At 39.8% G+C, this 143848-nt stretch overlaps 7 protein-coding genes across 13 annotated transcripts in view; 2 read left to right on the top strand and 5 right to left on the bottom strand.

Annotated features, from left to right (window-relative positions):
* Positions 1-591, bottom strand: part of LOC141954501 (carbonic anhydrase 3-like) — a 17011-nt gene extending 16420 nt beyond the window's left edge. The window contains exon 1 of the mRNA XM_074894106.1: positions 502-591. Within this exon, the coding sequence (XP_074750207.1) occupies positions 502-547 (46 nt within the window). The 5' untranslated portion in view covers positions 548-591. The remainder of the gene's footprint in view (positions 1-501) is intronic.
* Positions 592-18399: 17808 nt separating this feature from the next.
* Positions 18400-32241, bottom strand: LOC141949849 (carbonic anhydrase 3-like). 2 transcript variants are annotated; one of them, XM_074883923.1, is made up of 7 exons: positions 32122-32241; positions 31852-32049; positions 28514-28632; positions 26484-26576; positions 24561-24626; positions 21893-22048; positions 18400-20713 (listed from the first exon to the last, which is right to left on the bottom strand). In XM_074883923.1, the coding sequence occupies exons 1-7, from the start codon at positions 32156-32158 to the stop codon at positions 20594-20596; spliced, it is 789 nt and encodes a 262-aa protein (XP_074740024.1). In that variant the 5' UTR covers positions 32159-32241; the 3' UTR covers positions 18400-20593. The 2 variants fall into 2 exon arrangements, with proteins under 2 accessions (XP_074740024.1, XP_074740033.1); XM_074883932.1 differs by lacking the exon at positions 18400-20713 and adding an exon at positions 21027-21130.
* Positions 32242-54577: 22336 nt separating this feature from the next.
* LOC141949839 (carbonic anhydrase 1-like) lies at positions 54578-63126 on the top strand. 2 transcript variants are annotated; one of them, XM_074883911.1, is made up of 7 exons: positions 54578-55621; positions 55829-56026; positions 57188-57306; positions 59211-59306; positions 60183-60245; positions 61241-61396; positions 62526-63126. In XM_074883911.1, exons 1-7 carry the CDS (start codon positions 55585-55587, stop codon positions 62634-62636), a joined length of 780 nt encoding a protein of 259 aa, XP_074740012.1. In that variant the 5' UTR covers positions 54578-55584; the 3' UTR covers positions 62637-63126. The 2 variants fall into 2 exon arrangements, with proteins under 2 accessions (XP_074740012.1, XP_074740002.1); XM_074883901.1 differs by lacking the exon at positions 62526-63126 and having other exon boundaries at positions 61241-62512.
* Positions 63127-75799: 12673 nt separating this feature from the next.
* LOC141949813 (carbonic anhydrase 13-like) lies at positions 75800-97596 on the bottom strand. Of its 3 annotated transcripts, none has more exons than XM_074883874.1 (7): positions 97435-97596; positions 91196-91393; positions 87656-87774; positions 84244-84339; positions 82895-82957; positions 81822-81977; positions 75800-79509 (listed from the first exon to the last, which is right to left on the bottom strand). In XM_074883874.1, exons 1-7 carry the CDS (start codon positions 97463-97465, stop codon positions 79396-79398), a joined length of 777 nt encoding a protein of 258 aa, XP_074739975.1. In that variant the 5' UTR covers positions 97466-97596; the 3' UTR covers positions 75800-79395. The 3 variants fall into 3 exon arrangements, with proteins under 3 accessions (XP_074739975.1, XP_074739961.1, XP_074739968.1); XM_074883860.1 differs by lacking the exon at positions 97435-97596 and adding an exon at positions 97146-97379; XM_074883867.1 differs by lacking the exon at positions 97435-97596 and adding an exon at positions 97194-97377.
* Positions 97597-98394: 798 nt separating this feature from the next.
* RBIS (ribosomal biogenesis factor) lies at positions 98395-104397 on the top strand. Its single transcript, XM_074883888.1, has 3 exons — positions 98395-98569; positions 102747-102863; positions 104231-104397. Exons 1-3 carry the CDS (start codon positions 98450-98452, stop codon positions 104297-104299), a joined length of 306 nt encoding a protein of 101 aa, XP_074739989.1. The 5' UTR covers positions 98395-98449; the 3' UTR covers positions 104300-104397.
* E2F5 (E2F transcription factor 5) lies at positions 104355-120530 on the bottom strand. The gene is made up of 9 exons (XM_074883845.1): positions 119821-120530; positions 113662-113771; positions 112837-112998; positions 111196-111239; positions 109678-109742; positions 107758-108025; positions 106866-107066; positions 106413-106457; positions 104355-105085 (listed from the first exon to the last, which is right to left on the bottom strand). Exons 1-9 carry the CDS (start codon positions 119950-119952, stop codon positions 104976-104978), a joined length of 1137 nt encoding a protein of 378 aa, XP_074739946.1. The 5' UTR covers positions 119953-120530; the 3' UTR covers positions 104355-104975.
* A 2740-nt stretch (positions 120531-123270) lies between these two features.
* LRRCC1 (leucine rich repeat and coiled-coil centrosomal protein 1) lies at positions 123271-143466 on the bottom strand. Of its 3 annotated transcripts, XM_074883813.1 has the most exons (19): positions 143287-143466; positions 142921-143126; positions 142514-142579; positions 141581-141748; positions 139823-139992; positions 139513-139722; positions 138531-138733; positions 137590-137776; positions 137106-137254; positions 135842-136046; positions 132623-132762; positions 131154-131355; positions 129936-130121; positions 128560-128734; positions 127647-127810; positions 126559-126767; positions 126218-126355; positions 124163-124298; positions 123271-123549 (listed from the first exon to the last, which is right to left on the bottom strand). In XM_074883813.1, the coding sequence occupies exons 1-19, from the start codon at positions 143343-143345 to the stop codon at positions 123427-123429; spliced, it is 3096 nt and encodes a 1031-aa protein (XP_074739914.1). In that variant the 5' UTR covers positions 143346-143466; the 3' UTR covers positions 123271-123426. The 3 variants fall into 3 exon arrangements, with proteins under 3 accessions (XP_074739914.1, XP_074739934.1, XP_074739925.1); XM_074883833.1 differs by lacking the exons at positions 123271-123549; positions 124163-124298; positions 126218-126355 and having other exon boundaries at positions 126626-126947; XM_074883824.1 differs by lacking the exons at positions 123271-123549; positions 124163-124298; positions 126218-126355; positions 126559-126767 and adding an exon at positions 126903-126993.
* Positions 143467-143848: the final 382 nt, after the last annotated feature.

Genomic DNA, 143848 nt, shown 5'->3' with positions numbered 1-143848 from the left:
TTCAGTTTTATCAAGAACTTCATGTGGAAAAAGCCTGACCGAGGCCGTGCTGTTCTTCCTACAGCACAGGAGAGCGCAGGAGCAAGAGGCCACCCAGGTTTCCAGCCTCCAGGCAGGAGGGATTGTGGCAGGAGGGATCCTGGCTGCACGGCGACCCTGCAGCAAGGCTAGCCCGAGGATGGACTTCAAAGCTATGTCACATTTTAAATTATACGGACAGTGGGAAAACTGACTTTCTTCAACTTAGAGGCCTCTGCCACGGCCTCTCCCTCCACCAGCTTCAGCTCTTCCACACCTGCGAGTGGCGACCAGCCGGCCACGCCACCGGCCCGCGCTGCCGCCGCACAGACCCAGGCCGGCCTGGAGCCCACGGTGCCCCGCTCCGTGCGCGCACTGCTGGGGCTTCCCGTTTCGCCCGGGTTTCGCCCTCAGACCCGCTGCCCGCAGGGGCGGCGGCCGCCGAGGAGCCGGGCCGGGCCGCGGCCCCGCGCCCCCGCTCACCGTTGTCGCCGTCGTAGCCCCACGGGTAGTAGCTGGGGTTGATCATGGTGTCGCTGCCGCGCCCCGGCGCCGCGCCTCAGCCTCTCCCGGCGGCTCTGGCAGGACGGTGGCCTCGTCTCACGGCCGCTTTTTATAGACTCCCGCCACCTCCGTGCCCTTCCCCGCCGCCGGCGGGCCGGGAGCTACAGCGGGGCCCCGACCCCCGGGGGCGGGGAGAGCCGCGCTGCCTTGCACCGCCCGCCCGCCGCCGTCCCGCCGCGCCCACCGTGAGGCGCCCCCGGCCACCTCCGGGTCCCGGGCGGCTCTCCCCGGAGCAGGGGACGGGGGTTGAGGGGGTCCCGCGGCGCGGGGGGTGCAGAGGCTGATCCCGGCGTGGGGCAGCGCGGGGCACCCGGCATGGCCCCAGCTGGGCTGGCGTCTGGGGGCTGCGGGGAAGGACCCGCGGCGGCGCTGCGGAGGCCTGGTGAGGGGAACCTGGTGAGGGGATCCTGGTGAGGGGATCCTGGTGAGGGGAAGGGGGCTGCTGCCGCCTGCCCCGGCGCCGCGAACAGAGAAAGGCGTGAATGTCCAGAATGAGGTACAAGCGATGTAGGAACAGTTTTCAAATTCATGTAAAACACGTATACATAGACAGATAGACACAAAACCCAGGAAGCTTAGCCTGTCTCGTTTCTGAAATTAAATTAGGGTGGCTGGGCTTTTTATAGTTGGTTGTAGAAAGCCTGTTTGCCAGAAGACCGCATCGCATCACAGTGGGAGAGGCTGGGGCCCTCCCGAGGAGACCGCATCGGTGTTTCCCACTCGATGTGCAGCACAACCCTGATCTGGAGGTCAGCTGGGGATGAGGGGATGAGTCCAACAGCTTCTGTGCGCAAATGGCTATCACAGGTTCACACCCTTCCCTATGAAATTCCCACGTATATGTTTGGGTTCCAGCACTGCTCCCCGCTGCGCTGTTTCCCACTGCCTTCATAAACAGCTTCCCTGCAAAAATTCAGTAGCATTAATTGCCCCTGGCCTTTAAAAAGGTGCTGCTTCCAACTGCAATGACTCTTGGAAACTGGAAATCACTAAAATAGCTGGAGATCCACTTCCTGCCACATTCAGATAAAAACTTTATTATCAAATTAAGCATAGAATCTGTTTTGCTTCAGCTCTAATTCTCATTTATCAGGGTGCTATGCATTGAATTGCACTTAAAATTGTAAGCATACTTGTTAGTGCGCATGCATTCCTTATGTGACTTGCATGTGACACACAGAAATCAAATGACTTCTAAAAAATACTTCTTTTTCTGGCACATAGAGAATTACCAGGTGAGTTAGAGAAGACAGAGGTTAGCACCAGTGGCATAAAATGGATGAGGGACTGACTAGACAGTAGACAAGACATTGGACTGAAGGGTCAATTACTGCGATTTAGATTTTAGTAGACTTTCTGAGTAAGAAGTGGTGAGATTATTTTATTTTAGTAATGAAGTGGGGACAAAAGCACAAACTGGTTAAAGAAAAATGCAAATTGGCACAGGCTGGAAGCATGGGGTTGTCATACAGAAAAGTTCAATACCCCTGAACATTGTATAAACTACAGTGGGTGAAATTTAGTAGCAGAACTAACCAACACAGTGGTCTTGAATCATGGTCTTGGCTGATTTTTTGTTTTTTCTAATCTGAAGTGGAAGTGAAAGAGAAGGAGGAAGAGTGGGATTAGTTGGTGATAAAATGTCAATAAGCATTACCAGTCACGAACTGCTCTCAAAAACCAGGCACAAACCGGGGGCATGTCACTGGAGCTGGAAAGACCGTGGTATGATCTCCTCTGAAACAGGTCTGTCATCCTCATAAAGCTGAATTAGGATGAATTGGAACAGGTGCAGGGGAGACAAGGGAACTGAAGAGCCTCTTTACAAGAGGAGACTATAAAAGCTTCGTGTGCTTTGCATAGCGAACAAATGGTAAGAGGGGAAGTGACAGCTGTCTGTGTATACACACCATCAGAGAGGTAAACACCAAGAAATGAGAAGAGTTATTGAAGCTAAAGAGCGATGTTAGCCAAGGAACAATTACATATATGTGTGCCATGAACAATTTGAGGCAAGATAACACATGAAGGTTTGGAACCACACAAGGTATTCTAGAAACTTTGCAATATTAAAAGTGGAGACAGGAACAAGGTACACAGGAGCTATGTATTTATGCCCTGCAGAGCACATATTATTTCCCACTTCTTTCTCGATTTTCACTTCCATTTTCCACCATCTTCTCATTGCCATGACCCACAGACAAATATTCAGATCCAGAGCATCTCCCAGTGACTCAGTACACTTGCCAGACTTCCAGATGGAGCTATACTGCAAAAATGACTGTAGCCTACCTGTAGGAGCCCAGGACTAAGCTCCTCTATTTCCAGTCCAACATTAGTTCAGATGGAACCCAGCTCTCTTCTGAGAAACTTTTTCCAGTTTCTCAGTTTGTTTTTTTAAAAACAGCTTTAATTTGCTCCTGAGAACTACATTAGTGTTAAACCAGGGAAACTATAATGAGAAAATGTCTCTGGAAAGAGGAGAGGAAAAGAAAGAAGAGATGGAGTTCTGGTGCCTCCTGTATTCATGCACTGATATTGATCAGTTGGTCTCACCTGCCACATGTAAGGTTCCCCACTCCCCATTTTTCCAATATTTGCCTTGCACCCACCAAAAGAACTTCCTTGCCTAGCTAGAAGGATGGCAAGAAGACAAAACCCTGAGTAATCTCATCTCATCTCATCTCATCTCATCTCATCTCATCTCATCTCATCTCATCTCATCTCATCTCACCTCATCTCATCTCACCTAACCTAACCTAACCTAATCTAATCCAATCCTTTTAAATTTACTCTGATTTAAACAGGGGCTCCTTCCACAATGATTTTTTAAAAAGATTTTATGAATATATCACAGAATCATTAAAACTCCTCCAAATAAAATTTGAAGGTTTGTCACCCTTTCACATCCACATCAGGACAGGAATCATGCTGGTGACGTATCAACCACAAGGCAGGTAGTTTATAAACCTGGTAAAACATAAGCCAGTTTTGTGCATAAAGGCATCATTATGTGTGCCAAATCCTGGAAGACTTCCACATGGAGGAGACACATCAGTACCAACAAGATCTGCAATCAAAGGAGTATAGAAACTAGCAAACATCATGGATAAGCAAAACCAGGGATTAGAGTATTTTGAAAGAAAAGTAGCAAATTATATGAACTAAGATGGAGCTCAGCATGCTGCCTTGGCTACCAAGATTGTTTTCAGTATCAGTGCTAATTCATTCTCCTTTAGTACTCTTCCCACTATCTGTAATTGCACTTAGAGAAAAAATACTGTTCACTGATTGTTACTTACCCACATTTGAAAAGGAATATTTTAATGATAAGGATAACAGTAAAGAAAGAAAGAGGGAAAAAACCCAAACCCACCCACACTTTCATAGTTTTAGAGCCATTAGTAATTTCATAGGAACAATCTATAGCCTCATTCTGTTTTTTTTAATAAATAGTCACATGTAATATAAAGTACTCTATCTTTTACACCTACTTAAATGGACAAATTTGAGGTTGTACTTTACTGCCTGGTTAGAAAGACTCAATAGATACTGAAATTTCTGTCCTGAGCTCTAAGACACATATAGCATTTTTCCAGAGTCACTGTTTGTTCTGAAATCCTTGGTTAGCATTTAGGCAACCTAAAAGGGACTGTGGCAGCAAGGAAGAAGCAATCTTAAGAAAAAGTTTTATCCTTAGACACTTTAACTTAGACCTTTAAATTAAGTAAGTAAGTTACTTCTGAGGGAAAAAAAGATGTCCTGTGTGTATCTACCTGCTTTCACTGAGCTCTTGTTCTGTCAGACCAGAGGGTCATCAAGAGCACCAAATGAGACGGGAGACTTCCTCCTGTCTATTTCCTCTGTGATCCTCTTCCTTCTTCCAGACAGTATTCTTACCCCTTCCCTCTGGATTTCCCTCCTTTCCCCCAGCCTGAGCACACTGTGTCCCTCAACACCTCTCTCCAGGTAAAACATGCACTCGCTTCCTTCTCAGAAAAGCCCCGTGTAGAATCCCTTAAAAACACTGGCCTTACCAGCTGGAGATCCCCTCTTCCAGTGAAAGAAAGCCTTTAAAAGTCTTTGCTGGGCTTCTCATTATCGAACATGGCCTAAGTTCCCTGAATGTTACAGACAAGAGAAGTGTTTTAAGCAAATATACAGATGGCATAGAACACAGCAGTTAAAATTAAATTTGGTCTAAAGTGGAGACTGAAATAAAAAAGCTTTCACAAAGCAAAGTGATATTCACCATTGGACAACAACATATCCCAATCTACCACAAACCACATCATGATATATTCAGCTGTGTCTCCAATTTGGAGACTACTGGATTCAGTGAAATACATTGTCAGGCACTATGTCAATAAATGCTTTTAAAGTATGGATAAGTTATACAAGAAAAATAAGCACATATATTGCATATATTAATATGTTTTCTATGTGATCTCTAAGGCACTTGAACAAATGTTTCCCCCCCAAATACTGATGTTTCAATGAGCAAAATGCTCAGATATATGTCTTCCTTATGAAATTCTGATTAGTCATTCATGGTTTTTATTCCTATACCACAGGTTTTCTCTATAGGCATTGCTAAAACTAACATTACTTCGTAAGTTTTAAAGAGGACGCTTTTTAATTTGACAACAAAAGATAATTCCTTTGGATGCCAGGGAGGCTTCTCCTTTTTTTTTTTTTTTTGAAAATGTGTATTATCCACGCTTATTTTTAGGTTGTATTACAGTGTAGTTATTATTGTTGGTATTTGCTCTTTATATAACAGTAGGAGTCAGAGGACCTATCATGCTAGATATTGTACAAACATTTAATAAGGCCTTCTTCAGAGGACTGAGAGACAGATGGGGAGCAGGTAGGCAGTCAGGAGCACTGAGAGTAGCTCACAATTATGAAGCAGAATAATGAGACAGTTAGAAATAGGAATCCAAGATTCCTGATGATTCATCCCATGCACAAAATTACTAGAACTTTGACTTCAAAAAAGTTTTGTTGTTCTAATTTCTTGATGAGATACAGAAAGTTACTTCAGGGTAGGCCACAGGTCACAATTTGGTGGGTTGCATCTGTGTGTTGTAACTAATAAATCTGCTGCTTTAGATAATGAAAAAGTCAGATTTACAAAAAACAAATATAAGACAGAGTTGGTCTCTAATTTAAAATCAATTTTAAGAATAATAGTCAAGTTCAGAGATGAAAAGCAGTCAAGAAATGAGGTTAAAATTCACCAGAACACATCTGTCCATTAAAAAATAAACAGGCAAATTCAACACACTTGTTAGATGAGAGCCAGTACGATGTTACTGTAAGTATTACCCAGATGGTATATACACTGAAATGTAAGTCTCCGTTCAAGAGTGGAGCAATCTGCTCATGTGTGCTCTGGCGCTGAGGCTTAGAACAGTAAGAATTTGACTTCATCTCTTCATAAAAGCAAAATCTGAACATGTCTGTTGTGAAATTCCCACAATTTGGTGGCTCCTCTACACTAATGTATAGTTTATATTTATATTTAGTTTACATTGACCTTAAACTGTAAGTCTAAAGTAAAAAGGACTTAAACAGGTGACTAAGTTTACCAGGATAATTTTCTAAAGTTTACACAAACCATTTATTCTCAATCCTTGGTATTAACTGATGTGATAAAATTCTTATTCTTAGGATCTGAACACACATAAGGAAAATCTGGAAGAGAAACCCACACTCTTTATAAACTTAAAGAGCAGTCCCACTTCCCAGTCTAAAAAGCCCCAGTTCTCACTCTTTCTCTGACCCATGTTCACTGTAGCATGTCTTTATCAGAAGACATTTGTGGTTCAAATGACTTCAAATATTCCGTTAAATGGTTTAGATGTAAGACTAACCTGAACACTTTTAGAATTATGGTCCAGATCCTGCCCCTTACCTACCTTTTTTGGACTGAAATGTATCAGAACTTAAATAGTTCTGCAATAGAGCTAGTGAGAGGAAAAGTCCTAGGACAGAAAGCACAGCCTAAATCCACGTTCCTTACATGTCATGGAGAAGTGCTCAACAAAAGCATCTTCTGTGTCAGTAAACTAAAAACTCTGAGGAACATGGTGGGAGGGTAGGTCTGCAATTGTGAGGATCCATCAGCCAAACCCTTGATGCTATTGATGGTGGTGGGTACAAAGATACAAAAACGACTCCCAGAAATAGATAAGAGATTGTGTTTGCTCATGTTTCATAACTCACTTCCAAAGAGTGGAGGAGGTTGCTATTTCTATCAATCCTGACATAGTGATTCCTCCCAAATGACTTTATTTAGGCTTTGCTCAAGGGACCAGGAATTAGTGCAAGATCCTTGACTGATTAGCAAACTATCACCTCTATATATTGTTGCCATCCCTCATGATTATTCACTTCTCCTTACAGATGCATAAGACAAAAGATCGTTAACCCAAGAGTATGTAGTCTCATTTTGAACAAGTACAAGAATAATTCCCGTTCAAAGAGGCAAAGGCACATAGCTGGCCAAGAGATTTAGGTTGGGCAGTTATATTTACTTCTCATACATATGCTTGGGCTTTACACTTCAGCTAGATATTTTTCCACATTATACCAATCACCATTAAAACTAGGGCTTTGTCAGGAGAAGAAATTATTTGAAGCTTATTCTGAATTTAGGTACAGGGCACACACAAAAATATTTTAATAAAATGATATGTACATTCAAAGTATCAATCTAAGAATTACTATATTTCTCCGTAACGTAATTGTGACTTCATTCCTGGATTTAGACATATGCATTTCCAAAACTCATCAAATCAGAATGTATAAATTTTACTTTCATTATAAATATAAAGGTACATTTATTCTTCCAAGTTATTCACATATTTCACAGAAATCTCAGCAACTTTCAGATGCTTTCATCTCTAATTATAGAAATTTCCCATATTGGCATTTAGCTGAGAACATGAGAAAGAAGCTATGAAGCTATGCTAGCCAGTCACAAAGAAGGCCAAATTATAGAGTCAGTGAAAAGACTTTTAATGTATAACCATAGAAATTAATATAATTGCCTACCTCCTTTTTTTCATAATAAAAGAGTAAAGCTTGGGAAATTTCTGTGGTACTTTTGTAATTCCTGTGATGAGGTCTAAGAAGAATCAGCTCCTGCTGCATTAGGTTATTACAGGATTCTCATCCAAAGAATCTTGTTCCTTGCATACTTTCTTTTCAGAACTAAGTGAAGAAAAAACTATAAAACATGATTGAGAAAGTCCACTATTAAAACAGAAAAATTATTTCTTCCATTACAAGGCAGATCAACAGCAATTACAAGTAAGATCAAACTTATCTTTGATCACACGCTGCCACTTATATAGCATACCCCAACCCCATTTTTGGCTTATTCATATAAACACTGATACATACTGTGTCTTTAATTCAAGCATTTTTTCCCAGACAGTAATTCTTTCCTTTTCTCTATACCTCTTCCTCCTCATCCCTACATTGTTTGTATGAGGAAGAACAAGGCAATGGAAAAGCATTGCTCTCAAGAGCTGAGCCTTTGCCAAAAGGCTATTCTTACTAAGGCCGCGCTTACTTCTCTAGAGTTATAGCTATATTTGTAATTCTGAATTGCTTCTGCAAGAGACTGAGAATGCTAAGTCACCCATTTACATCTGTTTCACCCTAAAATAAACTTTTAATATATTATTTACAAAATTGAATACAGAGCAGAAGGAACAGATAAGAGATCTGTGGGAAAGTTATCCAACGTATCTGTGATTCCCAAATTGTAAGCAATGAGACTATGGCAGGTGTTTCACACCATCTTCAGATGTTGCATCCAGAGCCTTTAAATGTGAAGTTTGGTGGTAAGTATATATAACAGCCTAAACAGAAAGAATTTGAGAGCTGAAGGTCCTCTGGATATTTTGTGGATCACCAGAAGAGAGTAATGAAGTCATACTTCACAAGAAAGGTTATCAGCTGCTTCTAAAGAAAGCTGGCAAAGTTATCTATAATTTTGCTTGAAGAAAGGAAGATGCACAAATACTTTAGTTTTTCGTCCTTTATTGAATATAAACCCCCCCAAAACATGAAAATCAGCTGGTCACACCCAGAAAAGCTTAAGAAATATTAAGTAGACAACATTTTCCCATTTGTCATTTCATTATTGCAATTCAACATAGTGGTGCATTGTTGATAAAATGTCGAAAGAAATGATACCATAAGAATTTCATATTTTATCTTCAAAAGTAATTGAAAATATTCTGCGGGCAATGACATGATCTTTTAAGGGAGTGAATGAAGCACTGCTTTTCAAAAGGATGTAGTCAGAAATTATTGTCTTAGTGTCATATTTATATATGAAAATCATCTGAAGGGGATAAAATCCCAGTATTATTAGCTACTGGGAAAGCCATCTTACTGAACTGCTGGTCAGCTTCAGCACTACAGGTATTTGTACAGTAGGCATGTTATTCAGTAAATCTGAAAAATGCAGATATGCAATAGAATAAAAATATGAGGGAAATGTTGTGATGACAAAAGGGAGGCGTTTTAGTACATACTACTTTAGATGTATAAGCTTGCCTAAAACTAGCCTAGAAAGATCCAACCTCAGAACTGCAGCATATTTCAAAAATGTGTTGGGAGCAGTATCACATAAGCCAGTTGGTTAAGCATTATGACATCATCTTAATGACATTTCTCTGTCTGTCTGCTTGGAAGTAATGTGATAACTATGGAACGGGTAGCACCACAGCACTCTAGCAGCTTAAATATCTCTGTGGTTTTCTGCAGATCAAATAAACAGCCAGCTGGTCACACCAGTTAATACCGTACTGCCCAGCTATAAACTGAGTGTTTTCCCTATTCATCTTCCCAGTTAGGCATATTTACTGATAAATTACTGAGTGATTTATTGGCCAAGCAGGAAAAAAGAAGAGGGAAATAAAGGGAAGAAGAGGGATATGAAGCCTCTATTGTGTGACAGAGAGAATAGCTTGGGCAAGGGACATATGGAGCCCTTGCTGTAAGGAAAATGGGAGCTGAGTATGGGAAAAGGATAATAGAGACTTATATAAATTCCTGGGGCAAGCAGAAAAGAGAAAGGGGACTGAATAGGAAGGGGCGGCAGTGAAGAAAAAGATGGGAAAAGATTTGTGGCATAAGAATTATTTGCATGATAGAAGATAGGCTGGTTGCCAGGAGTCCATAAAACAGAAAGGAGAAAAGGAAGGCAGAATACAATGTCTGTGAGTGGAGAAGTGAAAAGAGCCAATGGCAAGGTCAATAAATACATCCAGTAAAAACAGCAATGCATTGGTACAATCCTCCAGTATACACAGAGTCCCTATCCTTGAAATTTTGTACAACTATGATCAAAAAGAAAGAATCAAGTGAAAGAGATGATGCCAATTTAAATGAAATTAAGATAGCTACTTATTTAGAGACCATGAACAAGATTCGGTCCAGTAGAGTATCCATTATTGTCCTGGAGTGAAATTTCACTTGTTTTATTTATTGGCAAAACTTTAATGACCTGAACAGTGGCACAGAATACACCTTCAGCAAGTTCAGAGATGAAATCACAGACTGCTATCCAGAGGAGCCTAGACAGGCTGGGGAAATGAGCTGGCAGGAGCCTCATGCAGTTCAGCAAAGGCAGTGCAAAGTCCTGCACCTGGGGAGGAACATCCCTGCGCCAGGATGTGCAGAGTGACCAGCAGGCAGCTTCGCACAAAAGGACGTGGAGATCCTGGTGGACAACAAATAGAACATTTGTTCATGTTCGTTTGTTCAAACACACCAACAGTCAGTGGTGTGTCCGTGCTGTGGTACACACTGGGCTGCATTAACAAGAGTATAGCCAGGAGGTTGATGGGAGTGGTAACTTCCCTGTCTTCAACACTCGTGCAACTGGTTCTGGAGTCCAATTTTGAGCTTGCTGGTACAAGAAAGGCACTGAGTAAGTGTTGTGAGTGCAGTGGAGGGCCTGCAAGACAGTTAGTGGTCTGGAGCATGATGACAGGTAAGGTGAAAGCACACTGGCTTTGTTCAGTCAATAGAGCAGGCTAAGATACACCTGCTTTAATTCTGTTTTATCTCAGTGCCTGACTGCAAAACGATTGCACCATATTGCAGAACAGTTTTGGAATGACTGGTTTGTGCCTAGTAGAAATATTAATATAACATACCTTCTATTTTAATTAGGAATTAGTGGAAAGCAATACAACAAAAAGCTGCAGAAAGCACCATATTGTTTTGCAGCTGATTGCACATAGCACGCCTGGCAGTGTGCAAAAGACATTCACACAGTGTTTTTCATTGAGCATGCCATAGTTGGTGTGACATGTCACAGCCAAGAAGCCGGTTTGTCATATGCCTTCTACTTCACTGAAATCCACGCCAGGCTATGGAAAACATGGTAGGCATGAATGGAAACCTATCAACAGCCAGATCTTTGTCTGCCAAAATCAAAACAACAACATACCGAGTTAAATTATGTTGCTATTATGTCACAATCCCCATTTTTTTCCACAGTTTCTATTGTCAAAGAGCAGAATCTGATGCTTACTGGCTAACTAAGAGTAGATAGCTCTATAAAATATCATTATTCCAGGATTTATTCAATTTTTATTGCTACTCATCTACAAAATCCCAGAGCTTCTATGGCATACTCTGCTACATCACTTAACATTATTTAAAAGTCCACATGAACAAAAATCTATACTGAAACAAGAAAAAATGCTAATTTTGTTAGTGTCAGTAATTTTGTCACATTCTTAGGTAAAGGTTTTTATATGTGGATGAACTAGGAAAAAAACCCCAAATAAACACATCTAGGTGAATGTTAAAAATGTGTTGGCACTCTTGGCTGGAACGCTGGGTAAAACACTTGCCGTATTTCAGCATATGTTCCCATCTACCCACTTTGCAATGCAATGCAGCTACAACACATAATTGTGAGCTCATTTGGATACTTTCTGAATGCCATCCAGCCGTTTCTGTCAACTGCATATTGTTTTGCCTGCTACCTTTCAATTCCTTTCAAAGCCCTGGAAAATATTTGCTCCTGCATGCACGCACACACACACGCACACACGTCACCGATGTTTAATTGTCAGAGCCAACAAGTTTGCTTCATTGAATATACAGCAGACTAGGCTGAACAACAAAAACATGCTCAAGAAGTATATTACTAGATGGGCAGAGGACCACATTAGGTTCAAGATAACAGCTTGTCTCACTATAGTAGTGGCGATGGTAATGCAAGATAAGCCAGAAACATGCATTTCTGTAGAAAGATCTCCTCTGTAAAAGTCTACCTGGTGCTCATGAGATGGGTCAGCCAGACTGCTGCCTAGTGCAGGGAGCTCATAGTACTCCAAGACGACTCTTTGTCAGCCTTCTTGTACAAAAAATCCAACAAGTCCACATTTGCTACACCAATACAGTTTGCAGCCTGCAGTGACCACCTCCTGCGCAGAGAATTATGCTCTTCTATACCAGACATAGATAGGCAAGAAAGCATCACCAGGAGAAAGATTGATAATTGAAGGCCCGCCCAAAATCCTGATGAAATTTAAAGAAAAAAAAATAATCATAAGAGCAAACTTGAACAAAGCCTGCAGCTAGAGACAACCCTGGCACAAGTGAAGCAGTGAGGTAGGTAGCCATTGAGACAGACTGGTAAAGTACTCTGTAGATCTTATCAAGTACACATAGTTAGCAAAGCATGAGGAGGAGCCATGTCCACATCAAGACCTGATGCTGGGTACATAACACTGAGCCATAGATTATTTTGGAAACATAAGCAAGGGGGGTTTCTGGGCTGTGGCCAGTGCAATTATGGAGTTGGATTTAGCTTCTGTTATGGTGAAGGCCGTGACATGTCCTTGCCCAGGTGCAACTTGGGGCATATTCCAAATGAAATGTAAATAATGAAGTTATTTGTGTGCTTTAACTAAGTGTCCATAGTGATGGAAAAAACAGAATCTGATCATAAATTCCAGAAAATACAGGATAGATGGATTATACAGAGATTCCCAGTGACAAGGAGTAGATGGGAAAGCTTTCTGCAGGTGCCCTATCCATCTGGGCTGTTTGGCAAAACTCCACATCCTAGTTTAAGATTATGTGAAAGTTCTCACATATTCCCTCCACTGGTTCCAACTAGGGAAGCTTGACATTTTTTGTGCATCAGACAGACCAGACAGTGAGTCAGAAGCTGAGGCAAGCAGACGTTCAACAGCTTGTCTTCTTCTGACTGGTTATAACCATGCATTGCTATGATGCTTATTTACTGGTCACGAATTTTTCTTTGTGTATGCATAAATGGAATTAATCTACTCCTTTTCCTGCCACATAAGGTATTTTTGAGTTCCTTGCTGACATGGAAATGCATGCATTTACATTCATGATGTCTATCCAGGCAACAAGTTTTAGAGGATGTCTTTTATTCAACAGCTCATTCACAGTAAATATTGCCAAATGAAGAGGCTACTCACTTGAACAAGTGCATTGAGAACTGGACCTCACCTATAACATGAAGATACAAAAGCAAATACTAAGAAATGGATCCACTGTTTAAGTTTTATGGTTCTATGTGTAGTGTTGCCTCGATGCTACTGTGAAGCTGTTCCAGGCAAATCTTTTCTGAATCATGGGACTTCATTTCCTGATTAAAGACATTTCAATACAAGAAGAAAAAGAAAAAAAAAAAAGATAGCTCTAATGTAGTGTGGCTTTTTGTTCAGCATTTAGAGAATTACAAAGCAAGCAAATACCAGAAATGTGTTTAAAAATGGCTAAGCCTTCTGTCATATCCTGTGACAAGTGAACACCATGCTTCCAGCACGGAAGACAGAGAGTAACTAGGACAGCTGAGCTCAGCAAAGTAGCGTGAGCAGCAGATTTTGCAGGTTTTTGAAAATTACTATTGACTGGCAATGCTCACTTCTGTTAAATTTAACTAATCAATTATTAATTATTTTATACTATTACATATTAAAAGTTCAAATTGATTGGAATATAAAACATCAGAAAGCAAAACTCGGTGTACTCAGATCATAACCCTGGGTAAAAGTCACAATCAATCAGGGTCCAGCAAGAAGTTGCTTTTATAAAGAACTGCCAGACAAGATTCTCTGCATTAGACCTTCACTCCCCATCACCTCTAAAAGGAGGAGGAGATACCTGTATACACAGCAAATATTATAATTTTGGGCTTTTAAGGCTATGGAAAGCACATTTTAGAACTCTGGTTGGGAATGTTCAAAATATTTCATGGGACTTCTTTCAGTGGCAATGAAATAGTCTGATGATGGACAGCAGTATAAGAACATAATTATTTTCACTGTTAATACTGTACCCTATTCTCTTTAATCTAAGTCCTGGCATGATTGCTACTTTAAAGGCAGAAGACATGTTCCATATCTTCAACTTTATTTAGATTACACTGACTCCATGCCTTTTTCAGAATTTTTCAGTGGTGGGAGTTATAGCAAAGTGCTCTAAGACATCAGGCATGGAAAGTATTGTTTCTAAACTTGCATCTCCTACCTTTCCCAACAGAGACAATGAAATCAGTGTTTCAATTATAGGTCTTACACACTGTTGGGCAACAAATCAACTTTCATCCGTTTATTCAAGGGTCAGTAGCATTTGTTTAGCTATAAATTTAGGTATGCTGCAGACATTGATCCCATCCGTTGCTCAGTGATGTCTGACAAGAAAAATTATTACTTGATTATATTCTTTCTCCAACAGAGATTTATTATACTGAGAATGCACAACACTGTGGGAGCTCTTAAATTACAGTTTAATGGCTGGAAGCCTGCAGTGTTAAGAAAAAAAAAAAAAATCACTGTTCTCTGAAAGAAGCGAACTTTAATGGAAATGTCTTCATTTTTTACTTCAGTGGAGAAATTATCATAACCATGAAGGATGATTGAGACACCATGTGCAGAGAGAAAAGAGCTATGTAGACTGCAAGAGCTAGTCAGACAGGCTATTACCAGTATGCAGGGCAACATTTCCTGCAGTCCTGGTCTTATAATTACTCAAATCAGCAACTAATTTGGTGCATATCAGTGGGAGATTTTAATCTATAGCTTCTCTCACCTTCTGATAGGATTCTTTGGGACTTTAGGAATGGGATTAGGTGGACTTTTCTCAGCCTATAAAAGCAAAAGCTTGTATGCACAGACTTTGTATGAATAAATATGCGGGCAAAATATAAAAGCTTTTTAGATAGAAGTGGATACCAATATCTTATTATCAACATTTATTTAAACACAGGATGTTATAGCTAAAGAATAACTTGGATAAACTGCATTTGCTTCAGTGTTTATTTAGTTACTTCAGCTGGACTAGAGGAATCTGCACTGTGTGGCACCTCAGGCCTCCTGTTAGCTGCAAGTGTGTCAGAAATGTGACTGTTGAGGAACTGGCTCCACCGTGTGGGCTATGGAAAATGAACATTACAAGTCCAGCAAGAAGAATCCTTCACTTCAGTTTTCAGTAAGGATGTTTGCATTGTCTGTAGGATAAAGGTAGGATGAATAGTGGGAATGTCAGTAAAAAGTAAAAAAAAAAAAAAAAAAATAAAGCGAGAATTATCGCTTTATTATCGCCACCATACAGGTCTGAGAGAACTGGTCCATGGTCTCGCTGGAGGAAGCTAGTCTAACTCCAGGAAGGAGTTTGGAGTTGTTCAAGATTTCTGTCAGATCTTCTGCAAGATATTAGTAACAGTAAAAGAGTGACAGTGTGCTACTCAAATTCACCAAAGGCATATTTTTTCCTAACACCTACTACATGTTCTGCTTACTGATGGCATGACAGAATTGCAAAAGCATGACTTAATATAAACCTCGGGCTTGGAGAATTAGTGGCACAGTGAGACTTACTTCAAGAATTCCTGTACAGATAACATTCTGTGTAAGCACTCCTGCTTGTGCTAAGTGCAGATATGGTTCAGTAGTGCAATCACTTCTTCTGCATACCTGATGGCATCATCACTTCCAACCTTCCTGTTGGATTTTCTCCTAGAAAGGCAGGATGCCATCTCCAGGGAGATCTTGTTAAGTAGAGTTAACAGCAGTGTTGCAATTTGTTATGCCAATCTTTTCAGTTTTCTTGAAGCAGAAACAACTCCTTCAGCTGGATGGAGTTTGCTTTACTGTCCTACTTAATTTACCATCTCGCTTAACGATAATTGTCATTCTTGTATATATGTTCCTATCAGTCCTTCTTCCTTTGCACCCATGTTCCTCACAGCCATCCTTATTGAAAGTGAGGTAGTCATTTAGACTGTGGACTTAATTTGACTCATCCTGATCGCACAGAAGCTACATTTCTTTCTTTATCTTCCTTTTTTGTGTCTGATTTTCCATCTGCTATGCATTTTTTTCAGAAGTAAAAATGGACACGACTTCTGACAAAGTTCACTTCTCTTATATGATCTCTGACATCAAAGATACAGTTTCCTTGGCTAATGATTTGCCTTTTCATTTCTTACTGTCACTTACTCCCAACAGCCTTTTGGGTCATTATGCATCAGTAAGTGCAGCGTTCCTTTCCTGCGGTTTGCCATGTCAATTCCAGAGATTTTAGAAGTTTTTGCTTAAAAAAACTGCAAGTTGTTTTCCTCATTTAAGTGCATGGACTTTTTCAGTTCAGTTAACTTGTGTTTACACAAATACTGAATACCTGCCTTTTTGAAATCAAAAGCTTTGAATATGCCATTTTATCTGCTCTTCTTTTAATTTGAATGGAAGCAACTTGCAGTGATCAATACAAAATTCATTTCAAGGACAAGCACACTTGTTCACTGAAATCCAAAGTATAACTGCATAGCACATAATACCCTGTTGGATTCATGATTAACTGATAAAGAAATCTGGCATTTGTTACATACAGAATTAAGTGGATTCTACATATTCTTGCAAGGATTTTCCTGTCCAGTCCACATCTAGAAAGTTAAAATTCTCTATAATAACAATACTCTGTTGGTGTTTATTTTCCTAGTAATATCACAAGATCTCCATCTGTATTCAAATCTGTTTCTGTGTTTTAATGAACACAAAACTTTACAGCCTGTCTCTCCCTCATAAATAACCCTGAGGTGTTTCATTTCATTTTATAGCACATTTTTGCAAATCAACACGTACAGCAGCCCTAAACTGAAGATACTTTAAAAAATATGTTCTTAAAGGAAAGGTGAGTCTGATTTGATCTGTAATTCATCATTAGCTGTACATTAGCTGTACTCTTTTTTTTGGGAAAATGTTATAATATGTTCTATTAAATGCTTCATTTTGGAAATAAAATAATTCCTGAATACATGCTTTGTGCTGAAGTATTGACAAAGATAAATGCCAGAAATCATTGAGATAAAAGGCAGATAGATGAGGTGGAACACATACTGTATAGCTGCTTCCTTTGCTGAGGCATGGAACAAAATACCTTGGGAAGAAATAGATATTGTTTTATTTTGCTAAACTCACCGAAAACATGAATGTTCTTTAACTCTGATTACTCAGCAGATAAATGCCAGCAAGCAGATCCAGGGGAGTCTTTCTCTGAGATGCAGTAAAAACAATACATGTTCTCTTCATTTTGTAGTAGAAATGCATGACCATAACTAGTTGTATACAGAGGGTCATACCAGGAATTCACAGTTCAGTTATGAATTTACACCCAACTGAAAGATGGTGGGGGACTTGCTTCAGTTAATAAAAAAGCTTTGAGCCTGTATGAATAAGCTTTTAATTTTCTAGTAATTGCTCTTGTGAGGTATGGGAAACCAGGAGGGTTTCAGTGTCTGTCAAAACCTAATAGATGGCTATTTGTTTCAATCATTTCCTGCCCTGCTGAAATTAATATATACAATTCTATAAGTTAAAGCAGTCAAGGATTTACTGCATTACACTGATTAGGGTAATATTTACTTTTTAATTTATCAGTGCTCAGAGGCTTTTTTCTCTATTTAAGATAGATGAGGCAGCAGTATTAGAGTCCACATAACATATTCTTAGTTTGTTACCAAGATGATCAATACTAAGCTACACTATTCATCAGAGAGAAAGGCAGTGGAGTAAAACTACATGTACTTTATTCTTCAAGAGAAAAACAGAAGTGTAGAGCATATCTGCAATGAAGTTGGTGCTTTTGTGCAGTAATAGTTTGAAGACAGAATGGAATCAGAACAAATGCATGAGGGAATAATATAAATTTCAGACTGTATTTTCCTTTGTGCTAACACACAAAGCATGCATTTGCTGTTGGAACTACTGTATCTGCCTATTCTGCCTTTCAAAAGCAGTAGGTGCACTCAGTATCTGATTTTGCGGGCAATTAAGGTATTATTTTACTCTTAACAAGTGTGTGTACCTAAAAAGTATATTAATCAGGACATTTCAGAATGATGTAACACTTCAACTAACTGATCATGTGCTTCTTACAAGAAACCAAAATTCATATCCAAGTGAGTGATATTCAACATCAGACATGAATGTATGAATTTTGGGAAGATGTAAGAGAATGCTTGTCTCCAGGCGAGAAATAAACACTTTTTTGTACCTGAAAACAGAAAACAAGTGATACTGTTCTGATGTCTCATATTTTTGAGGATCTGTTTGATTAGATACACAGAAACCAGCATGAGATATTAAACTAAACTCCAACAGCTAAAAAGGTGATTACTAGAGTGTCTGTCCACTCTTGTATTACAAGCATATGTATCAAAGAGTAGCAAGGTTTTCTACTAAGTTCTTGTTATTTTCAATCATTGCTCAGCATTAGAAATAAAACCAGAAATCATTTTTTTATGTAAGTCAATTTATTGGTTCTCTGAAGACACAAAAGCTGTTATTTCAAGTGCAGGCTCCAATAACAAGAGATTAAAACATCACAGTCAATGGCCTTTAAGTAGAAAAGACTCAAACTCTTGTCTCGGTTACTTGTGTTGACATTTTCTCAACACCAAGATCACTGCATATGAATATGAGAAATTTTACATGTAAGACATAGTACAGTAGAAAAAAATGTTGCTAATGAGTTTTCTGTAGAAACATTTTTATGTGTTGAGAAGATGTACAGATTCAGGAGTTTAAAGATCTAACAGACTCTTAAATCAGTACCATTGCAAGTGCTGCACTCGTAATACCTAAAGCTGATCTTCTGATAAGATTAAGCCAATGCCAAAACATTTGTAAACAGGATTCCATCAATATTTTAGTTTCTGCTGACATGAACCTGGTTTTTAAAATGAAACTGTTTTATACTAAGCAAAATACACTTCTAATAAACTGAAACGCTAATTCTCAACGGGAATTCAGCGATTCTTCGAACATTTCTAAATGAATACGAAGGATCAAACTCTGCCCTCAGTTTCATTCCTGAATTCTCACTGAATTGTGCTGGTAATAACAGCAGAATTTGTCCAATGTTGCCCATTCATTACTTCCCTGTTGGAGCACCATTTTTCTAGTAAAGGTGAAAAGTGAAATAGTGAAGGAGAACTGGGAAATGCCTGTTCTAGCCATTTGTAACCCTGCTTTTTTCAGACTTGGACATATCCCTCATAAATGTTGCCGTGAACATGTTTGTGGCAACATCAAGAACACCACCCTCTGCCACCTACTGATGAGTTAGAGGAATATGAAGAATCCAGAAGATTCATTTGCAGGAAGCTTTACACACCACCTTCGACCGTCCAGTCTCCTGTATGTACAATACTGAATAATCACCCTGATGGTGAATATAATGTAGCAGATCTTTACTCACATAGTCTGCATGTGGGTTCAACCTAGATGGTACTTGTGTTATGCTGTTTAGGAAGCATGCTGAAATGATAAAGTTTACATGATGAAGGACAGGGAAAGATGATTTAGAATTTCTGTCTGCCAGTTGAGTCCTTGCTCGGATCTTATGTGTGAGGCGATGTGTCTCCCCAGAAAGTAACAGAGCTAAACAGACTCCACTTAAAGTCTCTAACTATACAGAGTCACAATAAACAAACAGGTGACTTAACATGGATTTTTCAGTGGTGGGGCAGACAAATGACACATATGAGTCATCCACAAAGACCCTCTCCATATTCAACAAAATCTATAATGGGTGAAATCATTAATATGCAGACTCACATGTCAAAAACAAAAAACCAGGCACAGCATCAAAACTAAAAATCCATCATCCTGGGAGGTAACAGCAGAAGAAAGGCACTTCCCTCTCAGCATTACTAAAGCTGCTACACTAAATAGGCAACATGATACCAGCAGCACTCTACAGCTGGATGGGTGAAGTAACAGCAGCAGTAATAGAAGAAAAGATCAATGGGCAACAGCAGGACATGGCAAAGACAGCAAATGCTGAAATGACAGCAAGGTATCTTTTCTTCTTCACGCACAGAAGCTTAGTATGCCTGACTGTATCCTCAGAATACTAATCTAATCTTGGATAACAAACTATGAACAAGAGTTCATAGGAGAAGAACGTCCTTCTCAAGAGAGAGAAGGAAAAATCTGTTATGTTAAACTTACTCTTTGGATGTTTGCACTGGAGGTGGGATATCTGAGGAAGATCACTACTAGAGATGCTGTAGGAGCAGGCATTTTACCTCCCGTTCATGTACTGTTAACCCACTGTTATTTCTGCTTTCCTGAACTACTGGTTCATTTTTCTGCCTTTACTACATTTCCTTTGAAATTATTTTTAAATACTAAAACTGAGCCCATTTTTCTTCCAAGACCACATGGCAGAGAAGTGACACCATCACAAATGCTGAGGCATTTGTGGTCAAGAATCATGTACATCTTACATTCCTTATTAAGGTTAGTATTTGCATACAGTATTTTTTCTGCTTTCAAAATCAGATTCAGTTTTACCACTCAGAATTTCAAGCTGAGAAACAGAGATCTGGATCCAGAGGAAAAGCAGTAGACAGCAAAAACTAACTACACTTTGGGATGCAGGGATTTTCTCACTCAGGTTCAGCAGAGTGGGACTTGAGACTTCACTTGAATGATGATCTCACTACCCTGCCCTTCACAGGCTGAAGTGGGCGCCAGTTATCAACCAGTGGGTTCACAGGTTCATTCTCACCGTTCTTGGAAAGGCTACGAAGCTTTGCCATCTGAAAGGAAGAAAAATTACAGTGTACATGTGAATTCACCTGGAAGCAGTGTGGACCTTGATGCCTAGAGCAAACTCTGAGACAGAAAAGGAATTTTCATATATGACAAGCATACTGGTAGAGCTTATTGGTAGAGATCACTGCAGCCCAACAGCTAGCACTGTTTCTGTGGATCTTCACACTCTTCATCCATAGAACAATGCATCACCTGACCCTTGCCTGGGTTTCTTTTGGATTTTTCCCTGACCCACACTCACAATGTGGAAAAGGAGTAGGGTCCTCCTGTGACCCTGCTGGAGCTGGACTGCAGTCAAATCACTTGTGAAAATGTGGCTATCCATGAAGGAGGGTGCACATCTAAGTCTAGGCAAGGCGGTCTGATCGAAAAAGCGGGTCTGCAGAAGTTCGTATTTTGTTCTGTAAGGCAGAGAAATGTATGCCAACTGGATGACTAAGTTCAATCATGAATTCAGCACTCAGCTCTTGTTCTCCAAATTAATTTAAATTCAGTGTTGCTTTGTTAATTGTTACCCTTTCATCAGAATGCAGAACAAATATGTTCTGAAACCAGCCAAATCAGTAAAAAGGCTATAGCCTGACTTGTACTGCTGAAGCAGAGAACAGTATAAATAACCAAAAGTTTTAACACAAGAACTGAACAGAAGGTCATCTTATTCAGACAGGCTCTCTATTCTTTTTCCCGTGTAAATGCACATTTGAGCTATATGAATACAATTAGTAGATTAATTTGTATTAACATTCAGGTTTGAAGGTTCTAGCTAGTATGATCCTTCTGACAGCTTTTTGGAAGTCAAGATCTGGACCAGCCATTTCTTAAACTGGGAAAACAGCTAAATGTTAGTCTTCACTGGCCACTCAATGCTGAAGAGCAGACAGTGAACCAAAGCTGCTGTGACGGCTGAATTTTGTGACTTCAGGATCCCAAGAACACTCCTGCTGAAGCTATTCCAGGAGGTGTCTAGGAAGAGAGCCTGATTCTCAAGGTCAGTTTACAGGCCATTTCGACTATCCATTCTGCAGGCAATTTCTCACAGTCCTCAGCTAAAGTTTTCCTTATCAAAAAATGCAAGGTAACACAGGGCTTGCAAATCATCACACTGACCTACTGAGACACTGTTAAGAACTGGTAAAGGAGTAGCAGAACTAGCTGGAATTTACCTGGTCTGGGCTGACTTCAATCGGCTCCCTCAAGAGAATCCAGGTGATGCACTCCTCACAGGGGGGTGTAGTGAATGAACCATGGTAGGTCCAGTAGTCCCGAGATTTGGGGAAAAGAATTGAAGGATCAAAGTGTTGAAAAGGAGCCTCTTTCCCCTTAGAGAAACAAAAAATAATTCTCTGCAGTAACTCTAGGGATATGCATCTTAAAAAGACATCAGTATCTATGTTATTAAAGAGGAAGTAATTAAATATCAAGACTCATTCAAGAGATCAATCTCCTTTTCTTCCTGTCAAGCATTTGCCCTGCAATTAATAATAACTGACATTTTGGTTCCATTAATACATTAAAAGAAATTACAAACTCAGTTGTGTGGGACCAAAGCAAACTCACTGTTAAATTCTTCTATTCTGGAATTATCAAAATTTTACTTTATTTTAGGTCACTTGGGATAAAATTTAAAGGCTGTGGCACTGCAGGTACTGGTACCCTTTTTATCCAATAGAACAGTTGCCAGGCATTTATCCCAGATTTGTTAGAGTCTTCTCCTGTATCTGAAGCAATTTAAATCCGCATCTCTCTCCTCCCAATATTGTGCTCTAATTACACTGTCATGGTGACACTCTCAATCTTTTCGCTGGCACTACTACACTTAATGTAAAAAATTAAAATATTTCCTGGAAGAATACTGGATCTTGAATGTCTTACAACTAAAGGTGATTATCACCAGAGAAGGGAGAACAGCAGATACCAGACAACATTTCCTGAGAAGCTTTCCTCTTCCACTGAATAGGATACTCAGGAGAGTATCTCCACAGGACTGTGATGAGACTCCTATGTCCCCTCAGGGTGACAAGGACTCTACTGGTGACCATTTCTCTACTGGTATTTAGGATGCCATTCTGGAAAGCAACATCTATTACTCCTAATTCCTTCTCCTATCACAGAGCATCTTCTGCTGGGAAGCATCTGGGAACAAAGTATTACCCTGCAAAGAGCAATTGGAGGAGCTGAAGTCTTTTCCATATATCCTTGCACAAAATACAGGTAGAAAGAATAATATCAAGACTCCAAATATATCTTCCTGACAAAATTATTCTGCAAGTTCAATATGTGTTTGCAAGTAACTTCACCAATAAAACTCTGCTTTTTCAGTAAATACAGTACGGTGTCCAAGTCCGCTGCCTGTAATGCATCAGAGCAATTGGAACTGCATGTGTGATAAATACATCAGTGATACCATCCATTAATCTTTCCTGAAAAATAAGTAATCTTGGTAAAATGAATGTGATGATATGAGATAAAATACAAGATGAGGTTGTTTGCATATGCACCTATCTTTCTCTGCCTTTCTTCAACTGTTGCTTTTTTCAGAACCACTACAGAGAATACCTGTATGTAGGAAATGAGACTTCTATTTTTTTGCTGTTAGAAGTCATAAAATCTCCAGTTAGGCAGTCTCATATAGAATGTATTGGAGTGGATATCACTGCCATCTTGTCATCATTGTATGACAGTGTTTCTTAGGGTGATTGATCAACTTTTTATTAACTGTGGCAAAGCTCTTCTGCATGTGAATGGCCAAAAAATGATACAGGGATTATGAGAGAAAGCTGAATCTGTATCAGACAAATATCATTGATACAGAAGTGGGAGCAATGGGTAGGGCGAAAAAAATGACCTTCAGTTCCCTTAGCAGAAAGAACTGAATTGTATCTGAAGACTAAGAAAAGGTTGAAAAAATAAAATTAATATGACTCTGAGTGAGAACAGATCTCAGCCTCAAACCCACACACCAATGGCAGTACGTATGTACATAAATGAAATGCAAGAAGTTTGCTACATTTGGAAGAAAATGCCTACAAAATTTGTAAAATTCAGTCCTGGGGATCTGGTGGTATGTTCAATGTCAAATAAAAAAGGGACTTTTAGCATCATTAGAATCATAAAGCTTATCATGAAGTAGAATTGCTAAAGTATACCTAGAGGCTAGGTTTATGTTAAGTAACAACAGATGCAGCATCACAATTTTCTGCAAAGAAATCCCTTCTGCAGTTGTATCTATGTTAATAGGTGCAGACTTGGGTCATAGATCATTAGTTAAACTGGAAAACAGTTTAGAATAGGTTTGCAATGCTATTTGTACTAGTATCATAGGAAGACAGAACTTAGGATTGGTACAGAAACTACCGTGTAATTCCTTTTATAAATTAATTCAGTTCTGTCTTAAAACTAATAAAGTTTTTAATTTCCCTTACACTGACTGGGAGCTTGCTCCATCATTCCTGCTAGTTTCTTCTCATTTCAGGCTAACTAAATTTCTGACTGAATTATACACAGCTGGCCACTGCTGTCCTCAATTTCAAAAAGCTTTTAATTTCTTCTTGATATTTGCACACTATCATAATTTTACAGAGAAGTATCAATAAGACTATCAATTGTGCATGCAAGGATTGATACAAAATCCTCTACAAGAAGAATACTTACAGAAGTAAGGAATTATATGTTTACTTAATAAAAGAAAGTGTCCTACTCCACAGTCCAGTGTTATCCCCTCTGGTGCTACTGTTAGGTATCAGAATGATGCCAAAAAGAGTGAATCTGAACTTCTTATTTCTGCTTCTGCTGCTTTTCAACTACATTGTATCACAAAAATAGTTTTGATACCTTGGTCTTAATGTTGTCAATTCCTTGAAGAATTCTCTTAATCTCTGGCTTGGGAGTTTTTCCAACCTGTAATGCAAAGCACAAGTATGGTATTTTTTCATCATGTTCCACAGTATTTGAAAGAAATTCAGTACATCCCATCTGTCAAGTTAGGCAGCAGTACTCTCAGAGCATCTGGTACACACTGATACAAAATTATGCATGTTAAAAGAACATCTGGAATAGCAGACTCAAGTAACTGGCTTTGCAACTAAAATATGGATTGAAAGACTACAAGGCAACTCTCACTTTCTGAGGAACAAACTGTGCACTTGGACAACGTCATCTACACCCTCGAAGGCCCAGCCCTTGGCCCCTGGTTTGAAAGCAACCCACAACCACTGCGAGACGTATGAGCACTCGGCAAACCGCTGACAGCCTGAAGAGCTGGAGTTCCTGCAAACACTTCCAACATTTTGCAGCATATATGCAGTCAGATGAGACTTGATATAAGACATATGATGAGATTCATGTCATGACCTCCTCAAGCTATGGGGTCACTTTATTGCTTATGTTCATGATGTTCAGCACTTCCAAAAGCTTTGACATGGCTCTGCATCCCAGAAGAATAAAAGATGGTATGCATAAGATGTACTGTTATTGCCAAGTCTTGTTCCGAAGTAGATTAAATTCAGTTCTTCAGGAGATAATTCAATCTTTGTTTTACCAATATCCAAAAACCTAGTCATGGAACACGACAAACCCAGAGCAAAAGAATGGCTCCTATGTCAAAGAGCAAGAAGGAAATTGGGAAAGAGGGCCAGAGAAGATATAGTGATACTACTTACTTTTCTAGACCTTTTAGCTGACCTTAGCATGGTTAATAAGAAAATAATGCTATACTTTTTAAATTGTATTTTACAAGATAAAGCTTTAGCCTAAAAGAGACCAGAAGAAATGACAAAGGGGGAATAACTGAAGGACATAGTCAGAGGGGAGAATCTAGACAGGTGCTGACCTTCAGTTTAAACTAACCACAAGAAAAAGGTCAGGCTGGCTCACAGTGTAACAGGACTAAAATTACATTTGATCTAGCCTGTCCAGGGACACTGTGGCAAAATTAATTACATCCACTTGCTACTGCTTGTACAAACGCAGCTTACTCATGATAAAACTATAAAAGGAGAGCTATTCTTTGACACTGTGTTCAAACTGAAATACCCACCTGCAGGTAAAACGACAGTCACATAGCTGGAGTTTGCATAATTACATTGTCTGCCTGTTAGTGTTTCTTAGTGTCCTAGACCACATGCAGATTTGATACTATGATTGCTTTCTTTCTGTTTATAAAAAAATCAATTGGAAAATATTGGTGCAGTATTATTTTGTTATGAAGGCGCTGTATTTCAAGGTTAAAATGTTCAGTGAACTTCTTTTACCATCAATTCTTTTTGGAGTAGGTTCGTTGAACTCCTTTTGATTCCCAGCTTATGTGGGGATCAGCAAGAGACCAAGGAAGGGAATCAGTCAACATAACCTTGCTGACAGGCAGATACAATACCTGCTAGCAGACAAAGGGCAGGAGGAAACACTCTTCCTATGCAGACTGTCCTCCTCACTCAGTACACACCACAGCAAAGAGCTGGTCAGCCACCAGGGACAAAGTTAGCAAGTGTCCCAGGCTTGAAGTTGTGTGTCTCTTGTTCAATACCACCCATGATATGTGCCACTGGTGTCACGAATGGTGTCAGAAGTCGGCTCTGAACGGGTTAGTGCATGGAATCTGGAGGGCCCAAGGACATGTGTGACTTCAGTCTGTGCATCGCTTTGTATGTTTTCCTGTAAAATGATACAGTGCAGGGAAAAACGATGGGAACTTTTTTCCCTGGCACTACAGAAAGATGAAAAATACAGAAAATTAAAGACTGAGTATTTGCCACTTACTTTCAGAAAAATGCCCACAACAGCCACTCCATCAGGTTGTTTCAAAGCTCCAGCAAAATTACCATGTTTTGGATTCCAGTGTACCATATGTAACTAAAAACCAATGAAACCTCAGTTATAAATGCAAGAAATTGACAACAGCACAATCTTACAAACTTTTACATTAAGAAAAGTTTCCAGTACACAGTAAGTAAAAGAATGAACATGAAAAAGAAAACTGTACGTAAGTATTTCCTATTCCTGTTCCCATGTGTCCATATGCTCAGACTTTCTATAAAGCATCACTTTGTTGAAGCATAAAAGAAAGAAAATGGAGTTTACCACACAATGCATTTAAAAATTAATCAGAAAATTCAACTATAAACCATTTAACCCAAGCACGTGACATGCACACATGCAGTGCATAAAACGCCTACTAACATGCACTTCAACTCAAAGTAGATTTTTAGATCTTCATGTTATGCAGATAACTGCTCAAGGATTTACACTGGGTTGTATGTAGCACGTACGTTATTGTTTTCTATCTCACTACTCCCGGCACACTGTATTGGAAAGGAGTGGAGATAGTAACCTGACATTTCTTTCTCATTTCCACTTCCAACAATGCTGTATTTTCAGGATATATTTCAAGTTTTTACATCTCCTTCCAGAAAATCTCTGGCTCCTGCATATAGCTACAAATGCTGCAATCAGCAGTATAGAATCTCAAAATAAGTAGTGTCTGGAATATAGCACCACACAAAAAAACCCCAGGAGTCTGGTGCGTATTTTGAATGCAAATTTTTTACATTTTTTTAAGCATAGTAACAATTATTTAAAATAGCAACAAATTCATTTGCCCTGAATATAAATATAAATTAATGCATTGCTCTGTTTCTTTTCTCTTGAGGCTATCATTCCTAAGGTGGAGCAGCCATACATCTTTGGTTGCATTCTGCAAAATTTCACATATTCCAGGCTTTCTTTTCCTGTCAATAAATATCTGAGTACTGCAAACAAAAGTAAAGTAAAAAGTCTGTGCTTGATCTAACCAAGAAATAGCTTGAGGAAGCAGAATTTTAGTTAGCCACAGAAAGTAGAACAGTAACACAGTTTGGCTGTGGCTAAGGAATGGGAAAAAAAACCAAAACAAAACAACACACCATCACTCACAGACATCTCTGCAATATTTGTGCACGCTGTCTCTGCAAAATATCTGCCTGAATTTTCTCCTATAATAAGTGGGCAGATCCTCTTCTGCATCTTGAGAGTATAGGTGGAAGGCAGGAAAACACTACTGCAGGCTATTTGTGGGCATAGGCATATATCTTGAGCCTATTCTCAAATAAGATGGAGGAAGGAGGTAACATTTGCTAGTAATTCACTAGCATCAATAGTGAATTCATTTACATTTATTACCTGAAGAAATCTTCAGGGCCTAGAGCAGCCACGAATTTTAGCAAATTTGGACAACAATAGTGCAGTAGTTTACTTTAAAAAAAACCTCCAACATCTGTTTACCACAGTTCCTGAAAATAAACACACAGATTTTAAAGCACAGATGTTCAGAAACTAGAAGATACTCTTTACCACTCTAAATCAGTTTTAAGACAGATCTAATTTTGAATGTCAGTTTATCAAGTGTGCTTTTAGAGAGCTTTTCTATACATTAGTAATGCTTTCTGAAACTTAGTAATTCAAGCTATACCAGAAACAGCTAAAAGCCAAAAAACAGCAAAAAACAGAGCTCAGTTCTTATCTCAAAATAACAAATCACTTAATCTCAAATATTTTTAAAACATTTTAAAGTATCAGCAAAACCTCTTTCTTGAAGAAGCAAATTCCACGTTAGTATATACTTGCAAAGACACATTTGTTGGCAGATGCAACTCATCCCACTGCACGCTGACGAGTATTCACAAGTTTCATCGACAGATTTTAGGAGAAATAAACATAAATACTTGCAAAAGGGAGAATGGTTAATCTGTTCAGATGCACAATCAGTCAAATTCCAGTTAGTACTGAATACTACTATTAAAAATAGGTCCTACCTCTGCTGCATATTTCACCCCATCTATAACATGCTCAGAGCCATGGTCGTCAGAGGAACCCCAATGCAAGTGAAGCTGACGCAGCCTGTAGGCTCCCGTGAGCGGCCCACCTCTCAGCACTGCAATTGATAATCTACATCAACGCTAGCCTACAAAACGCTGACATACACGTTTACTGAACAGGGACCTGTTTTTTAAAAGTGTGGAGTACCTCTTGTAAATCCAGGTGATTGCAGTGGGGGTCACAACACTCACCAGTTTACAAGATTGGGGCTGAATTCTGTCATCACTCAAGGGAGAGTCCTGTTTGATGTGAAAACTGTGGAAGCTGTGAGTCAAGCCCAGATTCAAACCCCAGAACCCCAACAAGTCCCGTTTCTCTTGGCAAGTGGACATACTATAGTTCCTGATGTGAAGAGAGAAGGAAGGTATTCACAGCTGATTCTTGTCAAGAAAATGGTCTGTTGTGAAATGGCTGGGGATAGGACTGTGAAATTGACCCAAAGGTACTTTGAAGCGTACCCCTAGTCCATGACTGGCATACCTTTCACAGTTCAGACATCTGAACAGTGGTTACAGCATAGTTTGCTGCTTCTAAAAAAAAAATTATCTATTTCTTGAAAGTGAGGAAAGAGAAAAGAGTTTAGGTCAAATGAGTTAGAAAGCGTTCCTGAGCAAGCAAAAGCTATAGTCCACATTTAACATTGCCACCAGTGAAACAAATTAAGAAGCTATTATTTCTGATGTTAGCCAAATAATGCTGACCATGCATCAGTCTGACAGTTTACATCAATTCTGACTTTCAAAACATCACACTGCTCTTTCAGTTTGGCGATTCTTTTGAACAGGGACTGCTTAGAGGGTAAGCTCTCAAATACATTTTTCATTCATTACCTAAGGCAGGAATGAGACGTGTTTCCTTACACAGAAAGCTGATAATGCAGTTTACAACTGCAGTGCCAGAAGAACTTGTTTAAATAGCATTCAAGTTTGAACTTCTACCAATAGCTTTGAAGTTCAAAGTTAACACTGAAATAATATTTAAATCCTCTTGTGCCCAATGGTCTCAAATTAATTCTTGATATCATATGTGTTGGAAAACCTACACAGAGCAAGAGGTTTTACTTTGCAGTTTCTCTTTTTAGCAGGTAAGTGACACAGCCATTGCGGGGGTGGGGATGGGGGGCTGAAACAAAGCACTGTGTTGAGTTTTAGGCATGCAGGTCTTCTTGAGTTTGTTCATACAGAAATAAATCATCATAACTAAATCAATACAGTATTGAGTAAGTCTTCTGTAGAAGCCTTCAATGGAAAATATATCACATAATAATAGTAATAATAGTAATAATATCATCATTATTATTATTATTGTTATTGTTTCTCTTTTCAATGTAGGAAAAATAAGGCATAGACTCTAAGGCCCAAATCTTCACAAGTATTTGCTTGCCATTTCACAGTGAAATCAATGGGAGGCAGCAACTTTCAGGAATTGAATTTATGTGATCTACCTACATCTACAAGCTAAATCAGTATGAGAGTTGGAAACTCATTTAGCGGTTGTTTCTGTAAGTGGCCCTTTCCAGAGCTCAAATACTGTGAAGCTCTTGGGAGACAGCACTTCATAATGGTATGCAGATCTCTCTAGCATAAATCTTTTTAACATTCAAAATTTTCCACGTGATTCAATCAAAAAAAGGCTATCTTCAAGCTAGATTTCTTTTTCTAGTTTAAATCAGGCCTGTGACTACTACTTATCCTCAGCTGTTCCCACCACAGAAACCAACAAATTAAGGTTATGTTTATGAAATGCTTCCTCATGTGTTTTTTCAGAGCTGTCAAACATTGTTTTTGATTCCAATCAGACACATCTCTATGAAACGCTTGAACCCTGAACTACTGTCCAACAGCCTGCAGAAAGTTAGTAACAGCAGCAGGGAATATACACACTGAGTGTCCAGAGGAACAACAGAGATGATAGGGAGGGGAGAGTTGGGGAGGGAATGGCGGGAAGATGATTCAGAGGAAGGGCTGCGCAGACCAAGGGCTGCACTCTGCCAGGCCAAATCAGGGTCCTTCTCCAACAGTTCCCTGGGCAGACAGGTTCTTGAGCAGCCTCTGTCTAAACATTTCAGCCTTTAGGAAACTGGAAAGAGAGCAGAACCACCATGTGAAAAGGTTTATAATGAATTTACTTCCCATGCTTTGAGCCATGGCATTGATTTTATGCAGTGCTTTTGGAAGAGCATTCCATGTTTTAACAAAAGTGCTATTTATGGTTTGTCTGAGGCCACTGTGTAGAAACTGTGTTAATAAATACTAAAGCACCACACAAATACATAACAAAGAGATGCTCCCTGTCCTAAATAGCTTAGATTCCATCTGCAAGATCTGGAACAGTAACAGGTAGCTGTAATGATAAATAAAGGAGTCCAAGGAAACAATGAGCTCATCAAGATAAACAAGAGAGATGGTGATCTTTCAATATAGTGCAGATATATTCCATTAATTATATAGCTTACTAAGAACAAAATCTGAATACAAATGCCATCAAAGCAGATGTAGAAAAATACAATGGAAAGTAACCGTGTTTTCCATTAATTAGACTGGTTCCTTCTTGATAAAGGACGGATCATTATTGCATGGTCTTGAGATGTATTATACAGTCTGGAGATGTATTATACACATTCTAGGGTACTGTGAATTTATTATTTATTTTGGCTGTTGTTGCCTGTCTGCATTCAGAGCTACACACTCATATAGCTCTGGAATCAAGTTTTGATCAATTTAACTTGGCGATTAGAGACTGCTCTCTCAATTAAATAACAAAGCCATTTCATAGATTTCCAGAAGCTATGAAATGTTATTTTCATAAATGCTATTTTCACAGCTTTTTCGGGGTATGAGGCTCTTAAGACATCCTGTACTGACAGAAGAAATCAAGATCACAGTTGGTGGAAACACATGAGTTGTGTGTTTTTGAAGCGCCTCAGAGCGTGCACTAAACCCCCCCGGATGACAGTCTCTCACCTTACGCAACAGCTGAGGATGCGGTGTCCGCCTTGAAGGAGGTGACTTGGGGAGGCAAAGTCCACCTTCCGGATGAGTCTGTATTTCAGGGGTGCCCCTGCAGCTACTGCCTCTCTGTCCCACCTATAGTGGACCTAAACACGGCTGGATCCACCAGAATAAACTCTGGGACCACGTACCATTTTTTACGTACCCAAAAGATTTTTCTCTGCCCGCCTCCGTAGGCCAGGTACCGCAGGATGCGTTTTGATTCCCAGCACTTTGCAAACCTCAATTCCTAAGAACCCCCAAAAGCCAAACCAAAAACCAACCTGATCGATCAAAGGTGTCATCGAAGACAACTCGGCAGGTGCGCCCATTGTTCAGGATGGTTTTCGCTGCCCCGGGATCATAACTGGCGTGCCAAGGGCCGAGAGAACTGTCATGCTGCACGTCTTTGCTGTTGATCTCAATGGGCGACTGCTTGTCTCCCTTGGCCATGGGGTAGTTTTCATGCCAGTGGTCGGGTCCTGGGGGAAAGGCAAGGAAATGTCGCCCCGGCTCAGCCCCGGCCCGCCCGGCGGCCCCGCGCCCCCACTCACCATTGTCGCTGTCGTAGCCCCACACGGACTGGGCCATGGTGCCGCTGTCCGCGCCCCGTCCCGTCCCGTCGCTCACCCCCCGCGGCTGCCCAGCGGCGCTCTGCCCCCTCCCTCCTACCCTCCTACCCCGGGGGGCTTTTTATAGACCACCGCGGCTTCGCGTCCTCCCCTGAGGGGTGGGCAGGGGGAGGGCGGCGGCGGGAGGCTGCGGGGCGGGCCGGGGTGGGGGGCGGCGGGGAGCGGGGGGGCGGGGAGAGCCGTGTTCTCTGCCCGGAGGAGGCAGCGGGATGCCGGCGGGGCGCAGCGGATCCCTCCATCCCGCTCCCGCAGGGCACGCCTCAGCCCGCCCTGCCCCGGGCCTGGGGAGGAGGCGGCGGCGCCGCCCCGAGGGTCCCAGCAGAGCGGGCGGGCAGGGGCTGGTGCCGAACCCGCGGCAGAAACGGCGGGAGCGCCCCGCAGCCTCCGCGGAGGGGCCGCGGAGCCAGGCTGGGGCGGAGGAGCGGCTGCGCGGAGAGCTGCCCCGCTGCACAGGCGCCCTGCGGCGCGATCCCCAGCCCGGCGCGGCCGGCGCGGTTTCCCCCGCCTGCAGGCGACGTGGCGGGCGCGGAGCCACCCGGCTGATTTTGAGCGAGCTCCCAGGGCGGGTGAGCTTCAGCGCTGTGGCTTCACGGCTCCCACAAATACTCCCATTTAACCCCTCTGCAAGACGCCACATCTGCCTGGAAGGATATCTCATAGCCTGCAAACCCTTGCCATTATGCAAAGCTGGCCTCTGCCAGCCCCAGATGAGGCCATTCCTGGCTATTCGGTCAAATTTGTGTTTGACGTCCTGTCGAATCTCCTTCATTCAGGGAGCTTTACACCAAATGTGTTTCTCATATTAGGCAACTTAGCCATCAATATTTCGATCATGAAAACAGCTGTTTTTCGGATGATGGAGAGTTAGTGATCAGTATGGTTGTGTTAGTTGGCTTTGTCTCTACATCTATGTTGAATACTCAAAGCTTTTTTTTTCAAATGCCAGCTTTGCGGCAGTCTCCCATGGCTTTGTCAGTCCATGTTATTACTGCTGCAACTATATCTACCTCGAGCTAAATACTACCTCAAACTTCATACCTCAAGGTAAATAATATCCCAAATTAAATATTTGGGAGTCAGCCAAGAAGCATCACGAACCATGGAGATTTCCAGCATCGTTGCAATGAACTTGCTCAAATGCTCCTTGTACCCATCAGCACTGGAAAGTAGCATGGAAATAAATCTGTGGCTTTGAGAGGTTGTAAACCCTTTTTATTGATGAGGTACAGGGAAAAGGTCGAGAAGCTGCCACATACAGAGCCTAAGATTAATATGGTCGTATTTCATGTCCCAAAACCAGCTGGAAGATAAAGGTTCCTCTTCTAGTTTACCTATATAGCTAGACTGTAGCTAACTAAACATGGACTTAGGGAAACTACAATGATTTTCTTAAACTTGTTTAGTACATTCTTCTTGCTCTGAAGTTAATCATAAGTAGACCTCCCCCCCTTGAGAGAAAGGTAGGACAAGGTCTCTCTCTTAGGAATGTGCTCATTATCAAATTGTCCTTCAAATAATGTGGTTCCTCATATTTTCCTTAGGCAGAATTCAATTCAGGAACAACTAGGATGTGATTTAGGTACAATGGTATGGAAAATAACATCTTTCCACTTTCAAAAGAGAACTCTGAAACAAAAGAAAATACAATCTTTTACTCTGTCATCAATCAAATGGATAATGTCACATTTGTTGTGAGGACAGGCATGTAAAATTGACACCTGTTGCAATTTTAATTCAGAAAGCTTAGACATTAATCCTTCTGAAATGGTTTCTACCTCATCTTCCTAGAGAGAAACATTTGTGAGCTCATGAAATTCTAACTGGAGCAGCTCATTTTCTGTCTGTATAAACAGACAGCTTTAGTGGGCTTATTTATTGAAGGTTCAGAGAGACTTAATCAACTTCATATATACAAGGAATGCTTATTGAAGCCATTTATGGAGGTAAGGGACGTGATTTGTATTACACAGAAAAAGGCGCAAGTCAGTTCTTTCCCTTAGTATTTCAATTCATTCCTCTACATGAGAATTTATACAATCTTCTCTATTAAGGAGCCCCATTCCTACAGCAAAAGTCTTCATATTTTAGCTTTCCAATGAGCTGGCCCTTTTGCACCCAGAGGAGCAGCTCTTTGTCAGCTTCTGCAGGTCGCGGCTTCTAGGCACTGACTTACACATAAGTGACAAATGCTAGGATCAACAGCGTGGGTACTTGGAGTCGGCCCCAGGCACTGAGTCATTATCACAGCATCTCACTGACTTCGTGGTGGTGGTATTCTTTTCCTGTTGCTTCCATCATCAAAGGTAGAGCACAAAGAAAATGTAGCAGCTTTATCTGCATTAAGAGATAATCACAATAAAATTACTTTTGTAGCCCGTAGGACCTACCTTCACATTTATCCTTTTCTTCTGATATTGGCTCAGAAATTCATTATCATCTAACTTGCATAACATTGCTTTCTGTAGGAAGTAAACAATTCTGTCATGGAAAAGGCCACAGTTTTAGACATTTAAGAAGACCAGTGTTACCTAGTGCATTCACAGCTGTATTGCAGTGATTTCTTTCTATTTTCTAAACCTTTGACATGTTTAGAAAGCCAATAGCCATCTGAAATAGCAAAGGTGAGAGCATGACAAGATCAACCTATACCATTCATGAAAAACTTCAGGATTTCTGTGAGCTCAGCTGCAGTATCTTCACCCACAGTACTGCGGTATGTCACTAATAAAAGCATCTTCGCAATATCTTCTGAAAAGAAACTATATTATGCCCATTGTTCTGGTGGAGAATTGAAGTACAACATTTTTAAGGATGGCTTTCATAAAAGTCATCCTACATCTCTTATACACTTTAAAAAATCCTAGCTAAAATTGTTTACCTCTGAGTAGGCAGGATGACTGCAAAACAGCAGGGAATCCAATACAGTCCTCCTCACTCTATGCTTTAATCAGATCACACTCGCTCAGGAACATATCTGAATGCAGTAATACTCAGCAGCACTGGAAGACATAGCAAGTTGACAGCTGTTTCATCAGAAGGATAAAGGTTTGAGAAATCAGGGAAGGAAAGGTAAGAGGAAAACCGGAGAATTGAAACAAACTGACCAAAGCAAATGGCAGATTTCAGCAGCATCATTAATGTCTGGGGAAAAAATTATTAGTAAAGTCATTATCTGTGATTTTAGTTGCAGAAAGCAAGCTGTGCATCTGTTCATAGCGTTCTGATTTTGTCCTTAAAGGTAGAAGTGATCTGAGCGTCACCTGGAGATTGCTAGGTGAAGTGCAGGCTGAATAAATACTAAATCTGGCTTCTCTCAGACTGACCTTTTAGAATGATCCAACAATACAGCACATATAATGTAAGGACTTAAGTAAAAAGCAAGTGACGTAGCATGGAAAGTGATGACATTAAAGAACACAGCTGATGTTTCAGCTTTGAAAGATGCCTGCCAGACAGCTTCCTATCACTGCTGTATCTTTAAAAATGTAGTATCAAAAAGTAGTATAATCCCATCCCAATGGAAATAAACAAGCAGTCTTAATGCTGAACTGCTTCTCTGTTATGGTAATAAAACCACCCATGTAAAGTAGGCAAGTGCATGCATCACACATGCCTGTAACTGAAGAGAAATGCAGTGGGATGAAATGAGACTGAAAGTGAGAGGTTTTAGCCTACACAGTAACTGCAGACATGCTCTTGTCTGAAACTGGTACCCAGTCACAGAATCACAGCCGGGCAGCTGGTGACAACAGTTTACTTCAAAAACTTACCAGAATAAATAAAGTATAGTTGTCCTGTTGGGTACCTAACCAATAAGATACTCTTCCTCCAAAAGAGTGTTTTGTACAAATCGAAACAGAGGGAGCTGTACTAATGAACATGCTATAGCTATGAGACACTGTCTGTTGGACTTGCAGCTCAGATGCAGTATTTGCTTCTGCTAAACAAAAGGCATAATCATGCTCATTTCGCTAACAAAAATACCTTACCTGAAATCATAGATGCTTTCTTTGAGAATGGAAAGCAAGAATAAGAGGAGTCTGGAAAATGGCTCAGAGCCATGGCTTTACTCAAAGCACACAAAGCACGTACAGAAGAATGATGCATGGAAAAGTGACTTACAGCAGCTTTGGGCTCTGCCAGCCATGACCAGCTTGGCCAATACCTTGACATAACTAGAACAACCAGAGTGCTGCTCCACCTCAGCATGCCAATTTCCAGCAGTCTCCAGGGGCCAGCCTGACAGCTAGGAATGACTGACTGTAAGGGGACACATAGAAGTAAGTACGCCAGCAGGATGTAGTTCAAGAATTCCCCTGCTCAAAGCTAAGTTTTCCAGGTTCCACCGCGCTCAGGGCTATTTCCCATGGGTGATTTCATGCAAAGGGCTTTACCGGAGCACAGAATGTGCCCACAATAAGCACATTGTTAAATAAGCAAAAGCATTTACTCAATGCCTGTGGCCAATCCAAATATAAAATATCTTCCACTATATTTAATAACTCGTGGAAGAAAACAATACAACAAAAAGAATTTGATAATATACAATATGGAAGGGGCAGCAATGTTTTTTGACATATTGCACATGCCAGGCAGTGCAAGAAAGGCATGTCACTCAGTGCTTTTGATTGAGGGATGCCATGGTGGCATGCCATAGCCAAAAAGCCAAACTGTCATATGCCTTCCACTTCACTGGGATGCCATGCTACGGAAAACATTGTAGGCATGAATGGAAACCCCCATTGACAGCCAGATCCATGTTGGAAGATCTGCCAAAGGAAAATGAGAAGCATATTGGGTCGATTTTGTTGGTTTTTTTACATGATGAGTTCTTTAGTTACCTTTACTTCATTTGATGAACAGCAGAATGTAGCACATCTAGACAAACATTGGGCAGACTCTTAATGCATCTTTCCATTTCAGAAGGCATATAACTCAGCAGTCCACAGTTCAGACTCTAGTACCTTGCTTGCAAAATCCCATCATTCTCCTGTTGTGGCTCAGAACCTACATCACCATTTGCAGACTTAACATTTAGTCCATGAAATACAATAAACATGGAAACAATAAGCCAGACTTCAGCAAAATTAACTAAAAGGTGAACAAGTTTTCCTTGTGGCAATCTATTAAAATGAGCATAGACTTAAAAGACTATCAGTAGCCAAAAAAAAAAAAAAGTAAATTTGTTAAATATCCCATGCATATCTGGTACAACAAAAATATACTGCCTGTTTAAGACACGTCTTCCAGACCTGAAAAACTGAACTAATAAACTCTGCAGGAAGATGACTCTTTTTCCCATAGGGATTTGCTTGTATGGCACTCACACTGAAATCCAAATCTGAGCTGGGCTGTCTACTTTTATACACACTGGCACAGTCTGACTTGAAATAATCCAAGTATGAGACTCTGACCTATACTGTTCACTTTTATAAGGTCTGGACGTGTCTGTTTGGAAATTCCAGCAGATTGGCAACTCTTCTATATCAAGGTAGAGTTTTCTGCATGACCTTCATCTTGCATGATACTCTGGCAGTAACATCTACCTGGGAACAGCCCTAATCAGACCACAGAAATGCTAAAATGAGGCTGGAGGAGTTCATAAGTGTTTTACAAAAGACATCTCAATGATGTATGTCACACAGTTAACAATGCAGCAAACCAGAAATACTTCATACATATTTCCAGTGAGACACATCCTCCTAAAAGAGAATTTTATAAGAAAATCATTGGATGTGTTTCCAGCCCTTGAAATATGCCCTCTGCAGGCAGCAGAGTTTTCAGCTCTTAATCATCTTCCAGAAATCCCTTGAGATGCCTGTCTCCCAAAGCCCTGAGAAAGTCACTCCTTATGAATCCATACCATTTGTGCACTTTGAAAGGTCAGAGTATAGCATCCCGTTTCTATCAACACCTGTGCTTCTCTTCACTTTAATGGAGTCAAGATTTCACTCTGAGACTACAAAACAACTTTGAAAGCATCATCTGTAGGTCATAAATAGATAACGATGGTGGAAATATAAACATTTATATGTGTTTACCAAGTGTAAGAGTATATAATTAAAAAAGAGTCAATATAAGGAACCTCATACTTGTCAAATACACGAATTTCAGCAACACATATTAAAGAGCAGGTATTACCTGAAGAGAGGGAAAAAAACCATAATAAAAAGCCTTCAGTAGCTGAGAAACAATATTGACTGGAAATGTTAATGTTCTTCTCAGAAGAACATTTTAAGAAATTAACAATATACCAAAAACATTTTTTTAACAAACCCCACAGAAGCACATTAAAATAATGATATGCAGTGATCCTAAGATGTAATCTTTAAAAATTTGTCTGAGGATACCATAATAGAGCAGTACGTCATTTTGCAGTTGGTAGTATGTTACAGTCTTATGGACAAAATCCTCATTCCATCCTCTGCATTCTACGTCTCAATGAATTTATACTATGCATCTCCATGGACTCCTCTGAAATATTCAGCTTTCTCTAGCATGACCACGTACAATCTTGGGCTATGGATTCTACAACATGTCTGCTCTTTAAAGTTGCCAGTACAACTAACTGAAATGCTGTTGGTCTGACAGTTGATCATGACTCAGTACAGTGGTCTGTCCAGCACAAAAGATTTTGCTAGTTTCTCTCCCTCAATTCCTACCTTTCTGTATCTTTCTGTTCCTCAGTCTCTTTCTTCAAATTTCTTGAGCTTCCTCTGTGGTGTCACTCTCCATTTTTTACAAATGTGTTGGTTGCCCAATGCATCTTTATGTTATGTATTTTGAAAAAAACCCCAAACCTACTCTTTTTTTCTCCTGAATGGATGCCAAGACTTCATGATTGGTTTTGATGATCGATGCTAGACATATTTTATGAGATCCAAACAAACTCTGCCATTCAAATCTCATAGTCACTTTGGTGACCTTACCCACATACTCACAGTATTGCTGAGGTACAGAAACACATATTGGAGCCAAAGTACTCAGCAGACCCTCTCAGAACTAAGCTCTTGACTCTTGACCTTAAGGATGCTTCAGTGCTACCTCTAAAAGCAGTAAAAATTATTGGTGTAATACTTACCTTTTGGATATTTTAATTGAGTTTTTTTATTAGTGAACCCATCATGTCATCGTGGAACTTCTTCCTAGACAAGGACAGAATATTTTCTGGCACAAACACTCCACATCTTCCTAACTGGTCTGCAAATAAGACTAGTAAGGGCCTTGATGTGATAAACTAGAGGTAAGTAAGGAGGAAGTTGACGCTTCGTGCTTGCAATGAAGACAGTGACTACTGTTATATTGTGCTGCACTTCAAGATTTTTTGGAAGCAGTAACAGCACCATACCAAGGAGTGACACTGAGAGGTGTCCTCTGGTATTTGCTGCCTCTGCCACTACAATAATGGTCACAGCTTATAATCAACACATAAAGAGCTCAGTAATAGCGAACACTGAAACTCTTTTTGTTATCCTAGCTTAGGACACCTAACCCAGAGCATGCAGACACTGTCCGCTGGTAGACACATGTGCAGTCTGGAACTACAGACTTTGGTCCTCCCAACAGCGATGATTGTATATCCTCCCCAGATTGTCACAGACACAGATCGTAATCACTGTCATCATAGGAGAATGCAGTTTTGACTGCGGGGAGAGGTTGAGAACACAAATAATTCTCTTTCATTCTTCACATTTGCTTGGTGCTGGGTTGCTGTCTTTCCCTCAATTCTACTTTTTGTATAGTCAAGCAATCATTCCAGACTTTAGAAAAGCTTTTGGTTTGCTCAGAGTTGGGATCAGTGAAACTTTTGTGCTTAGGAGGCACATGGAGGTGCATTCTCTAAGGACATGAATGATGCACCATTTCACTACTGCACAACCCGGATGCAAAATCTAACTGACCTAATACCTTAGTAGATCTTATTGATTAGTTTTAAGAAATACAGTAGGCTGAAATGGAGAAAATAGGATTAAATATATGATAATGAAGAATCGCAGACTTAGAAATACCTATAAGAAGTCTCAGGCCAGTCAATACTAGCAGTTTATATAACCAAGCAGTATCTGCCAATTTCTCAAACATCCCACATGGACACAGCAAAGGTTTCCCAGCTATTCCGAAAGCAAATTCCTCTAGGATGGCACAGCCGTAGTGAAAGGGATATGACAAGAAATGAGAAGCCATTAAATCTAGTCCTGTCTCTAACACTGATGTCCTCTGAGGACCTGTGGGTGTCACTCCCTGGCCAGAGTTCACATTACTGTAATCATGCGGAGACTACAGCAGCCTACTCCCTATCTCACAAGACTGTGTTAAAGATGAATAATAAGATTACTGAAAACTCTTTTATCCATCAAAACAGCCACACAGATGTTAAATGTTAGCTACCTACTTGTTACAGGAACACCTTTACTGAAGGGAGGAGATCTGATCTGTTCTGCATGTCTGCACTGCACAGCATCACCAACCTATTTCATTATTTTCATGTAGATTTACAGTCTGCAGGTAGCACGCTAGGTGGAAAGAACAGCAGATTGAAGACCCACAGCAACCTGAAATTTATGTTAGTATTTCTCAGTTTGTGCCCCTAAATGTTAGTGTTTGTAAAGGTAGTTTCACTATTCAGTCATCTTCTGTGTGCTTCTGGCTGGGCCTTTTCCCAGCTTTAACTACATGCTTTTTGCAAAGGTTCTCTACAGAAATTATAGCAAAGTATTTTAAGGCATTAGACATGGAAAATATTTTTCTAACCTTGCATCACCATACCTTTTTTGACAGAGGCAATGAACCTAGTGTTTCAATTATAGGTCTTACACACACAACTAGGCAACAGGCCAACAATTTTCATCTGTGTATTCCAGGACCAGTAGCATTTGTTCAGCTATAAATTCAGAGATGCTGTAGGTTATGATCTTCTATCAAGACTGGGAGAATACGTGCCATGATTAAACCCTTTCCAAAACAGTTTAATCTAATTACTCACTTTCCAGTTAAACTCCAGAGGCTAAAACCTAATAAAATGTAATAAAATAAGGTATTTCTGATGGGAGATCAAGAAGGGAGCATATGCTACTGCACTCATTGTTTGTCTTTCAGATGTCTTACATCTTTCTACTGTGTAAAAAGAAAGTCAGAGATTATGTGAGAGGAACATTACAGTCATGCAAAGTATGTCTTTTCCCTCTCTCACCTGGAATGTCTAGCATTAGTTTGGACAAAGCAAGAGTAAAGTACAAGACACATCTTGAATTCCTCAGGAGGCTAGAACGGGATGACATTTCTGCCTCTAACTTTTATCTTTTTATCATTTTTTACCATTTTATCTATTCTATGATTTGAATATACTAAACTGTAAAGGGAGAGCCAGTCTACCTTTACATGTGGATATGTCTTCATTTTCTGGTTACAAATTTTCAGACACAGAAAACACACATACTTGTATAACCAAAATATGTTTGCCAATGTATACAAGTAACTTCTTAATACTAGATCCCAAGTAATGAAAAATATCAAATTTCAAATAAACATTAGTGGCACCAGAAGTAGTATCATAAGTCAAATTCTCTGAATTAACATCAGATGTTAGTTGCTAAACAGAAAGTTAAAAACAAAAACAAGTTAAGAAAAAAGGTATTTTGAGTTAAAACAATTTTGAAATCCAATCCAATCACTGACATATTTTTTATAATTTGGTTTATTTTGAATTTTTAAAAATAAATTTAATTCAAAAACACAGTGTTACTTAACAAAATGAGTGTGACAAAACAGAATGTTTTATTTTCTAGTATTTCTCCCATTTCTTTCAACAATCCCTTTCACCAGGTTCATCTTAACCCCCTGATGAGAAACTGCATAACCTACCTGCCTAAAACAATTTGATCAGCTCTGCTCTCGCTTGTGTTACTACAAAACCCAGGGAACTGTGTGAGATTCCAAATAGACTTATCATTCTAGGTGCAGCAAATAAATGAAGGTCTGTAAACTCAAACACCTGCTGTCAAAGGCAAAATTTCCATAACTGGGTGCTTAATTTTTACCCAAATCATCCTATCACCCACAGATAACTCTCTTTCTCAGCTGCAAAGTCCAGTGACTTGTTTTAATATGCCTTCACCTATGATGATCTGGGAAGGAAAGGCAAATAAAAGTTTTCATCTATCAGACAAACAGTGCTTACTTCAGCAACTTGTTAATGCTTTTTAAGAGGGAAAAAGCCCTCTTGAAAATCAGTCAAAAAGAAGAATTTCTGATCAGCTGTTTAGATCAGCTGAAAGGCAACAGTACAGCTGGTACAACTGCAAGCTGGTGCAACTAAACAATTAATCCTTTCACATGCTTTCATGGAGGGCTACTAACAGTTTCTTAAAAACATGTCTCACAAGGGTGAAGAAAATCCTCATCCTGTAGTGCCACTCTTCCCTTCGGAAGGTTTATGTTCTGAACAAGTTTCTCAGTTCGCTAAGAATCAGAGAACCCGAGGCAGAAAAGAGTAACAGCAGAGTGTTTTATACTATTGATAGAAAATTTGATGCCCATATAATCCTGCAGAATATTTACAGTTTTTCAATAAAAGAGCTCGTTATGATATGTTGTAATGCTAATATTTCATTCTGAATTCCAGCAACCTAAGCTCCTCAATGTGAAAGGACAATGAACCAGACCTGGTAAAAGTTACCTTGTCACAAAAACTGTAAGATCACCTTTGTGTTGCATTGAAAAAGCTCCAGTCTTGCATCTTTTGTTCAATAGTTGGTTACCCTGGACCTTGGGCTGGTAACTGGAGTGTTGGGGGATACTGTAAACACAGCTACCAAAAGATTGCCTACTGTTGGAAGGAGTGGGGATGGCAGTATTTCAGTTTTACAAAGAAGTTCTGTTTTACTCAGCTATTTTGCTGCAGTATTCCACATTGTCCTGTGTTCAACACAGAAAAAAATTTAAATAATGCCATCATCTGAGTATCTGATGCATTGTTCTTAAATTTTTATTTTACCTCTCTGAGCTTAATAAAGGTCTGTGTTTAACTATGTCTTTGACTATAAAAAAGTAATAAATTATAATCTTGTAAAAAAATGTATTTAGTATGGAAAAATAACAGATAATCTACCCAAACCACAGAAGTAAATACAAAGAATTCCATTTAAATAAGCAGATGCATAGTCCATGAAGTCAAGTAACCCTTACTGAACACAGTCTCTGAAACTGAGAGCTTAAGCCATCTCATATGGACTAGCAGTGTTCCAGTCCCCAAAGTTTTTTTTTTTAAAAAGGTGTCTTTAAGTCTCCTTGTTTCATTATGCACAGGACAACACCTTCATTAAGCCCTGATGAATTTATCAACTTTGACAGCAGACTTTTGCATTTGGTAATAATATGTGGCTTTCCTTTTTTGAGTGGTAGTCTACTGACTAATTTAATAACACTGGCTACTAAGAATCCTGAAATACCAGAAAGTGGACATTCTGGATGAGCAGAGTAATTTGATACCCTCACAATGTACTGTCATTCTGCACAAGTTTGATCTGTCTACTGTACTTGACGTACAGCAGGTTGACTGTGCCTGTGTGGATCAGTAGTGCAGTATGCATGCAGCAGGTTTGACATGTTCTGCATTTACTGCCTATGCACTGCACAGAGACAACGGGAGCATACCACACAGCTGTACTAGACTAACTCCTGACCCACCAAAGATTTGTTTTGCCTTGGGGGGATTGGTTGTTTTTAGGAATGACTTCTTAAAATCCTTCATACATGGAATGGGTACAAATGCCTAAGGAAGCATTCATCGTCTCCTTACCCTACTGCCAAGGGGTTTTCTAATTGCACAGTCAACTTAGCAGGCTATTGGTGTTGACGGTCCTCCTCATATGAACATACCTCAAGCTGTGGTTCAGGAAGCCCAAGGTCACTTACAAAAGTGTTTCTCCACCAAAGGTTTCTATTTTAAAAGTCAGTCGTGCTTATATACTGAACACAATTGCAGGAGTGATGCTAAACGTGAGTTATTTGGTATTACGAGAGTTTTGCTAGTTTTCAGAGAGAAGATGCATTAGAAACTGATGTCTCTCCTTCAGCAGTCACCAATGTAGTTCCAGTGCCTCAGTGAAGGCAAGTCACGATCCCTGCAGAGAAAACCTCCTTATGGATCACATAAGGATCTATATGGATCTATCTTTTATCTATTCTTTCTCTATCTATTATCATCTATCATCCAAATAGATCATAAGTCTTAGCAGTGACTCAGTAAGACTAAGATTTGCTGTTACTAGACAGTCACTTAGATGTTGAGTCATTTGCTTCTATGGCCTAACAGCTAAAGCTTTCATTTATTTAATACAATGAGGAAGAAAATGGGAGTTCAATGGACCACTGATACACTGTCACAGTGACAGATTTGTGCTATGGAGGACAAATTGCTTGCCAGGTAGTCTCAGGCCTTCCTCTGCCCCCAAAATTAGAGAAAAGGACTGCTGCTGGCCAGCTAAACCACCAAACACACAAGCCCAACCTAGCAGAGACTTTAAACGCATGCAGAATTTTAAGTTTATGACCAGTTCTTTCGATTTCAGTTGGAGTGCTCACACTTTAAAGATGCTTGTACACTTTATAGACACAGTTCAGGTGGGTAACATTTTTTGTCACAGATACTGGAGTTTCATTTTAAATAACGGTGGTCTGTTTTTAAAGTCACATCAAATTTCAGTTTTGAAGAAACTAGGAATTTGTTTCAAAAATTAATGTAACTTGATCTTGTTATGAAATTAGCTTATCAGATGTTCTTTGGGTGCGCTGGTGTAGACTTGAAGGAGTCAATCCTGTGCTTCCCTGTTTAGTCAATGTATGTCTCAGTAAAGCACTTTGTATTCTCCCGCATCTCTAGCAGATGGTACAAACTGCCTGTCCTTTGTAAGACAGCATTAACCACATTGCTAGTAGTCCTGCTTCTTCTCTGGTGCTTCCCTCTGTTACCCACGTGTCAACAGCAAAGGCCAAGCCACACTTGCTAGTCCTCTATGCAAAGAAGGATCTCCCACGCCCCTTTGCTTATTCTCCATCAGGGTTTGAACTGTTGCATATTTGTGTACTTTGAAAATTCTCTGAGGGCAGAGAATAAGACTCATGCAGAACAGACACAGTCATCCTTCATCAGGTTATTATGTTAATGCCTTTAATACATGTAAATAAGTAAATAAAACAGCAGTGAAACCAATTCTGAGAAAAGTAAGCTTGCTTTTAAGACACAAGGGATTCTGTTGTCTTCAGCAATCCATCTGCTTTCTTCAGAATTTACAGCACAGATTAGAGATTAAAGAAGTGTCACCTGTGGACATGTAAATAAAATTAACATAAATTGGTGACAATTGTGATGTGCTTATTATATTCCAATATAATAATTAAACAGTCCTTCAGTAATCACAGCATCATTAAAGGAAAAGTATCTGTTTCAGAGAGTTTACAAGATTATCCTGAAATAATGGCAGATGATACTCTGTTTATAACATTTGTTTCTCTGTCTGCACTTACTACATGATACTTGATCTCACTATGGTATTGCACTTTGGAATGGAAAAAACCCAACAGTTTAGTTAGGCTTTTAGGAAGCATTAGCTAATTATAGCTTTTATAATCCCCTTCATTTAGAGTTAGTCTCTTGTTTGTAATAGCTGAAATCACCTCCATCTTGCAACATCCCACACGGTCATTTGCTGGATACCCTGTTTTTCCTACAAATACACATCCCTGAACTCTCAAGTCTATTAGTTTATCTTAACAAAGTGATAGTTTCTGGACTGTTTGCTGTTTTACTTTATTCACATGATTGATTTCATCACAGATAAAAATTCAGAGAACAGCCATTATCTATGTATGTCTTAATCCAAATGTAATGAATTATAAAAGCATCCCACATCTCTGACTCATTCTTCTTATCTTTAACTCTGGACATATTCTTTATACAACACATTCTTTGATTCCTATATCTGATCACAGAAAATAAACAGAAAATAAACCAGCTTTGCTAAAACTTGATATAATTCTTATCTAGTGTTCCAGTATTTTCATAGAGACAGAGAAATGTTTTATAACATTGCAGACAAAACTTCAGTCACAGAACCATAAAAACACTCAGGTTGGAAGGTACCTCAGTCAGTCATCTAGTCCAACCTCCTGCACAAAGAGCAATCCCAAAATATCCCAAATATGTTTCAGAACTTATATGAAAATGACATATATTAGTTTCACTTAGCATATGACCTGCTTGCAAAATTTATTCTTAAAATGGTTGCTAAAGTTTCATTTCACTTACTGATACAAATTTGGGAAACAAATAGAAGAACTAGTGATCTCAGTAGTGTCTGGATGAAAGAAATATACTTCCAGAATGGTTGGCCATGTAAAAAGAAACGTGTAGGGTTAAGGTACAAGAACCATCCAGGTACACCATATGCTCATATTCAATAAGATAATAGTGAAACAATAAGGGAAAGTAATATATCTGAAGTCCAAAGTCTCAAATCAGATGAGGTTAACCTTCCTACAAGGACAGCAGGATTTAGTGCAAAGGCAACAACAGCATCACATGGACAATTAAGAAAACATGTAGAGCACTAATTCCCTGAGAAAAATAGTGAACAGAAGTTCTGTGGTTGCTGTATTTGGCAGAGAGCTATACAAAGATGAGAAAAAAAGGACCAACCTTCACTTAACATTAGTGTCTCCATCAAAATACAGAATCATTATTATAAAAGACAAATATTTTATTGCTAACCTCAAGCAGTGCTAAGATAGCCTTGTTCTGTGTATCTGTATTGGAGTTATTCAAGGTGTGTGAGGGAGCCACAGGCTAGAATTCTTATCCCACCAGGTTCTCCTACCCATATATTTCCTTTCCATCTTCCCACGTCTTCAGATCCAGTCTGGCCGCATGTTATTCTGCTCCTCTCAGATGTTTTTTCTACATCCCTAATACTTCTGCAGTTCCCCCATTTCCTGTTGGCATCTTACAGTCTCCCCCCAGACTCTTCACAATTTCGTGTTCAGTTTCTAAAACACAGAACCCAAAATATCTTTATTTAGAACTGTTTTCTTGTCACTTCAGAAAGCTGTCAAAGACTGCTGTTATTGAGATCATTTGAGTGGTTTTAATCTTCCACTAAAGAAACACGAGGGTATAGTCATTTCGAATAAGAGCAGGCATTTTTTAAGACACTGCCACTGGGAAGTGCAAAATTGGGGAAAACTGCAAAGAAACAGAATGTGAATTCTTCACAAAAGTAGTAATTCTGATTTTTTTCTGTCTATTATGACAGGTAAAGATGTTTTTCAGAGTTGAAGTGAAATAGCTGGGAGACTCTTTCATGGTCTCCCACATCACGGCTCTGTCAGCATGCAATGGCATGGGCAATGGCCAGGGACATGATAAGGGATAGGGAGATTTTTTCAGCATTTCTTAACTTCTCTGAAGAGGTAAGAGCATGAATGCACGGGTGTGTCATCATGCACTTGTCTCCTGTCAGTAACACTCTTGCTTTCTGTCTGTTGTCAAGCTGAGATCAGCTCACTGGCTCCTTTCCTCCATCTCACTCTGTTTACATTCTTTCAGGTTTTCAAGGCCATCTCTGCACAGAAAAGGCCTGGAAAACTTTTCTTTTTTTAAACTGAAAGGAGACCTGCAGTCTGCTCCGTTGACCTGGGACGCACACAATGCTCTCTGATCCTTTGCCAGTACACCAGAGTTTATTTTTTTGTTGCCTCTGTGAGAGGAGTAGGATAACTAGGTACAGGGTGTGATTTCATGGTGTCAGGGAGCACAGAACATGTGGCTAATCTAAACTGCAACAGAAACTAGGGGAAACAGGGCAGGCAGGTCCTATTTTTGACATTGTCAGGCACATCAGGCTCTTATCAGATATTTGGGAAAGCTGCTGTTCATTTAAGAATAGAAAAGATATCATGATTTATCTAGTAAAAACAACTAATTCCTCTTAGTCCTGTTTATCATCATGGGGCTCAGTTACATCCCAGTGTGGCATCCAGCAGTGAAGATGGTTATGGAATAAATATATGCAGATTCTTGCAAGAACCTGGCTCAATATTTGTACAGTTTGCATTAAATCTTGATAATTCATCACACTCCTGCAATTGTGTTTTACACGCTGGGATGTCCCACTTGGGACGCCTGCTAGTTTCACTTCTGTAAGAACTCTACACAGGGCTAAGGTGGGTTTTTTTAGTACAAATACCGAAATGGTGTGTCTGTAGGTGACAGAGTTGGTCTAATGGCTCTGGGGTACTCATGAATTCTGTGGCATTCCTGAAACTATTTCTGTTGCTTAACAAATATGATTCTTAGATTGCAATTGTTTGTTGCAACAGGTTTCAAACATGCCTCGGTGAATAAGGAAAGGTACCGACAAGTCGCACTGCACACCAGCAGGCTGCTCCCATGCCAACAAGCAGCTGGAAATGTTTGGATACTTCTACAACTTGCCCTATGCTTGTGAAGTTTAATGTGGAGCATAAAAAGAGAGAATCCTGCTAGCATACTAATATCTTTAGAATGGAAATCAGCGAAACTGTGGGACATAAATATGCTTATTTGCATAGGTACATATCTGCATTTTACATTTGTAACAAAACTTGCATGCGTTACTTCTGCAGGTGTTTTTCCAGCAGTTCAGTAGCTCAAAAAGAGAAATACCTTTGCAAAACAGCTGACACTGAAATTATTATGTCTTTCCTGTCCCTTTGTTATTAAGGAGTCTTGTTGAGAAACTGTGACAGAAGCAGTGCATCCCTAACTAGCTCACAGAAATTATTTTTCATGACTATCACTGATGTGGACAGTAAAATTAAAAGGTATGTTAAATTAAAGTCAGAATAGCCAGCCAGAAATATAGCCAAATAAACCTTGAATCAAGTCTTAAGCAGTATTTGATGAAAAAAGGTTCAACAATAATTAAAAGAGCAATAACCTTTTCAGCAGCCATATATTTTGTTTTGATAGAAGAGTTAGTGCTTTTTTACCCACTCTTTCTGAAAAAAGCATGAATTTTAATGCTTTGTCACTGACAAAGAAAAAAAACTTCTCAAAAGTTCTGCTGCTGCTGTTTTTCACTGGTTAGTCTTTCAGGAGACTAGAAACAAAAAAAATATTGTCAGCCACCCAATGATCTTACAATCAAACACGAATTAAATTTTCGGTAGCATTTTGACAAAAATGCTAATATCAGAAATTGCTTTTGGACAACAACCTTACCCTATAAAAATAGTTGTGTTAAAAGATTCCTTTGAATTGTCCAATTTCACCCATGTTTCAGGTCAAAGGTATACAGGCTGTTTCTTACTGCTGTTTCTTCACTGTTCTCAAGTAAGCAGCAGAGGGCACAGCTCCCTGCTGAAAGCCTTCCAAGCAGGCGGTTGTGTGACTATGCCTCATTCTGCTTAAAATGTTTTCTGTCTATCAGGAGCAATGTTTTAATTAAAACACTGCGGTCTCCACAGTCAGTAATACCTCTGAAAGAAGGCATTTCTCTCTTTCTATTTATGCAACAGTCAATTCTGTACAAAATCACGAGATTTAGTTATGCCTAATGCAACTTCCAGAATACAGGTGTTATCACAGACCACTGAAGTAACTATTTACATACTGTTTTGTACACAACTCCAAAAATTGAATACAATTGGTTACCTTGGACAAGCATCTGCTCCATACATACAGCTCAATTTTGTTAACAAGCAATAGCAGTAATACTTGGCAAAGCTATATTCAAACTGATCAGCAGCTCCAGCTGAAGTGTCTAAATCCTGAAAATGTATCATGCAGATAACAATTTTCAGCAGTCTCATGGCAGACAAATGTGATTTTCAACTTCTTGCCCCAAATTTTGGGGTTTGTGGATTCTTTTCAAGGTGAAAGACAACAAGAAGAGCAAGCCTGCTTTCAGTAGGCTTTGATTTTGTGTATCTTTGCTGATAAATATTTAAACATCCAGATATCAAAAAGCTGAAAACCCCTAATGTAGGACAAGTAAAATGTACCATCATAGCAGTCTGTCTTTCATATGTTATATCTGTAAACCAGATGTCTGTTGCAGCTATGTAAGCTTCTTTCATATTAAGGTACAGAATTAAAAGGAAAAAAACCCCGTAGAAATACCCCATCACTTCTGATACAGATTGTTTAATGTTATATCAGTATAAGTGCAAATAATAAAATTTGTATTTATTACCATGTCATGCCCACCTGCGAATCTGTTTTAGTATCTAAAGGTATTAGTTGCAGTTCAATATATTCCCTGAATATGAAATGCATAATGACATTTATAAGTTTTGTTGGTATTTGCTAGAAAATATGGACTACATAAGCTCACAGAATACCTGGTAACAAGAAAAGATTATGGATACTTCATTATTTGGACACAACTTTTTTTTCCTTGCTTCAGACTTTGGCTGTTCTCATAACTGGGACAGTGAATTATAGGACAGACGGTTTTATATTTTATAGGTCTGTCTGCAAATAAAAATAGGGAGATGTATTATCTTTCACCACTTAAAACAAATGCTCAGTTAGTATTAAAAGCCTAAAACTGTAGCCAATAGCAGATAAAACTGCCCAGTTAAGCTCACACTTCTCCCCTCACAAAGAGGGGCCAGGTTTGATCCTATCCACAATAACCAGTTGTGCATAGACAAACTGAGCTGTACCTCTCCCATTAGCAAAGCCCAGTGCAGGAAGTAGACACAACGTAATATGAGACAATACCTCTTTCACAACCACTGGGGTCCTATTATCTCCTGCCTTTATGCCACAGGCCAATATTTACTATGTCTTATTTTATTTTTAAGCAACCCTTATCTCTTGAACCCTATGCAAAGTATTGCATAAGGATGGCCAGAACTTCCTCACATCGAGAGATGCCTGATGGCTTGGAAGCACCCTCCTTCTAGTTCACTCCAAAACTCATAACTTTGCTACTTTCCTCCTACTAGTTTACTTACTACAGCTGTAAGGGAAGATTATCTAATACAGCTTATTCAGTTTTAACCAGAGCATTACAAATAACAATATTTTGAATCTCTGTAAACTAAAAAGGATCACTATGAGAGCTAGTGAAATATTTTTTAAGCTTTTTGTAGGACTTTTTCACAAACCAATTCACTACCAAGATATGTAGTATTTGGCACTTAAAAACTGAAAATTTTCCTTTGAATGTTCTTATAATTTAATATTTTTCAGAAGGGTTTTCTGTTTTTTCTGGCCAGTGTCCTTAAAATAAGATTATTTTACATTCGTTCCTATACTATGTTCATTTTTAATTTCATACTCACAGATAAAGTCAATGGGTGTCCTGCTATGCATAAAGTTAGACACACCTATAGTGGTTTGCAAGTTCAGGGCTTTAGACGTAAAACTTCATCCACACTCATCTGGAAAGCTAGAGATCCACTTCTATTTATACTGTGAAGGTTTTGCCAAGGATATCACATTTCCTTAGTTCCAGTTTCCTGGAAAGGTGCTAACGCTTTCCCTGCAGAGTGTGGATAGCCTAAAATGTGGAGGCGACAATCAGTGGTTGATGGAATACAGGCTTGTGTTTTAAAAAGCTTACTGCCATCCATGATCCTCAGCTTTCTTATGCCCTGTGCTGCTGGGACATTTTTTGTGGTTGCTATCACAGCAATTTAGTCCCACACTTCTAATGCATTGTGACAACATCTGGACTATATGTACTCTGAAGGAATTCACAAGAGCCACAAAAATAGTTATAAAATTATTCAAATCATATTATTTTAACCTATATTTATAGATCATTTACTTTGATCCCTATTGCAATTTGTGAAAAGCTTTTATTTTGGAAAAAGAGTTCAGTGCTCTTTGAGTTCAGAAGTCTTTCCTCCTAGCATGAAGTTGTAGTAAAAAGCCTTGAAATGTATTTTGTCAGGTAGAAGAGGGATCTGAAAGAAGTCACCTAAACGGCAAGTGCTGTGCAACAAGCACCTTTCCTAAATTGCATCACCTTAGTTCCTGGGACTTTGTTCAAAGTCAAACATAATTTCTTTGTCATGTGGCTGATTGTACAGCCGCATTATAACTTCAGGAATTAAAAAAGTGGTAAATCTATTCAAAGAAATACTGGATTCTTTTCCTTTGAGTCCTGGTTCATGAGCTCTTCACGAGCTCAAGAGCTCCTTCATAACATTAACCTTATTCTCTACATTCATGCAGAAAATACTAGTAATTAAATACCTTAGCAACAGTGATAGGGTCCTAGTTAAAAGCTGAAGTGCACTTAGGGAAGTATAAAAGGGTGTAATGGGTGTAACAGGAGGAATCATAAGCCAGTTGTGTTGGGTTTCAAGAAGCAAACCAGTTGTTGTGTCAGTCACACACAGTCTGCTGCATTTAAATTGGAGATCTAGAATTACTTCAGAGCCTGGTTGATGAGACAGTAAAAAGGTCACAATTCTGAAATCTTGGCTCCTCTTGCAAGAGATCATTTTACTGAATCTCTGCCATGCTCACCTCGCGCAGAAAGAATATTTTTCATAGTCAGAAAATTGACATTGATTATCTGATGAAGCAAAAGACACTATGGCAATTTTTCCACATTATATTCCCATTGCATTTGTCTAACAAGACAAGATTTATATCTCCTTTGGCTATTATTCCTAAAACTTCATTCATTTCTTTGTTAGAAAATTCAAAATTATCTTGCCCCACTCTTCTGTATCCTTTGTCACTGAATTTCTTTATATTATATTGTTGCCATATCATGCTGGAACGCACCATCTGTTTCACTCAAACCATAAACACAATTTCAGATCTCTCTGGATTAGTCCTATCTAACTAGTCATTTGTTTTTTTCAGTGGTCCATCTGACAGCTCTCCACAACCAACAGAAGGTCTTTGATATTACCTATATAACTAACTCACAGTCACCAATCTACAGAAGACTGATAGCAGACAAGGAATTGAGGGGTCTCTAGCTCTTTCACCCTGCTGTGAGTGTGAAAAGCTGCAGTCCATTTGGTGCTGTGGCTCTCATAGGAGTGAAGGAGCTTATCCTACATTGTTCCGAAGGAAAAATGGTAATTGACATCAGATTTGGTCAAAAGTTAGAATTTCGGTTCTGGAAGAAACACATTCTGTTTCAAAACAGTTCTTTGAAGAATTTATAAATTTTACTGATGGTTGCTAAATCCCCCCACAAATACATTCAAGAGTTCTGATTCTCAAAGTGAAAACCTCTTGAGCCATCAACACCTTTGCCCCAGTGTACCAGGCTTATCCGTCCCTCCAGGACTCCTAACTGTCCTAGGGGACAGGCAGGAAGCTGGAAAGCTTACATGTCACTAATAACCTTGTAACTTGGACTCAACCCACAAATTTTCTCCTGCAGCATGAGAGAGGCTGCAAGTCCTGAGTGCCTGGGATGAAGGTGGCCTTTTTGCGGCTCCTGGGCTGCCTTCTGTACAGCTCGGTTCTCCGGAAGAGTGTATTGAATCTTTTTAGTGTCTGGCGCCAGGTTTGGTTTCCAAAGCCTCAAAACATGCTCACTGACACCAGCCTGAGTCTGTTTCAGCAGTAAACATGGCAGTAATTTATCACAGCCATTCCAGACCATAGCAACCAGGACAGTAGCAGGCCTCCTGCATCCCCTCCCCTCAACAGGGTGCTGAAGGCTTGATGGAAGCCTGGTTACTGAGGTTCTTCAGACTCCCTGCTGGAGAACTACAAGTTAATAACTGGCCAGGTCCAGCATACCTAATATTTCCATCTGATCTATTAGTTTTGCTATCTTCGTTTCTCACGTAGTTTACATAGCAAGGTTGCCCAAGGACCATAAATTGTGCACCCTTCACTCAAGCAGAAATTTCATGATGTTGTGAAACACTGATATCATCTTAGTAATCTGACTAGAAAATTGGTCAGGGACTAAGCAGCTGAAGCTGTATCTCTTTCAGCAGAAGTTTGCGGTGGTAATTTTCCTTTGAATGTTTTCCATTCTGATAAAATATAACCTCTGAACAACAACAAAAAACTAACACAAAATTTCAATCTACCTATAACTGAGACACACCTAAAAGCTGTCATATTCCTAGGCATCAATGCCACAAGTTTTACAGGTTATAACATTACTCGCACAATGGTATCTGAAATTCCTGACGTCAGCTGCGGACATCTGCAAAGGCAGATATCAGTAACTGTTTCCTATTACTGAGAATAGTCTGTAAGAAAAACAGGAAAATGTCAACAGGTTCCATTTTTGCAACGCAGGATGACAAGGCAGTGCTTACATAGTCTATGATAAACCTTATTTATATAGAAATAATTGCTCCATACACTCAGTTCAAATGGTTACAAATATAGCTAATACCACAACTATTTAACTATGCTGCAGTATTTGTCAAGCATATGGTCCTAAAAATACAATCCTGCTTTTAAGCGTGTGTGAGACAGAGTTTAAGCCAGGCAAAATCCCATATGTGTTAGTAGAACTTAGCTTTAAAACAGAGAGTCAGGGCATGGTATCTTATTACTAAAGAAACAGGCGATTGTGTGTAAATATTCTTGAACTGCAAGATAGGACCTACTTCAGGAGAAAACTTTGAAAGTTGGATTTCAATCATGCATTTAATCAGGCATCAGTCCACAAGAAGATTGCCTTGAAGATTCACAGCAGTACAAAAATGGCTTGAGGTCATTCCCAAAACTCCTGAAGCTAGTAGGACTTAGGCTTTGGACCTCCTCTTTCACTAATGAGAGCATTGCTAGTCATATTAAAGTAGTATTTAATAATATATCGACCATTTTTTTTGCACACTGACATTTTTATTTGTTTTCCACCACTAAAAGCTACTGAGATTGACTATTTTTTTGTGATTATCAAATTAATGTTCCAAAAGCCACACATAGATGTCTTAAATCATTGATATGAATTTTCAAAAAGGCTGAGCATCCATTGCTTTCTGTGTAGTCTGCACTTTTGTACCATTATTATCCTTTGGATTGAGAAGATTTAGTGTAAAGGCCTTTGGACAACATTTGAACAGTTAGAATGATGTATATTTTAATTTGGCATCTAACTCATATCTATCTTAATATATGTACTGAATCAAAAAGTAAACAGATTGCAACCACACTATTTCCTTATTACAATCCTTACTCTTATCACAGTTTCTTATGGCATTCTGAAATCGTATGAAATCAATAAAGGTTGGTTAGAAAATATTGCTGTCTTTACTGTTTAAGCAGGCATATAAAAGCCTAGGCATAAGTTAGAAATTCAGAAGAAAATCAGAGCAGAGATCTCATCTTAACAACTCTCATCAACACCAGTAGTTTCTTTTTAAAGAAGACAGTGCCTTGCAAGGAGAAAAAAAATGTCAAGTTTGAACTGGAGTTATCAAGGCAACAATGGTAAAAGCTATCTTTAATAGAAAATCAGATTTATTAATTGAATATTTCTTTATTTTCCTTATAGAAATTCTTCAGAATTACATGGATTAGTAACATATCAAGTATCTGTATTATGTATACAATTGGTTCCAAGGGAAAGTGTCATGAATTCAGTATTGACACAGAATTAGAAGTAGAAAACTTCAATTATTTATTTATTTTACCCAGGACCTGACCACTGGCACAAGTTATACCCTATTGCCAATGGAGAACGTCAATCTCCTATTGATATTAAACTCAAGGAAGTAAAAAAAGATGCATCTCTGGGACTTCTTCAGATCACTTGGAAACCTTCCACATGCAAAGAGATTGTCAATGTTGGACATTCATTCCACGTGAATTTTGAGGATAAGGACAATCAATCAGGTGTGTAAAAAATCTGGATCTGGAGAGGGGGATGTTTTCTTTTTTCATTCTCTTTTTCTCTAATTTATATAGAAAACAAGATGAGTTGCCTTCGAGGAGTTTTTTATATAGATTAGGGTATGTGTGCTAATTTTGTTGCAACAGTTGGCAACACACTTTAAATGTTATAGAAGGTCCAGATTATGTTCTTTAAAATCAGGGCTTGTTGGCAAGTGTTCCTGTGTTAACGGCAAAAGGACTGGTAATTTCCCAGTAGGAAACCTCCAGGATAATCACTGATTTGTGAAGGGGAAGGTAGGAGGAGAGTTTCTAAACACAGTTACTCAGTTGTACTTTTATTTTAAATCAACATGCGGTGGGAGATATATACATATGTAAAAGTTACTCACAGTATAACTCCGTATGGAATCACTCTGGACTAGGGTTTTTTTCTCAGAGAGTCTTACTACCTTGATAGCAAAGGAGATTTCTTTGTGCTGATGTATAACATTGTAAGTGCTTCAGGAACTCCAGGCATATATTTCTAAGCATCATGCACAATTACAGGTGCCTATCACCACAGTAGGAATCAATACATATTTATGTGCTTGTAAGCAAGGAATTAATGATAATGACCAATAAACAGAGTCAATAATGTCGAAGTACACCTGTGGCATTTCATAGTCTAAATTCAGACATCAACTACCTATAACTGTTACTTTTGTGAAGAAAGACACCTTTAAAATACTGTCATAAATAATGCAAATTTTAGTGGGAAGTGAATTTCATGAGGTAGGATGGTTTGTTCTGCAGTTATTAAAATCCAATTGCTCTTTCTGGCAAACTGCTGGTTTTCTGCATTATTTTTCCTTTTATTTTCTCTCTGAGGTAGAAGGTCTATTCACATATATTTCACCTGAATTTTGGAACTGCACTGAGGAGACATGCAGATTTACTGTAACCAATGCACTCATACACATACCTAGAATTAAAACCTTCAATAACTTTGGCTTAACTGCACAAAATGTTTTTTTTTCTCCAGATGTTTAAAAATAATCTAATATCAAAACATGTTAACATGGAGAAAACTGCTTGCATGTTATAAAATCTTTGAAATCTATAACTTGCCTGACAGGAAGACTTTATTGATTGATGTTTTTACCATACTTCATTCGTTTGCAGTGCTGACAGGTGGACCTCTCACCGGAACATATAGATTGCGGCAGTTTCATTTCCATTGGGGCCAAACTGATGAGCAAGGCTCAGAGCACACAGTGGATGGAAGGAAATATGCCTCAGAGGTAGAGTCAATGAAAGAAAAGTTGAAGTCAAGTTTTCAAAGTCTGGTCATGTATATCATCCTTAAGAAAAAAAACCAAACAAGCATATCTAGATAGCTTTGGTAGTTATTTTATTTTGCAAAAGCAATACCAACTCTGCAAATGCAAAGTTGACTTTGCAAGAGCAAATTGGATTTTTGTGGTCAGTACTTATTAATCTAAATTTACATAACCTAAATCCATATTTAAATAATGAAATAGAGCTGAATGGTGCAGGTATGAAAGTAACATTTGCTAAATGTTAAAAAGGTCAGCTGTACACACACATTCAGCTTAATACTAAATCATCTGCTTTTTAGAGTCTGATCACCCAATGCCCCACTATAATTGTAGCTGCAACTCCTCAGAGCTACGAGCATGCTGATCACTGTAAGGTTTTTTTCCTGGCTTTTCAAAAGCAGCAAATAAGAAGGAAACCCAGAAGAAATTAATGAAAGTAAAGAGATAAAAAAAGTTATCTAGTAATGGCCTCAGCAGCTGTCAAGTACATTAAATATTTTCAGATAATGAAGCAAGGTCTGTTTTACAAAAATTGAAAACTACCTCTAAAGTAAGAGATTGTATTTGTTTTCCAGGGCCTTAGTGTCCTGCTAACAGTCATGAACATGCCAGCAAACAATTCATGTTCAATCCATGTAATGTTATCTTTGGCATCTTTTTAGATTTTAGGAACATTACAACATGACACACTAATGAGATGGATTATACATTTTTAATGTAGGCATTAGGAACACACAGCCAGAAGTGTGTTCCTAATAGGAAATTTTCTGCTGTTGAGAGTGCTAAAGCTATCTCATTTGATACAGCCAAGATAAGAAAGGGGTGTCCCTTTAGAATTGCTTTCTGCTGTAAAGAGATAGTGCACTTAAGCTGTGTTTAAGCAGCCCATGATTAAGTGTTTTTTAGTTTGCTTTGAATCAATAGTTTAAAATATGTTGAAACAGTAAAGATGTTAAGTTGAAAATATAGCAATTCAGCTTTAATAAATACCAGAATTTTTTTTAAATTGTTTTAAATCAGAATGTTAAGATTATGTGCATTATATGATAATTTCCATGTTCTGTTTCTATATTTTAGAATCTCTTCGTTGTATTTTAAGAAGTTTTGATATTTTTTGTGACCATGTTGCTGAAACATTGTACAAATAATTCAGGACTAGATTATCGCCATAGAGTTACATAGTTGCTAAGGAATTGCTAAGCATATTAATAGATGAGAAGGCATATAAAGAAACTCCTATGATTTCCACATTCTGTAAGTTTTTGAAATTGATATTTCACAAAAACTAGCTCAAGATATAATAAGCAACATACTAGGCTGTAACTCTATTAAAGCAAATACTGTCAAATAATTGTTGAAAGCTTTAGGTTGAATATAAACCATCCACAGCCATGATGTTCATGGCCATACCATCAATCTTTTGCAGTAAATGGGACTATTATGAATAAATGTTGCCCCATGTGTAATGAAGTGGTTACATTCCTTAAAATGATATTTTATGTATTACATTTTTAAAGACAAGGAAATAAAGGCATGCACAGGAGACTGCTAGCAATAGAGTTAGAGATATATATGTCCCTTGTAAGTTGTGATTATGTCTCTGTACATGTCTCTGTACTTACCCCTAAACTGCTTTCAGGAATATGTGCAGTTCTGCCTACCCCAAGGTAAAGCCGGGGTATGAGTCCTGGCAATGCCAGGGTAATTCAGCAGACCACCATAAATCTGCAGGTGTTCACAAGCACGTTCTCAGTTTCACGGTCAGACCCTAAGAGTGCAGAGTGGCATTTCTAACTATGTTACTCTAGTTGTGGCATTTCTCTGTAATAGAACCAGCAAAAATGATCCTGTCAATTGCTTTTTAGCTTCATCTCATTCACTGGAATGCAGACAAGTATTCGAATGTAGCTGAGGCTTTCGACAAGCCGGATGGCTTGGCAATTGTCACTGTCTTCCTGAAGGTCAGTTACTGACATACTAAAACCACATGTGTCTCTCTTCCCTTTCCTTACCAAAACTGCAGTACATGATGAGGACCAGGAAAAACACACCTTTCTGTTAAATCAGTGGAGATGTCTGTCTCTTATCCTGATTTATCTCCTATTGCCAACTTTGTTCGTGCTTCTACATGGTTGTTTACCCAAATCCCCATTTCATCCACAGACCCTTCAAGAAGAGCTGCACTTTAAAGCATGGGTACTAGTGAGCTTGTGGTGTTTCATCCACCTTTGTAACAGGCAATGCTCACACCTTTTCTGCTTGCTTTCCACTCCATTTACAGCGATGTGAACTTTCACAGAAGATGGTTCGAGTCATGTGTGCTATTACTGTCTAGCAATCAGAAAAAAAAATTCTAAATCAGCACTCCAAGAAATCTTGAATCCATGCACATGACATATTTAGCCTTTCAAAACCAAGGCAGGAAAAAGAATTCCTTATTTTTAAGGACTTTATTATGTTAACAAAATACCATTAAATAATATTATATATTATTATATAATGCTAAAGTATAATTACTAATAGTTCACATTGCAAAAAAGATACCAGCAAAACCATATCTCTGAATGCTTTCAAAGCGAATTTCAAAGATAAGCACATATGATCATATCAATCATATACTTCTGAACCCTGGATTATTTTTGCAGTCTGCATTACTCTGCAAAGCACAAGCAAAACTTCCTGTTATTTCCTCAAAAAGTTCTAAATTTTGTCTCGTTCATAGTGGGTTTGCAAAGATAAACTAATGAAGATTTATAAAGCATATTCTTATTCTTGATTCTGTTAGAATAAAACTATTGTTACATATTTAGGATTTTAAAGTATTTTTTTATTTACAGCTCGGCTTATGCAATGAAAACCTGAAGGGTGTCTTGAAGGCCTTGGATTCAGTAAAGACTAAGGTAAACATCATCACAGCCTGATCATGATAATATATAAAGTAGCTAAATTAAAATCTACACGGTCTCTCATCTGCCTTTTTGAAGACTTCAGAATAATGCAGGTGTTCAGCTGAAGAATGCTGCTGAGATGTGGGAGCCGAAAGCATGCTTCTGGACATGAGTTTACAGGATCCTGTAAAATATTTTGTATTGTTGGGGCTCCACCCTGTAGACAGCTATAGGTTCTTTGTGTAAGAGTACACAGTTCTGATACCTACCTAATCCTATGCTTCCATCCATCTGTCTATTTAAAATTACCCCTGGTGTCCATCACCAGCACAGCCTCATAGTAACCAAACTGAAGTTTCTCTCAATTAAAGGAAGGAAAAAAAGGGAGAAGAAATAACACCATAACTGCACTTTTCTTAAGCAGTCTTGTAAAGCAGTGACTATTCCCACTAAGTCTCTCATAAAGGCACAAGGTAAGCAGAAATAGAATCTGAATATCGGAATTTTATTGAAGCATGTTAAAAATACAACACAGCATCTCCCACAGGATTTTAAAAAGGAATGTAGACTTTGACCCTGAACATGCAAACGTTACCAACATGTGTGAATCCTCCCTTTAGCCTCAACAGACAGCTGAAAATTAATTATACACTGAAGTGTTTTACTTGCTCAGGAGCATAGAGTTCAGTATTCAGAAAAAAAAACAAACCAAAACAAACACCTTTAGTCAGTGATGACCAAACTCTTTGGTATCTGATACCATTTTGGGGGGAAATTGGTTTTTGTTTGGTTTTTTTTGAGTAACACTGCTCATTGTCAGTGGTGCCAGCCTAGATGTATCTCGGTGTCAAACTTATCACCAGGGCAAGCAACTCACCTCTGATGCTATGAGAAAACACTAGTGTTTTGAAATTACCTCCTCTGATTTAGGAACATACTCCTTTGCAGTCTGGGATGTAAATCCTATCTTACTCATGGGTTTCATTAACCCAGAGTATCTTCCACAGGGTAAGAAAGCTCCCTTTTCTGATTTTGATCCTTCAAGCCTACTGCCTAAATCCATGGATTACTGGACCTACAATGGCTCTCTGACTCATCCTCCCCTCCATGAGAGTGTCATCTGGATTATACTTAAAGAGCCAATTACTATCAGTTCAGAGCAGGTACGTTATTACAGGGAACAAGACCCTTTACATTGTACTGCTGCATTAGGTTTATTTGTCTCATTTTTACTGTTAAATGAGCACTACCTTAATGCCACATTGTTGCTTTTAAGAAACACTTATGATTCTGCCTCAGCTGGGTTAGGCTACTCACATCTTACAAAGTCTTGTGGAAATTGAGATAGGAAGACTTCAGATTGGTGGAGTTGCTTCTATTGCTCCAGGAAAGGCAATTTTCTTAATTAAACTTCCTTGAAGTGCTATGTCTCCCAAAGCAGAAGCCAGGCAGAAAGCTGAATTCTTCCCATCTTCATTCCTAGAAGACTCCCCAAAAGAAATTCATATTCTCATCAAATCTCAGCCAAAAACCTGCCTGAGCAGGGAGCTTTGTGCTGTGCCACAAGATCAAATAGCCAGAGTATAGCTCTATTCAGTGCTATTGTAGAGTGGTTAGGAGGTATACCAATTGCTTTATTACTGCATTATTTCCTAACAATGTCTGTAGGACAAGCTAAATATCCCTCACTGGCCTTACCCAGATAAGAATTCTTTGTGTTCTGAACTCTTGGGAAACTGTCATGCAGTTATTGCCACCTGCCCATCCAAAGGTGTTTGAATTAATATCTTTCCAGATAAGGCTAGTTAAGTACTTGGAATCTTTGAAAATAAAAAGCACACCTGTAGAAATAATTTGGGTGTTATGAAGATCCTTAATATTTGTACAAGGTGTTATTCATTGGGCTATTCCATGGATAGGGAATAGAAATTAAGTACAAATATTTTGACATAAAAAGCAATGTTTAAAGCAAAGTTGGATTAGTTCTTAAGCCTTGCCTTTTACTTTCACAACTAGTGATATGTTTAATTTATCAACATTTTTTTTACATAAGTGATTACATAGTAGTACCGGTGTCTGAAAGTTTCTGTGATAGTTGGGATACAGGGGTCAATAGGATATTCAAAGATGTGTGGCAGCATAAATCCTGACTTGCCACTGGATTAATTCAATATTATGAAGCTTAATTTTTTTTAAAAAATAGAAAGTTAGTTAGGAAGTATAACAATTTCTCAGATATGCAAGATAAAAGTGAAAAGCTAAATATATCCCTTCCTTCCTTGCCCCATTTAGCTGGCTCAATTCCGCACAATCCTGTCTTCTGCTGAAGGGGAAGCACCTTGTCCCATACTGAGCAATCACCGGCAACCCCAACCACTGAAGGGCAGAGTGGTGAGAGACTAATTCCAGACAACCAAAGCAAATCTGGAGCACAATCTGTTCATCAAGAGCAACACATCCAAACAAAGACTATGGAAAAATCTACCAAAGAAATGAGAACAGTGCATGTGTTCTTAGCTGCAATATTCCTGTCCTGCCAGAAGCTGTTGTAATTCACTGTGCCATTTGGCTAGTGCTTTTACTGGAATTGATCTATATTATTTTGTGGTAGGCAACTAATCTGTTTTAATGCATGACTTCTAACAGTGAAATGTACTTCAAAATTTTTAATGAATCTTCACATTCTTCCTGATGTGCTAAGTAAACTGTGGTGATAAGAAGCAAAGTCATTGTTCAGAGTGAAATTAATCAGTACTCAGGTTCCCACAAGGAGAGTTTATGCAACTGTATGAGATGTCTGTTGTTTTTTGCAAGGAAATTTCTTCTATTAATGGCAATTATGAATAGGTTATTGTTGCTTTGGCTAATAAAAATGGTTTCTTTTTCTAGCTTAGCTGATATATGCCTGATTTAAATTCAATTAATAAAGAAAGCGCTTTGAAATGAAACAGTATTGTAACACTGCTATGCCATCAGTGTTTTAAAAGAAATGTTGTAATAATTGCTCTTTTATTTCACCTGCAGACCTTAGAAAGAATTATTAGACATATGTCCATGGAAAAATAAAGCACCTTGGTCTGGCTGTACAGTTAAGTCACACAGTTTCACTATTTCTCAAGCAGAGCTGTACTCAGCTTTGCAAATGGCTCCAGCAGTGACAACTGAATTATTTAATAGCCAGCAGTGGCAAAGGTCTGAAGAAGATAAAGTCAGACTCTACGAGGAACAACATAAAGCATTAGGAAAAAAATGAGATTTCCAGTTGACCCCATTATGTAACTTAAATGTTATTTGACTGAAATGATGAAGTACCTTCATTAAATTACATAAGTGACTATTATATGTTGGGGTTTTGCAGCACATCTTGCTACAGATATAGTTTCTTCTTTAACATTTGCATGCCTTTGACTATACCGTAAAAGCAGTGCTGTAAACATTTACAGTTCCTCACACTTCCTTTATAAAGTACAAAAAATTTTCAGATCCACATTTCCAACATATTCAAAAGCTGAATTGCTTTAAATGCAAAATAACCACCTCTGCTGCAGCCAGCTGCATTCAGTGAGACATACTCCTAGGTCAACCTTTTCAGCTAACCAGTGTGTGTATCCAGCAACTGGATCAATAAGGCCTTGGTCTGTGACTCACCACCATAATGCAGTGGCAACATTTATCATACCAGAACATGTGAAATGAATAACTAATCACTTGCCCCAATCAAATTATCTTATACCTGGTTAGCTTGTGTACCCTTGATGCCTTGTGCCATTAGCCTGTTAGGCACTATGACAGAAGTCAAGACTAACTTTATTCAATGCGATGCATTTGTAAGAAACACAATAAAATCATACCAAGACCTTTCTTTATTCTGTTCCAAAACAGGTGCCACATTTATGCCTAACTTTCTATATGAAATAAGTTTTGAGATACCACAAGCAATTTACACCTGAAAAAAGGAGAGGTCATTTAGTCTTATTCTCCTAGCTTGGAACTAGAGGAAAAATTTTTCATTGAAAGTGCAGAAGAGTGAGCACAAACTGCAGATAAGCACATGGCAGCTCAATGTAATACTTCAGCTTAGTCTTAGACCTCTACCTTTATGAACAAGAATCTTCCTTTTGTCATAAAAGCTTCTTTTCCTAATAATATCAATCTCTGATGCAGAATCATGAACAAAATGGGAGCTCACCCATGAGCATGGGAATGAGGAGCTCAGTATTCAAAAGCAGTCTCCACTTCTGTGTTAATTAAAAATCAGACAAATCAACATTCAGTCAGATATTCCTGCCATCCCCATCAGCAATACCTATTCCTATTACCTGATTAAGCAAAGCTAGTAAAATGCCTCGTTTGGTTCATAAACTTACAAAAAGACTTACAGAGGTCAATAATTCCCTCAGGTAATTGATACCTTCTTAATGAGCGATCCTAAAACCACACCACTTGTCTCTGCCTTAGTGCAACAACTGCATCATCCCTTTAACTGCCATGAACAGGAAGATAATAATTTTCACTCCTCCCAGTTCTCCAGAGGAAAAGTCTGATGGTGCTTGTGGGAAAAGTGAGAATGGAGACACAGCTATATCACTTTGACTGGTTTCAGAGGAGGCATCTTCCTTGTGATGGCAAAAAAATTAAACCTCACAAAGAGACCACAATGGGCACACATTTGAGAAATGATAACAAATCTGTGAGGCAGAATAACATCTTCCTATACAGAGCTATTTCATTCAGAGTCTATTTAAAAAGCTCTCTGAGTAGTGTGCTGAGCTGTCTTGTAATTTCTCAGATTTAGAGTGCGCTTGAGCTGCAGAACTGTGGGTTCAATCAGTTGGAGACCTTTGCGTGTGTGCACAAGGGTGACAAGGAAGTGGGCAGCTGGATCTACTAGTTTGTCTCAAGTTCATCTCCAACATAAATGACTCCACCCTGCTTCTTTTTGTGTAACTCCTTTGGAAAATTACTTTAATAAAATACAAGTGAAAACATCAAGTAGGAACGACTGTAAAAATCAAAACGACCTGATTATGGCAACCAAGAAAAAGAATAAGCAATTCATAGTCTAGGAAATGTAAGGCAAATTAAATGTCCTTGACTTGACGAAGGCAAGCTCATTTCATAGTATATCTAGACTTTGACTACCAGTGAAGGAGAGATCTCTTATCTTTATAGCAAAGAAAGAGAACAAAATACAAACAGGATTTTATTTTAGGACATAAAGCTATATTGACATCTAATGGTACTTGCTGGCAATATAAGAGAAATGGGAATGAAAATTACCCAGTGTAGTAGTTTGAATGGGTGGTATCTCAATGCCAAAGACTTGAGGAAATTACACAGAAAAACATAAATCTTTTAAGTCTTATTTTAAGAATACCATTTCTGCCTTTTACCAGAATGAATCATTTTCTCATTTGCTACTCCATATTTTCTCTGTACATAAAAACATTGTTATCTGTGTGCTGTGCAACAGTGGCCAAACCCAACAGTATATCACCTTTAAACCCAAATGACAGAGGAACAGGTAAATGCAAGCTACCACAGATGCAGCTCATCTGGAGAACTTCTGCTAGGCTTCTCTTCAACTCACAAAGACTTTCAAAATACAGTAACTCTGCTAAAATAAAGTTCCCCTGTGTAGCTCCACAGCTGTGAAAAAGTTAGCATTTGTCATCTGATCAGCAGAATGACTTCAGGTCAGACTGCAGCAACTCCTTCCACCTTGATCTCTGCTGGACACATTAACTAGGACTCCTTTGTTAGTGTTATAAGACAAAATTGGATTGGTTAATGTTTCACATTCATTTTTTTCTTTAGAATATCCTTCCTAATTCAACTTTTCCCTTGTGTTGAGGGAAGAAGTCTACTGTTATAACCACAGAAGTGTCAACTGGTAAGTGTGCTTTGAGAATGCCCAGATAAAACCCTGTAGATGAGATGATGGTCTGAGGAGGCCTAGTTAATAGCTCCTGATACAGCTTAGGGATTTTACTGTAGGGTCTGTAGAGTCTCACTTTTTTCATAGGACTTTCTGGGAATCCTCTGCACCTTTAATCCTGTCTGTAACAGGTGCAGGACTGCAGTGCTGAGCAAGCCCAGCAACACAGGATGGGAAATGTGGGACTTGGAAGCAACTAGCAGCAATGCTGGGTAGTGGAAGAAACCACTTAGTATGAAGTCAGTCTCAGTAGACCATTTAGAAAATGTCCAGATGTAATACTTGATGTAATCTTGAAACTTTAAAAATTGCTTTTCAAGCAAAACTGCTTGTCAAAATCAACACATTCGCTAGCTATTCTGAATTTCTTGATTGCATTATTTATCAAAGAAAAAAAATTTTTAAACTGCTGAAAAAACCCTCCAGGACTAATGGTGTACTGCTGCCTATGTTTTTGTAATGTGTTATAGCTTCCTTGCATGCCTTATTCAAGTTTTTGTGCATTGGCACAGAGCTCAAATAAAATGCATTTATTTTGTGGCTGCTTAAGCCATTAGGTCTTTTGCAATGCTCTGAGGTAACCAGGAGATCACACCATAAAAACTTTAAAATCAACAGACTAAATTGTGCCACAAAGTTCACTGTAGTGTAGGTAGAGCCAAGTCAGGTTAAATAGTACATGCGTAAGAAAAGTACACCTATGGGATTGTGTTCACACCAGTACAGTGAACTGTGACTAATTTCTTTTTAAGGGCTAACCGTTGCAGCACTAAGTCAGGCGAAGTTGTAAGGTTCCTCTCAGAACGGTGCTAAAGAGCCCAGGTGACAAAGAGGCAAGTGCCCTTCATCCCCAAGGTGTCCTGGCAGCTTCCAGCAGCCCAGCAAAGGGTGGTGCTGCCATGGGCGCTGGCCTGCTGGGGTCCACGGAGCCTGAGCGGATGCAAGACCAAGCTGTGCCATTTTGGGATCAGTGACAGCAGCAGCACTTTCTGTTCCTGCAGCCTGAAACGAGCACTTCCCTCACTGCCAAACTATCACCACCTGATGATCCCCTTTTAGATATCCATTACGTTCACTTCCTATTTTGTCTGTGGAAAGACACTGCTCACATTTGGATAAATCTGTGAAATTGAGAGGCTGGAATATCTTATCCCTGATATTCAATGTATCAGGCAATGTGTAGCCTCTGCTTAATTTCTCATAAATATACACACACACACACTCCAGGGTGGAAATTTAAGAGTGAGCTGGGGAAAGCCCAAGCTTCCCTCTCTCTTCCCATCCAGGGGGGGAATCAGCTTCATTCCTCACATACTCTTTGAACAGCATTTACCCCTCCTCAGGACACCTGTGAACTTAAATCCATCCCACCCAAGCAAGAGAAATCCAGGGATGGCCGAGGGGCAACGGAGCATGTCGCATGCCCAGCGGTTCTTGGCACATGTCGCTCAGCGGGACGATGGCTGCTGGAGTGATGCCTCAGTAACTGGATACGGTGGGGCAGAGGGGCAGCGTGCGTCTGCCAAAATGCTGCCACAGAGCATGGCTGGGGGACGGGCCCGCAGCTTGGCTGTGCACGACCCGCACCAGGCCTCAGCTACAGCCGCGTCACTGAATTCAGCCCTGGCTGAGCCCGCTGGCCCCCGGGCTCACCCTCATGTAGGCAAGTGCTGACTGGCAGCGTTGGGTTAGACAGTTTGCTAAGCAGCTTTTTTGACCTTTTGGTCACAAAGAACATCAGATCTGCACTGGAATCTTGGTGGCACAAGGACTAACTTTTTTGAGACACCACAAATTTGATTTGTGGTAATGATTTGGCCTGCTCTTACTCTCACTGAAGTCTTTAGCAAACTGCATGTTGACTGAAGTTGAACAGGATAAAGCAGTGAATGAGGCTGAAAGACTAGAAAAAAATAGTGTCTGGCATGACAAAATCTAACACAAAAAGAACTCATCTCTATCTGTGACATTTGGTTAGAGCAATGTAATAAAATGAATCAATATAAAAGACCAAGTCATACACTGCCAATACTTTTATAAATGGTACCTCTGAACATACCCTCTCCTGCCCTGCTGTAAACTCACTCCTTCAGCTGGAGGGGTGTTAATCAAGAGAGAGCTGAGGACAGGGGCAATCTGGTCATCTGGGCTGCCCCTTGAAACCAGACTGCTTCCTCACGATAAGGAGACACTAACCCCTGGCACACCAACAACATGCCGTCAGAAAACATTTAGATTTACCCTTGAAAAATGTGTTAGGACAGATTTGGTAGTAATGGCACAAAAAGCTGTCAGCAACTGATGCAATAGGACCACCCCTCTCTTATCGGGAAGATCCCCATAAGGAAGAGCAAGGAGGGGGACATCCACAGCTACTTCTGTGCAAGCAAATTGGCTTCCCTGCAGTCCTCTGGGGGAGGTCAGATCAGCACATCCCCCTTCTTCCCTCACCAAACTGTACGTTCTTCCATTGATTCACACTGTTGAGAAGTGTAGTCTAATATCCTTCCACAGAACCTTATCCATTGATTCACACTGTTGAGAAGTGTAGTCTAATATCCTTCCACAGAACCTTATTTCTTAATTATCTTCATGGAAGCATAGAGGCCGTTTCAGCAATGGCAACATACTTCAGAGGCATGGTCCAATGAAGCCATTGTGTCTTCTGTCTGTGAAAATGCACCTGTGCAAGAGGAATGCCTGAAAGGGTCATACTCCAACTATTCAGAGTGCTTTCAGCCCTTGAACAAGTCCTGTAGGATTAACATTAGGCAGGGTTTTAGAAGGCTGCCAGCTAACAATGCTGCATTTTGCATTTCCATTACATATCCCAGAGCAAAGTTTGTAACATGGATTCTTTTGTTATTGGGTCAAGGGAGAGAAAGGCTCCAGGGAAAGCCTCCAGACAGCTTTAGATAATTATTGCAAAGCAAAGCACTGCCAAGACTGCAGAATTGTTTCCTATTTCACTCATCGTACCCTACTTCTGGCCTCCTAGGTTTCCCTGGTATGAACATTGCTGACCTATCCTGTGAACCTTTAGCCCTCCTTCCAAGTATTTGTTGTATGCATATTTCTTTCTTCAAGTGACATTTTAACTCATTTGAGCGTATCTAATTGATGAGAGGGAGATGGATATTTGGCTTAAGCGGTTGCAAGACCAGACACGTACAGGACATCAAGCTCTAGACCCGTTTCTGAAATCTCATTTCCTTGATACTACAGCAAGTTGGGCCAGTTGAGAAAGGAGCATAGACTGAATAAATAAATGAATTTATGTAAATTTATGTATAAATAAACATGTGTGAACAAATAAATATTCAACAGAACAATATTTTAAGTATAAAGGAGTATATATTAAAACCTAATTGTGTTCAAGACCATGACATACACAGTGTTCATACCCATGTTCTTCTGTAGATCTGCAAGCATACAGGGATATAGTTATTCCAATGGGATGGTTAGACTAATGTTATGATTCAGCAGCTACTCCTGAGCCCTTGTTCTTAAAGAGTATGCTTTGAAATATCTGAACATCACAACAGAAGTGACCCAGCTTGCCACAGGGCTGGACCTTCCATTAACTAGGAGATCTCTTAGGTAGTCAATACTTCAAGGGAATTAAAAGCTTCCTCTTAAATGGGTAAACAAGGACTTAAGTACCAGTTTGAAAATACTGACGTGATGTGACTATTGCAAAGCCACAAAGAAAAGTGGTGCAAAGTTAGGAACAAAACAGAGTTTCTGCGCAGGGCTCACATGCTAGAGATCACTCAATCCCCTAGATCAGACCTACCATTAAAACATCGCTTTCCAAAAACACCTTCCACTGTTTTCCCTGAGACAGATACATGGCCTGTCTCTGGCCTAAAGTAAATTCCTTCTACACATCCAGTTTTCCAGGTTGCAAACCAGAAGGCCCCTCTTTCCTCACAGAGGAATTTCTAATTGCTCCTGTCCTCCTTAATCTCACCTGCATGCTTCTGGCTTTGACCACAGGACCAGTTGGTTCTAGTTTTACCACATACCTAACAAAAATGGTGGCTGTTTCCATAGTTAAATCAACATTCACTAATGTGCTGGCTTCTGTGACACAGAAGTCACAAAAATATTGAATTTCTGCTGAAAGACAACAGACTAATGAATAGAACAAGCATTAATTTGCCAGTTTTGCAAATAGGGAGAGGCACAAGAAAAGCTTACAATAGAATTTAGAAGATGCATTTTGGCACCTATAATGAAACTTAGGATGAATGCCAGTGGCTAAATTCTGTAGAGAACTCCAGAAAGTAGATGCCAGCCTGCCTCTCTCATTTACGAGACATCTAAATACCACTGTTGCACAGGAATGCTGCGTGTAGTGGCACCCACGCAGCAGCCAGCTTATGCAGACTTAAGTGTTCAGACCAAGTGGGGATAAAGTGTCACACAGTCACTCCAGTGGGATGCAGAAAGGAGAGAGGTGCTGGTGAAGCCCTGGGTGACACTGCTGCACATGGCACGCCTAGCACACACACCAGAAGTGTTAGCCATGCCCATACTAGAAACTGGAGAGGGACATGACTTGGCCATCATCAAGTGGAAGCTCCCCAGCATGGTTCTGGTAAATGTCAGCTAGAGCTCTCTGTGAGAAGGCCCAGACCAGGTGAAATGATGGTTCCCAAGACCATATGGAGAAAGGTACACAGGAAGGTTCAGCTGCACAGACTCAGGACATGTTATAGCCTTTGTTCCAGGACCAGAAAGTGGGCCCTGGTTTGCTTTATTTACCATGATAGGCACAGCTATTAAGTTCACTACAAAGCACAGCAGATACTCTCGATTTCCCTCTGGAAAAGCACAGAGTGTTGGTAATTAACACACTCATTCAAGAAGTAGGTGGCTTTTCCCTGCTCAGCCTGAGGGATCCCTGTTGCTTCTGCAAGTGCCCTGATGGGCAGGCTTTGAAACAGCTACAATGGTTTTTAACATGAGCTTTTCACTGCTGTAACTGGGTAGTACTTACATTGTGGGTGTGATATTATGCCTCTCTGTAAACTCAGAAAATAAAGTGATAGAAACAAGAATACACAACTAAAATATTTCCTTTTAACTATCTAGCCATTCATTTGGTTAATGGTTTTATACCTCTGCTGGGTAGCTTTTTCCCTGCCAGACAAGGAAGGTAACTCTTAGTGCCAGTAAGAAGCATTAGCTAATGTTTGTACAGTGTCTACCAATGCAAGAGTGCTAAGTACTAGAAGTGAAGCACATCTTAGCACTCAAAGACCTGCATGCTGAATAGTTGACCCAGTGCCCAGACTGGGACAACTATGACTCTGAAGAGGCTGAATATAGCCTTAATTCATAATAGAAAAGAAGTCCAGTACAGACATATAAGTAAAGGCGTGTAAAGCACAACTAAACAGCAAGTGTGACACTTTTTAAAAAACAAGATGGAGCTTTATCTATTTCAATACAAAGCAGTTCAGTCAGTCACGTTTTCCTCTTGCATGAATTAATGGATGCAAGAGGCAAGAGAAATTTCTGTAGTTTAATCTTTTTTTAAAATCTCAACCTGTTTTAGTAGGGGCTTAGTGCAAGTGATTACAAACATCCCTGAACACACTGTCATTATACAACACACCTGTGCCAGTCACTAGGGAAAAGTGAAGCACAATCATGAGACTTCTGCATTATTTAAGCTGTATCACACCTAAGCAGAGTGCATACCCGAGTGCTGTTCAGCTCTGATATCCTGGGTGTTCCCACTCTGCTATTAGATGGCGGCACTGCAGGGCTAGATTTCTAGATTACTTTGTGATTGCCATAACCCAGAGGTAGGGGCAGTGTAGGTTGTATATACCCTCTGTACACTGACACAGAGGGTGAAATCCAGATCAGTAAATGATAACCAATAAATTAGAAAAAAAAGCAGCAGCAGGCCAGAAAAGAACATTTTGGTAGTGCATTTTCCTGTTCACAATGACAACTCCTATCTTTCTGTAATAATGAAAATCTTTTTCCAGTTAACACATATTTACAGTGTGCTTGTGTGAACCAAGAAGCCTGCCTTGAGTCCTAGCAGTGCTATTTAGATATCTCATAACGGAGAGAGACAGGTAGGCAAACACTTTCTGGAACCTCACACAGAGAGTGAGGTGAGAGTGGTGCCACAGCTGAAGTGAGCACCACCATTCATCTGAATCAGCCAGGAAACTGAAGCAGAAACTGGTTTCAAATAACTGGTCAGATTTTCTATAGGAATCTTTACTGTTCCCTTTGCAAAAAAACTGCTCAATGATGATCATCTACGCTCAGTTGTATTTCCTGCATGCGTGAATTTGTCCTTGCACGGAGCTTGCATCCAGAGCTTCAGGCGCCAGCACAGTCTGACCTGCTGCCCACACAATCATAGAATGGTTTGGGTTGAAAGGGATCTTAAAGACCATGTAGTTCCAACCCCGCTGCCGCCTTTCACTAGATCAGGTTGCTCAAAGCCTCATCCAACCTGGCCTTGAACACTTCCTGGAAAGGCCATCCACAACTTCTCAGGACAACCTGTTTCGGTGTCTCACCACCCTCACACGAAAGAATTTCTTCTGTGCTCTGTCCAGTGGCTTTCCATATGCTAAGTGGAAGTCCAGCTAAGCCAGAACATGCTCAACATACAGACCCTGCTTGGTAACGCTGACATAGCCATGCACAACCCAGGCTCCCTGTACACATATGACTTAGATACTCTTTTTTTTTTTAATGCCTGGGGAAACTTCCAGCTAGAAGAAAACATAGGAATACTTACCTTGCTCCTATACTGGTGGTTTCTGGCACGTGGCTTTTAGGCACGTGTGGAGCTGTGTAATGGTAATTGCTTATGGAAAACAGGGGAGCATTTAAATGCACAGATTCACCTAACTATGATCTTTTAAATCTGAACATGGGTTTTTTTGTATCTGAAATTAATCCTTTTTTTCATAATCCTTGTTTCACTTCTTAAAAAGGGAGTAAGTCACAATCAATGGCACATTCTTAATATGTGAGTTACACTGTATACTCTTCTTCCACAGGCTGAGACAGGACACCGTGGGTGTTATTTGGGCCGTCGTACCATTGCCTTATTTACAGTGACACCTACTGGTAAAAGCAGTCTGCAAAGGGTCTCTATTAGAAGGTTTTTTCGGTGTTCGTTCTCCTATCTTTGGCATTTCCTTCACATCTCATCTTCATTTTCACATCTCACCACTCAGTTGTTCACAGACAGTTCAATGTTTTAGACTACTTGAATACAGGTTAGTCTGTTATCATCTTTTCAAACCTAATATTCCTGTTCTCAATGATCCCTCTGTCTTCAGAGTATAGGTGAAAACAGAAGATTTTGAATCATCATCAGTTTGCTGGTGCATGTAAGAGTGCTGGGCATCTCCAACATCCAGGAGACACATCTGCTGAGGTAGCATTGTCTCAATGTTGTAAATGTAGCATTCCCACATAACTACCTATAGAATGTAGCTATCACTGACACCATCCACACACCAAAACTGAAGCCTCTCTGGGCACAGGACCTTGTCTGCAGACTTCAGGAGGCTGTTGGAGTCCAGTGTCTGCTCAATTCCATAGTACTCAACAGAACCTGCTGTGCTCCAGAGTCATCCTCCAGCTCTTCCTGTATATTCTATGGTGCATGTGTGTATATATACACATACCTAACATGTATATAGTATATCATGTATTTACTGATAAAGATATATACAGAGACACATATATATCGAGGTTTAGTACACTTGCTAAACATTTTAGGAACAGTATGTAGGAACAGTAATTACGTTAACACCATCAGACTGTGAGTACGGAAAAGAATATTTCAAGGATTTGCTCAGGATACCTGCTGAAAATACTACACCATGTTACAGATACTCAAATAATGTTAATGAATAAATAGGGTTTTGCTTTTATTTTGCCATATATATTGTTATGTATCAGACAGTTCAAAACTAATTCAGTCAAACGGTTTGCTGCAGCAGACATTAATGAAGTGCTTTGTTCTGGGCTTTGCTTCTGACTTTGTTCTTCTGATGAAGGTTTCCTGAACCAGTCATAAGGATGAGCTAAACTATTTTGAGAGACTCAAGGTTTCTTTTGGGCATTAGGCAAACAGGCTGGAAGTTCTTTGGATAGTCTCTGCATACATTTTTAACAGACTTAAAAATTCGTATGTTGTTGAATAGCATGGTACCATGACTATTGTATTATTTAGTTTGATACAACAGTAAGATATCGCTCTTATTTATAACTGTATTTGCAATGAAATAGGTAACAAATACTATTTAAATAATTTTCAGCAATTTTTGTATTGATACTGCCATCTGCAGACCTGGGGACACAGCATTCTTTCAGCTATTCATATATAGGTACCTATGCTTTCTACATAACCATAACAATTTTAAAACAACTTTGGAACATAAATTTGGATGCTGAGATTCTTAGTGATTTTCAGGTAAACTGTTTATTCATGAAATCACAGACTACATAAGAAGCTGGAGTTTAAACAGAGCAAAGGGAAAAAGAGAAATCAAGAACAAACTCCCTAAAAACCACCAAGGATGACTGGGTTCCTTTTTTTCCTCAAAAATGCCAAAGTGCTGGGGTTTTTTTAAATTTTATTTTATTAAGAGCACATGTCTGTCTGATATTCATACTACTGTAGAAGAGAAAAGAACTGGAAGCAAAATGTTGATATTTAAATGGCTGATGCCTTATTCAGAATATTTTCAAACCAGAGACAGAAAAAAAAAAAAATCAGATCTTCATAAAAAATACATTTCATCTGTTGCATGCAACCTGTACAATTTACCTCTGAAAAACGAAACTGTCAGGAGCATCTACAAATTACTTAAATTTACGTACTCTAGAATGTGGGTGAAATTTGATAAAATAGAAATGACACAGGAATTGATTGTGCACATCAGTTCTGCTAAGCGGAGGCAGAGAATCTTTGTTTTCACATGACAATCCCATACAGTCCTGTCAGAGACATTCCCTGTCCTCAAATTCTGCTGCACAAGAGAAGCCAACAGATCACATATGCAAATGCTTCACCACAGTGAAAATTTGTACTTGGCATAAATGACGGAGATGTTGACAGAAATAGGCAACAAAACATTAATTGAGAAACATTTTTGTTTAAGCACTTCAGCATTATCCTCTGTCTCACGAAGACAGCAGACACCCAGAAAGGGCCATCTGTCCACAGAGTAAGTACTTCATGAATAAAAGGTATAGAAATAACAGTATCTAAGAGATTAAGTCACAGGCTAAAACTCTATTAGACTAGAACTGTACAAACTTGCAAGATTTAATATGAAAAACAAGCAAGTTATCTATATGTGCAGAACACTGGTGGAAATACAACACTAATGTATTATTGTAGGATGCTTTGTAAGTTAAGGTTTTTATCCTAAGTCCTAAAGAGATGCCAAAGAAAAATGAGCATAGGCAAGCAATGGTAATTAAAAACAAAAATGGAACAAACTCATTATAGCTAAAACTACAAAGCAAGATCAGACTGGGTAGGGGAGGAACCAAAATATAAGTTAGGTCAGAAGTTAGATGTAGCCTACCTAGCAACAGAGTGATAAAGGAGATTGTCACAATACTAGTTAATAGATAATAAAAGAAAAAACATCTCTAGAGCAGCAGTCCTCTGGCATTTGTACCTTCACGCTGAGGCTGTGACCTGAAGGTGCTCTAAGTCTCTCAATTATTTGCAACTTTTAACATCTGCAGGCTACGGAAGATTTATCTCTAGCAATCTGCTCCTTGCCTACCTAAAGCTACAAGAATCTAAATCCCAAATTTCCTTTGCATTCAGTTTATAAAAATGTATTACATATTTCTATTATGTTATTTTATTCATATGCCATATTCCACTTTTTTCGGTAAAGTTATTTTGAAATTGATTATTTGGAAGACTTAGGTTTTTTTCCTGGAATTGATTCCTTGAATCCTTTTAGATCCCAGTTCATGTCTGGAAGGCCAGCATAGTCCTGTTTGCTGAAGTAAGAGAGAGACAAATCTCTCCAGGAGCAGAGAAAGCACAGGTATGTAGGAAGTGGGTGTATGGCAGCAAACAGATGTCTGCCTGATTTTCAGCCCAGTGTACTCCAGAATGAACAACAGCTACTTCCCAGTTTTTTTCTCTGACATAAAGAAAATTCCCAGCTGTTGTTAAACTCTTTCTTTGCAACATGAAAGACATCATGAGCATGACTGGCAAAGGCTATAAACACAGCACTGCTTCCCTCCTGTGCCAAAAACAGCAGAGCTGACCCCAAGGCTCTACTGCAGTTTATTTAATTCTGAGAATAAGTTTATTGGTGACCAACCATGCAGCCATATACAATTCTTGACAGCTACTATTTTCAGCCAATACCCTATATGGTTTTGATCACTGAGCATTTCAGGCTTCTTAGTATAAAGGCTCCAAGTGTGTCAGAGGGGTAAACAATTGACCAAAGAGACCTGCAGCTGAGGGGGTGATGACATATTTTAGCCTTGGTTTGCTGTAGAGTCATCGTAGTACAGCATGGAGCTCACACTTGAGATTTAATTCCCTGGGAGCATGTCCTGTATTCTGGTTAAGATTCAGTGCAGCTTGGGCATTGAGTAAGTTAGTGACTGAGGATGCAACCAAATGCTTAGTGCCGAGACTGGGTCCATGTTCTCACCTTACAGTTGCAGCAGGAAGCTGTTCCCAAAGGATTTCAGGCAACTGAGCATTTCTAGTCTTTTTCAGATGTCTCCCATTCAGCCCAGATGCAGTACCATGGTAGGTCAATCTAACGTGAACACAGCATCTCCACATTAGGAGACTTCTGTGAATGATGTCTTCTTCTAAAACTTATTTGCGTAACACTATAAAAATAGTCAATAGTTCAAAAAAGCACTGTCAGAAACTTTATGTACAACTGACTGCACGTCTTAACCACTGCCAAAGGCATTTTACATGGAACATAAAAAAGATAGCTAATGAGGGGTAACATTTTTTTCCAAAACTAGAGCTGCAGGCACTAGTTATAAAACTGCAGCCTTCTCTGTAAAACTTTCATCTTTTCAATAGAAAATACGACACATTCATAAAATTGATTTTTTATTTTGATAAAATCCTTATAAATACCAAAGCACTGGATCAACTCCACTGTTTTCAATATGTAAAAAACAGCTAAAACTTTTGTTTCTGATATGAAGCAGTAGCCTTATTACTTTCTCTTCTGAGGCAATCAAACTTTATAACCTTCATGCAATTTGTAAACATTTTGTTCATGTTCTGCAGCTACTCACGTGACAGGGAAACATATCAGATCCAACACTAAGTCTAAAAAAGGGTGTGAAAACACACAACACACTCCTGCTCTCTCCACACACACTTTCCAGATGTCCTCATTCAGAAAGAACCAAACTGAGGTCTTTTCAGCTGCATTCCTCTCCCTATGCCAGAAAACAAAAAGTGCCTGCAGATCTTTCCCCTGTGGTTAATACTTGTACCTGCTGCCAATGACAAATGCCTTTTATTTCTCCCATGGTCTATTTGTGTTCTTTCCTTCAGAAAACATTCAGAAGGCATCAAGAGGCCTTGCAGCAATAGTAGCTATATTCTGGGGAGGAGAAAACAAAAAAATCCACCTATCTTAAACTCAGCTAAAATATCTATGGTTCTATGTCTAATTTATTCAGTTATAAGAAGGCATATAAAGTCAATCCTGATTGTGATTTCCCTCATGTTTGTCCATCTAAGATCAAAAGACGTGTTGAGGTAAAAGGCACAGCCTATATAACCTATAAAAAAATCAAATTCATGGAAAGCAGTCGTGGAAGTCATGTCAGAAGTACTACAGAGTTTGGTGGTAGTTACTGCCCATGAAACCTCTAGCTGCCTCTTTCAGGTATCACTGGTTTTTGCTATGTAGTTCTCACAGTCTGAGGGTAAATCTAATCCTATACGAAGCTACATCCTATGGCAAGTTCATTAAAAATAATAAAAATAAATTTGGCGTAAAGCAATTATATTCAGATAACAAAAGATCCTGAGAGAAACACAGGCTCAAGTCAATTCATAAAGACAGACATTTCAACACATCGCTGTTGAGGGTTGATCTTTTATTAGATATTGACTTGATTCTGATTTCTTTGGCTTGCTCTAACTGCTATCTTTGGTCTTGAAATAGAAGTGCAACCACCCAAGTTCAGCTATGACAGCAGAACATCAGCCAGTACCTAGCAGACATTACATACCTGAGTAGTGCTCTGCTCCACTGCAAGATGTGAGGTATGCAGCGTGTGTTTCACACTGCAGTGTGCAACGTGTCTAGTGTGAGATGGACTGGAGCAACAGCTACCCCTGACCCCTGATTTAAGTGGTAGGAGTCTGATGCTACATGGATATGGTGTTACAGTCCCTTATTGTTCACCAAATGCAACAGACTGGATTTAGGAATGAACAGTTCCCTCTATGCCCTTCCACCTTGCAATTTTCAGGTTTCAGGACAATTTCATCACTATACGTGGTGGAATTCAGGAATACCTAATCCACCTGATGTGATCCTGCAATATACAAAATCCTTACTATTTGCTTTTTAAAAAAAAATATCAATCAGTACATCATTACTGTTATGCAGCAGTCAGAATAACAGAATCACATAAATATGTTTTGCTTAAATGCTGTTAGTCATTATTGCTTTTTGTAGGAAGGTAAGCATGGTATTGCAGAAGTCAGCAATGAATTATATCAGCCTTGAAATATTTTTTCTTGAGAATTACAGTGTCAAGTCTTATATAGAAGCTAAATGTTATGTTAGAGACCAGAAGAATAATCCCAGAACATTTTTTACTGCCATTAATATCAGGGATCCTGTTCAGTAATTTGGTGGCAAATTCTGGACAACTCCTTCACTACATCTGTCCCTTACAATTAGCATTGCCCTCTGTGCATGCAATGCTAACACTTCAATGCTCCCAAACCAACACACTCAAACACAGTCAGACCTGTTAATATTGATGAACCTGCAACAACTCAGGACATACTTCTGTGTGAGAAATGACTGCATGGTAACAGTAATAAAACAACACATATTTGTTAAAACAACTCACCAAAAAAAAAAAAAAACCCAACCTAAAAATCACAAAGTATATTAACTATTAAAATTAATTCAGCCTTTGGTTTCAGAGGGAGACTACTCTGGCTTTACTGCTTTAATTCCTTCTGACTTCTCGTCCCTTTAAAGGCTGGGGAGGCCGGTAGTTTCTCAGCAAGCAGCAGGCAACCTCATCTTCAGCAGTGCTCAGGAGGCTGCGGAATTTGGCTAGCTGCAATCAAAAGAAACATAAGGTTCAGCAGAAAAACCTCACACTTATACTAATGAAAAAGCATATAGTAAATATTAAAGATACTTGTCACCTTTTTTTCTACCAGGAAGAATGGAACTGTATTTTTCTATGGCATGTGGGGAGTAGCAATTTCACCATTTCTGTCCTTGCAAATGAAAAACGCCAACTACTGAGAAAATCTCCCAAATACTTGTCAAATTGAAACTGTGCAGAAAGATTATTTGTTTCCTATATTCACACTTTGTCTTCCATAACCTGATCAAAACCAGGGGTTTTTATATTTTTTAGTTTGATTTTAGAGTTTGGAGATTCTGGAATGTTTTGTGCCAAAAATTAGATTTCTCATGTGCACCTGTGTCCATCTTCGTGTTCAAAAAGTACATTCACAATTAACCTGGAATAGTAGGTGGGGTGCTATAGAAAGCTTCTGTAATTAGAACTTTTCATATATTAAACATGTACTCAAACCAGGAGAGACTCCAAATTCTTCCCTTGTGGAGACACAGAACAAGCAGTTATTCATACCTCCGCATAAGATTCTCTGCTTAAGCTGATCTCAGCAGAAACACAGATCAGAGTTCCACATCTAAACCTCAGGAAATCCAGGTCTAATTTCTGACCTGAAGTTTAGTATTTTGTCTAATTTCTAATATTTTTGATATTTACTATTCCTATATACCACCTTACTTCCCTTCTAGGTTACCAAAGGTAGGACAGCACTAAAATAATTCCATTATAATAGAGCATTTAGTTGTTTGGCACATTACATCTTAGTTGCATTAAGAGCAAACAAAGTCAATACTATCTTACTTCACCCCATTCTAAACCTAACATTTGTAATTCAGGCTCCCTGTGAGTTTCTAAAAACTTAAAATTTATTTTTAATTTATTTCAACCTGAAAAGTGCACCAAAAAGTAGGTAATAATTTGTAAAGGCCTGAAGAAATATGAACTTGAGAAATAAGATTAAATGACAAAACAGTATCCGTCATGGTGATGACTGATCAATCACAATGGTGGACATTACTGGAAACAAACATTTTTAGCTACATGCATGCTTATATTTATAAGAATATAGCACATTTATACTTTAATACATAAGATATAGCTACAGTCTGTGAAAAATGACTAGTAAAGAATCACTGTATTTGACATTGTTTGTGACACCATGTCCTCTGAACCTGTTACACGTGGGTATTTTCATACAGTATTTCACATTTTAGAATGGATTAATTATAGATTAGCCCAAATAAGAACCTTTTAACCTGAACAATGGCTTGTCGTTTGGAAGTTGTTATCTTAACACAAATTTTTAATCCTAGATCCATATGCATTGCAGCAAGTCTTACAAAGTCAGATTGAGGGGATTGGGGAAGAGATACAGATGAGCAAAATGCACATGCTGAGCAAGTTCATGATTTCAAATCACTTACAAACAGAATTTGAGGTCTCCTGACTAACAAGCATCCCATTCAGTGAACTGTCTTAATATTTTGCACAAAGACTAAAGTTACCATTTCTGCTGAGTATGTGGCTTAGGGTACCGAATTTCCTGAGGTATTTGTAATATTGACCATGAATGAGACAAACACGGTGGTACAAAAATCTTAAGGTTTACATTGTGCCCAGAATATTGTAATATCTTATCTTATTGTAACGTACTTATCAACATCCAATATTAGAATCTATAATCAGTGTCTCCAGTGGGAAAAATTCTTTATACCAAAGATGACCAGCCCACTGGGTGTCACTGTTGCAACATTAATATATAGCATGAAGCTTAATTTAACAAGAACTGTAAGTAGATAGTAGATTCCTCAGATAGCCTAACATAAACCCCAACTTATTCCAATTGTATTTGCTTTTTGTTATTCTATTCAATTCACCAAGTTTTATACATCTGGAATCCAAGAAGAAATTCACTATTGATCTGCCAAATAAAAATGCCAGAGAAGAGGTTTGAGCAGGATATGAAAATAATCAAATCAGGTGGAACTCCAGGACTTCTAAGTGTCACCAGAATCTCTTTTTTCCATAAATTCCTTGTGGGTTATTTCTGATTGTTAATTTTTAGAGTATGCAGATTCTTTTTTAAAAAGTGGATAATAAATAGCTGTCATGCAAAGAAAGGCAACAAGTCAGGATAAATTTATAGACATATTTTGTCTTGGAAAATTTGATAAGGTATGCAATGCCAAGGTCTGTAAAAAATATATATTTTTTGGGTGGCATTTACAATTTCAAGTCTTACAAAAGCAACAGTTCTACAGCACTGAAAAATCAAAAAATACCTGTTCAGAACAAACACTTATGGGCTCTCTCAGAACAATCCAAATGACACTCTCAAGAAGAGGTGGAACAGTGAGAGAGCCAAAGTAAGTCCAGTAGTCCAGGGACTTGGGAAGCAGACAGCTAGGATCGAAGTTTGTGAATAGAGCTCTTTTACCCTGCAAAGAAGAAAAAAAAAAAGCTCAAAGTGGTTCTAGATTAAATATATTTAGAAATTTATTTCTTACACAAAGTTTTTTTAAAAAAAAAAGAAAAAACAGGGCAATATTATTTAAAAGAAAGAGGCCAAGATAAATCATGCCAAAGGCAGTAGAGCTTGTTCCACTGTAGGGTGGGCTGCCAGCATCCTGGACAATCACAGCAGACGAGCCAGTGCCCTTCTGATGGGGCCCTACCTTGGTGCCAGCTTTGCTGCTGCTGTTCTTGATGCTGGCAGGACACCATCAAAGGTGCCATGTTAGCAGAGGCTCCCCATAGTTACAAATGACCAGGAGATGGAAGTTGGAAGGAGAGGTGAGAAGATGTTAGACTTTCAATGTGGTCTCTATGGGGTTGGCAGAGTAACCCCACAGGTTACTGCCACCTGCCTCCCTCCTCAGTCACTCCTCCCAGGCCCACGGGTTACTACTTCTCCCTGTCCTGGCTGCCAGGGCAGAGATGCCTGTACAAAACATGATGTTTTGAGTCTGGCTGATTTTTCTCACACAAACAATAGCTTAGTTCTCACCCTACCTCAGCAAAACAGAGGAGAATCCTTTCCCTCATCTTTTTTACAACTTCCCATAAAATATGTTCTCCTGCTACTATTCTCATAGCAACAGATTTGTCAGAGACTAGGTTCTGTGAGGAATTTTTTTTTCCTCTGATCCCTTATTGTATAAAAATTATTGTTCGACTGCTTACTTTTCAACTGTACCTAACAAGAATGTTCCTAACCAGTCCCAAATCAGAGTTGGATATGGATAGCTACGAAATTAGGGACTAGGGAACATGGAGGTGACAGGAGGAGCAGCCAGATTACCAAAAAACCAAAATAACAAAAGCAACCACCATTCTTTTAGAAGCATTTGTTCACCTTGATTCTGATGGTGTCCAAGCGGTCAGTAATCTTCTTCAGCTGAGGGTTGCATTCACCAATCTATTAACACCAGAGAAAAAAGAAACAGTTGAACTCCAGAGAAAAACAGCAAAAATAAATAATCAAAAGGCAAATGCATAATGAAACTGTTTTATATAACTTTACTTAAGTGACTGTGAGATCTGATGCATTTTGTGAGTATGAACCTGTGACTAGCTGGTCCTTAGAAATAGTACTAGCTGTTAAGAAGATCCACTCCCTTGCTGACATTATTTATTCTGGCTATTCATAGTAATTATTTCAGCTACAAAAGACCCACAAACTTTACACTGCAGGGGAATAAAAGCAATTTATTTTTCATGTTTTATATGCAGGATATTAAAAGTTGCAGACTTACATATGAAATTTAAATTGCTTAAAACAGTGAAAACATCATTCTTATGTATCTCAAGCACAATTTGTGTGTGAAGAAATCCAGTGAAACTTTCCTTGAATCATTATAATGTAAACGGGAAAGACAGAATTACTGAAGCAGGTCTTTGCAACCGCTGCATGTCATGACTCCCTGACTGTGCCAGCAGCAGCAGCAGCACTAACTGTGCTCAGGAAGCTGTGGCAGCCAGGCAGAAACCACAGATTTGACCAAAGGCCTATCCTTTGTCATGGACTGTGTGAATTTTCCATCTACTTCTTCATGCAGATGTCAATGAAGCTGTTGCAAGAGTTTAATTTCATCTTAGAACAGGTACAAAAGGCAAAGATGTATTTAACAATTAAAAGGAAATCCTCCAGTTTCTCAGTTTTGGTTTATTTTATTTATTTTTCAGAAGAAACTACCACTGCAGAAACAAACTGTTAAAGAAGCATTCGAAACAAATAAGACCACCCTCCTAAAGAAACTTGTTAGTCAAGTACAAATTATTGGGATCCACATAGAATCATAAAATCATAGAATGGTTTGGGTTGGAAGGGATCTTATAGATCACCTAGTTCCAACCCCCCTGCCATGGGCAGGGACACCTTCCACTAGACTGGGTTGCTCAACCTGGCCTTGAGGAGGATCCACATACGGATGGGGCATCCATATGGGGCAGCTGAATTAAGGTGCACATCTTCTGTTGTACAGGAGTGCAGACTGGGCAAACTGAAGAGCTTCACTGTCTTGAAAATCTATTAATTTGATATTTTTATCTTCAAGGGAAAGGCAACAGTATGAAGGAAACAGAGTAATTTAATGCCCATATAAAACAAGTATCTCTTTAGCAATAATTATACCAACCATCACCATTATCCCTTCGGGCTTATAATGCAGATTTATCAGGAGGGCTGAGGCAATTTTTTCTTACCTTCAGAAATACAGCCATGACTGCTAATCCATCTGACTGACGAGCTGCCTCAACAAAACTGGAATACTTTTCTGCGTTCCAGTGGACCACATGAAGCTGAAAAGCAAGAGACACAGACAGCATCAACTCTCGCTGAACTCAAATAGTCATAAATGAATACTACAACTTTACTGATTTTCTCTTTGTACTTCACTCTTTGTATTCAGAACCATTCAGTTTTCTAAATGCAATTATTTTTTTAAATTGGTAAATACATAGTTCACACAAATGGCAAAAAGCATTTCCAGTGGCTGGGATTATTCAAAATTTAGCAGCAATCAACACATTACAGTGTCTGGCAAACTGCTGTTGGGTCCCCAGATTTTGAACAGAGAAGCTAAGACAGGATAACCCATGGTTATATAACTAAAGCTTTTAAATCCATTTTTAGAACAGCTGTTTTTTAAAAGTGATTGACAATCATGAGAATGTTATTAGTTGCTCTTTTTTTCCTTAATCAAGCTTTCAGTAACATTAATCAGCCACATAAGTAGCTAGAAAACAGGCAGAGGAACACACATTAAACTTGTACTGACCTCTTCCCTAGTTTAGTTTAAGCTGAACATCAAAATTTAATTTTTGATACTTTCCAAATGTCGTTTTCTATGATTACCAGTAGTTAGGCACTTACAAGCAGCTTGATTATCTCAGGTTTGAGCATCTGCATTTCCAACATGCATTATTCTGGAACTGTCCTGTGGTAGCTGCTTAAGCTTAAAGACACCACTTAGGTGGGGAAAGGAAAAGCCAGTGGTGTCTACCCCCATACCACCTCAGTCCCTTTTGCTAAGCCAGGATTCCTAAATCCTGGCCACACTCTACAGCAGGAGCTTCTGGTTCCCGGGAAGCACCAGGTCATCCCAGCCTTGAGCAATGGTCCATCTGCCAAACTGGAGAGAGCACAAACACTCACACAGCGCTTAAGACTAAGTACTTCACAAACATTAATTACTCTCAGAAGTCCTCAGTGGATTAGTAACTCTTATGACCCATAGCTTTTAGATAAGGAAAGAGAGGGTCAGAAACAGGGCATATGATTGGCTTTTCTAAAATTGGTGATCATCTTTTCAGACTTTGAACTTTACTCTTTAGGAGCGCTGAAAAGCAGCTCCACTGAATGACATAAACTGGGATGAACCCCTGAAAAAAAAAGCCTTGCCCTTGGATTACAGCACTTCAAGACCTCGAAAGTAAGAGCAATATAAGAAAGCTGGAATTTGCTTTAAAGACTTTCTATGGGAAGAAACATAGCTGTGTGACTGAAACAGGAATCTAGGAGTGTGAAGATTTTGACTCTGAATCTCAATCCTTGCCTAACCTCTATGAGTTTTAATTTTCCATATCTGTAAAACAGAGCCATTACTTGGTGTTACAGGGTATAATTAATGTTTGTTAAGCACTTGGACTCTAAAGTGCTGAAACATTACTTCCAGCAAGTAAGTATCCCACTGAAATCAATAATAATACATGGTATGCTCACAATGAAACACATGCTGGCTCACAGCTTCAGAGATCCTTGAAGGAAAGTTGCTGAAAACATTATAAATTAAGCTGAGAGAAGAACACAGTCCACTAAACCATTCTCAGATGCTTTAGTATCCTGGAGCTCATAGCGCTTGCACCACTCACTATTTTAAGTTCACAAAGGCTACACTGAACAACTTTTAAACAATTACATTTTTACATACACAAAAATGAAACAGATACTCTCAGTCAGAATTGACTTTTATTGTGGATTTAAAAAAAAAATAAAAAAACAACAAAGAACAAAAAGCAAAATTCCCGCAGCTAAATAAAGCCCACTCCCACTCCCTCATAGCTTTGCCAAAAAAACCCCAAACCACCCCCCCAAAAAACCAAAACCCCAAACAAACAGAGCTGTGCAACACTTTTGGGTACAGCCCCATTCTCATTGGCTTGTGACTTCTCTTTAAGGAATATATCCCGTCTTACCACCGCTCTGTCACTGCAGCTTGTGAAGAGACCTTGATCAGACCATACGTTGTCACAAAGAATGGAGCCATGGATCCCTTCTGCTTCCTGGTAGGATTAGGGGGCTGAACCTTGCAGTCTTCTTTACCTGTACACTAATTCTTTCTTCAACTTGGTTGATGCTTTTTTTTTGCAATCTTACACATCTTCCTTATGAAGGTGAGCACTGAAACCATCTTCGTGTTTCCTTCTGAGGTATTTTCTTTTGTATGACCAGTGCTCAGAAGCCTTGATCTTAATTCTGGGTTTCTTATCCCAAAGCCAAAGTGTCATCTAGAGAGCTTCTTGTGGAGGGTTACCCAACCAACAGGTAACGGAAAGGTTTTTAGACTGGCTAGAAATTCAGAGATATTTTCTCCTTCCATTTGGTTTCTTAGATGGGAAACATATATATATTTTCTCAGCTAGAAATTTGGTTTTGGTACTTAATGGTTTTAAAGCACCTCTATTAATTCTTTATATTCCATCTCACCTGGTTCCTGTGGAAAACATAAGCCTTTAAACACTGCAAATGTCACTTTTCCCCATTAGTGTTAGAAAACTGATTTTTTTTCTGACCACTATCTCTTATAGCATTTCCAGTAAAATCTGACCATATCACTGTTCATACATTTAATTTTTTTCTTCTTTAGTATTGTCTTTTATTTGTCCATTACCATTTATTTTTATACTTTTTACTTCTTTTTAACCCCAGAAAACTCTTCACTGTCTGCACTATTTGTTGTTAAAGGTCTCAGTCTCATCAAAATACTCCACGTTATTTCTGTTTGCAAAGAGAATTCAGGTACAGAATACTTTTTACTGCAGACTACTCAAATGCACCGAGGAGACAGAGTGGGAGTGAACTCTCCGTGCCAGAGCAGACGGTATACTTCTCCCTGTGGCACGCTGCCTCCCCTGAAACGCAGTACCTCCACAGACAGCAGGCACCCCACAGATATTAAGGTCTGGTTCTCAAAGAAAGTCATAACCACCATATTGCTAAATGCACCACAAAATGCAACACTCCTAAGTCTTGCATAAATTTTACACTGCACAGGCCCCAAATCAAATAATTCTGTGGTCTGTAACTGAAGCTGACTTTGAAAATATTCTCCAAGGAAGAGACAGTGAAAGACAAAGTTTTAAAATAACTCTTGAACATTAAATCTTGCTCATATCAAGCTCTTGTCTTCTGTACTCCTTTTTTATTCCTCTCCAAAGCTTTCAAATACATTCTCTTTTGAGAAAGGACCAAACATACAACACTTCAGGAAGACCGCTTGTCTTTTAGTAAAATGGGGGGAGAATGAAAAGCATGAAAAGGAGGGGCAACATTATTCTTACAGTGGAAAACTAGTCACAAGCTTAGAGGTACAGAAGACTCCGTGTAAAGCCTTACCTCTGCTGCGTACTTCATCCCATCGACCGCATGCTCAGAGCCGGCTTCGTCGTTGGACCCCCAATGGAAGTGAATCTGGCGCAGCCTGTAGGTCCCGCTGAGTGGCCCCCCGGTCAGCACTGGAAACCCAAGCAGAGGAAAAGGCTTCACTGCAGGAACGGGAGCCACTATCCGCATCCTCTAACCAGACTTCACTTCGGACAGTCCCCTACTCCTTCTCAAAAGCTGTCTCAGATGGCTTCCTATTTCTTTGAAGTACTACAGAAACCCTCACTTGTCCAGAATATTACTTTCAAAATTGCATTTATGTGTAGATTAGTGGGTTATGGCCCACTAAAGGGTACATATATTGTTATCACCAGGTTTGTCTTGCTATGGGTTGGATATTTCTCAGAAGATGGGAAAATATTTCTATTTTGCAAGTGGTTTTCTGTCTTGAATGTATTTAAAAGAATCACTGAGAAATTAAGCTTAAAATACAGGTTTTATGAATAAAGAGGAGGATCAGAAAAATATAATGTGAACAGAATTTCTTCTCTTTGAAATTTGGAGGAAAGTAGGTGGAGCTTAAAATAATTTTCAAGGCTCTTTCTGTCAGTTGCAACTAGATCCAGTTACATCAGATCGAAGTCTGAGAAAAAGGAGCATATATTAACATAAATAAAATGAAGTCAGCTATATATGCATTGTACAACTGCAATATTTCTGACACTTAATGAGCCATTTATTTCAACTTAACAGGCATATGGGTGGGTTTTTCATTGTTTTGCTTTTGGAAGTGCTCGTTTTTGCTAATCAGAGTTGGAACCAAACCATCTCTGCATAGAGACTTGAACGTCAATCACATTCGGAAAGACTCCTTATTCACCGCAAAACAAATCACCCGACTCTCCTGGCTCCATATCTCCTCTGAGGGTTTGGGAATTAGTCTGAGCTGGTTTACTGGCTCATTATAGAGATTTTAAGGGGAAAGAATGGGAGCTTTAACCAGATGTTTTTTAAACTAAAAGCACTGGAGAGGACAGTAGTTTTTTCTCTCTTCTAGGTTTAGTCCAAAACTTAAACTTTGTTAGGAACAAAATACCACCAAACAAGGATAAAAGAAGAATTTCTTAAGTTGCCTGTCTGCTAACACAAGTATCCTGGCTAATGAAAAGGAAGTGGAACTGTTTATCTGTGGGGAGAAATATTTCACATCCTTAAAACTTCAACTCTAAAACATGCTTTTGCAGAGCCTATAAACGTAGTGACCAAAGGGTATGGGAAAGTGGCACTCCTAAAACAAATTCCTTCTTTCAAGGACTGAAAACTTGGAGGCAAATAATCCTAGAAATGTGTAAAGACTGGTGTTCTAACTGGCTGAGGGAAAACAATTACACAGAAATGCATCAGCATTCAATGAACTACTGCTGAAAAACATGGAAAATGGCCTGAAGATGTATTTGTGCCACATCATACAGTGATGGCAAAGCCCTTCCATTCCAACAGTAATTAAGGAAGAAGTCAGTCAGAAGTTATTTAAGGCAAATATCAGCATCTCAGAGTTTGAAAAGATCTGGAAGAAGAGGTCTTTGAAACATCAATAGGCCAATTTCAGAGAATGGAGCTAATGTGGTACCCAAGAGGATAAACAGAATTATAAAAATAGTTACAGACTTGACAGCCCAGTTTCAATGCTGGCCAAAGTGAAAAAATAATTCATATAGAAGTCAGTTAATGTATTAGAAGATGCTAATGTATTTAGTACCATTTTTTTTTTTTTTCATAAAACCGCCATATGGCAGGAGTGCTTACTTCACAGGGGTGCCCCAGAGGCCAAATTTTGGCCCTAGAAAATTCAGTATTTTTTGATCAATGACCTGAAAGAAAACAAAAACATTACTGATAAAGTTTGTCAGTGACAAGTATTAGGGAAAATAGTGAATAATTCAGTTTATGGATACAGAAGGATTTGAATTCTTTGATAAGTACGGCATGATAATGGCCAAAATGTAAAGCCATGTACGTGGATTGAAGAATCTAGTCCATACAAAGATACGGAGTCTCCTGAAGGAGACTGGAGATTACATTTGTTAATTATCTGATCAACATCTGTCAGTGCTCTGCCATGACATGAACTATATCCTTGGAGATATGGCCTGAGGAAAGTGATAAGAAGAGGATCACATTGACACTGCTTTGGTACCATTGTAAGCTTAGAGATACTATATTCAGGCCCTGTCACTTCGTGGATGGAATTAGAAAGTGGAAGAGGTTCTTGGTGTACTCATATTCATATTTATTACTTTTTTTTAAAAAAAATGAAAAGAAGTTTAAAGGCTGAGTTGATCTAACTCACACCAGAAATAAAGTGTGATTTCGATTTTTTTAAATTGTGAGGGTAATTAACAATTAGAACAACTTACCAAAGGCTGTGGTAGGTTCATCATCGCTGGAAATTTTGAAATCAAGATTGTATGGTTTTCTAAGAGATGTGCTTTAGTTCAGCCACGCCTACTAGGCTTGAAGCAGAGATTAATTCTGGGAAGTCCTGTGGCATCTGACACACACGAGGTCAGATCAGATCACTGACGGTCAGCTGATGGCTTTCAGGCAACATCCAATGTTGCTTGTATTAACAGAAAATTTAAGAATTAAACTAAGACTATCTGGGAAAGCAAAGTATGATGTTGTCTCCATCTAGGTCTCTCCCTGATGCCACTGTAAGTCAATAGTTCCTCAGGACTAATGGATAGGGTGATCTCAAATCAGTCCCCCTCTGGCTTTGACCCTTGTGAATGCACGACATGGGCTTGGATCCTCAGCTAAGCCTCACGCAAGCACAACAGGATTTCATTGCTCGTAGAAACTGCACTCCTACAGTTTCAAGGCAAGGTGTGCTAGCTTGCCTACCATCCAAGAGAAGGTTTTAAAGATGAAGGCACGAACATTACAAAGTCTATGCAAAACCAGATAACTTCTAAATAAGAATTACTGCTTGCAAAAAGGGAAACTACATACTCCCAGAAAAGACTAGAACAATAACACTTTTCAGAGAAGAAAAGGAATCACTTGGGATATATTTCATTTGTTCTGTATTGGTTCCTTCCTGGCACAAAAAGCCCAGGTATGGACTGTAAAAAGGGGAAAAATATATAACCAAACCTGCAGCTAAAGTCAGATAAGAGACTTGAGCAATTCGGTTGGAATGAACCTGTAATGAGACACAAAGGATTCATCTGCAGTGAGAGAGAGCAGCATTTGAAAATTGTACACAACACTGTTCAAACAGGGAAGCTGGCACTATCTAGCTGTTTGGGGGTGGATCAAAGCATCCTTGTGAAAAGGGAATCCTAGCGCTTTCTGAGAAACACAACTTCAAACTTGTGTCCAAATATGTCCCCACATTGTATCATGCTGAAAGACAGGGAAAAAAGGAATCTCTCATCCGAAGAAGCAAGGCCTTACTGTTGATATGCGGCAGTGAGACATACCCAGGCTGTATGTACTCTATTCAGGAAATGGTGGAAGAAGATACAGTGCAACAGGAAAGGAACAAACCTGATTTGTTGACAGTGTCATCAAACTCAACACTGGTGGAGTGCCCATTGTTAAGGATGATTTTAGCAGAAGCTGGATCATAATTGGGATTTAGAGGACGGAGAGAGGGATCATACTTGGTTTCCTCAGTTTTGATGTCGATGGGTGACTGACGGTCTCCATTAGCGACAGGAAAAACCTCCTTCCAGTGGGCAGGCCCTGTAATGCATTGGAGAAAAAATTTAAATTGACGGCAGTACCCTGCTTCATATGAAAGAAGACTCTGCTTTGATTGTTCTTGTTTGCATCTTTCAAATTCAAACAGGGCACATCAGAAAAACACAAATCGAAATATTCAGCTAATTTTGCTGCACCACATTGCAACAGCAGCTCTAAGGACCCTTTATCTACCTTGCATGGTGTATCTAACTGTATTTGGCCTTTGAACAAGGCCACATGCATTAGGTAGATATTTAATTATTCACAGTTAAGACTCAACTATGCACAAGACATATCCAACAAATGCTCATTCAAATCAAGCAACCTGTATCCAACAGGCACTGTACCCCAATAAATTTTTGACATGCCATTTTTGCCTAATATCATGTCTCATTATGTCTTTAAGGATTACCTCTTATCTATCCAAATTCCCTGAATTAAGGTTTTTTTTATACCCTAGTCATTAGCTGCAAAAGACCTGAGAACACATCTTCTACTGACTATGCTGAATGAGATGGGGAGATGTCAAAAAAGATAAAAAGGCTGCATGGTGCATGAACTCTCCTGGGGCCTGATGGCAGCGCCTGTAACCTAAGCATCACTGCACAACCGATCACCTCCTCCCAACCCATCAACGCTGCAAACCAGCTGTCACAACACAAGAGAGTCACTCTCTAAACATAAAGTCTACACACATACACATGCACACATACACACACACAGTGCTGACAAAATCAGCAAAGAACAGAAATGCTCAAGACAGTGGTGCCTGCACAAGGTTTGGATTTCTACCACCTCCTGCTGATAAATGAGAGTGTATCTCCCAGACACAGACTTGCAACACCACTCACAAGAGTTAGCTAGAAATTAAAACACTAAAGAAGCTGTTAACCAATACTAGTGATCTCGAGTTAACCTTCCTCTCTCCATGCAAGCTAAGCCAAAAGTCAGCTGAAAAGCACTCTCTAAATCAATTAATATGGATATGAGAAAAATGGCAAATGTCATACTAAAATAGTAAGAAAAGCTTCACAGATGAGATGTGTGAGGTGTCTGTTGTTAAACATCAGGGTCCTCAGTAAGAATATATGTGCCATGGTTGAACCATATTTGAATAATAAACAATGTGGAAAGAGGCCATAGAAGAAAAATAGAAACAATAGGTTGCTTGGGGAATATGCTCTATAAGGTAAAGATAGCAAATAAGGTTTAGTATGGAAAAGGGGGTAAGGTAAGGGAAAAGGGAGAAGTCTGCAGGGCTAGTCATCTTTCAGTATTATAAAGAGCATAGCACTTGTTTTTCCTCCAGGCTTATCATGGGTGAGAAGCATAATAAATCAACTCAGAGAGAATGGATATAAGCAAAACTTCAGTATGAGCATCAGAAACTGATCTTGTAAAATCTACATCACTGAAAATCCTCATAACTCCCTATACTGAAAGTAACTGATAATAGTCTAAAAATCAGCCTGTTGGGTCTTTCCTGATGGCTTAGCACTTAAATAAACATGATGACAACAAAGGATTAAAATGTATTACGCTGTGATTAATAGCCTAACATCAAAAGTTATCAGATACTTTTCTCTCCTCGACTTCAATAGAAGTGAACATAGCTCAGAAACTCACAGGTGCTAAAATAACTCAAGTGCCCCGACAGTAAATCAGGGAGGGAAGCGTCCCAAGGCGCTGTGGGGAAGCAGCTTGCACAGCCACCTGGGCAGAGACTGACTCTCCTTTGAGCAGCACCGAAAAATGGAAGAGGGAAGAAGTACCTTGTAAAGACCAGCCTAAGATTTAAACTTCAGACAGAACAAAGGCAAGGGCCTTCAGTCTTGAGTTTGTTAAAAAGTCCTTTTGTTAATGACTTCATTAACTAAACTCATTAAGGAAACTGCTTTTAAGGCAGAAGATAAAAATCCTACTGATTTGAAATAGCTGTTTAAATTTAATTCTTCTCACTTCACAAATGGTCATCAAAGCTATTCACTATTTTAATTACATTTTAGCATATGATATAATTTTGTGTTTAGATCCTAGCACCCTGTAGTTAGAGATGCAATGCACAATTTTATTCATAAGCACCACTCCATCATTTATACCCAGCTACTGTGATTTAGGATGCTTAGAAAAAGCTTATTGCTACTTAATTGTAATGTTTTAGACACTCCTTAGCTGAGGAAAGGCAAAATATATTCACGTGTTTAACTACTTGGTCCTATTGTTCCATCTCAGAAATAACTATAGTTATTGTACATTAAATAATATGAATTATTTGCATTCAGAAACAATATGAATGTGTGAAAAAGAGGACCCAAGGCTGTGATTCTGTCATTAGCTAATTATTCTACAATAAACTTCAGTTCCAAAAAGACATTGTGTCTGCTTTTGTACTTGTCCTTAGCTCGGATGACCAAACTCATGTTTTGCTGTGGTGATTAAACATCTATCAGTAACATAAAACTGCCAGAAATCTGATCTTTCAAAGTATACAGGAAAATATTAAGAAACTTCAGCTCATTTTGTACCACTAGGTTATATCAGGTGGTATTCCTTACTAGATTATCTAGCAGCAATCTAATACAATTATCATAGTCTTGCCACTCTAGGAAAACTGTGACTCCATTGCTATGGACCTCACCCCAAAGCAAACTTTATATGTGAGTGTTGGAAAATAAGTCGTTATAGTTGGAAGAGATGCTCAAATGCATGTCATACAATCAGATTTAAGCCAATGGGATCTCCAGGGTGAAAATTTCTTCTGAATTTGGACCTGAATTATATGCTTCCATCTCAACATAATGTACATTTTAATTTTTGAGATATGTATTTTAGGACATACGCAGGAAATTGTAACTCAACGATTCACCTCCCTCCATTTTTTAATTTACTGAAGGAACATGATTAAATATACCAATTTTTGAATTTATGAAATCCTCTCCTGTTGATGGGAAAATGTTCTGTTCCTAGAGGAGATTATCTACTAGCTCTTAACAATCAAAGCCATTGTGACCAAGATTTAGGATGAAAAACTGAACCATCAGCTCCAAAGATCGCATGCCTTTGTTTTGGACACAGAATTACCAAATGCAATGCACACCTCTGCCACCTTTAGATCAGACTATCGCTACTTATGGCACCCACCAGCATTGTACACATTCAGTTCATGAAATAGATCTCATCATTAAGGCAGTTACGAATTTGTCAGGAACTAGAACTCGCTATAGCACCTAACAGTGGTGCTTTTTTGCAGCTGGAGTTAAAAGATTATGAGTTTCATCAAAAGGATAGACTAACTTGAAATGAGGCTGGTGGAGACATTGCAGGATACATTTCAATTGCAATGAGTATACTTGCATAAATAGAGCATGTACAGATGAAAAAGTGGATTCCTTTTTTGGATAGTTTGCCATTATACGCAGAAAGTTCATTAGCTTGGTATGGTCTGACCTTTGCAGGATCACATTCTCATTTACTCCTGAAGAGAATTCATTGCCCAGTTTATCATACACAAAATGCTTAAATTTATACAGTTAGGTTTGTAAGTTATGTGTGTATTAGCTTACAATAAGACTAACTCAAAAACAATTGGAAATTCAAAATGGATAAATTAAGTGCTGTTTTTTAAAGCAGACATCAAAATTATGTAATTATTCTCAGGGAGGAAAAAATAGTATAAGGAATTACTGTTGGACTTGAAGATCTTAAAGGTCTTTTCCAACCTAAATGCTTCCATGAAATCATATCCCTTTTTATTTATGAAACTTCTCACTGTTATAGTAGTAACTAGATCAAGAGATGTTTTTGCAGCAAAACACAATACATGTAAGTACTTTCCATATATTTTATTAAACAAATAGTAAACTGAAGGCAATTGATTCTTGATTTGTGCTTTAACTAAGACAATTCCCTAGTTAACTAAAAGGATTGTTTCTGTGAAGGGGCAAGAACATTTCTCTCTTCACAGGAACTTTGAGCCAGCAAAGAAACACATGCATGATGCCACACTGAAGCCCATTTTCAAGATCTCAGTATTATGTCTTCACACATAAGACCAACTAAACTGTAAGTTAAGAACAGTGGCAAGAAAGCAAAGGCCAAGTTTTGCACAGGAATAAAATAATACCTCTTTGCATTTCAGAAATACATGCATCAACACAGGGGAGAACATTTAATTCTGTGTACAACAGTCAACCCATGTGCTTATACATAGATATACCACATATGCAGACACGTCTGTGTAATATTTGACAGTTTATGTACATAATGATTTCTGTTGTGATTATTATTGCTAAGGGGCAGATGAGTTTTCCCCTGGTTTAAAAATAACCCTGCGCTTTTATCACTGCAAGTAACAAATGCAGAAAACTCAGAGTGAATGCAGATGGCTTTCCAACTCTTCAGGAAGTCAACTTTAACACATGACACCACATTTAATTAATTTCACTTTGTTTCTGCCTCATTAGTTGCAAAAGTTAATCTTAGTTTCAGGGAAACTATTTGCAAGGCCATGCAGGGCAACAAAATTTTTCAAGAATCAAAGCAATGTCCTGTATCTGGTATTCAGCCAAACAAGAAACAAGAAAAAACAATAAAATAAATGCATAAGAAGAGAAAAAGCTGAGAAATAAAACTGATGCTAGAGAACAGCAGTGAAGTGTTAGATATCCATGACTCTCTCCTTTAGTCTCCTGTGAGGGGTGGGGGAAGGGGATGGACTGATGAGGAACTACCCACCCTGCAGCTGCTGTGGGGTCCAAGAAAGGAGAGAAAGCCAAACGTCACCCCAAATATGTTATCAGTCAGTAAACAGAGTTTATAGGAGAAATGGGGCCTCAAGCAAGGTCCAGGGCCACCCCGATAGAATTTCTGGTGCCCTTCCCTTCCTAGAAGTTGAGAATAGCAAAGGAGGAGGGATAGGATAAGGGAGGGAAAGTGGGCTTCTTATCTGGACAGTGCAGGTGAAGTCCACAGCACTCTTGGAAAACATATGGAGAAACAAATTTGAAAAACAAGACCCATTTACGTCTTCAGGGGAGGGGTAGAGTAGACTGCACAACAGTAGATAACACGCCTAATCGTTGCAACATCGCTGTGATCCACCACCACCCAGTTTTTCAGGAAAAGTATATCCATCCAGAAAAGATGGAACAAAAGGACCAGGAAGGAGAGGTAGTACTTGAGTAAACAGAGTTCCAGACTCTATGTGATAATATACACGAAGCATACCCCTGTATGCATTAGCATATTGAATTATATAGCTTTCTCCTTTTACTATCATGGTGTTTCTTTCTCTGTGTATTATAACACACAACGTAAGTTATTCCATTTATTTTACCAGAGCTGAGGCCCCAATTTACAAAAGCACTTTCATTTCCACTTGCATGACTCGTGAGCCAGTCTGCACACAGGAGCAGCGTTTGCATGACTTACAATGCAAAACACGAGGAAAGTCTTTAAGCCTGTTGATGAGCAGCACATCTTGGGACTTCAAAGACCAACAAGATTAAGGAAACCATGAAACAACCAAAATCCCAAAGCAACTCCTCTTAGGTGCATATACATTCAAATGACCGATCCTAGGATCTAGTATTTCCCACCACTGAACAGGAGCAGGACACAGCCGGAATCAGGCACTGCCGATACAGCAGCTCCCATCGCTGTGACAGGCTAATAAATAAATACCCGATACGCACACGCAGCTGATCGACTCGACGAGCAAACGGAATCCCTACAGGGAGCGATGCAGACCCACCTCCGCGCCAACCCCCGACCCGCCTCTGGCAGGCGATGCTGCACGCACCAAGCACCTCTCTCAGCAGGCAGCCTCGCATCATTCCGAGCCAAAAATCTGCTCGGTCTCCACCTCGCAAAGCCTCGACAGCATTTCAGCTCATTCAGCTTCCTGACGGGCTCGGGAGCTGCCGAAGCCAGCTGCGGGAGCTGCCCTCGGGGGGACCCCTCTGGCCGCGGCGGGAGCGGCCGCCCCGACGGCCCCGCGGGAAGCGCCGCGGCCGCCCCCAGCCCCCCGCCCGCCGCCCTACCGTTGTGCTCGTCGTATCCCCAGTGCAGCATGGCTCTGGTCTCCTGTCGGGACGGGACGGGACGGGCCGGGACGGGCCGGGCTGGGCTGGGCTGGGCTGGGACGGGAGAGGCGGCCGCGCCGTCACCGCCGCCAGCTTTGAAGGCGACGGGCGGTGACGCCCCGATGCTCGGGCGCCGATAAGGAGCCTGCAGCGCTCCGCGCCCGCGCAGCCCGGCCCCGACCCATCCGTTCCGATTCTCGCCCACCGCCCGCTGCCGCCCAGCATCCCCGCCGTGCCGTCGGGGCGGCCCGGGGGGCCGCGGCCGGCTGACAGCTGCGGGGCCGGCTCGCACGGGACCGCTCCAAGAGAGTGACGGTGTTACCCTCCGCCAGCCGCCTGCCCGCAAGAGGCACGAGTCGGGGCCAAGGGAAATCGGGGAAGTAAGGGTCTGTTGCTGGGGTGACCCCCCGCCCCCCGAAAGTCAAGCAAAGCGACCATCGATCGCTGCCCGGCCCCGCTGCGTCCCCCGGCGGGCCCCTGTGCCCCCCCCCCCCCCCCCCCTTACTCCGAGGGGAGGGAAGCTGATTCCCTTCGGAATTGGCCCTGGACAGATTCACGCTTTACAGGCGCGGCCCGTGGACAGTAGGCTTTCCCACAACCCACGCGAAATTTATTCTTTTTTAAAACCCCTGTGTTTCTGGGACTGTCAGGCACGTGCCTTGGCACCGTGGCCATCTCGGCCACTTTGGCACAGCCACACGCGCGGAAAGCTCCGCCCGCCCGTGCTGGGGGCTGCCGGGGGAGCGGGAGCACATGCTGAGACGGCGACGGGACCCCGACGGGACCCCGCCCCGCCCGATCCCGCCCCGCCCCCCGGCCGGCCCGGGGCAGCGGCGCGCGGTGGCGGGGGGCGCAGCGCCCCCTGCCGGCCTCGCCGCCCCATGACAGTGCTGGGGGGATTGGCGGCTTCCCCGGCGCGCGGGGGGTGACGTCAGCCGTCCGTCCGCCCGCCCGCCCCCGCGGTGCCGCCGCCATGGGGAAGAGTCGGTCGCGGGCGGCGAAGGCGGCGAGCGTCTTCCGCATCGCCCGCAGCGGCGCCGTCAAGGCCAAGGCTAAAGGCAAGGCGCGGCCCGTCACCTCCGGGCTGAAGCAGGTGAGCGGGGGATGGGGGGCGGTAGGTTTGCCGGCGGAGCGGCGGCGGGGGGATAGGGTAGCCGGCGGAGCGGCGCGGCAGCTTCCCACCGGAGCGCCTCAGGCCTGCCGGGTCGCCCGGCGGCCCCGCGCGAGGCTTCGGCCGGGCGGGCCCGGCCGCTTCCGCGGGGATCCCTTCGGGCCGGGGCGGTGCGGCCTTGCCTCCTCTGAGGCCTGTTCTGGGAGGCGGAGGGAGCGCTTGTGAGGGGCTCGGTAGAGCTGCTTTATGGGCAGTTTTCTTCTGGGCACAACATTGCAAAGTACACAGTTCCCACCTGAAAATTAGGTTTATGCGTGGATGTCATCGTCTTCAAAAAGGGAAAGACAAAAAATGTTATTTGATCTCTGCAAGCGTCCGCCACCTAAGACTTCGAGCTGTTCTCCTTGAGGGGGGTCATTTAGAAAGTATCTGATGGCATTTCAGTATGGCCCAGGGAACCTGATGCTAAAGACAACAGCCGTAGTTCAGCAAGTTTGCCTTTACTAGACCACGCTTGCAGTGTCACTGATGGTGTAATTCAGGGCATGGTTTAACAAAATGGCCTGATCGAAACCACCAGGCACAGATACTGCGAGGGGAAGTCCTGCTCTTTTCCGTCAGGTTCCCAACCCCAGCCCCCTTTTCCAGGCCGGGGCTCTGTTCCCACAGCTCTGCTTGATGCTGACTCAGGAACTCATCACGTCCTAGGTGGTTCAACTTGCTAAAATCAGCAGCAAAAGCAACTAAAAATGCATTTTGTGTTTTTCTGTGCTGGGTTGGCAAGTTGAACAAATTTAATTATGAATGAGTACAAAGAGAAACATTTTAGGGGGGAAGAACCAGAAAGGATGGAACCTTTTCTCATCCAGTAGCTGTTCGTTTGTCTTAGCTGTCAAGTAAAACCATGTCAGTGAGATGCAGTGAACAGATCTAAGAGCACGCACTGCCATGTTTTGCTCTTTAATCCCTCTTTTCCCCCTTCTTGCACCTTAGATGGACAGTGATGCTCTGCAGACCCTTCTGTGAGCTGATTTAACATACTGAAGGAATGGAAAAGTAAACAAGCAAAACCAGTATTCTACCATTTTCATGTCTGGAGAGCACCACTGCCCAGGGGAGGGAGAGAGTGAGTCGTGGCTGGCAGCGATGCAAGGGAAGAGGGGTGGGGGTGATCTAAGCAAGGGTTTTCCTCTTGGTAGCAGCAAGTCATCTTCTTTTCAAACCCTGCCTCCAGCCTGAGCTGTGTGATCTGCTGAGAGTTCAGCTAGTCCCTCTAGAAGGGCATCTGATAATAAAAGCAGAAAATTAGTGGTTTATTGTTCCCATTAGATTTAGTTGCAGTCTGCTGGGCAAAAAGAGTCAAACAGCCACTCTAAAAAAAGGCCCTTTCAAATTTTCCCCTGCAAGCTAAAGTCACTTGACGAGTTAATCTGGTAGACAGACAGGAACGTAACAAACTTTGGAAATAAACAATTTCATGTTGCTGGTGTCACATCTCCACTTAGTCTAGAGGGTTCTGTATAATAAAGAGAGAAACAAGTTTAAAAATCATATTCATGAAAAGTGAGTAGCTTATTAGGAGTAAAATTTTATTCTGTGTGTTTGAAGCTGTATTCTTTAATTCATTAAGCCTTTGGGGATTTAGTTATCATTAAGCAGTATAGGAAGATGCTCAGAAAAATTTGTTAAAATAGATTTATTCTTTAATAGATGAAAGCCTATTCAAACAACTTTTGATATAGATACACAAACTAGCTACAGAGCCTCTTTCTCTGGAGGAGTCCTGCCAGAGTAGCTGAGGATATCAGGTATTAAAAGTGACTGGATCCTTTCAGCACCCCTGTGAAGCTGGAAAATGGTAACAAGCCCTGATGGGAAGCCGAAGATCTTTGTAAATTGGATTGCCCACAGTCCCATCCACTCTCCATTTGAGCCGGGAGCTGAGTCCGTATTTCTCAACTCACTGTCCAGTTTGTTATCAAAGTGATAATCTGAGTAGACTTGTTACATCAGCCTCTTGCCACTGCTTGTTCTCTTGATCACTCAGAATAAGTGGAATTACTGTTAATGTGTACATGCTCTGAAATTATGGAAGCTTTGAAAGCAAAATGAATACGTGTAACCATTCACAGTTTGCTTCTGCCTGTGTAAATTGTTGAGAGGTGAATTACAGGGGTAGCCTTTGGAACAGCAGTAGGCATCCTGAAATCTGGGGTTGCCTGAAGGTGTATGAACATTTGCAATGTAATAGGACATTATCTGGCTACAGTCCTGTTCCAGACTTGGTGCTTCAGAAGCAACAGGTGCTAGGGCTGAGAACAGCTGAATCTTACTTTGCTGCAGCAGTGAAAGAGTTTATGCCTCCTTGCATCCACCGTGCTCCCCTCCCACAGATTACTGTCCCCAGAGCACAGCACATGTCCATGTCTTAGCTCTTCCCCTTCGAAAGCAAGCATCTTTGCTGAAATAACTTATGAAGGCAGATTTGGGCTAGTGAGGCTGAGGTGTCCAGGGATCAGATACACATCCTGGTCTGGTACAGTCACAGAAGTTTCTTTAAATACCACAACAAAATCTGGTAGACGTTCTTGACCAGACCTATAGTATGAACACATAGGAATGCAAGGTGTGATGTTGAAAAGCAAACTACTGAAAGAATTCAAAATGGTAAGATCATTTACAAACTGTATTGGGTTTGCATGGCAAGGTTTTGGTAGCTCACAGGGGCTACAGGGGTGGCTTCTGTGAGAAGCTGCTAGAAGCTTCCCATATGTCCAACAGAGCCAGTGCCAGCCAGCTCCAAGATGGACCCACTGCTGGCCAAGGCTGAGCCCATCAGTGATGGTTATAGCGCTTCTGGGATAACGTATTTAAGAAAGGGAAAATGTTGCTGTGCAACTGCAGACAGAGAAAGGAGTGAGAATATGTGAGAGAAACAGCTCTGCAGACACTAAGGTCAGTGAAGAAGGAGGGGGAGGAGGTGCTCCAGGCACCGGAGCCCATGGTGCAGCCCATGGTGAGGCAGGCTGTGCCTCTGCAGCACAGGGAGGTTAACGGTGGAGCAGATCTCCACCAGCAGCCCGTGGAGAACCCCACTCTAGAGCAGGTGGATGTGCCCAAAGGAGGCTGTGACCCTGTGGGAAGCCTGCGCTGGAGCAGGCTCCTGGCAGGACCCATGGCCCCATGGAGAGAGGAACCCACGCTGGAGCAGGTTTTCTGGCAGGACTTGTGATCCTGTGGGGGACCCACACTGAAGCAGTCTGTTGCTGAAGGACTGCACCCTGTGGAAGGAACCCATACTGGAGCAGTTCGTTAAGAGCTGCAGCCCATGGGAAGGGCTCACATTGGAGAAGTCTGTGGAGGACTGTGTCCTGTGGGAGGGACCCCATGCTAGAGCAGGGGAAGGGTGTGAGGAGTCCTCTCCCTGAGGAGGAAGGAGCAGCAGAGACAACATGTGATGAACGGACCACAACCCCCATTCCCTGACCCCCTGTGCTGCTGGGGAGAAGGAGGTAGAGAAAATCAGGAGTAAAGTTAAGCCTGGGAAGAAGGGTGGGGTGTGGGAAAGGTGTTGTTAAGATTTGGTTTTATTTCTCATTACCCTACTCTGATTTGATTGGTATTAAATTTAATTTTCCCCAAGTTGAGTTAGTTTTGCCTGTGACGTAATTACTGAGTGATCTCCCTGTCCTTACCTCGACCCATGAGCCTTTCATTATGATTTCTCTCCCATGTCCAGCTAAGGAGGGGAGTGATAGAGTAGCTTTGGTGGGCACCTGGCATCCAGCCAGGGTCAACCCACTACACGAAGGAGGGAAGGAACCCTTCCTGTAGCTCCAATCCAGCTAAGAGGAGCTGAGGGCAGTGTAGCAGGGCCTGTCTGCAGCCTGGCTTTTGTTTTGTGTTCTGTTTCTGGATCACTATGGGCTTCCTTTCCAATAGAACAAGTTTAACTGCTTTCATAATTTTTAATTTATTAGAACATCAGTATTACATGACTAGATGATATAATTAAGTACAGATCAACCTACTAAAAAGGAATTTTGGAAGATATGCATATAGAACTGGCTGTATAATAGTTGTACAAAAATGGTGCACTTCCACATGCCAGTGGAATTTCTGTTAAAAATACCAATGTGTGTATGTTTTTTCTTCCCAGATAAACATTAGAAATGCTGAAAAAGTTAGCACAATAAATAAAGCATTTGCTGAAGTTCAGAAAGAAGTACAGCAGCTATCAAAAGGCACTGCAGCAGAACCTCAGAAGAGTCATCAGGTAATTTCCCTTTGTGAAAATCTAAGTAGGGAAGTGGAAGGAATGTGCATGTTCAAAGCATTATATTCTGGCTCTAAGACTGCAGGCAATTCATGCAGTTGGATTAAAGCTGTAAGCCCAGCTTTATTGATTTCAGTTGTGGTAATGTTGAAATCTGGTTAGCATATTCAAGTGCTATTTAACTACTAAAGTAAAGAGAGACGAGGGTGGGCAGCCAAGCCGTAGCATGCTTCCAAAACATATTTTTAAATTATGTTCTAGTTGGTCTTTAACTGATTTTTTTAAAAAGTTAATTCCGGCTCCAGCCCCTTGATTTGAGACTTATGTCACAACATGAATAGACACAGAAAGTAAGGATGAACCTTGCTGTTCCTTACATGAAGCACCTGATAGTGCTTTGAACCAAACAAACAGCTCTGCCTCTTTCTGTTCCTGATTCCTAAGCCTTCATATTCCCTCATCAGAAGTACCAACACCTGAACAGCAATTTCTGTACTAGAGCTCTTGCCTGTAGCACTTAGGGTTCAAGACAGTGTTTCACTTGTCTTCCTTTGACTAGTCTTTTAAATAGGGCTACGTGCAGTCTTGCGCAAGAAATAATTAATGGAATTTAATTGCTGACAAGCTCTTCCGTATAAACTCTTAATGCTGACTCTGATGCTCCGGGAATGGTTTGGGGGAGAGAGAAAAGCTGTGGGCTGGGATAAGGTACACATCAATCCATGCTGGCTGTTGGGGGAAGTAGAGGGAGTTGGGAGAAGCACACATGAGTTGAGCATTATTTACCGTGCCTGGGGTGATCAAGTTTCTGTATGGCTGGAAGCAACAAAAGGAGTGTCAAATAACTTAAGGAGAGGCTGAGGGAAAAATGAAACATAGGTGACAGTCCTACCAGAACAGGATGAGGCCGAGCAAGGGTTTCAAGGCAGTTGGTGCCAGCAGCCCTGTCCCTGCTGGTTTGTTATTCCACACAGCCAGGAACTCAGACTGCACCACTGCTCCTGTGCTAGTAGGGCTGTACGTGGCATAACGTTGAATTTTATCACTCAGACTGTATTTTCTTTAAAGTTGCAAAAGCGTTGTCAAGAGCACTTCTGAACTAAAACCTGAGCCTACTTCCATTTGGCTGTGTTACTGGCATGATAGTTTGTCTTTCTCCTGCAGCATAAAGTGTCAGCTGCTTATCTGTCAAGTTTAGTGAATCCTGTAATGCCCCAAATTACTGAATTATGATTGCAAAATTAGCCTAAATTAAATACATAGAGACAAACTCATCTTCTAGACAAGGGATATTTATTAGTGTTTTTCTGCCAAGTAGAGTAAAAAGAAATTGCTTTCTACTTTAACCTGAAACTCATTTTTTTCAGGTTTCCACAAATCTGGAAGAGGAACCAGCAAACGTAGATGCTGCTACAAACCTGTTGTCTCAGTTGTAATACATAATGGACAATGAAGGGATTGCAAGAAATGAAGATCACAAATACTGATGGCTTTGTTTGTACAATTTTATTAAAAAAATCTTGTTAATATACAAGTATTGGCACACTTTAATACAAACTACAAACAGACCTTTCCTATCATCTAGGAAAGTGGAATGTCAGAAGTCAGTGTGAGAAACTTAAAGTGCTAAAACAGAAGGCACTTCACAAAATTGGTTCACTGAAACAGTTTAGCATAACTCAAGTTGACATCCTTCACTTTTCAGCATGGCAGTGAAAGCTTCAAAATTGATTGAAAGGTTAAAAAAAAAAAAGCTTCTTGGCAGTAAAGCTTCAAAGAAAATGCTGTTATCTGTAAGCAAGAAGCCTAATCATTTTTTTAAATTATCAAAAGGCTGTAGAGCATTTTTACTTTTCTTACTAAAGAAAACTCCAAATAATTGCATTACACAGAGGATACTCGGGTGAAAAAAAGGTGCCAGAATTTTTGATAAAAGCCCTTTTTTCTGGTTGTTGAATTTGTTTTGTGAAGTAGTTAAAGGAAGCAAAAGGAAATATACTCCCAGAGTCAGTGAACTAAGAAGTTATACATTCATTATTCAAATACTTAGGTTATGAAGAAGTCTAGAATGTTATAGTTAGAGGTAGATAAGTAGTCTGGTTGACACAATATCTAATAATTTAGTATCTGCACATCAAAGAGATCACAGACTCCTTCATTATCATCCAGGTTAAAGTTGTAGTCATCTCCGGGAGTAGGAGAGAGTCGTAAGAGAGGAAAAACTGTAAAGCAGGAATAGTTTAGTTTAAATTAAAACACTTCTGGAATATCAGCCCTATCTCATAATTCAGTGTTTGTCATCAGCAGTATCATGGTTAGTCTTAATTAAAATAGTCTTGATAATCTGACAAGCATGCTAGGATACATACAGTGAATACCTGTATTGCCTTCAAACTAAGGCAGTAAGTGACATGTCTACATTTTGTGCTTAGTATTTTAAATGAATTTGCTGGAATGGAGTGATAGCTGTGGAATACGAACTTAAATTCTTCTGCAGCAAAGGAGTGCCTGAGCAGCTTTTGAAACTTTCATCAGAAAGCCATCATTCATATTTGTAATTCCTTTGTCTTGTTGCAGTATTGCAGGTATCAGCTTTCAAATATTTATAACCTTAAGTAAGGAATTTAACATTATCCCTATTTTACAAATGAAAAATGGAGGCTAGCAGTTTGTCTGTGCACTGCATTTCAAGCATGGACTTCATGTCATCTGTGGGGAGGGAATGCAAGAAGAGAAGCCCCAGTCCTCATGCTGCACCTCAGGAACACTAACCTAGTGCAGATGAGCTGGGCATGCTGTACCTGCTCTAAAAGTGGAGACTATTTCCATTTTAGCCATGTATCGACACTTTCACATAATGCTATCTTGCCCCTCGGATCGTGTAATTACTTGGTTCTTTCTGATAAGCCCTGAGGTTGTCTGCTTGAAGGGCAGATATTAGCACAGGCTGCTCACAGCAGCATATTTACAGGGCAAGAGGAATAATGCCAGCTGAGTTCATCTCTTTGCCTGGCCCCTCAGCAAGCTAAAGCAGCGAGGCAGGGAGCATATAAACTACTAGCTGTAGTTTAGTCCTGCACTCACATGGCCACCAAGGTGCAAGAGCAGAAAGGGGTGACATTTGCCTGTTCTGTCAGTGTACCACAGCTCTGCATGCAGGCATGTATGCTCTGAAATGTTTACTCAAAGCTCCTGGAGGAAGCCTGAGGCAGAACAGAATTAAACCAGAACTTTTTTTTTAAGGCAGCACTCTAGTCATCAGCCTGTTCCTTCTCTGTTCCTGAATTAAGGACCGGTGGGTTATTCATGCATGTAAGTGCTTTCTGGATTAAGGCTCTCATGTTTTGATTGTTAAATAAAACTTGCAGGAAATGGAAAGGGGAGCAAAGACAAGAATGACAAAGATAGAGGAGGCAGTACAGGGGGAAGAAGTAGTTTCATACTGACTCTTGGCATCAGATTTAACAGACACCTATCAAGAGTGCTCTTCACACAAAAACCATGCTGCTACTTGCAATTATTAGGAAAGTAAAGATGTTAAATACTTACCGTCAGAAGACATGAGTTCATCAATAATATCCCCACTGATATTTCCTGTGAAAGACAGGAGCATGTGTTTATGGAAGTTGACACAGACTCATTAAAACACTGAATTGCAAAGTGCAGTATGGCTCGTGCACAGTGTAAGAGCGGTAGAGATAGCAATGGTATGCCATGTATACATAAAATAGATTCCATCTTTGTATCCCTCATTTTTTTCCTGATAGATTTCTCCCAATGATCCCTTATAACCCTAGAGCCATGTACAACACAGAGCTGATCCAGTGGGAGAGAAAGGTATTTTGGTCAAAATGAGTTTGCTACTTAGAGCTGGCTTAGCGGCTTCGTTAGGAGATAAACGGAAGCCTGTCATTTCCTCTGTGTAACTCATCAGTAACTCGGTCATAAAGGAGGACTCAGGAAACTAATAAAAACATTTAAACAGTCACTACTGCTTCCTACCTGCGGGCTCCTCCATCTTTGCTATGTCGAATGAGTTTGGCTTGAGAATACAGTTAACGTCCAGGGGCAGCAAGCCCTGGTAGTCATTTGAGCTAGTTGTAGCTTGGGCGACATCTCCTGAAAGGCTGGGGTACAACACCGACTCTGGAAGGCTGGAGTAAGGAGCTGCTGGGGTTGTACTGCTCTGCTGCACACTGCCGTCTGTTACAAAGACAGAAAGGCACGTTATGAAGTCTGTTACGGTAAAAGGGAACACAAACGCCTGGACCCAGCTTTGTCTTTTGAGGAGAACATGGCCAATGTCTGGAATGAGGCAAGAGGAGCCTCCCCCTTCCAAAGTCACAGGCACAATTTAATCAGGACCCTTCAGAAATCCAGTGTGTAACACTGACATAATTTTCTTAAATATTTTCCTATTACCCTACTGTTATTATGAAAAAACCACCTGATACTCAGGGAGTCTCTCACTGTGGCTATGTGGAAGAAGATAAGTGACCTTGTGGCACAAAGCTGGAACTGGTGCCTGTATTATCTGTCTCATTAAAAGGTACATGTTCAAATCCTATCTTCTGTCAGAGGTTGGCAATTTCATTCCATACTGCATTCAGGAGAAGCACCTCAGAATAACTAACAGGATCATATCCAAAACCTGTTCAGTATAAAATGATAAGCTACGAGGGAAGCTGTCTTCTGTTTCAGCAGACAGAAGAAGAGGAGGCTTCTCTGTAACCTGAGAGCTACTAGTAAGCCCTTGGGGTAGTTTCTTAACAGACAGCTGCTACGTTGCACAAATTCTTGATCTTTCCTCTATCTACCACCTTTTCTAACAGTTCTTTCCCTCCAGCTCCTGACCTCCCCCACCCATCTGAGGTAGGAAAAACTCTGGACCCACCTGATGGTGTGTCCGCAACTGATGTTTGCGGTAACTCCTGTCCTTGGTTCAGATCATGTTGTTCTGGTGGATTTTGAGGAGCTGTAGCAGGTTTAAGGGGGGTCGCTGGAGCTGCAGGTTGAGATGAGGGCTGTGCAAGGTCATCAGGCGGAGGAACTGGAAACACCATGGGTTTGGCGGAGCTTGAGTCTTTATTTATAAGCAGCACATGGATAGGTCCTGAACTACTTTTGAGATTGATCTGGTATTTCTTCTGTCCATTCTGTCCCTGTAAAGGTGGTATATTATGAAAGTTACCATTCCCTGAGAACTTGGAACTTTACAAAACGTAACAGTAACTGCATAGAGTTATTTCTCACAGAAAGTAATGAAGATGTTTGAACAGAATTCTCAAACTGATGCAGAAGATAAATACAGTGCTTTTCTAGTTAGATCACTAGAAAAGCTGAGAATTGGCACAAACTTATGAAATCATACTCAGGAAAAAAATATTTAAAAGCAATACGTGTGATCTAATAAAAAAACCAAACCAAAACCAAACCAGATTACAAACCTGTAATGTATTTACCTGACCAGAACAGTTACAGAGGACACAAACACACAATTCTTTGAAGTGTTTACTTGAATTCAAGTCATATGAGACTTATAGCAGGGCTACATCTTATCAATAAGAACAATGATAAATAGTGATTTCTGCACATTTACATTTTTTCTTTTTAAATGGAGCTTCAGAATGATCCTGGTTGAGACCAAGCATCCTAAAACAGTTGGATATATCACCGAGACTGAGTGAACACAGGATCATGAGTCAGTAGAAACGATTTCTTAGCTGATTTGCCAGGCCTTCTTTTGGCAAGTTACTTAAGCAATACAGCTAGGACTAGCTTCCTCTAGCACAGTCTTAATGAGACCACTGACTCCACTGTGGCTAATTCAGTGAACAGGTTTTCAGCAAGTATGTTCTAGAAAAAATGAGGATGAGAAAAGTGGGAAAGAAGCCTCAGGAAATGGGAACCAAAGCAGAAACATCCAGTTTGAACTTGGTGATGAAGACTTAAGATCAGCTTTTTTAGTCCCTCACAAAAAGCCAAAAAAACTCCACCCCAACATCACAGCTGCTAACTTTGGTCCCACTGAGCACCTTACCATTGCCTAAACTGATTTCAGCAGAGACAGACAAAGATCGTACCACCAATCAGCTTCATGGTTCTAGCATTAGATGCTCTTATGATACTAGACTGTGCTTAGCCTCACTAAAAATAGCTTGTGAAACTTCTCAGGTGAATTTCAGCCTTCTACAAGTGTAGTGGCTATCATGCTTCATACAATGCTCTCTCCCAACTATATAAACCCTATGTAAAACACAGCACTGCAACAAAAAAAAATATTAAAGATGAGCAGAGGTAAGTAATTTGGCCTCCTACTTTACCCTTGCCCATTCCACCTTTTGGCGAAAGTGAGAGTGAAGTCTGTTTCTCTATCCAGTCTAGTACCACAAGACTAAACATAAACTACATCTAAACTAAACCTACAACTAAATCTAAAAGCTTTTTGGTAAAAGATCTGTTTTAACAATGCGACAGAGAAATCTGACACATAAAAGTCACTGCTAATAAGTTCTCAAGGGAATTCATGACAATTGTGTCAAATTTGGAAAACTGCAACATTTAAAAGCAAGAGAGAAGAGAGGGCAAAGAAACCCATTACTGCATCTCGTTTTTAATATACAACAGAGTTACCATTAGTCTATCTAGGTGTACGAAAACCACTTTTTCCCACATGGCCTCTCCCTTCTCAACTCAACCAACCTTATTTTTTTTTCTCCCTCTTGCACACAGAGATAAATCCTCTGCTCTAATGTAGCTCTTCTTTTCCACTGTCCCTCTAGAACTCTTAGGTAAACAAGAAACCAGTACATACCATTTCGGGTATAGGTACTTCTAACTGTGTACCACAAGGTGCTTGGATTGCTAGAAGTGTGTCTCCTGGTTAAATAGCAATTTTAAAGAAAGTGTTAAGTGTGTGTATTTTTCTTAAGTCTTGCATAGTATCCACTCAAATAAGATATGGTAATTCTCTAAGGCACTTAAAATTCTGCATAATTCTAGCATAAACAAACTTGTGGTAGGACTTGCATAGTCCCTATAAGATCCAAGTATATCGCATAATATAAATCACAGAATTCCAATACGTAGACCATAATTGCAAGAACCTTTTCTCGTAGCAGTACAAGATTTACCACTTCCTTTACCTGTTTGTTACTGTCCCCAGATCTCCTAGTGGTACACGTAACACGAGGCGAAAATATTTAACTAGCTTCTTTTTCAGCTAAAACAGCTCTCTGGTCCAGCTCACTTTATGGCTTTGAAGAATGGTGGTAGTACAGAGAAATTTAACAGAAGGAAGAAAATGTATTAATGGTCATCTTCAGTGCCAGCACTTCCAAGTGTCTAAGCCCACAGCTTCTGCAGCACATACAACTGGGATGTAGCAGCTGGCTATCAAACTCACCTGTAGCTTACTATGCACACTAAAATGTATTGGTTAAAGTCAGGAGGTCACAAGTACATCAACAGCACCGGCACAACCTGCCTTACACTGCAGGTCACTCACCTACCTGCACATCATTTCCCCTTTGTCCGTAACTTGGAATAATGCTTTTCTTTCTCTGCCTCCTAAGAGACACTTACATGAAGTACTATATGACTGGCATACTAGATGCCTCCATTTTGTGATGACTAACTCTTTTTAGTAACAGCTCATTTTTGTTAAACTCTGCAGCAGGTTGGTTTTTTTTTTTTTATTCAAAAAAAACCCCCAACCTTCTTTGTGGCAAAGAAGAGGTAGTTCTGAGCCTAGCTGGAGGCTGAACAACAATCTTCTCTTGGGTGCCCCAGGATCAGGAGAAGATGTCAAGGGAAGTAACTTTTGCCAGCAATTCTTGGCAATTTCTTCAAACCTCCTGTACAGAAGGAATCCTTTTGATTTAGTAGCTGTGCCCCATCACTGAACTTCAGCTGGCTCCACTTATCAGCATCATCAGGAGCTCCTTTTGACTACAGCTGCCACCAGAAAATGTTATGAAATTTGGACCTGTCTGGTCTTTCTGGTGGGTCGGACCAACATGTCCTGTCCCTGGTTCCATTAACAGCCTGAGGTAAGCCGCTGCAAAGTATGAATACAGAAAAAGACATCCGAAACCAGTACTCAAAAAACAGCTGAGCTTTCATTCTGTACAATCTGTGACTACACCTAGAAAATGACAGAACTTGCTAGTCATGAACATTATGAGACACATCTACTTAGTACTGATCACTATTGAATACTTCTAAATTTTAAATACTTGTAGGGAAAAAGCAGATAGTTAGCAAGTTAGTTTTCAAGAGGAAGATCAAGAAATCTCTCACTTTAAGAAATAACAGCCTAGCAGCAACTTACCATTGAAGCAGTTGCAGATATCTTCATGGGTAACATATGAAAACGTGACTTATGTCAAGGAACATTTTTCTTAAAGCAACACAAAACTGGTATTTGTTACCCTTTAAAAGAAGTTTGTCCAAACTGAGTCTAAACTATAAACTTACTGCTATTACTCAGAGGTGTAATCAAGGCATGATTTTTGGCTTTCAGAATGGCTAGTTAAAAACAGCAAAGTTGCGTCTTTTAAAGAAAAAAAATCTGTATCTGTGAAGAAAATACAAAAAAAAAAATTGTGTAGTTTGAATGAGAAGCAATTCTTCTAAAAAAGGAAAACATGTAAAATCTTGTTTTGAGGAATACCATTTACCTTACTAACTTGACACTACAGAATTCAAATACATATCAGGACTTCCCAGAATCACACAAAAACTGCCAGAGGGGACATGAGAGTTCACCTGCTGTCCTGTCCCATTCCCTCCCTCAACATAGATCAACTGTTAAGACATTCCAAACAGATGTTTGCCTCCCCTCTTCTGGAAAACCTCCAGTAATGGATATTCCACCACCTCCCTGGGGGGTCAATTCCAGTGCTCGCTCTCCCAAAGCAAAGCTTCTCCTAACATCTAACTTCAGTCTCCTTTGCTACAGAATCCATTTCATAGGAACAGTTTCTGTAGAGCAACTCAAGTAGTTTTTAAGTACTTATCACTGGTGCTATAGATAAGAAGGGCACTTTCCTGCTCCCAATCTCAGATGTCTTATTGTCCTGGTTTAACCAGGATAGGGTTAAGTTTCCCCAGCAGTGGGGGGGAGCTCTAGCCGGGTTATTCAGATACCATGCGACGTCACATCCAGGCAGGTCACATTTTTCCTGGCGCAGGAGCGTGGTGCACTCGTGGTTTTGTACATCGTGCTTCAAACTGCTGTATTTGGTAGCTATTTTGCTCTGTTCATTGCTATCACTATTACTGTTATTGTTACTGTTGTTGTTTGTTGTGTTGCTATTGCATTGTTGTATTAAACCTTTCCTTATTTCAGTCTTGGGGCTTTGTATTTCACTCCCTTTGTGGGGGAGGGGCAGCGGCCGCGTGGTCTCAGACCCCGGCAGGGGCTAAACCACCACACTTATTTTGCTCAATATGTTGCAAGACCCCTAAACACATGGTTACAAGCAACGTAGCTGGAACTCTCTGCTCATGGGGTATTTACACGCAGGATTTTTTTCCAACCCAACAAGCTTCAGGACTTTGTCAACTCAATTTATCTTTGGGTGATAGCTTAACCTTTTCAAGAGAAGCAAGCAACACAAAAAAAGATTCATGTAAAGCACCAGTAAAAAGTATAAATTCAAGTGCCAGAAAGCAACAGAATTCATTTAAAATAAGACACCAGCATTATACTATGGACTTAAAAATTACTGCCATATATATGTGTGTGTGTGCTAAATTATTTTCAGATCCAATCATACAGTCACAGAAGTTAAAAAGTCATGTAAATAAGATTTATATTTTCTTTCTTTTTGAACCAAAACCAGAAATATATATTTGCCTTTCCTTGCTTCTGATAAGATGGACTACATTATGCTTTATCCAATACCTACACTTTAACTGTTGTTTTAATTCTAGTTCCAAGATACACACAATTAATTTAAAAGGATATTGGTGGTTTGTAGAATCATCCATGACGTTCTTGATACTTTGCTGAAGCCACAGTTTCTGCTGATCCAATTCTTTTTCTTTTAGCTCTAGATCTTCAATTTCAGCTTCCAGATACCTCAGCCTGTCTATGACTTCTTTTGTATTGCAGCCAGCACCTACTCCTCTTAAAAAGATATAAGGGTGCATGAAACCACAAGTGAAAATCTAAAGCAAACACGCAAAAATAATTTCTTAAGACTGTTTTCAAAATTTTGGAATATCTACTAATATTCACCATTAGGGAAATGAACATTTACCTTCCCAGCACTGATTTAACAGAAAAATGAAAATTCTTAACGTCAGATCAAATTTAGAATTCCCCTCTACTGAAATTTCTTTTGGAATGTAGGTTTTTTTCTGCATTGGAGCTGGTTTGCAGACACTTTCTTCCCCTCTAACTCTTAGCTTGAGCTTTCACCTTCAGTGACCCAGGAGGAAATCGGCATGTACTACAGGTTGTAGGCAGGTGGAGACAGTGTGTCCCAATACCCCTCCCAGATTCATCTAGAGTAAATTTTTCAACTGCAAGTGCTAGTTATAAAGTAGCACAAGTTTTCTGAAAGTTTCTCTCCTGTATGCTTTAGACTTGATTTTATGTATCAAAGACACAAGTTAAAGGGAAGAGAAATAAAAGTTCATTTGCAACTTTGCTGTAATTCTACAACGTCGTATTGCTCATTGGTGAGCACAACGTTAATTTTATGTTGTATCTACTCAGGAGAAGGGGGAAGAAGCAATTTTTGTTGCTCTTGAGCACATGAAAATTTGCAGAATTGACATGGCTTACTTCCACTGAATGCTGTTTTTTGACTTCTTCTCAATGAGATCAATTCCCTCTAAAACATTGGTGATATCATAGATCCTTCTCTTCTGCCTCACAGCAAGGGTATCAGCAGCCTGCCAAGAGAAGAACAAGTATCAGCAGCTTGCACGCTGAGGGCAAAAGACAGTTAAACTATTCCCTTGGAAAAATGCCAACTACTGTCATTCTGAAGGCAGAGGGTTTGGCTCTTCAAGAGCCAGATGCTCAGTCATGAATTCAGGAGTTCAGCACCTGTGTGTAGTGCTACAAAGCTGAGAGGAGTCACCTCTTTGAAGGCCAGCAGGCCTACCCTTGACAGAGAGTTCATGTGTGTTGCAAAGACCACGTTCAGTATTTGGAGCATGCGCTATTCAACTGCACGGAGGAGCTTTCACTGCTCTTTTTGGAAGGTAGGAAAAAGTGGGGAAGGCAGACAGCAATGCCCTGCAGTGGAACATGCCTCTGAAGCCAACGATGTATTAAGTTTATCATCCCTTCCACTAACACTCGAGGTATTGCAGTCTTTGTTTGGATTAAACTGTGCTGGGATACGAAACGACAGGGCTGTAATTTCACAAAGTGGCTGAAGGAGAGCTGCAATACTTCAAGCCAGCAACACCCTCTAACATTTCACTGCACAAATTCACCTCGCAGTGTACCTGGGCTTGCTCAGTCTGTCACACTGAGTACCAAGAGCTGTTTCACAGCCACCAGGACCGTGGTACAGCTCACAGAGATGCTCGCCGCTGTCACACTATCACTTTCACGTTCCAGCTAGCTAGGCCGTGTGTCTGTGTGCTGTCACAGCTCGTCATTCAAAGCAAAGCAGCGTGTCAGGCAGAGGTAACAGTCTGCTTCATGCCATAATTCTCTCCATGGTGACTTTTATGTACCTGATGCAAAGACTTAAGATAAAACAAGCAAACTTGAGCTTATTGTGCCTTCCACACCCTCAGCTCTTTGATGCTGTAAAGCGGCTCAAGTTCAAAGAATATTAGCTAAAAGGAGAGAAAGCAAAGAGGAGTCTGAGTCTGCAACTACTCAGGATGCTCAGATAAATGATTACAAGGGACTACATGTATTAAACAGATTAAAAGAAAAAAAGAAGAAAAATAAAGGGAAGGATAGCTGGCAAAGACTTCTGCATCCTGAATTTGAACTAACGCACAAAGTCACCTAATTTCCACTACAGGCATATAATGATTTATTTCAGTTTGTCCAACAGTCTATTAAATTAATGCTTTTAGTAAGGTAGCCTATATGAAGAGTACAACCTGAGACAACCACAAATAGGAAGGAAAACCAGATCCATTTTATAGTGAAGTCCATATAACTCCTTTTACAGTATTTTCTGAGCTCTAAACAAACTCACTAATCTTCTAAAGAAATGACACTTTCCTAATAAAGTTAATTACTAGGACTTAGTAGTCCAATTTATACGGTGAATGTTTTTCTAGTGAAGTAAAATTAAAGGAAAAAAATGAAAGAACGGAGATGAAAAAAATACTCTTACAGCCATGAAATATAAACACTGCTCTTTCTCCTTGACAGTGATGTACCTACTAAACAGTGTTAGCAACATTTATCTTTTGTATCGTCTTCTGTAGCAGTCTGTTAAAATCTTTTCCTATCTAACAAAACAAAATACATACAAATACATACAAAAGCACACACTTTAGTTCGCTCCAAGGAAACAGGCTCTTTGATCACTTGTACCAGCAGGCATGCTCTTGCTATCTTAACCTGCTATTTTTGCTGCATGCATACACACTGCTTACAATGATTGCAAGAGAGGCCTTCAAAATCTAGGCAGTGACAAAATTGATGCTGCCTGCACAATGTTTAATCAACACCCTGTACATCTCATAGTCTTCAGAGGCACAATCTCTACAAGCTCTCTACATGGTTCAATGCAGGGAATGGACAGCACACACTTAATCAGCTGCTATTCTGATTAATTACTTTCTGCTTTTTTTTTTTCCATTGCTCAACACATGGACCTAGGACTTGGTCTACCGCTCATGGTTTGAGTGATGAAGAAACTGCTCTGGAGACCGATTTCATTACCTCATGAGAATTTCCAAAATGCCTGTCTGTACAACATATAAATGCTTTACTAATCTTAATGTATTTTCAAACCAAAGTTTAAGACAAAAAAAAAAAAAAAAAATCACTAATTTTGAGTGCCCAGCTTCAGATGTTTCGAAGCTGGAGTGGTCTCGGTACTCTAAATTCTCCTGCATTTCACACTCAAAGCAGAGCTCCCATGAACACCAGCAGTGGAGATTCACTACTGCTGGAAACCAGGCTCCAGAACCCCAAGTTAGGGACTGAGAAAATGAAGGACACAGTTACATATGTATTTGGCTTGACTAGCACTGTATATAATTCAATCACAGCTACAAAGTCCAACTACTTACATCAGGAATTCCAACAAAGAAGTCAAAGTGGGGCCAGTCAGGAAAGTGTAATCCAGATATTCACTAGTTTTCTGGTGCTGGTCTTGCAACCTAATTATCTTCTCAAAATTTTATGGAGTGTTTCAGAGATATTTTAAAAACCAATTGAAAAGCTCCTTGACGCTCTAGCAGTTACCAATGGGACATCTTCTGGTAGGCACATGGTTCAGAAATTAAGTTCAGTCATTCAGTTCCTCCACATGAACCACATGCTAATGACTTCAATAATTAAGAGTGTTTTGAGACAAATCTCTTGTTGTCAAAAATACTCTTAAAACTCATAATTTCTCAGCCTGCATCAAATGGTGGAAGCAGATCCAGCAGCACAAGAAAGGGACATCTACCACAATGGCCCTGCTAACATGGTTGGAGGTAGCTTCCACACTCCTTCCTCTGAACCATTTGTATTTGGTGTTCCTTCTTAAAAATCTTTTAAATGTAAAGCTGCTGCATTCTAGTCATTCCTTCTAGTATCTCCTCATACTTTGATTAAGTATGTATTCAAGACAAGCACTGTATGAGTGTCTCACAGACAGGTTTGGAGCTAAAAGAAAAACCTCTAAGTGCAGGGCTTTGGTTCTGTGTGCATTCAGATTGTGCAACTTGTGGAATACAGAAAATATGCTGTTCAGCAGAGTTTCAGCTGCAGGCATGCACACGCACACACACACACACAAACCTGTCCAGGAATAAAACAACCACCCAGAAAAAGGGTAATTGAGAGTTTGGGTGGACTCTCACACAACTTCTTTGCTCCCTGAGAGCTAACAAAAGGCAGGGGGAATCATCAGCTGCACATTCACTGCATTAGCACTGAAGAGCAGATGAATTTGCTAGAGCACCATGGCAGAGTCATTACTGAGAAGCTTAACAAAGCAGAAGGGCCAGCAATGCCTGCCTGCTCTCCCTGTGCCAAAGGAAAGAGGTCCTGCATCTTCTGGACTGTCCCTGTAGCAGATGACATCTCCCCAAGAGGACTGTCAACACTTCAGTGGGAGTGAACAGTGTGCTTGGCAACCTGTACATAAAACTAATGAATATCACTTCACGCGTAAAGGTTAAGAGAACGTAAAATTTAGCAGATAAGCTTTTTCTTCTTCTGTAGAATATGGCAAGTGTATGGCAGTTGTTATTTGCTGCTGATCAATACATTTATAAAGGTAGTAGCAAACAAGTAGATTTTGGAGTACCTGATGTTTTGCACCGATGATCAGAAACACTACTTAACCTCGAGTATAGCATTCTGCTTTAAACCAAGCCCATTTAAGAAATCAAGGCAAAAGCAGTTGTATGCTACTGAAGAGGAAGAATACACGATGTTTTGGGAGTCATTTCAGGAGGTTTATTCCTTACTCACTCATCTTGCTTTTTTTCTCTCTTCCCTGCAATTCATGGGTTGCTGCATATAGGAACTTTGCTTTCCTTCCCTTCCATCTCATCCCTTAACGTCTTAGGCTATGTTTCCAAAACTAGATTTGTTTATACAGGATTATTCAGGGACAGCTATACAATTACTGGAGAATAGCTGTTTGATTTTAAAGTAAGCACTGTAGAATTCAAATTTCAAGTAAAGAAAATCCTTACTTCCACTCCCACGAGTTGTCAGATGTTAGCAGAGAAGCATCCAGCACTAAAACATTTCCAAAATCAGTTCAGCACACAGAACTCGTAGGGCTCCCTGCTCCTAAAGCAAGGAACCGTGCCCACACGTAGGACAACGCATCACTACTGCTTCATGATGGGTCAGCACACATGTCCCAAAGTGTCCTCTTACAGACCGTTTAACTATAACTATAGATGTATCCAAAAATCACCAGAAAACATGCTATAGAACAGCTTTTCACTCTCAATTGCTAAATCACAAAGCCAGAAGTACACTTAATGTTTCCAAATTGCATTTACTTCATAGTGCACTGTTGGTGCACAGAAATACTAATCAGCAGCATAACATCAGTCAGTACCTGTCAGCAGGGAGACATCTGAAGATGTTCACTGCAGGAATCATTTCTTAGAACGCCCTGTTCTGTTTCAAGACCGTCCTGGTTCTTCAGCTGCCTGAGCACACCGACATAATGTGCCTGCTGGTTTTCATTTTTCCTTAGATATGTGGCTTATTTATGAGAAACACCAGTTACAGAAACGTACGTTCTGACTCATTGTTTATGAAAGTATGAACAATTTACTCACTTCAGTTAGTATTTACTTCCAACAAACAGTATCCTGTAGTTCAGAAATCAGTCTCCAAAAAGGGTCTTGAGCAGAATGTCAATGTCTTGTTGCAATGTCCACTTATGTTTCCCTGGCTATCAACCCTTCCATTCCCTCTGGGTGCTTACCTTCCTCACAAAAGGCGATGAGAAATGTCCCACCCCTCTACACAGCCCTACTTTATTGTTCAAATCCATGCTCTTTGGCTCTTTAAGCTAAGCTTTTTGGCGCAATGTCTTATGAATTGGGTATGCTTTGCTTCTCAAATTAACCCTGGAACACCTCGCAGCGCACGACAGATAATAAAGCAAGCTGCACAACGATCCCCGAGATGTGGACCGCTTAGTTCTGTTTTACTGAAGAAAGAGGCAATTAAATATGAAGAAGTTAATCAATGTGTACAGGCCACAACATAACTAAAGGAGAGTATAAAACCTACCCAGTACCCTACCTAGTTCACCCTGAAGTTTCACTAGTCACTGTAACACTACAGAAGCGCTTGCTTCTGAAGAGGGATGCACAGACACAGCTCCGACACCACCACTCACCTCCTGTAGCCCACTAAGAATAATCAACAAAAAAGGTCAGTTTTCCAGAAAGGACTTCAAATAACCAAAGTGCCAAGCCAGTCTCTTACTGCCCTTTGCTTAACTCCTCAGCAGTTCGCTAGAGGACCTTAACCAGCCAGGAGAAATACACTTTCCCCTTGACGCACTGTGCAGGCCAACAGCCGGCAGGGCCCGAGCAGTACCCCGGCCCCTCGGCCAGCACGGCAGAACGCTCCAGGGCACCGGGGAGCGGACACCCGCCAAGGGTCCCTCCTGAGACAGAGCGACCCGGTGCAAGGCGGGCTCGTCCCAGGGCTCCATGGGTGAAGTCCCCCCACTGCTGCAGTCCAGCGCCTTCACGGCTCAGAGGCGACAGGCTGCAGAAGTGGGTGAAGCTGATTTGCCACCCACGTCGCCAATTAAGCATCTTTCACATATATATGTATATATACAATGCTCTCAGAAGGCACTGGTCTGTTTTTCAACATCGTTTTCCTTTGCTAAAAGGACATTGAGGGAGACAGGTGAGAAACAGGTATAAATAACGGCCCGTACACTGAGCCAGTGCGCAGAGCAACGCAAGAGTAAAAAATAAATAAAAAGCCCCTAGTGACCTACGTTTTATGCACAGTAACCATTTCACCCTCCTTAAAAGAGTCGGAACGCGTATTTCAGGCGACCGCGGCGGCTGTCAGCCATCACCGGGCAGCCGCAGCCCGTCAGCGGCCGGGGCACCCCCCGCCGCCCGGGGACGGAGGAAGAGGGCGGCCCGGCCCGGCCCCCGCGCTGCGCCGCCTTCCCGGCAGCGCGGCGGGGCTGTGCGGGGCGGCGAGGCCCGGCGGGGCCCGGCGGTACCGCGGGCGCCGTCCCCCCGCCGCGGGCAGGCCGCCGCCATGGCGCCGCCGCCCCGCCCCGCCCCGCCCTCGCACCGCTTTGAGGTCCAGCACGCCGTCCTTGGCCTCCTGCAGCAGCGACACGAACTTGGTGGTCAGCAGCCCCAGGCTCTTCTCGTGGCGGCTGCTGCCGCCGCCGCCCACCGCCGCCTCGGCCGCCGCGGCCATGCCGCCCGCGGGGCCGCCCCGCCGCGCCACGTGTCACGACCGCTGCAACGGCCCGAGTCCGGAACGGAGCCCCGGCCCGAGGGCTGCGGCGGGAGGGGCGGCGCCGCAGGAAGTGACGCCGCCGCCGTTGCCTGGACACCGGCGCGTTTCGGCCGCGGGGGGCGAGGGGCCGCCGGCTGGGACCGGGCCGTGCCCGCCCCGCGGGGCTGGGGCCACCGGCGGGGCGGTGCTCCTCGGCCCTACGGCCTCCAGGAAGGGCTGGGCCGGGACGCGCAAGCCCGCGCCATGCGGAGAGGAGTCGCGCTCGGCTGAGGGGGCCGGGCCGGGCCTTCGCTCCGGCTTCCCCGGAGCGGGCGGCACAGGCCGGGAGCCCGCCTCAGGGAGGGAGGACAGGGGCGTCGGCGACAGACCCGAGCGCCTGAAGTGCCCCTGCAAGCCTGCCCTTCCCTAACCGGTAGCACCCCGTCACATCCTTCCCTGTTTGCATTTGATATAAATAAACCGAGATTAATTATAAACTACGTTCTCCCATCTCCTGAGGCCCGACGCAGGACACGCGGATGGTCTGGCGAAAGGCACCGAGAATGGCGGGTGCCTGCCCAGTTCCTTGCAGGGGTGTCCGAACATACTCAGCCTTAACCCTCACTGGGATACCTTTGGATAAAAGTAGAAAAGCTTAAAAGCCCACATAGCCTAAGAATTCAAGAGATGTACTTTAAGAAAGAAATGCTGTTGGGAAAAGATACCCTCAGATACCCCATCACACCAGGCCGTGGAGCACATTATAAAGGGACATTACACAGAATGTGCCGTGTGACAGAGGAGCTCTGCCTTCACAGGTAATCGCATCTTCAGGGCAATGCGTGCATGTAGAGGAGCAAGCAGGTACGCACTCTCTCTGGACCTTGAATCACATCCCTCCTGCTCTGAGGTAGCACAGGAGTTTCCTGACACATTCAATATTGATTTAAATAGATGCGTTATCTTGTCTAGAAACGAAAACAAAACAATCTAATAACAGAATCAGTTTTAAATTGTCATGATTAATGCAGGAGAAAATGCCTTGCATCTGACAAGGTCAGAATTCACATTTTGTTTATATTATTTATTATTTTATACCTTTCATTAATGTCAGGCTGAAATTTATCCTTGTGAATAGGTATTGGCACAGCTTTGACCTACACCATGTTTTTATTATCATTTTGAAGGTAGAAATCATTTAAACATCTGTTAAAAAGCTCTAAGGAAGCCATGTAACCATAAAGAGGGAAGCAATGCCAAAGGCAGAATTAGCCACAAGAAAAACAATCCAAACACTACTAATGTATGCATGTATCCAAATGTGAGATTTCTGAGCCAACAGCAAGGAGTAGAATTTATGTTAAAAACAGTAACAAAAATTAGAAATTAGAAAATAGTTTTTCCTCCAAAATTTTAATTTAGAAACTCTGAGCCGGTATTTAGAATTGAAGCAGGGCAAGTTTTTACCTTCCTGGTGCATTCCAGGCATTCAATTACTTGACCCAAAGTGTAGTTTGGTCAATTAATAAGCAAAGAAAAAAGAAGTGCCCAAGGAAGCACTTGATAAACATGACAGAAAAGCACTCCGAAGTGGTGTAACCTTTCTGTGCCAGTGATACCCATTTAAATACCATAGAACAGCTTTCCAGGTGAATATTTCCTCACATAATGTGGCTCCTGAAGAAGCAGGAGTGTGTAGAGCACAAGGTAAGAATGAGAAGTCATTTTTTTCTGCATTTAGGTAACACTGATATATTTGTGTCAGCAAATCAGTAGACCACTGAGATGCCAGCAGACCAATAAATCAGGCTCATTTTCAACTTCACAGCAAAATTTACTAGACTGACATTCATTAACCCAACTGTGCTAAGAGCTGGTTCTTGCACCTTGCTAACCACTACCACTATGCATTAATTTTTTCATGTTATCAACTGTTCACACAGATTCAAAGCAGTCAGTCCTTAGCAGCTATAACCCACCTGAGCCAGGAGTACACAGTGCTCATCAGCGCTGATTGCTCCCGTTCTTGGTGGCCTCAGGGGCCAGGTGCAGAAACTGTGGATGCAGGGAGCCAGAGCTGGAGCAAGCGTCTGCCTTCTGCCACCGCCCACAAATTTGGAATCTTACCCTTTTATAAGACCATGCAATCTCTAGACAATTCCCAGCCCTCCACCTCCACCCTTGGACAATGTTACTGTGCGAAGCAGGGCAGGGATATTGTTTTCCTAGGCCACGGCAGGTGCCTTATTCCGTTGGTGGGTGGCTTTTTTTTTTTTTTTTTTAATTTTGCTTTGTTGCTGTTTCCTTTCTTAAAGCAAAAGCAGTCTGTTCCCTGCTCTCAAGGTTGTCCAAGACCAGTCACTGACCATCAGTGAGTTGTTTTTTCTGCCACAGCCTCTTGCTTTCAACTTGTGCTTGTGTTTTCAAGGCCTTTGTTACATCCCACGCTTAAGCTGCACCTCATAACAAGAGGCAGCTGGTATCAAGCTCTGGTTCACACAGCAAGTTCTCATAACAAGTTGGTAACAAGCCCAACAGGCCTTACACAGTTAGCTAAAGGCCAGGGCCTTTTACTAGCACTAGTGCTTTTACTGGGCATAAAAATGCATATACAGGTATACCACATCTGTGTGCTTACACCAGGGTTCTGAACAAGCTGATGGTAAAGGTGGCTTAGTGGCAACAGGGCTCTGCTTTAGCTCCTGCAAAGTGGAAGGTGAGAAGAAATAGCTCCACCTGGTGCACCAACAAATAACTAATTTTACTACTAACTATTTTACTTACTACTGCAGCATTAAACACTTCAGAGTATGACATAGTACAGTAACAGTTTAGGATCCTCTGAGAACAAATCAAATAAAAATAAATGGCTGAGTACAGTGGAGATGGTAGAGTCTCCATCGTGAAAGAAGTATAATGATCATATTAACATAAGGCTTATGATTAGCTTCCAGAAGCAGCTGCTAGTTTATTATCTCCTATTCTTCAAAAGCCCAATAGGAAGCTTCTTGCTCTAGAGAACCAAACTATGCTGCCAAAAAAGCCACTCTAAGTTGCAGGAGTCATGCATTCCTCATCTGCAGTGGCAGATTAAACGTATTTTCAGGTAAATTCTTGGATCTCTCATTACAAGAATCTTTACCCCAGTGAAGCAAAGCTCCAAGCTCTTGTCTTAAAAGCAAAGGCCCAACCTTCTTTTCTCTTATTAAACATGCTAGTTCCTAATTTCATATGATGCTTTTCTTCTATATATGTGTTTTGACCCATTTTGACAAAACAGTTAAAAATAACCAAAGGTTAGAAATAACTATTTATTATGAAAATAATGTAAAAATATTCGTCTGATTCCTGAACCATTAAAGTATATCACAGAGAATTCAGAAAACAAGGAAGAGTGCATTGTATGTATGAATTTGCTTAAGTTTGTGTAATAAGTGAATATATTAATAATCTTCAAAGATCTTGCTGAATATCATTCAGCGCATGTGTAAGTCGTCTTATTTTATTTTCCATGGCTTTTTTATGGTTTGCCGTTTCCTGCAGAAGCTGCCGCATTTCTTCTTCAACATAGTAAACCTGCAAGAGCACACAGAGATCAAATAGAATTCTTGCTTTTCCTTAATATGCCTAAAATCATATAATCTTAGCAATTTTAAAGACTGATAAGCAATGCAAGAGTTACATGCTTATGTTTAAATAAGCAATGTACTACTTTTGAGAGAGGATGCAGTAGCAGAATTTTGCTTTAAAAAAGTATTAATTTGCTAGGAGATAGTGAGTAATGTGTCAAACCCAAAATACCTACTATGCAGAAAAAGCACTAGCTGTCACACTAAGGAAGAATGCAGTATATGACAGGAACAGTAACTTAACGCTGGCATAGGTGAGTTAAATGGATTATCTGGCATAATCACCATTATTCTTGGCTGTATAGTTAAGGAGATGTTTAGCTATCGACTCATAACAGCTACACAGCACACAGCTTTACTTTGCTTGAATACAGAACCTCATGATGGTACAGTTCTAAAGATTTTCCTGCTGTGCAAAGATCAAGGACTAAACCAGGGTTGTTTCCATCCAGAGATTAGCCAGATAGATACAAACAGGTGATTTGCAAGCACCACTGTTGTAGGAACCATAGAATAAAAATGCAAATAGAGTATACATATAAATGTAGTATTAAAGTTACTTTTTCATTTGCTGCTTCAATTTGTTTTTCCTTTTCAGTTGCCAGCTGCAATAGTTCTTCCTGATGAGCTGCCAACATTGACTCAAGTTGTTTTCTAAAAGCATCATCCATTTCGTGAAGTTTTTCCACAGCAATCCTAAAAATAAAAAAAAAAAAAAATCACGCTCCTGCAAACAACTGAAGTATTTTGGTTTGCCCAATTCTGCCTTCGATAAGGTTTTAATAACATAGGCACGAAGACAATTATTTGAACATCAGAAGATGTCCCATTTTCTCAAGTACGTGTTCTAGTTTTATGCACCATGTTTAGGGCTTCTGCGTGCCTCTTGGCAGAAGCATTTAATCACTAGCAAAGAACACAAACATTCGGGCTTGCTACTATCAACATGGATAAGAACTCCACCTGTTTGCAAACATCTACTCATCACACTTTTACTTCCTGAGAAGTCAATGACTGAGATATGCGATCCTGTAAACCGCCCGTAAACTTGTGTCTCTCAGAAACAGAACAGTGTCTGCTTCACAGTAGTGAAGCATTTCCCTGACTCCAAGCAAATTCTGGTTTTAGGGGCTAATTCTAAAATATGTGGCAACAGAAAGCAAGGCAAATTATTCCGCTATACAATTAATTTACAACAAAATAGAATTATCTGGGGCAAAATTTCAGTTTCACTACTGATCTTCCAATAATTCCAAAACCTAGCACTACTGACTCTTTGGTTGGGTTTTTTATTTGTTTTTTTAAAATCAAACTTGACCATCAAGGTATTTTCTTTCATTTATTAATCAGATGACCTTCCTTAAAATAATAGTGAAAGTGTAATTAATCAAAGCATTTAATTAAAAAAGGTAAAGCAAAGGTAAAGCAAATCGAGGCTGCACCTTGATTACTGTGTTCAGTTTTGGGCCCCTCACTACAAGACAGACATCGAAGTGCTGAAGTGTGTCCAAAGGTCAGTGAAGCTGGTGAAAGGTCTAGAGCACAAGTCTTATGAGGAGCAGCTGAGGGAACAGGGGTTGTTTAGTCTGGAGAAGAGGAGGCTCAAGGGAGACCTTATTGTGCTCTACAGCTACCTGAAAGGAGGTTGTAGTGAGGTGGGTGTGGTCTCTTCTCCCAAGTAACAAGCTATAGAACAAAAGGAAATGGCCTCAAGTTACACCAGGGTGGGGTTTAGACTGGATATTAGGAAAAATTTCTTCACTGAAAGGGTTGTCAAGCATTGGAACAGACTGCTCAGGGAAGTGGTTGAGTCACCGTTCCTGGAGGTATTTAAAAGACATGTAGATGTGGTGCTTAGGGACATGGTTTAGTGGTGGACTTGGCAGTGTTGGGTTAACAGCTGGACTCAATGATCTCAAAGGTCTTTTCCAACCTAAATGATGCTATGATTTATTAATGTTGTTGTGATAAGTACTGAGGATCTGTCCTAAGTTTCCGACACAGTGCATAAGATATTGTCATCATCCTGCACAGACCTTAGTGAGGCACTGTGGTCTCTCTCATAAGCCCAAATGCCAGCCACGGTTGCTTGGCTTAACCTGTGATTAGCAACCAATTTGTGCCATGTGTCCTGGTCACGACCTAGAAGGTTCTAGACAGGCTCATGCTCAAAGAAGCTCTGCTACAGACTGTAAGACTGTGCCTCATGTGCACAAGCATCTTCACTGCAGGACTCCAGTCAGCATGTGTGATCACTGTAGAAGAATCCCTATCATGTAAGCGTGACATGGAGTTTCCTCACAGAGGTAAACCAAAAGCGTTGTGGTGGAATGGGCATACTGGGCAGGAATGAATGTAGGCTCCACTTATTTTCAGAGAAAATGGTCACACAGCTAAGTTTAAAGATGAGTGCTGTAACAATGCTAGTACCACGAAGTAAGTCACCTGTATAGCAAGAATTACTTCTATGCACAGAGTTTGCAGCAACTGGGCTCACCCAGTACTTAAAAAGGTATCACACATTCTTTCACCATATAATCTAACATTTTTGTATAGTTATTAACAGAGCAACTCTCTAACTGAGCAGTCACAAAATAAGCTATTAAGGTGTTCACCTCTGAGTCTGAAGACTTTTATTTCTCTCTTCAATCAGCTTCTTCTCTTTGATATCGAAGCTCTCCTTCATTTGTTTAACCTGCACCTCCAGCTGGCTTAACAGCTCTCCTTTACCTTGCCACTTCTTTTTCAGTGCACTGAAAATAAAATGCACATATTTACAATTAATGTGGATGTAATTTCTTAGGAGGGCAGGAAAAAAAAAGAGTTTTCCATGCTTCTATTTTTCCACATTTCCGTGGGTTTTAACAGAAACCAAGTACTCTCTGAACATAGAGTAACTTCAGAGAAGTGTTGCATACTATTATGATCCCAAAGAATTATCACTTTTATGTATTACCTGTGTGCATTCTTAATGCTGTCAAGTTCTACTTCTTTTTCTTCTAGCAGTTGCTTTAATTCCTCTTTTCTTTCCTTTTGCCTTTCTAATTTTTCCATTAGCTCTTCAAATTCAGCAGCTTTTTCATCCAACTGCACTTGAAAAAATTTCTGAGCTTCCAGATTTTCTTCATGCTGTTTTCTGATTTGTTTATCTTTTTCTTGTAAGCCCTTTATAAGATAAATATTTTAGAACACAAACTCTCTTCATTTTAACTTTATTGTTACCCTTTAAGGGTATCTGTTTAGACTATGCTGGAATAAAGTAGAGACAGACGTGGAAGTTTACTCTTCCAATTGTATTATGTGAAAAATACTTAGTAAAGTGGTAGCCAGTTAAATAATCTTCATCTGAAAGAAGTCAGAATTAAAAAAAAAAATTCATCAAAACATAAATCTGAAATTGAAAGCAAATTAAGAAGAGAAGGTATTTAGAACTCTAATACAACATCTTATTCTACATACACAAATCACTGAGCTCATATTCTGTTACGTTGCTGTATAGTTTAATGAGTAACACATCTAACCTTGCCTGACATAACATGCTATAAAACTTTGCTCTGATTAATAAGATAAAGTCTCTAAATGAGATGAATGGAATTAACAGAACAAAACACAGTAGCTCTGCTGTTCAAATATTGATTTACAAGAACAGAATAGAGAATAAAATATTTACATTATAAAATAAACCTGAAGCGAAGTTTTTACATTTTTTTTCCTTTCTTTTAAACACACAGGAAGAATTATGTTATCCTAGGTTCTTCCTCTCTCAAAATTATTATCAAGAATAACTTGAAGCAAGGCAAAGAAAAGAAAGTCTTTACATAAATATGGTTCAATGAGAGATTCAAAGTAGCATCTCTGTACATCAAGTTAATACAAAGCCCTCTTCTGCTCTCAGTGAAATCAATTGCCGCTGACAGCCTGACTGTCCTTTCCGAGCTGGTAAACTAGGAGTGCAGAGCCAGCTTTCTTTACAGCCTTTACAATAACTTTCACTGCAAATCTTAATTTTAGTTAAGCACGCAAGTTGTCAGACACAGCACTTACTTCTTTTAATCTCCTAATTGTTTCTGTCTGATCGTCCACTATTTTGTTTTTAATTCTTATCGTATCACTGTCCTGTTCCTTTTGCTTTTTTAACGTCTCAATCTCATTCATTAAAACTTCAATTTTTGCTTCTAGTTTTCCCCGATCTTGAGCAAGATGAGCTCCTAGATAAAACAGGATAATCACACTACAGCACTCATTTTACAGATGACCTCAAGATGTATAATGTCGTGGGGAGGTGAAGGTAAGAACCACCTTAAAAAACACCTTAAAAACCAAAACATGACCATTTTGCCACTGGAAACTGCCACTGTCGGGCTTTAATCTGTAGGCAGGTAACACTTAAAAGAGGAAAATGTAGAACTGAAGGTCTGTATTTTATCCTTTGAAAACAACTCTGATAAAAGTCAACAGTAATCCTTACAGATCCAGCCAATCTCAAAGAGCCCACAAGAATGGTGCTGAGTCACGTGAATCAGGGAAAATGAAAAAAGTCCAAGCTTTTTTTCACCCAGTATTTACCAGGTGGTTGATTTTGGGTTTTTTTGTATTTTTAAGATATATACTGAAATTTTCACATTAGGCTTATCTGATAGACAAGTAGCATTACATAATACTATTTACAAATCCTTGTTTTCCTAGTTTTGTGTAACATTATGGTATTTTGACGTTTTGGGGAAATAAACTATATTAGCAACTAACTCCCACAACTGCTGTTACAGTTCCTATAATGGCCTGCATACTACAGAAGATCTATTTTTGCACATCATCTTTACAACTGGATAAGATCATCAAGGCATCCAGAGACCCTGACATGATTACAACTATATTGGAGCATTCGTTTGAAAGGTATGACATTGAATATCACCATTTTTTCTGCAAAAGGAAAAAAAAAACCCACACGTTATTCTACCTTGTTGTGCCAACTCTTGCCCCCATATTTTTCTTTCCATTTTTAATCCATCAATCACAGATTCCTGGGCTGTCAGCTGAGAAATAAGTTTTCCATTTTCCTTTTTCAGAAGTTCAAGTTGAACAGACTTCTGTTTGTATTCCTCAGTCACAGTTGCAAGTTCTCCAGTTCGACACTATGAATTGAAATTTCAAATCATTACCAAGTGGCTAGGAAAGTAATACTTATATACAGCAAATTAAGTTAACTAAGGAATATTCTGCTTGTAAACAGGATTCTCTCTGCATCTCTTCCTAGTAATGAAGCACAAATGTTTGCTTCAAGTAGACATATTTCAATCCCAGAAAACTGTAAAACTGATTTCTAAGTAGCCACTTTAAATCACCAATGCCATTATAAACACTTGCTTAGAATTCTAAATGCACAAGTCAAAAAAAAAAAAAGGAGAAACAGAAAGTCAAGATATTAAAAACCAAATCAAAAACAGACAGAAACTGGGATGAACTTCCACTTTCCATGATAAAGATTTATCCTCAACTATGCAGGCTACTTTTTGTTTTACAGATTACAGCTGTTTTATATAGCTATTTTTAAATTTTGGTTTTAGCAGCATCACTGACTGGCAGAATCCTATTCTGCATAGCAGCACAATGTTTGCACACCCCAACCGCAACATGTAGGGAAGTGATTAGAAACAGCTGTGCAGGGGTTGTGCTCCAGAGAAATTTTAACATAAAGATGGACTGGAGACATACATGGACTGGATCACACAACAGCTGAGAAGTTATGTTCCCAAGATTTTTAAGAATTATTTACGGACAATGTAGTACTATAATATGTTACTATACAGTGATCAGTAGTGTAACATAAAGCAGCCGTGCCCCCAGTACTTAACATTCAAATTAGACAATGAGTAGAAAATGACTAATTCTGCTAATTTTATGCAACCCTGAGATACTAAGCTGCTAATAAATACACTTGATTATTTGTCCAAGTTCATTTTTACTTCATGTAGAGTGACAACTGCAGAACCATATTCCATTACTTTGAATTTACAAAGGGTCAGGACTATTAATGTAGGTTTTTAAATCTCAGTTTAGAGTGACCACTTGATTATATACAAACTGCTAGCAATTACAAGGCAAGGAGTCCACTTCTAAAGACACAAATGAGTCTAGATTTTGCTGTACGGGGAACAGTGTTTGTGAGAAACAGAAGTGCAAGACACAAGAATAAAGGCTGATGCGGAATACTAGGTTTTAGCGTAACAGGAAACATGTCTTTCAGTCAATCTACCTTGTATGGAATTGTTACTTTTATAGATAAAATATTACCAAAATATCATATATGTAGTTGAAATCTTTTGAAACAAGTACCTTTAGGTTTGCTGTAGCTTCTTCATTTGATTTTGTTAGTTCTGCAATCTTTGCTTTCTGTTCTTTTACTATACTTGTCAGGTCTTGGATCAGACTTGCCATTTCCTTTTCCTTTTGTTCAAATTCAAACAGGGCTCGTTTATGTTCAACTAGATCAGCAGCAACATTTTCAAAACCCTCTTTTACCTAAAGTTTTACAAGATAAGACTTGAAAAATTATAACATTTGGCGAAAGGGTGTATACATACACACAAATGAAATCTGAATTTCAAATAAAGGAAGAAATAGAAGTTCATCAACAGTATGTGAAATCAGTGAATATCTGAAACTGGTATTCTACTAGTTTGTTGATGATATTTCAACTCAAAAAACTGGTTCTGCTCAGCTACAAACTTGTAAAACAAAAACCTGGAAAAAAATAATTCATGGGTGGATGGGAAGCAGAGCAGGAAAAAACACAGTCTGGGAAATGAAAACAATGGATTGATTTAATCTCATTGTTAAGATTAACATTGAAATCTGGAAAGACGAGCTTAAAGTTAATTCTATTTCTTTTCCTTGCAAGAGAAAGATTTGAGGGGTGAAAAAACAGTCTTTTCTTTCCCTTCTTCTCCTATGTATGCAAGTGGTTTAAAATGAAGAAAACCAAGTATAAGTGAAGGTGAAGCATTTAAAATTTTATATTATTTAACATATAAAATAATGGAAACACTAGCCATAGAAATAAGTTATCTAAGGAATTTAGTAAGCAAGTTTTGAATTTGAATTTCAAAATGCATATCCAAAATCCAATTTGGAATAGATAAACAATAGGAAACTTTATTATTAAATACACCAGTATATATGTAACCATAACCTTATCAAAACACCACAAGTTTTTACACTAGTTGAACATATTCTAATAGAAGGTCAACATTTTTTAAAATTAATTGATACCACCAGATAGAAGTTTTTCTAATTTCTTTTGATTAACATTTAGTTATGAACAAAAATGTTGGGTTTTTTGAGTGCTGACTTGGCATTTGGTGTCTAAGTTCTAATCATTGATCTTTCAAAGCTTATCACCAGTATTTTTAGATGAATCCTTGGAGCAAATACCTTAAGGATTTAAAAAAAAAAAAAAAAAGACAAAAGCAAAAAACCAAACCCCAAAACCCAACACATTTAAGAGAACTACAACTCCACCTAGTCTGAGATGAAATGTTCTCTTAGTCTTACCTCTTTAAACCGTTTTGCTTCAATAGTTAAAGCTAAGCGAAATTCATCTTCTAATTCTTTGTACTTCTGGTTTAATATATTAATTTTCTCCTGAAATTCTTTAACATGTTGTTCATGCCTCTGCTCCTCTTTAGCCACTTCTTTTGACAAAGCATCTTGAAATTCAGGTCCATTTAAAGCAACTCGGGTTTCAAGTTCTTTCCTGAAGTTATCAAACATATACTTGAGACAACAGCTGCAGGATCTCACAATGCTATTTCAATTTCCTTAGTATTTCTTAAAAAGGTTAATAAATTACGTAATAAATGGGATAAACTCCTTAGTTTCACAGACAGATTTCAGTCTGACAATGGCCCTAGGGTGAGAAGTGTGTTGACTACTGTTACACATCTAAAGGAATAACCTTAATTTTTAGTTCAAACTTTTGTAGAAATTATTCAATTACTCTTTTGCTGTAGTTAGCATTTGTTTGGCTTGCTGTTAACAAAGATCTGGAAGAAACATTGGAATCAGGGAATCGCACTGTACAGCCAAATACCCTCTTTTGCAGTCATTCTCTTCACCCTCACCCAGCAACTGTTGCTTCTCACTCAGACCCAAAACCTGAAAAGCAGCAGCAGCATGGACCTGAAGGGTTCCAGGATAAGCCTCCTTCCTATCTGGAAGCATCTCTCTAGGAGAATGCTGAAGCAAAAGTACCTTGTACTTTAAGATTATTCTGTTCAGCTGCTTTAAAGCACAAACACAAAACTCTGTCCTTCACATTACATCTTTTGGAGATTTATGAGATAAGAATTGGAAGTTCTCAAAACACAGCTGTCAGATTCTTCCCATCTAAACCTGCAGCTATCTTGGTATCTGAATACATTTATCCTTGTAAAATTTAGCAAGTGTAACCAGCTTATTTTATTAATAACCTCTCTCACATACTAGTATACCACACACCACTTGTTGCTTTAGTTTGTGCACATATTTGATTGTATTAGCTAAACAGTATAGAACTTATGTTCAAGTATTCTCCAAAAAAAGGAAATTTTGAGAGGAAACAAGAAAACAGTCACAAGCCACCTGCCCACCCTAATGCAAGACACTGTAGAAGCTGACTTTTTTTTGGAACACTTTGTGTTACTGTAGTGTATGCAGATCTTCCGACAACAATTCAAATGCGATTTTATTTTTATCTGGTTATTTTCTGGATTAAAGATCAAGTATTTAAAATAAAAAGTTCAGCCATCCATAAGACAAGAACCTATCAAGTGAAAGGCCATAAGAACACAGTTGCCTACATGGACTTAGCAGTCAAGAATCTACAAGATATGAAGACATTCTTAATTGAGCAGAAAAATGGGTGGGAAGACTTCTACAGTTTTACAAAGACCATTTCTCACATTAAAAACAAACAAAACCACACCCAACACATTCACAACACTAACATCTCTATTAACTTGTGAAAGTAGAAGACCCCATACCTTTGCTCTTGTTCTCTTAATATAAGAAGTTCATGTAGTTGTTTTACCTTCTCCTTCTGTTGTCGAAAGGATATTCGAAGTAATTGTACTTCTCTTTCATTTGCTGATGCTTTAAGCTCTGCTTCTTGCACCTGTTTCATCTGTGTAGAATTCATAAAGAGAGAAGCAAGATTTTCTTAAAACTGTAACGTATTCATATGTTATACTAGAATAGAAAGTAATAGGTGCTTATTTAAAGTTTTATACATGTCTACCTGGGCCATTACATTCACAGCATACTCCACAACTGACAGTATTTTTCACAAATTTTTATGGAATTTTATTATGTTATCTAGCCCAAGACAAAGGAAGGTTATTTTTTTTTTCCTTTTTACTTAATATATTTTGTTACACTTGCAGAAATTTAACATAAGATGTTTAAGTCTTAGGTTAGGTTATTAAAACACAAAGTAACTTTTATGAAGAACCCAGGACATTTACTAAATTTATAAAGAACTTGAAACCATCCTGCAGAAGTGGAACAACTGTACTGGCAGAATGATCTCCTCAGTTACAAACTCTCATATTGTAATGAGTTATTAGTTTCAAGCAAAACATTTTTAGATGTATTCAATATGACTTTTTTTTTTTAACACTTTGAGTTATCTGTCTGAGTTTTACAGCTTAAAGTTGAAGAAAGCTGCTTTCTAAAGATTCTACAAAAAAAATAGAGAATAAGTATAAACACCAGGTGGCATACTCCACTTTTTCCATTTGATGCAAGTTTTTATAAGTAATTCCATTTTATAATCTTAAGCCTTTTACATACAAAGCTGTCTTTTCTGACTCAACAAGTAGGAAAAAAAATGAGAACAGTTATAAAGGTTTTAATTACTCATGAAATGGTAATTCAGAATCAAGACACTTCAGAAGCTGCAAGTTAGAACATGCAACAGAAACAGAAGAGGTGATGTTAATGGAGATATTCTTACTCCTAATCATTACTTGCAGCAATCATCTCAATCCTTTTGTGCTCAGGCAGTGAGCAGTAACAACTGTCTTGTCAACCTGTCCTCCTAAGTAAAGCAAAGGGTTTCCATGTTCCATACTTATACAATTCTAATCTCTTTGCTTTCCAGAGTATCCAAATTCCAAATTTGTGAATGGTTAATAGACTAAATACTCTGTCAGTTATCTAATGGCAGAGATAGAATGCAGAGACAACCCAGTTTACTTTCCAATTCTCACAAGAAAATAAACCAAACACACCCAACCCCCACAAAACAAAAAACAACAAAAAAACCCTGCAACACAAATCTGTTTTCTTTCAGAATTCCACCACAACTCTCCCCTCAACATGATTTTTGAGCAATCAAAATGAAAAAAAAAAATTAAGGAACAGCTGTATGGAATGTCCTGCACTGTCAAATAAAACATTGGAAACTGTTTATCATCTCCTGCAATGTCCCTTAAGATGTCTAAGTGCTGCTGCATGTTATGAGTTCCTGCTCGCGAATGCCAGAGGTATCTAAAGTTCACAGAGTATCTTCAGTTGTACAAAAATTATTGTGAGGCTTGACTACGAAGCTAAGTTCTGACGTTCTACATGTTAAGCCTCTTCACAAGTAACATTTAGACGCATCCCACTGTACTGTTGTTTTGTGGGTGAAGTGAAGCAATTCTCTCCTAAACTGAAGCACTTAAAAACAAAAACACATGCAAATTTAAAGAGTGCCAGAAAATAGGGCACACATTTAGATGCATAGTAACTTATTTATCTTGAAACCCTTAAAGAAGTAATCTAGTAATATTGACTGAAATCCTTAAACAGAGACTACCTAGAATAACCATAATTTACCACTGAAGCTAACTGCCAATGTGTACTATGAGAAAGCTCTATGAAATATTATAGAATGTTAATTTTGGAGTTGATAAAATAGGCCAAAGGTATATTAAATCTGAGCATTCAAGAAGAGAATGTAGTCTCTAGAGCATCATGATTATTCTTTGAAACATAATTATTAAAGAGCATTTGCTACAGGATCTTAAAGACAGGAACAAAGACCTTCCCTTTAAAAAAATTTTGAAGTTAATAAAAATTATGCTACTATCAAAAGAGATTATTTATTTCTAAAAACTCATTAAAGGAAAAATGAAAACCTCATACACCAGTAAGGTATTTCCTTTCTTATAGGAAAAGAAAAAAACAAACAAACAAAAAACCCAACCACTCTCCACTTTACATCACTAAATTTAGTACTTTCCAAAGTGACATGCAGATACCTGATCTAAACTGAAAGTCACTTCTAGATCCACAGTAACTCCAGAGTGTTTACAGATAAGCAAGAAAATGGAAGAGCCACTCAGGTGCCTAAACTTGAGCCTAAAGTGGAGAGTGGATAATCCATAGCTTGAATGGCACTTGCAGTTTGGCTGTCAGCACACAGTCCCTGAGTCTGTTCCCTTTCAGGGTATCTAGAGCACCACACTAGCAGTTCAGAGACTTTTCAGGATGGATGTATTAGGATTCAGTTCTGTAAGTGGATGTGTTCAGTGACACAGGAATGGGCTGATATAGGAATATAATCAAACAATAGGAATAGATATTGGAGGATGCAGCATTTGGCCACTGAAAATTCACCAGTTAATTATTCAGTCAGAAATAGTGGCAGTATCTGGTCCCACATCTTGATCTTACGTCTTTGTACACTGAACAAAGTGCCTCTGACAACAAAAACATCATTATCTTCTCCAGCTGTAAAACCAAAACCTAAGAAGTCCCAAACAAAAAAACTCCAAACTAGAATCTTTAAGTTCTCAGAAATTACTGTTCTGTTCACAGTTAAAAGCATCTAATTCTTTAGATCAGCAAAATAAACAGAACCACCAGATTTCCACCCTGCTAGTAAGATCTTTATTGGTTTCAGCAACGTTTTAAAAACACTTGTCTTTGTTACTGTGTATTTTCAGAAAATACCAACTCTCAGTGTTAAGTACATGGGACTTGTTCTCCTTTATCTTTAAGGCCACATCACATGACATACTTCTATTTATAGGAGACATTAATTGACAATTAAAATGGATACTTGTTATTAACTACTACTATGTAGAAGAAAAAAGCCCCAGGTTTATTGTGAAAAACTCAGACTTAAGGCTTGTAAAATCTAGTATTTCTTACTATCTAGGACTATAGTAGCCATCCTGTTGCCACTGTATTATTTACTCATTAAAGATATTTACCTCTATTGTTCGTTGCTGCAATCTCTGTGTCTCCATCTTGGAAAGTGTTTCTTCTAAAGCTTGCATGGCCTTCTGACGTTCTGCTTCTTTATTTCTTGCCTGATTTAACTCATCTGTCAGTCTTTCAGTTTCACCTTTCAACTGTTGGACATCTGCTTGCAGCCTTGCTTTAACATCTCTCTCTTTCAATATCAATTCCTTTAATCTGAGAATAAATGCAATAAAGTTGTATTACAAACATGTTAGTATTCAGTTTGATGCCAAATACATTGAGAAAAATACATTAGTGTGTGTCATGGCACGGTATGTTGTTCGTTGCTGAGTTTTACTATTTACAGTACTGTCATGTAAAATTGTTTGAAAACATGTAAAATATTACTAAAGTCATGTGTAGTATTACTATACGGAGATTCATTTTAAAAGAAACTGAGTTGGAGACAACCTCATAGATAGGTCTTTAAGGAAATGACATTCCAGTATCATTTTGCTTTGTACAGAAGTCAAACATATAGTAACAATTTGTAATTTAATAATTTTCTTCAGAAAACTTTGAAATACCCTTAAATATTCTAATAATTTTTGATATAAGATCTATCTCAAAAGAAAAGGAACATAATAAGCTTCTTATCCAAGGTGGTAACAAATAAAGGTGGGAAGTGAACCTAAAACAAAAAATGTGTCTTTCATAACTACAACAGTTAAGAAAAAGACAAATAGAGCAGACAACTCCAATCATAGCTGATAACAAACAATGCTTTGTTAGAAGGGAGAACTTTTGGAAAAAAGGATGCTGCTCAGAACCTACAAGGATGATGACAGCAGTCTATAGGAAGATATGCTAGGCCTGACCTGCACAACATACTGCCTACTGGCCAACTCTGGCCTGCCAGAAACATCTTTGTTCAAGTGCACTGTGCTGGAAAAAAAGAATGTTGTATGTACAGGTGAAAAGTGAGATTGGGAATTGGAAGCAGAAAGTATGATACGAGACAGCTACTAGTACTTGAGCTGAAAGACCAAGTACAATTATGATACAGATTGCTTAGAAAGTAATGGCTAGAAATGGAGGTGACATACTGATACTGTTCTGAGACAAGAACAGGAAGAAAGCTGCAGAGCTACAGCAAGGAATTTCATCAGGTAATACTGAGAGAAATTCTAGCTCTACTTCTTGATTCATTATTTTCCAAGTGTATTGTTTAAAGCTGTTCTGAATTAAAAAAAAAAAACATGGAACAAACTCACTACAGCACTGTTTCCCTACCTGTCTGTAGTGTATACAGCCATACTCTGAATATTCTTTTCTTCTTTTGCATGTTTCTGTAGCTCTCTGACGTGCTCTATTAATTTCTTCTCTGCTTGCTCTGCTTTCCATCTCCTTTCTTTCTCCTGATCCAGTTCTTGAATCAGCACCTTAGCAAGAATGTGGTAAGCATCAACTTACTAGGAAACATTCAAATGTAGCCAAAAGTGACAAACAATATTCATAATTGTAGAACAAGTATTCTTTGTCTTTCTGGAATTCATGGATGACAGAGGAAAGTGCAAGTGGCCAGGCCAAAAAACCCCACAAAACTGAAATAAATAAATTCTCTTCCAGCTGACACTACAAGAACTCCACTATTTTTTGATACTATCTACACACAATTACTTCTGTCACTTCCAATTTTAAAGTTTCACCAGGAGACATATGCATGGCTCCAGGTGAAGACATACTCATATTTAACTTGATAAGATGCAAAACATACTCGATATGTTGATTCCTCTGTGGCATTTGAATTAATTTCTTCTACTTTTTCTATATTGCTCTGTCTTCCAGTTAATATTTCAGCTTTTCTTCCCACTACTTCCAAGTCTTGAGCATCCAATGATGAATTCAGATGAGAGTCTCTCTGACTGGAGCGTGGACACTTTGAGGAACTCTTCTTCTCTTCCCTATAATAGCAGGCCATCAAGGTATATTTAAGAACATTCAGAGTTTAAACAGTAACAGGGGATTCAGACATTTTTTCAGGCAGGACAAAATTTTACAGTTCTGTGTAGATGTTGAACTGTACAGAGTTCAAAACCACATAGAAAATTTTCAAGCAGATCATAAAACAAACAGCTAAATTCAAATCTTCAGCTATATAAAAAAAAATACATCTTATGATCACATAGATTTTAAGCAGTTTTAGAGAAGCAGAGTAGCTGTAGAGCTCCAGTGGCTGACTAAACTAACATATTCCAATTTATATCATCTTCTATGATTTATAAAAATATCAGAAGTGATGCGAACTATTATGGCATCCTCAGTTTCATCACAGAATATGGACAGTTAAATCCCTGACCACTGCTTTGACACCATGAATCTTTTATTTATATTTTTTAATGACTCAATTCTTCTGTCTGTGGAGACTTCTTCTGTCACCACAATTTAAAACAAAGATGAAAATACAAGCTGTTAGAATTCTGAAAGTGTTTGTTTTGGAATCTTCAGTTCAATTTCCTTTCCACCTAAAGACAGAAAATGCTCATACAGGAAAATGACTGAGTGAAGCCTCAGCAGCTAGTAATTTTTAGAGCATTAACAACAGAGCTAATTTACCCAACCTACCACTTTCAGCAAAATGTTTCAAGTCAGACTACATTCACTTGAACAATATTAAGCTTAATTCGTTTTGGCTTTATATGGCAAACACTGGGATACCTGTCAGTTATTTTGTTATTAAGATGATTCGCATGACACCTAGTAGATAAGGTAGTTCTGCGGTAAGTAGGGATCTTGCTTCTTTTCACCACCTTTCTGTTGTTCTCTTTCCCACTATCATTTTCGCTCTCAGAAGTTGGATCTGTATCTCTCTTAGCTTTGAGAACATTTGGAGGAGCTTCCCTTCTTGAGGTATCAGACACCTAGGAACAGATGCAAGTTTTATCTACACATTTTAAAATTTCCAATTTGCTAATTTCTAACATTTACTCAGGCGCTGTTTTTAAAAAGTTCACACAAAATAATTTTAACAGAAAAGTAAATAATTGCTTCCAAACAACCCCTTCCCTCCTTGCTAAAACATTTTGTTGTTTTAAAGATAAAATAAACCCAACACAACAGCATGCTTGAGAACACACAGTTGTATCTTTCTGAAATACCTGAAGTTTGGTAAAATCCTTAGGCACAGAAGCTTGGTGCAAAATGTAAAATAAATACTGTATTTAAAACCAGAAAAGCCTTGCAAACATGCAAGGTACACCACAAACTGCTACAAAAACATACCTGACAAACATATCAGACCAACTTGACCTATTAGCAAAATTAATTTCCAACAACTTTATAATCCAGGTATTTTGCTGCATTTCATATTTTACTCTGGTTCAGTTACTATATTGATGGCTTCAGGGTAAAAAACAGAAACAATTTTTCCATATAATATGATCAGATAAGTTTTCCTAGTCTCACACTATGGTTTTTACTCAGTATGAAAGTTTTTGTGATTCAAAGTGCAAGCTTCACTTCTAAAGACTTATTTTTATTTTATTCCCAGTTTCTCAAAATTAAGAACACATTAGCATGAAGTCAGCACATACATACCAGTAGAAATGTTCCAGTCTGTCCCATCAAACTTTTACATTATCAAAAGGTACACCTCATTTTACAAACAAAACTTTCTGTGCAATCACAGAAAAAACCTCACCTTTTGCAGTATCTGTGAAATTTGATCTTCTATTTTTTTAATCCTCACCTCACTGTATATTTTATCAGGTTCAGCCTTCTCTGGTTCTGAAGAAGAGACAAGCTCTGTAGAGGAGCTGATGGCACTTTGTACTGGTGTTCTTGTACGTTGACGAAAATGAGCTAATGCCTGGTCGATATGTGGTGTCACCACTGGTAAGGTAACACAGTTCTATCAAAAGGAAATATAACCCTTGTAACATTAATGAGTTGCATGCAATATAAAAATAAAACGTATTAATTTTAAAATCAGTACACACAAACTATGGCACCTGATCTCTGGACGAGGGGCACCCAGATGAAGCCAAACAGCCCAAAATGTCTTCTAAACACTGCAAATCTGAAGAGTTTTCTTCTGCCAGATCCACTGGTTCACCAGAAATACTTCTTCCATCTAGAGCTGTTAGCTGGGGCAATGTCTGAAGAACAGTTTCTCTATAACCTTGAGGAAAAGACCACATTTAAATTGAAATTAATCTCCGATGGAGATGCCTAGTGCATTTTAGGTACCGTGTTGTCTTAAATTATTCACTGCATTTTTAATAGAAGAAAAAAAGTAGTGAGTTATCTACAAGTGTCTCACCTTTCCCCACCCATAAGGCTTTCACCAGACAATATTACAAAACAAATTAACTGGGAAGCTGCCTGCCTTGTCCCAGTCTGCACAGGGATTTACCCACCACCATCAGCATCCTGCAGCTGCATAGACAACCTTTTAATGTCAGCCTGCTGCACCAAAACAGTTGTATCAGGTGCAAGGACAGACAAACATAATGGAAAAGCAAGTTCTGAAAGGGCTTAGATAATGCCATCCTTTTTCAGTGAATGACATAAGGTGTTATGAAACTGTAAGGCATCAAAGTTATATTTCTTTAAATTAATAGAATTTGGACTTCTGAACATTGCAGTTTTGAAAGTAAGTGCCATCAGATAGATACGAAGAGGTACGTAAAAACTTACAGAAGAAAACTAGTGGAATTTTCTAAGTTATCCAGATAACTTCAATAGTCCTGCTACTGCTTCCATGGTGCCTGAATGCATTTGTAAAACTTGTTTGTGGGTGCTTTTGAAAACATTACCGAAGTCCTTATTTGGCTTCCCTCAATTATCTCTGAGGTTTCTTTCCAAGAACTGTACACACATTACACCTGTACCAGTTACATGCTCATGATATGGTTGTTATTTTTGTATTATTGTAATTCCTACTGTTCTACTCTTTGTAATGAAATTATCTTTGAGCTGTCCCAAAAGTATCAATCCTCCACTTCTACCTTCCTGTATGAAATTTTTCCCTTATACACAAACGAAGAAAACAAACAAAACCTGCACCAAAACAGGATGCTACAATTTAACTTGTTTGAACACATGGTGTAATATTTAAACAGTGTAAAAAAACCTACCCCCAAACTGGAAGCTCTAAGCAATGCAACTGAAAATGATGTATCCACACACATTCCTCCAACTTGTCTCCACACTGCCTAGTGAAACCCCTGCCTACTATTTTGATGAAAATGCTAATTACTGCAGAGCATCTTACGAGTCTCTCACTGTTTACTGAAGCTGTGGGAAAAGGAGAATCAAGGCTAACAGTGCTTACTACTGATCTTCCTCTTAAGGTCTCTATCAGTAGACCATCTACTTCTCACGCCTGCCCTCCTTCTATATAGTTCAATATCTCTATGTACATTCTTCAAATTCTCCACCCATCTACCTTATAATATTAATACTCCTTTCCTCTTATTTCTGCAATACTTTCTCTTCCCAGCACTCTTTGTCTCTCTCCCACCTTAACCCAAAATAATATGGGAAAAGCCGAGCCTTATCAAAGCACACAAGTTACAATTTTGAGATATGTCTGGGGGAAAAGAAAAAAAATTAATGGAAAACGAATTAATTTTGACAGAATCTAGATTTCTGCAGGCTGGCCAGTTTATGAATGAATTTCCAAGCTTCAGAACCTGGCTCACAGCTTAAGGGAAATCACTGACCTAAGGAGCACACAGTGTGTCTACCTAACATGAGATACATACCTGCTGTGTGACAAACTGGATTGGCTTTTCCATTTTTTTCCAGTGTCAGATTTGTCAAACAGCGCAGCCCCTTTGTGCACTGCAGTAAGTGATTAATATTGTTTACACAGTTGCTGTGAAGGTCAATATGGCTAATCTTATGACTGGTTCCATGAAGGCACTGAAATCCTGAAAATGTGAGAAAAAACACAAAATAATGATTTCTGCTATGATCTTAGACTATAGGGTTTAGAAAAAATGGCACCTTGTTGAACAATATTCAGTAAGTAATACATCTTAACTGGAAATGATGTTAACAGCTTTCGCTCCATAACCTTATCTACATATATTAATGAGCTACACTGCTACTCAGTACAACACTTAAGCTAGTTATGAGGGCTAACTTTAAAGAAACAGATTAGCTTCTAACTGTTAAGCATATAAAAATACAAATTTTGCTTGAAGTTCCTTTTTATAACTCAGTCCATTAACAAAATTGTTACCAATATTATTTTTAGTTTTCTTTTACAAACTCCCTTGATTCTGTAGCTTAAAACCTTAGTTAGAAGCAACAATTGACAATTTCAACAAATAGATTTAGAATAGATTCATATCCAAAGTTGCATTTTTGTCCTATAAAAAGGAAAAATATTAATATTTTGGAAATATCTTCTAGAACTATTGCATTTTTCAATTTGGAAATAAGTTTGAAATGTTTATTGTACTACTTTGAACATGCTCGGTCTCGCCAAATACAGGAGAATAAATTCCAGTTCAGAACAACCCTTAATGTTAGAAACTTGAAAGATGACAGTAGCAGCAATTGCCACCTTTAGTAGCATTACTCAATTAGCTGACCTACTAGAAACTTCTAAAAATACACTTCATCAATTTTTTAAAAATTAAAGTGAGACAAATGCTTTTTATTGCACTGCACATGCCAGAGTCACTTACCAGAGAGATCATGTATGTGATTATAAGACAAATTCAGTATAGTTAAATTAAAGAGTTTTTCCAGTCCTAAACAAAACGAGGAAAAAAAAAATTAAGATTTTCTGAAGAATACTCTGTTCTCATCCAGTCAAAACTTGCAAAGTAAGCCTTTAAAAATCATAACAAGTTATGAAAATAAACTATGATCATAATATAAAAATAAATTTTTCCTTCTAAATTAAGGCATCTTGCTATGATAAAGCCTATACTGACTATATAGTCTTTTTAAAATTTACATAAGATGGCCAGTAGCTCATACTAACTTTGTAAAACCTTAATTATATGCATATTTTCCATAAGCAAGATTTAACACAACTCTCAGAAAAGCTTCATGAGTTACTAAATGGACAGAAATAAATACTGCAGACCCTCCACTTTCGTTAGCAGGTTACAGGATAAACTTAGGGTGCGCAGATTAGCCAGGGAATTTAGCCCCTCGATCCGGCGGATTTGGTTTGATGACAGATCTAAATGCTGCAGATTCCGGAGGTGGCTGAGCCCTTCGATTCTGGCGATGCAGTTACAGTGTACGTTGAGCGTGTGCAGGTCCGAGCTCAGGGAGACCTCCAGCAAGCTGCGAAGGAAAGGCACCTGTTATCCTTACAGGTCTACCTACCTGTATCCTACCTCTAACCAGCACCCCACCACGCCCCGCCACGGCGTCCCCTCACCCCAAGCGCCCAGCTCCCCGCGCCGGCTGCAGTGGGACGCTGCCCCTACGGCGAGCTCCTCACCTCTTAAGGCCTTTATCCATGAGGCTAAGCTCGCCGGCGATAGCGCGGTACCCCGCCATTCCATTGGATCACCCGCACAAACCACCACTTCACTTCAAACTTCCCTCGTCTCCCTAGAGGCAAAGCTCCGTGCTTTACGGCTAAAACGCAAACCCTTCACGACAACCCCACCGCAAAGCAACCCCTTCCCGCTTTTTTCCCCGCCTCCCGCCGCCAGCATGGCGCATGCGCGGAGGGGGAAGCACCTGGGAGCATGCGCGGAGGCGGTGCCCGCTGGGAGCGTGCGCAGAGGGGGAGCCCGCTGGGAGCATGCGCACAGCCGCAGGCGAGGCCGCGCTCTGCCCGGCGGTGGGCAGCGGCGCCGGCGGGTCGGGTGTCGTCGGTGAGGTGCCGGTGGGGCAGGACCCTACCTGCCGGCTGGGAGCGCCTACCGAGGAGCCTGGGTTTATAAACGGGGCTGCTTTGAGTTCTCCTCAGGGAGCTGCTTGGGGGGGGGGTTGGAGTTTTTTTAGGGCTGATACAAGTATTAGGAGTTTACTCCAGTCGTGGCTTAAAACTCACC

The sequence above is a fragment of the Strix uralensis genome, chromosome 1 (assembly GCF_047716275.1).
Source record: "Strix uralensis isolate ZFMK-TIS-50842 chromosome 1, bStrUra1, whole genome shotgun sequence".
NCBI lineage: Eukaryota > Metazoa > Chordata > Aves > Strigiformes > Strigidae > Strix > Strix uralensis.
Note: the sequence above shows the minus strand (reverse complement) of the source record. Positions and strands in the feature narration are given on the sequence as shown.

Coding starts and splice junctions, on each gene's coding strand:
- RBIS (XM_074883888.1), top strand. CDS start 98,450: ATGGGGAAGAGTCGGTCGCGGGCGGCGAAGGCGGCGAGCGTCTTCCGC. Junction 98,570..102,746: donor TCACCTCCGGGCTGAAGCAG/GTGAGCGGGGGA, acceptor TTTTCTTCCCAG/ATAAACATTAGAAATGCTGA. Junction 102,864..104,230: donor AACCTCAGAAGAGTCATCAG/GTAATTTCCCTT, acceptor CATTTTTTTCAG/GTTTCCACAAATCTGGAAGA.
- LOC141949813 (XM_074883860.1), bottom strand. CDS start 97,227: ATGATGCGAGGCTGCCTGCTGAGAGAGGTGCTTGGTGCGTGCAGCATC. Junction 87,775..91,195: donor TGACACTGTCAACAAATCAG/GTTTGTTCCTTT, acceptor TTGGGTTTCCAG/TGCTGACCGGGGGGCCACTC. Junction 84,340..87,655: donor GGATGAAGTACGCAGCAGAG/GTAAGGCTTTAC, acceptor CTTGCTTTTCAG/CTTCATGTGGTCCACTGGAA.
- LOC141949839 (XM_074883901.1), top strand. CDS start 55,585: ATGTCAAGTTTGAACTGGAGTTATCAAGGCAACAATG. Junction 56,027..57,187: donor GGATAAGGACAATCAATCAG/GTGTGTAAAAAA, acceptor ATTCGTTTGCAG/TGCTGACAGGTGGACCTCTC. Junction 57,307..59,210: donor GAAGGAAATATGCCTCAGAG/GTAGAGTCAATG, acceptor ATTGCTTTTTAG/CTTCATCTCATTCACTGGAA.
- E2F5 (XM_074883845.1), bottom strand. CDS start 119,952: ATGGCCGCGGCGGCCGAGGCGGCGGTGGGCGGCGGCGGCAGCAGCCGC. Junction 107,067..107,757: donor AGTTGCGGACACACCATCAG/GTGGGTCCAGAG, acceptor TCTTTGTAACAG/ACGGCAGTGTGCAGCAGAGC. Junction 106,458..106,865: donor AAAGATGGAGGAGCCCGCAG/GTAGGAAGCAGT, acceptor TGTCTTTCACAG/GAAATATCAGTGGGGATATT.
- LOC141949849 (XM_074883923.1), bottom strand. CDS start 32,158: ATGGCCCAGTCCGTGTGGGGCTACGACAGCGACAATG. Junction 28,633..31,851: donor TGACACCTTTGATCGATCAG/GTTGGTTTTTGG, acceptor TATCAATTGCAG/TGCTGAGAGGTGGGCCGCTC. Junction 24,627..26,483: donor TTGTGGGCATTTTTCTGAAA/GTAAGTGGCAAA, acceptor TTTGCATTACAG/GTTGGAAAAACTCCCAAGCC.
- LRRCC1 (XM_074883813.1), bottom strand. CDS start 143,345: ATGGCGGGGTACCGCGCTATCGCCGGCGAGCTTAGCCTCATGGATAAA. Junction 141,749..142,513: donor TCACATACATGATCTCTCTG/GTAAGTGACTCT, acceptor TCACATTTTCAG/GATTTCAGTGCCTTCATGGA. Junction 136,047..137,105: donor GCTGTATACACTACAGACAG/GTAGGGAAACAG, acceptor ATTTATTCTCAG/ATTAAAGGAATTGATATTGA.